The sequence below is a fragment of the Podarcis bocagei genome (assembly GCF_964188305.1).
Source record: "Podarcis bocagei genome assembly, chromosome: 7".
NCBI classification, from domain to species: domain Eukaryota; kingdom Metazoa; phylum Chordata; class Lepidosauria; order Squamata; family Lacertidae; genus Podarcis; species Podarcis bocagei.
This window is the reverse complement of record NC_138132.1, coordinates 70,539,830-70,665,830: the sequence shown is the minus strand read 5'-3', so window position 1 is coordinate 70,665,830 and position 126,001 is coordinate 70,539,830. Positions and strand designations below refer to the sequence as shown.

Below are 126,001 nucleotides of genomic sequence, written 5' to 3'. Positions count from 1 at the left end.
GGGTAGGGAGTGTGGCAGGGGAGTGTTGTGCCCTGGGGAGAGCCCTGAGTGCCAGATAAAGAGGCATGGAGAGTCTCCTTCCGTCTCCAGGCCTAAGGGGAGTGACAAAGCATAGCAACCTTTTAAGCACAGCTTAGGCACACTACTGTGAATTACATCATGCTTCCGTCTTTTTTCTCTTTAGAAAAGCTGTCTGGTTTCTGAATTCGATGGCGGCAGCATTAGCGCTGGGGGCAGGAATGCTTGACCCTTCCCACTCGTTACAGACAGAAGAACAGATCTCGCAGGAGAAGCACTGCAGGTGCCTGGTCTTCTCCTGGACATGCTAACATTTCTACTGCAGGAATTGCTGTTGATCTGCAGACACATTCTGTGATGTGACCCATCCCATCGGCAGCTTGAAATGGTACAGCCTCTGACACAGGCTGTTGAATCAGGAGAGGCCCTATCAATAGGCAGGGTGAGATAGCACCTCAGTGGACACAGCACTAGGGGAGCTGCTGGAGCTGTGAGAGCCACATAGAATCGTAGAGTTGGAAGGGTCCCCGAGGGCCACCCCCTGCGGCGCAGGCATCTTTTGCCCAGCACAGGACTCAAACCCACAACCTTGAGATTAAGAGTCTCGTGCTCAACCGACTGAGCCACCCCCTGCCCTTTACCCTCTAAACTAGTCTGCTCCCCTCACGTGCTTTGAAGAATGCTATTCCGTCAACACTGCAGGAGTAAGACCTATTACCAGTCCAGTTGAGTGCTGAATTGCCACAATAAGAAGTAAGAAGTACCCTGCAGGATCAGGCCAAAGGCACTTTCAGTACAGCTTCCTGTTCTCTCAGCACCCAGCCAAAGATGCCTTTGGGAGGCCCACAAACCGGGACCTGAAAACCTCTGATATTGCAGGGTAAACATGGCCAATTGCCAATTGCCTTACCCCCCTTCAAAGCCATCAAAGGTGGGTATGCAGGATAGCACTATTCCCTGCTGGACCATGCTAGGGGCTCATCTCGTCCAGCATTCTGCAGCCAAATGGATGCCAATGGGAAGCCTGCAGGCAGGACTTGAATGCAACAGAACTCTCCCCACTTGCCACCTTCTTCAACTGGTTTTATGTCAAGGGTAACCTTACCCTTCAGGATTTGCCTATATTTCCTTTTGAAGCCCTCCAAATTGGTCGCCACCATTAATTCTTGTGGGTGCAAATTCCATAGTTTAAAGACACGCTGTGCTCTTTCGTCTGTCCTGAATTTTCCTCCTTTTCATGCAGCAAAATGTCTTCTAGGAGAAGGTTGGTCGTTTATGATGGATGCATGAAACCTATGCCACCCTGAACACCCCTACAAGTAGAAGTCCTTTCTGTTTCACAGGGTAATAAGGATGCTGCGGAAGCCTTGCAAAGAGTAGAATAGTAGTAGTAGTAGTAGTAGTAGTAGTAGTAACAACAACAACAACAACAACAACAACAATAATAATAATAATTTGATTCAGTATAAAAGCTGGGGGAACTTTAATCACATTCATCATTGACCAGTCTCTGCCCTTTGCTGCCTGGGACCAGAAACTCCTCCCATCATCTGCTTTACTGTGGTCTGGGTTCCTCAAATGACCACAGTGCACAGGCCCCTCTACAAACACGACATCTGTGTTCATTGCCAATGACTCTTGTGCACCCATGCAAAATCCATTAACTGTGGACATAGTCGTGCATGATATTTCACAGGATGCTTCATTCCAGAGAAGATACTCAACTCCAGGTGTTTCTCAGTGCAATTAATACGGTTCCAAAGTTTTCTTCCCAAACCGTTCTTTGCTAAAGTTGTCCATTGGTGCTATTCTTTTCCTTTCCTCTCCCTCCCCCCCTTCCATTAGCTTCTGGGCACCTGAGAATGGTTCTGCACTGGCCCCAATTCTCACTAAGCAGTGGGTGGGTTGTCCTTTACAACACCATGAGGTTTGGCCCACAAACTGAGAGAAGCCATACTTGGCCGGTTGCTGGTATTCTTCCCACTGCCGCATTGACCAATGTTTGGGTACTCATTGAATCAGTTTCCCTGTTATTATAGATTCAGATGGTTTGGGCAGGTATTTGCAGTAAGCCTCCTGCATGCAATAAATAAATAAAAATGAGAGAGAGAGAGATGAGACAGAAGAGTGTGTCAATATCCAGACTGAAAACATATTGAAAGATTGTGGTGGGGCACGCGCAATCTGCAGGTTGGAGATGCTGAATTTCCTGTGCATTGCTCAAACCTCACCACTGCAATTTTCAGAAGAGAAAGCACAGGACATGCTTGCCTTTTAAAAACAGCAACAAGAGCAACAACAACCGTGTGGGACAGAATGCTTTTGGAAAGTAGTTTGCTAGTGGCAAAATCCCTTAGCCCTTTCCCTTTGGCCTGCTATCTAAATTAAAACCCTTTCTCCAAAACTGCTACTTGTCCTGGGAGGGGACATGGTAAAACAATTAAATCCCCCTCCACGGGTGCAATGATCCTGATCTGGGTACTCCCCTCCCAGAATTTGAGCCAAGGATGGCCAAGGGTGATGGGAGTTGTAGTCACAGGTTCGCCAGCCCTGTCTGAAAACATTCTCCTGTCCTTTGTAGCCACGATTTAAAAAACCTGCTTCTCTCACCGGAAATCCGCAAGAGCCTTCCTCATACCCATGCCCACTGCAGTTATTCCCTCCGTGCTGTGGGGCAGGGCTATTGCACTGTCGAGATCGGCTCACGACTCCTAGTCCACAGGTGACGGGGCAGGGAGTCCAGGATGCCCAGGGAGACCACATTCCGTCAACTGAGGCAGAGAGAAAGCAAAGGGTTCAGTTTGGGCTTCCCACTGGCCGGGTCAGCCCATGATATTCCACTGCCTCCAGGTGGTCAGTATTTTCTATGAAATATTCAAGTGCATACTTTAGGTTTGGACAATTAAAGGGAGGCAGGTGAAAGCATCATGCTGAAGAAATAAGACTTTTGCAGTTAGGAAAGTGATGGGGAAGTGCATTGAAAAGTATGGAAGGAACAAGCGATCCGTGGGATGGTCACTGTGAGAACAGCATGTTGGACTGGTGGGGCCTCATCCAGCAGGGCTCTCCTTATGTCCTTGTCTTGGGGAAAGGGAATGTGAGAATGTAAGATGAGCCCTGCTGAATCAAACCAAAGACCCATCCAGCAGCCTGTTCTTGGATGCTTTCAGGCAGGGCCGGCCCTAGCATTAGGCAAAAAGAGGCAGCGGCAGCCTCAGGTGGCAGACACAGGGATGGACGAGGAGTGGCAGTGAAGTGCCCTCTACATTTGTCTGCTGCCTTCAGATGTAAGAGAGGACCCTGTCCTGTTGCTGGTGTATTGATATAAGAGTCACCTGCCAGTCCAACCCATCGCCATCGCCTTTTGGGAAGAGCTTCACAGCTGGGGAACTCCCTCAAGGTTTCTAAGGATTCAGCATTCAAGCCCAAAAGGTGCCAGCAAGGTCCCCTTCATGCTCGCCCAGTCCCTCTGCAAGATGATGGCTGCACCTGGGCACTGGCTGTTGTTGCACATTGCAAGCTCCTCCTTCTCCCCTTCACAAGGCAGGCCCCCTCCGGAAGGAGCAGGGCTGTCGCAGATTCGAATCCTTTTCTTGATCCCAGAACACTTCTCCGAACACATGGACCAGGGTGACCACTCTGACCAATGGCCGTTGTCTAAAGGAAAGAAAGGAGAAAATTGTTCACCAATTCTCTACATCAGTTTTGGACAAGCAGGTTCCTCCTTCTTCTTCTGTGGACATGACTGGTGTTGCACAATAGCCAGTGAGTGGCTAAGTGCATGTGTTTTGAGTGCTAGGATCTTCCCAGTTCTGCTCTTTGCTATTTCCTCTGGTTTTTCTCCACCCTGACTTTATTTATTCACAGCATTTATTCCATACCTTTTAGCGAAAAGGGGAAAAGAGAGAGTGCGTCTAAGAGCAGCTGAGCAGCTCTAAGATTCGCAATCTAAAAATACTTGACACACAAGGAAATAGGAATGGGAGGGTGGGAGGAGAATGGAGGAGGAGAATGGAGGAGACTTGAGTTAAACAATAGGGAAGACGGGATAAAAAGCAGTCAAGTGACAAAGGACATAAGAGGTGCTGTGAGATCAGAAAGAGATGTGTGATCCTCTGACAAAGGGGGAGTAGGGGAGGGGGAAGGGAGGGGCATCTCAGAATAGGTACAGGGTAGAATTCAGGTTTTGTTTGCATTTAAATGAGAAACTGCCTACCGGTAATTCACCCTTTCTAAATCAATATGCAGAAAGCGGCATATATGCAACATGAAGAACAACTGCCCTTCAGAATCTGCACTCCTCTGAATTTTGTGGTGCAGTTCTCCAATAAAACAACACACATTTAAATGCATAAGTTAGGGGAAAGTGCGCGTCGCAATGCAAATGGAAATGGGTGTATAAGCATATATTTGCACTGAAAAAATGACACATTTTCATGGGGATTTTAAAAAAGAGAGAGAGAAAAGAAAGAAAGAAAGAAAGAAAGAAAGAAAGAAAGAAAGAAAGAAAGAAAGAAAGAAAGAAAGAAATGCAAAGTGCTTGGGAATGTGGAGGACTGAACCTCAAGACTGGAGAAACTAGAAACTGAGAGAAATCAGAACTGGCGCATTCATCCATCCCTAGTTGCAAGAACAAACCAGGATTCTCTGGGAGAAACCATGGGCCCTTCCAGACTGGTGGTTTATTGAAAGCATACTCTGGAACATGTTTTTGACACAAGAAGAGTGGTGCCACATTACAGATGAATTTATTCTGCTTTATTAATTGTTCTGGGATGCTTCCCCAAGGCTTCCACATGATTGCTGTCCAGAGGGGCTGCAGCAGAGCAAAAGTGAAACAAATATAAACCAGAACATTTCCGGTATAAAAATTTGTGAGATTTCTCAGGAGGAGGTTATGGGATATGCACTAACTGGAAATGTAAGTGTCACACCCCCTTCCCAATGCTTACAAGCACAACTGGCACTGAAATCTGGACTTGCATATGACCACCCTCTTAGCAGTGTGAGCACAACTGGAAGTTGTCTGGTGGGCTCCCATGAAGATATAAAAGGAACGTGCTTTTGCAGTGGAGATGTGCCTTTTGCAAGGGAGGTCTGCCTGCTCCAGCTTAAGAAGTGAAGGCCAGCTTACATGGGCAGGGTTGCGTCTTAGGACAGAGCTTGAGATCAGCAGAAGGGCCCACACATCGCATGCCGCTCTGCGGGTGAGTGCACTGCCGGATGCGCATCTGGTTCTGGAGGCCGCAGGTGGCGGAACAGACGGACCACGGAGACCATGGGGACCAGTTGCTTTTTGCTGTAACAGGAGAAGAGAGAGGTGAACACCGGCTAAAATACACACATGCACACCATGTGGGAGGATGTGGAGCCCAAATCTCAAATGCACGATTGGCAGGCAGTCACAAACAGGGGCAATGGCACCGTGGAGTTTCAGAACCACTACAGAGGGGACTCTATGATGTCATACCCCCAAACCTGGTCACAGGAAAAAGACAATGGGTTAATCCCTGCCTCTTCTGTCGGGTCACACACTCATTTTTTTCCTGCCTGTGATGGGAGACGATGTTTCTTTGCTCTCCTCCAGGTAGCAATCTCCATTTTGAACTATGGCTATCTGTAACGTTTAAGGATTACTGCCTGCCTGATTGTCCTCCCTGTAACATGTTGGATCCTGGCAAGACTTTTGATGTGAGTAAACCTTGTATTTTTCTTGTTTACTAAACAGAGTGATTTCTTTGTTCAGAGGGGAACAAACAAACAAAAATGGGAAAAGACAATCCAAGTCTGCCGAAAGCATCCTTGGATATCATAATTGTTCTAAAAGGTTATTCAACCTTGTCATAATAGCTTATAGAGATAAGATGTGGATGGATGGTGGCTTTTAACTCTGCTGAAATACATATTTGCATTCTCACACAAGTGAGCAAGAGGAAGTGTAATTACTGAGTAAACTATTCTCTCCTGCTCATTTATAACCATCCAACACACACTTCTCCCATAAATAATCAACTTGTTTCCAGAACAATATCATACAACTAGGAAAGAGTAACATAGACGGTCAAGGGACAGGACATTTCAGTTTAGGGATAAAGCCCACAATTATAGGAGGACATGAAAGTCTTAATAATATGAATGGTGTAGAGAAAGCGGGACGGCGGGAGGTAGTTTCATTTTCTCTCATAGTAGTTTGGAGCCATTCTACAAATCTGATTGGTTATAGAGCGTAGGGATGGAGTGGGGAATTCAACTCAGTCCACGTTTAAATCCAAAGTCAAATCCACACTTTCCTCAAAGAAATATGTGGACCCAATAAGAGCTATCCTTCGAAATTGGCGCTTATGGGCAAAGTTTGCAATACGGCTGCTTTAGTTCAACAAAACCGCCATGTTCCAGGGCAGTATATCTCTGAATAATGGTCATTACAAAGGCAAATGATAAGGGATGGTCTGTTTCCTTCGCGCTTTGCTTGCGGGCTTCCTGAAATCACCTGGCTTGTCCCTCTCTGCCCTCTCTGGAAACAGGGTGGTGGGTAAAATGCCTATTCCATCTGATTCAGCAGGACTTTTTTTTTTTTTTGGCAATCTGTGCAACTTACCTTCGCAGTGAACACCGTCACCGATAAATCCGCTTTGGCAAACGCAGAAGTAGGATCCCAGGGTGTTCAGGCACGTCGCGTCCTGGTTGCAGGCATGGGAATCCCTGGTGCATTCGTCAATGTCTAAAAGGTGGGGGTGAGAGAGAAGCTGCACAATGGGAAGTCATGTCTCAGACCTGTTTTTCTCCATGTCTGCTGGGGCTGCCAGGGATTGAGCCTGGAATCTCTACCACTTCTGCATGCAAAGTCAGGTCTACTACACCTGAGCTACAGGCCACCCATTACGGACCAGAAATGGGGGACCTGTAAGTGGTGAGGTGATAACACTCCAGATATTGTTGGACACCCCCCCCCAAATGCCCATGAGCACCAACTGGCACAGCCAAGGTTCAGAGATGCTCTGTTAGCCAGACTGGATTACTGCAATCCACACTGCATGGGACTGCCCTTGAAGATGTGTATACTTCAATGGTTCCAAAATGCCGTGGTCAGGTTACTGGGGCTCCATTTGGGACTCACATAGCCCCTATTTTGAAACAGCCACAATGTTTGTCCGTTCCTGGCCGAATTTTAGCTGCTTACTTGAGTGCTTAAAGCCCTAAGGCCCCAAGTATCTGAAAGGCTGCCTGCCTTCCTACAGGCCCCCATTGGGTGCTAAGATTGGCAGAGGTTAATTAGTAATTCCACCACCCTCAGAAGCAAAGGCGGTGGTGGCCCAGGAGAGGGCCTTCTCTGTGGCAGCCCCCAGGTAGTCGAACTCCTCTCCACAGGTATGTGTCTGGAACCTTCACTGTACTGTATGCTAAAGCTGCACCTCTTTACCTTAGCCTTGGGCACTCAAGTTGTATATCCCTGGGACCCACCCTGTTATTATTGTGATTGCATTTTTAAAACAAACAAACTGTTTTTAATGTTGTATTTTAAATTGAGCTAGGACCTTGGGGTGAACAGTGGGCAATAAATCATTGGTAGTGAGGGACTCTGCAGCAATACCCAGAGGGGACACACTTTCCCCAGCCCAGCCCAGCCCAGCCCAGCCCAGCTATTCTTCACAACCAGAGACATTGACGTTCCCTCTACCTATGCAGCTGAGCACGCCGTCTCCTTCCAAGCCTTTTGGGCAGCGACAAAAATATGATCCGTATGTGTTGATGCAGGTTGCTTCAGCCAGGCAATGCATGGGCATCTCCTTCTTGCACTCGTCTATGTCTTTGCAGAAAAGAAGAAAACGAGACTATATAGGAGCATGCTCTATGTACATGTGCACACAGAGAGAGATTTGCCCATCAAGCCCAGCATTGTCTACGCTGACTGGCAGCAGCTCTCCAGCCCTTCCCCTGCCATCTGAATCCTTTTAGATGGAGCTGGATGGTGGCCCTTCCCTTAAAAATAAAGCAAGGTCCCAGTCCTCATGGTTCTGAATACAGGGGTGATTTAAACAGGGATTTAAGAAGCTGCCTTCCACTCAATATTGTCTACACTGACTGGCAGCAGCACTGCAGGGTTTCCAACAAGGCTCCATCCCAGCCCTGCCTGGAGATGCCAGGGATTGAATCTGGGACCTTCTGCATGCAGGGCAGGTGTCCTACCACTGAGCTGTGGGTATTCTAACGCAGGTTTTGCCAATCTTTTTGCAGCCTACGGACACAATAGGAATTTTAAGGCAGTGTTGTGGGGCCACACAGACAAAATGGATGCTGTGAGGTGTGTGGCATCACACAAAATGGCTCAGTTTGTGTGTATGTCACAATAATTCATGCATGAACACTATATGTAGGGGAAAATGGTTGTTTATAGCAGCATTATGATCATTATGGACTACGCTAAAATAAAGACTAGAAGAAGCAAAGCTCACAATTATTTACCAACACAGTGTATACCATTTCCCTCAAATCCTGGATTGCATTTGCAGTTTTCTTCATCCCGGCCTCCATTGCAGGTTTTGCTGATATCTGATAGGAAACACGCGAATAGCAGAAACTTGAACACAGACACCAAATACCACAACAGGGTCTTCAGATTAAAAAGAGTACCAAGCACGGCCTTACTGACACAGTATTTAGGAATATAGAGGCTGTATATTTATGATTCCAAAATGTTTCAATGATCACATTTCCACTGTGTCATTTGCTTCATCTTGTTTTTCTTATGCTTCTGTTTTATATTTTATTAGCAGGGAGTGTTGCCCAGATATTTTTTGAAATAAAAAGGATGGCTTTAAAAAAAAAAAAATGGTTACAATTTGTGAGTTTGGACGTGTCACACAAAAAATTGGGTGAAGCCAGTCCAAAGTCATGTTTTGGCCCACCATCTTGATTCAAAATGGCGCCTGGAATTCAAACAGTAACAGAGTTTGCCATCCCCACCTCAAGAACCCTTGTGCCAAAGGGCAAGAAGCCTAGAATAAAATTTAAAATACTAACGGATGCAAAGGAAAGAGGTGGATTTGCCCTGCCAGACCTTAAACTTTATTATGAATCAGCAGCTTTTTGCTGGCTGAAAGATTGGCTGCTTCTTGAAAACACAGACATTTTGGATTTAGAAGGTTTTAATAATGTATTTGGATGGCATGCATATTTGTGGTATGATAAGGTCAAAGCACATAAAGCATTTAAAAATCATATTGTCAGGAAAGCATTGTTTAATGTCTGGATAAGATATAAGGACCTACTTGAAAATAAAACCCCAAGGTGGTTGTCACCGATGGAAGCGAAGGCTCAGAAAAAGCTCAATATGGAGGCCAAATGGCCGAAATATTGAGAAATTTTGGAACAAGAGGGAGATAAATTGAAATTGCAGAGTTTTGAAAAACTAAAAAATAAAGTGCGAGATTGGCTTCATTATTATCAGATAATGGAGGCATATAATTTGGACAAGAAAATTGGCTTCCAGGTGGAAAAATCAAAATTGGAAACAGAACTGTTAGACCCCAAAACCAAGATTTTGTCAAAGATGTATAACTTGCTGTTGAAATGGAATACTTGGTATGAAACGGTGAAATCTGCTATGATTAAATGGGCACAAGATGTTGGACATAACATAATGATGGCTGACTGGGAACAGTTATGGACCACAGGTATGAAGTTTACGGCATGTAATGCCTTAAGAGAGAATATTATGAAAATGATATACAGGTGGTACATGACCCCAGTCAAGCTTGCAAAAATCTATCATTTGCCCGATAATAAATGTTGGAAATGTAAAGAAACTGAAGGTACATTCTTTCACCTTTGGTGGACGTGCCCAAGGATTAAGGCTTTCTGGGAGATGATTTATAATGAAATGAAAAGGGTATTTAAATATACTTTTCTGAAGAAACCAGAGGCCTTTCTCCTGGGCATGGTCGGCCAAATGATGCCAAAGAAGGACAGAACTTTTTTTATGTATGCCACAACTGCAGCAAGAATACTTATTGCAAAGTATTGGAAGACACAAGATCTACCCACTCTGGAAGAATGGCAGATGAAGGTGATGGACTACATGGAATTGGCGGAAATGACTGGCAGAATCCGAGACCAGGGAGAAGAGTCGGTGGAAGAAGATTGGAAGAAATTTAAAGACTATTTACAGAAATATTGCAAAATTAATGAATGTTAGAATGATGTCAGAATGAAGTTAAGTGGTTTAAGCAGCAATGTTATAAAGGTGTATGTAAAAATGGATTGTTAACAGGTGAGAATCCAAAGTTATAATATATTATGTTAAAGGACTAAGATAAAAACAAAGAGGGAAAGAAATTGCTGAATTAACTAACTGAATTGGAATACAAAAAAGGGAGGCGTGAGGAGGTCAGGGAAACAAGCAAATGAAAGATAAGATATGGAAAGACTGATTTGTTTTTAACTGTTTTTACTTTGTATTTTCATTTTCGTTTTTGTTTTTCTTTTCTTTTACTTTTTTCTCTTATTTTTGTAATATGCTGAAACTTTAATAAATATCTTTTTTTTAAAAAAAAAAAGAACCCTTGTGCCAAGTCTGGTGATGATACCTCGAGAGGTGTCCAAACGTATAGAGAACAAACAAACAAACACGCAGACAGACAGACAAACAAACAAACCACTTTCCAAAATATCTAGCAGATGAAGTGAATGGATTGAGAAAGGACACTGGGCTGTATTTTAAACTGGTTGAAATTGTTGTTGCAGGTACTGTTTGGCCACACCATTGTAAGCTGCTCTGAACATACTTTGGCGCAGAATAGTTAATACCTATAATATTAGAGTCAAAGAATTGTAGAGTTGGAAGGGACCCTGAGGATCATCTAGTCCAACCCCCTTCAATGCAGAAATATGCAGCTGTCCCATACGGGGATCGAACCTGCCACCTTGGCATTACCAGCACCGCGCTCTAACCAACTGAGCTATTCAGGCATTGTTTGTTCATTTGTGTAGCCAAAGCTATTGCACAGCGAAACCTGGGATGGTTGGGTATAAACTGACAATCAATAAAAGAATTGTTGTGTATCACTTTAACAACCATTAACCACAACAGGATTTTTAAAAAAGAGGGAAGGAGGGTGAGATTCCATACCCCTATTTATTAAGAAGAGTCTCTGAGCGTTTAACACCCTTCCGGGGACATCAGGGCTAAAATCGTAGACTAGTGCTCGGAAATAGCCAAAGTCAGTGTCCCTAAGAGACGAGGAAAGGGATAACAATGGTGAGATATGCTTCATGAAATCTTGAAACCCGAAGAGCAAAAATATCTAGAAATGCTCAGTTCTAGGCACACTCACGTGCACACATTCTCTCTCCCACATGCGCATACTCTAACTTAGTTAAAACTTTATAAAATTATGTATGGCACAGAGACAGTAGATGGAGAATTGCTTCTTCCATCCCTTAGTAAGACTAGAACACGTGGACCTCCAGTGCAGTTGAATGCTGGAATATTTGGGACAGGTTTTTAAAAAGTACTTCTTCATGCAGTGCATGAACTGTGAATCTTGATCCCACAGGAGAGATAGTGATGGCCACCAACTTTAAAGGAGGATTAGAGAAATTCATGGAGGATATCGAGACTGCTAGCCTTGATGGCTATGCACCGCCTCCCCTGACAAAGGCAGGTTGTTTCTGAATACCAGTTGCAAGAAGGCATAGCAGGGGAGAGTGCTGCTGTGCACAGGTCTTGCGTTTGGGCTTCCCATGGGGTCATCTGGGTGTCCACAGGGATGCTGAACTAGGTGAGCCATTGGGCCTGATCCAGGAGGTTCTTGTTATGTTCTTATGATACACAATGCCCTTCCTTCCCAGAATGTAGGGGCTACTGTGTTAGAAGATCAGGTCCTTACAGAACAAAGATTGGTTCTGTGATCAAAGGCTTGTGAATGCTTGTGAATCCCACTTGCTGGAAACCACAGGAGGGGAAGAGCCGATGGGCCGTTCGTCTGATCCAGCAGGCTTTTCTTACGTTCTCGTGTCAGGAGCAGCTGGAACCTGTTCTCCCCAGTGAAGAACCTTTGAATTGCAAGGTGTCAGCCTTCTCAGTGAGGATATTGCTGGACTACAACTCCCATCTTCCCTGTTGGCTATGCTGGATGGTGCTGCTAGAAACTGGAATTTGACAACATCTGGAGAGCCACACGTTTCCCCACCCCTGATGCATACAATTTATTATGAAGATTATTATAAATATATATACTTCTTGATAACCAAAGAGGCCTCCTTAAAAGCCTAGGATGCAAAAATTAAAATATAAACATTCAGCATTACAATGCACCAAGAAGTGATCCCACCCCCTTTACATTAAACTGTGGGTTTTTTTTCATAGTTCCCACAAGATTCTCATGGCAGTCACCATCAAAATAAATAAGCCCTCCCCCTAAAGTGGGAAGTTGGAGGACACCTTTCTGTTTATAGGCTGAGCCTGAAAGCACCCGGATGATGGCAAGCGTACATTAATCCTCTGATCTCAATCTCATCCAGGCCGTTGGCCAACACCACTGCATGGCTGTCCAGCAGCGTCATGGGGCGGGGCTCCTTGATCCACCGGACGAAGCTGGACGGAGGAAGCTGGAGGTATTTCGGCAAGTGGATGGCAACGTTGTCCCCTTCCAAGAACTCTCCGACCTCTAAAAATAGAAGCAGCAGAAGAAAACAGAGAGACCTCTCGATGCACTGGGTCATGAGCTGCCATGTCAAGGGAATCGACTCATGGCTACGGGGCAGAGGAGGGAAACCTGCAAAGCTTTAGATCAGGGTTCCCCAAGCTTGGGTCTCCGGCTGTTTTGGGACAGCCCATCACCTTTAGCCAGCAGGACCAGTCATCAGGGATGTGATCAGAAGAAGACCTGGATGGTTGCCAGATTCTGTGTACAAATCTGTAGGCGCAGACCATCGCCCAACTCAAAATAGTCCGGCATGTAAATCCACAAACTCGGTTTCATGGGTGACTCTGAGTCAACTCCCTGGGATAGTTTATTGTAGCACATTGTTTCTAAATTTATTGTTATACATTGTTTTAATTGTCTGTTTTAACCATATTTGCATATCAGTTTCTAATGCTGTGAGTGTCCTCCATTTCAGAGGCTTCTACTCTGCAGCCTCTTATAGTTGTTTTAGTTCTTACACTCTTACAGGTGTTTTAACTGCATGTTTTTATTTGGTTTTAGTTCTTATCTGTTTTAATTATCAGATTTTATCCATCCATTATCCGTGTTTAATCTTGTATTTTATTCAGACGTTTTATCCTATGCTTGTTTCTTTATCCTTATTTGCTCCAACATTTATCAGTAAAAAAAAAATTCTAACTGCTATTTTATTTATATGTTGCTGTTTTTTGGTGTTGTTTTTTTATCCTGGTCTGTGACCGTAATAAAGTTCATCAGGGGTGATGGGGATTGTAGTCCAAAAAGAGCCAGACACCCAGGTTTGGAGAATCCTGCTCTAGATGAAGTTGGGCTACAGTTCCCATCACCACCCCTGGCTATTGGCTATGCTAGCTGGGGCTGATGGGAGCAGGAGTCTCACGACATCTGGAGGGGCACCATATTGGCTACTCCTGGCTTAAGGAGCAGGTACACCTCCTCAGTGAATAGGCTAGTGCAACGCTGTATTCATTGCCTTTGCTGAAATTAACCCCCCGCAACTACAACTCCCATCATCCCAGACCATTTGGTCAAGCCGGGCGGCACTGATGGGAGTTGGGAGTCCAACAACATCTGGCTCCCCACCTCTGCTGCAGGGGCTGGTAGGGCAGAAGGCCTCTAGAGAGATGGATCCAGGAGGTGGATCCACAGCCAATGACAGATGGAGCCAGAGCTAATGGCAGACCAATGGCAAAGCCAAACAATTCCAGTTTTGTCCCTGTCATCTTCCCTGCTTAGTTTTGCAAGGACTAAGGAAGAGGAAACTGACACACTCTAGACCAACTTTAAATAAGAAGGCAGGTTGTTGGGAAAGTGCCCCACTAGCACCGAGACCATCTCCTTCCACCCGCTGTCCTATTACATTCTGAGCTCCTACAGCTACTTGTCTCGTGTTTACACTGCTCTCAGACCATTTAAAAAATAATAACATCCAACAAAGAAAGGGCTGAACTGCTCAGTCTGCGTTAATTTCCTAACTTGTGCAGCATTTACATGAATTTGGGGTTTTCATCATTCACCCAACAGTCCAACTTTCGGCAAAATTCAGTCAAAATGACAATCGTCTCCTCTAACAGTGAATCTGGGTGCTAATTTGGAAGTGAAATGAATCTGGTCAGAAACAAGGTTGTGGTTTCTACACACTCAGTGTGTGTACGGGAAGGGGACCTCCTTTGGTATGTAGAAATATGGAAATGTGTGTGTGTGTGTGTGTATTCATTCTCATCTCATTGTATGGAGAGGAAATGACCAGATTTGAAACTTATGTCTGCTGCTATTTTAAGGCAGGACTGACATGAGGAGTGGAGACATGTTAATGTTATACTATTCTTATATAGGATGAGCATCGGCCTGCCTTCCTTCCTTCCTTCCTTCCTTCCTTCCTTCCTTCCTTGAGCATATCTGCTGAGCCAAGTTGCAACAAATCTAGGGGAGAATTAAAAAGTTGCCTTACCTATAGGCATGCTATCCAGAGCAAAATAGTATCTCAGATTGGAAGGATTTAACAGCTGGAAGCCTGTCAGGTCATAGGCCTCAACCACGGCCGCCTTGGCGGGTGCTGTGCTCGGTTTCACTTCTGCCCAGAAAAGATTTGGGTAAAAATCATCCTCTTTGATTGAAAGTATTGTCAGCGCCTGCCCACGTTCATGCACAGCTACCCTCAGAGGCCTGTTCTTCCCAAGCGCCAGTCTTCTCCGATAGCTGCAAAGCAACGTCCATGGGGTAAGTGATGGCTGAGAATGTACCAAATAAGCCATTTAATTTCAGCTCCCAAGATACACTCTCAAGCTTTGAAACCATTTCAGCCTTGCCTGCATTCGGTTTCTCAGTGCTTCTCTCTGTCTCTTTCCAATTACATTTCATTAAGTTTCAACATTTTCAACATATACAGTGAAAGCACAATTTAGTCTTTTCCCTTCTTTTTGTCAACTTCTCACCCCTTTCCGCATGGAGTTGTTGTTTCTCCCCTTCTGCTGCAGCCCCATATTCTGTCTATCAAATCACAATATTATAATCTAATTCAGGGGTCAGCAAACTTTTTCAGCTGAGGCCGGTCCACTGTCCCTCAGACCTTGTGGGGGGTCGGACTATATTTTTTTGGGGGGGGGATGAATGAATTCCTATGCCCCACAAATAACCCAGAGATGCATTTTAAATAAAAGGATACCTTCTCCTCATGTAAAAACACACTGATTCCCGGACCGTCTGCGGGCCGGATTTAGAAGGCGATTGGGCCGGATCCAGGCCCCGGGCCTTAGTTTGCCTACCCATGATCTAATTCCTTCTGCTGCTTGTAGCTCAAATCCTGCTTGTGAGTTCATCATACTATAATATTTCTTTAAATAGTCCGAAAAAGGCATCCGATCTTCCATAAAAGACTCATCACTAGATTCTCTTAATTTTGCTGGTAATTTTGCCAGTTCTGCATAGTAGCTTATCTTAACTTATCCATTCTTCTTTGGGTGGAACATCTTCCTTCCATTTCTGCACATGTGGAATCCTAGCTGCTGTTGTCACATACATAAACAACTTTAGCATTTTGGCGGGGTGGGGTGGGGAGGGGATTTCTGTCCCTATAATCCATAACAGAAATGCTTCAGGCTTTTCGGACATACTCATTTTAAACATCTTTTTTTATCTTATCATGTATCATTTCCCAAAATACCCTCATTTTCTTGTAAGTCCACCATGTATGGAATACACACACACACACACACACACACACACACACACATCTCCATCCATCCATCTACCTGTTTACACTTCCAGCAATTATTAGGAACCTTCTTATACATTTTAGATCATTTAGTAGATGTAAAGTACCATCTACGCATCATTTTCATATTTTACAGCACTTCTCAACACCTTATATGCTCCTTCCTCAGGCTTGAAATCCATCTGGGAACAGGACTTGGGGAAGGAAATTGACAGAGTTTAGCTGGAATAGGATGTGGTCTACAAAATCTTCTTCCTCTGTCTCAGCCACTATTATGGGCAAACTGCATGAAACAACCCACAAGACATTTTTACACTCTGGTTGGATTCGCACATATTCATGGAACGGGCAATAAGCTTTGGGAGCAGAATTACACCTTGGGTGGTCCTGCCCAACAGCCTTTGGGGCTGCAATAATTTCTGAAATCAGTGTCATTGTTGGTGACATTGTACATGTGGTGCCTACCTTGTGTTTATTGTCTCGTTTCGAAGGGAGCAACTCATTGGCTGTTTTAAAGCCTCTTGTTGTTGGAAGTTTCTGTAATGGCTCAGAACTAGAAAGACATCTCAAATGCCATAGTGGTGGACTTGGGGCTTTCAGATTTTAGCGGCAACTGGAGTGATGCCAAAATCCAGCCCCTCCCTGCCTCTTGCTTTCTAAGTCACTGCTGCGCTGCCCCCGAGTCACCCTCTCAGCTCGGTGCCCATTACGGGAAAACTAGTCATGCTCCCCAAAATCCACCTCTGGTGAACAGCTGCCTTGAAAAGGACAACAGATAGGGCTGCGTCTTAAGAGACACACACCAGATTGTATTCTGCACTCCACGCATGCATACCTGTAGAATTGTGGGCTTTGGCCAGAGTAGAATTTGTACCACCTCACTTCATGTTGGTGGCGTTTGCCGAAGATGGAGACCGTGATGTTGAAGGTGACTTTCCTCTCTCTTGCCTTGAGGAGACAGACCTGCTCTCCGAACCCATCGCAAACAGATGCGTTGGAAATAGTGATGCGGAACCCAGGGTCTGCATGTAGACAAAGAGTGAGGTCAGTTCAGGTAGGTAGGTAGGTTTTTCAATGAGGCTACAGTATATTAAAGCCAAGGAGAACACTTTGAGCTCTTGCTAAGTTAACGATTAACTGATCGTTGTTTCTCTGGTAGCTAACATGTGAGTGCTGTGACTTTAGATTATGTGAGAGGTATTGGGTTGCAAATCTCCATTCTGAATCAAGTTGCCTTTGAGTCATTTCTCTCAAACTCAATGGAGTGAGCATGTAAACGAAGTTCTCCTGAAGGGAGAGTAAACAGCCTGGAGGCTGGAATGCAGGGTGTGGAGAGACAGAGACAGAGACCTTTGCTTTTAGGTCTGTTTGGATTATTTCATATTTTCTAAAATGTGACTCTTTTTGCTGGACAGCACAATGCATTGTATTGATATTTTGGAGATGTTATTTGATAACATGAGCCTGACCAAACTGCGGGAGGCAGTGGAAGACAGGAGTGCCTGGTGTGCTCTGGTCCATGGGGTCACGAAGAGTCGGACACGACTAAACGACTAAACAACAACAAAATTTGATATATCTTTTTTATTTTAAAAGAGTTCTGTCAGTAAAAGTTTGAATAATATTTTTAAGAGTCTGAACAATGATTTATTCCAAATTCCAGTACTTATGCTTCCAATAGCTTCAGACTGGTCAATATTAGTCTCTGTTATTAATTATAGGCAGCAATTCTCAGTCGACAAATTTATCTTTCAGTATCTGTCTTTATCTCTTTCTTCCACAGAAGAACTTTGTGTAGGAAGCGTTTAATCATATCCCTCTTTTAAAGATCGGATAAATGGAGGCTGGGAGAGGGAGGGAGGGTGATCAACCAAGACCACACAATGTTACAAAGGTGAGTAATTATTATTCACTTATTTCATTTATGAATCACATCCCCAGAAAACATCATGAAGCAATTAAACAATAATTAATCACACACACACACACACACACACACACACACACACACACACACACACATTGAATCCAGGTCTTTCCAGTTCCAAGATACTTGGATACTAGGGATACAAGAGAAATTTGTATTTAATTCTCATTTGATTCACATTTAATTCACACAATATGTGGACCAAAGCACAACCTTCCTTTGAAATTTGCAGTTTTCTGAAACTTGCAGTGCAGTTCCGCCGAGTGCAAAAATACATATACTGGGGCAAAGTGTGCATAAAACGAATGCATGCAGGGGTGCCCAAACTTTTTTCAAAGAGGGCCAGATTTGATGAAGTGAACATGCATGAGGCCCGACCAAAGTTGTCAGTTGTTGAGCTTTTTTTAGGATTTTACCTCAGTACTTATACTGCCACGGAGGCTGGATTAAATCAACCAGTGGGCTAGATTAGGTCCCCGAAACAGACTTTGGACATGCCTGCATTAGTGAATATGACTTACAAAAATCCATATGGTGAAAAGTTGCTCTGTAAAAAATGTGTGTATTAGGCAAAATTGCGTAGAAGCTTGTGTATATTAGGAGAAATCTGCACTAAAATGCTGATTAATTTTCACGAGGACTTAAAAAAAGAATGCAATGAGATGTGGAAATGTGGAGAACCAAACTTAGGATTGGGAAAATGAGAAACAAAAATCGACAGATTCGCCCATCCCCATCACACACACACTGCACTAAAAGCATTTTTAGGGTTCCTTGGGTTATCTGTGTGCACGAGAGGGAATGTTTTTAACGTGGTATAGAAGACTGAATTCTAGCCACTGCGGGTCTCTGCTGCCCCCCATAAGAGGCAGATGTGCACACAGGTATTAACTTACCTTGGCAATTGTTTATTCCATCCCCCTTGTAGCCTGGCAGACACCGGCAATAGTAATCAGATGTCAGCTTGTCAAATTGGCAAATGGCCTTCGGGTGACAGAGGATCCTCCTGGTGACACATTCCTGTTTATGTGGATCTAGAGAGGCCAGGGAGAGATGCAAAATTGTTGATCACTGCCACCACCCTCAGAATGGAGGCGCATGGCTTCAGTAGTCAGAAAGGGCACAAATAAATGTTAAATCACCACTTCCTGGAGTGGGACATACTGGGACTTACCCAGTTCAGAGTAAAGTTCATTGAACGTTGCGGACCCTGTGATAGGAATTTTGAGGTCTTAGATATATGTTAAATGTTCATAAGTGTACCAACCAAGCACATACATAGATCAGCACAGGAAGACCGACCTGGAACCATTTTGATTCCCAAACTGACCAAATGTTTTCTCTGCTAGGTCCTAGGAAAATGGAAGACTCCCCATTGTCTTTTCCTTCACAAATCCTGTCTTAAGGTTATGTCTGTGTTTGAATAGGGTGTGAGCCTGTGACCTGGCCCAGGAACTAAGTATTTATCATTACAAAAGACTGGCCAGGTTACCCAGGCAATCCAATCAAGTAACCTGCCAGACAGGAGATAAACAATGACAGGAGAAAAACAACATTCAAATTTCTGTTTTAAGACCACCTTTTCTGTGATGTAGGTATGATGTATCTGAGGGGTGGTCTTAGGTGACAGCCCTTCTGTGATGTATGTGAAATATACTCAGAGTCGCAAAGTGATTTCATGCTCTTTATTCAGCTCATAGTGGTGAGGAGGAATGAATGAATGTCCCCTCAAAGTCTCTGCTTTATATACATTATTTACACAATGGGCTGCACATGATTGGTTAATTCTGGAATTCTACTGTAAGCCAATCAGGTTGTAGATTCACTTATATCTGGAGCATGATTGGGTGGTTCCTGCCAACCAATCATACTGCTGCATTGTTCTTGGACCAATCAGACTGCTGCATTCTGAATCCTATTGTTCTAGGACCAATCAGACTGCTGCAATTTGGATCCTATTGTTCTAGGACCAATCAGACTGCTGCAGTTTGGATCCTATTCAAATCAGTACATAACACCCCTCCCCTCTAAGTTCCAGTCCTGCCCGGGAGGTCGCATTCATAGTCCTCGAGGTACGCCGGCGGCCTACGTGTGCGTTGCGGCCTGTGGTGTTCCCTGGTCCGGGGTTCAGGTTCTGGCTCGTGTTCCAAGGATGCTGGCTGTGATGGGCCTGTTTGGTCTGGCGCAACCGGCTCGCTCAGTCGTGGTTCTGGTTCCGGTGTCCTTTCGGCCTCGCGGGTCCTCTCTGTATTTACTGATTCTGCCTCTCCTGCTGGCCCCTCCTGGTCTATGGGCCTCACTGCCCCTCTGTTCCCTTGGGACTCCTCTGACCTTTCCTCCTCCTGGTTTTCTCCTGGGAATCGTCGCCGTATCTGGTCGCAGTGGCGGCGCCAGCATTGCCCCCCATCCTTTAGCACCTCGTACGACACGGGGCCAGTGACCCTGGTGACTGTGGCGGGTACCCATGCTGGGCCTGCCCAAAAATTCTTTGCGTACACTGGGTCCTGGGCCTCAAAGGTCCGGGGGTTCCTGCCTTCCCCCACCACTACCTCATCCTGAGCTCTATCGGGGTGAAGGCGGTCCAATCTGATTGCAAGGCGCCGACCCATTAGTAGTTCAGCGGGGCTCCGGCCAGTCGTTGAGCTGGGGGTGCTGTGCTGTGCTAGGAGGAATGTGGCAAGGCGGTACTCCCAATCCCCTTGCGTCATGCGGCGAAGGGTGTCCTTGGTGGTCCGCACCATGCATTCTGCTTGGCCATTGGTGGCAGGGTGGAATGGCGCCGAAAGGATGTGGCGGATGGCGTTCTGCGCTGTGAAGGTTTGGAATTCTCCTGACGTAAATGCAGTCCCGTTGTCTGAGACGAGAGTGTCAGGGAGCCCGTGGGTTGCAAACAGCCTGCGTAGTACACGGATGGCTGCGGATGTGGAAGTGGACGGTACCAGTGCGACTTCCAGCCATTTGGTGTAGGAGTCCACCACTATGAAGAATGTTTTCCCCTGAAAGGGGCCAGCGAAGTCCACATGCAGGCGTGACCATGGTGCTCGGGCGGACTCCCAGGACTGGACTGGAGCCCTTGGGGGATCTGGGCGGGATTCTTGGCAGGCCTGGCAGTGTTTGACCCAGGCCTCTATCTCTCCGTCGATCCCTGGCCACCACACATAACTCCTGGCAAGGGCCTTCATTCTTACTACCCCTGGGTGTGTCTCGTGTAGGGCTGTGAGGACCCTTTTGCGGAGGGGCTGGGGAACAACGACCCTGCTTCCCCATAACAGGCACCCCTTGTGGGCTGAAAGTTCATGTTTGCGGGTTGTGTAGCCAGCGAATTCTGGCCCAGGGCTGCTGCTGGGCCATCCCCTCCACACCCAGTCCAGGACCCGGGAGATGACCCTATCTTTCTTGGAATGGCGTGCAACTTCTTGTGCCTGAATGGGGCGGTCGGGAAGCAGCTCCAGGCTCATAACCTCTTGTGCAGGTGCTGGGTCGGGGCCTGTTTCCGGTAGTGGTAGCCTGCTGAGGGCGTCTGCATGGCCCATTGCCTTCCCCGGGCGGTGAATCAGTGCATACTGGTAACTGGCAAGGAAAATTGACCACCTGAGGACGCGAGGAGACAGCACTTGGGGGGTCTGCCTTTCGGGGGCAAACAAGCCAAGCAACGGCTTGTGGTCAGTCACCACGGTGAAGGGCCGCCCGTACAAGAAATCATGGAATTTTTTTACTCCCTTCACGATTGCCAGACCCTCCTTGTCTATTTGCGAGTAGTTCCGCTCGGTTGCGTTGAGTGTCTGGGAAAAGTAGGCCACCGGTACCTCTCTTCCATCCGGGAGTTGGTGTCCCAGGACAGCCCCAATGCCATAGCGTGCTAGCACCACCGGCAGCCTCTCGTCGAAGTGTGCCAAGACCGAGTTTGAGACAAGCAAGTCCTTGACTGCCTGGAATGCAACCTCCTGGCGCTGGCCCCACACCCAAGGGGCCCGCTTGTCCAGGAGTCTGTGTAGGGGCTCTGCTACCGCCGCCTTGTGGGGAAGGAAGGAATGGTAAAAGTTCAATAGTCCCAAGAAGGCCTGAAGTTCAGTCTTGCTCTTGGGTGCTGGGGCATCACAGATGGCCCGTACCTTGTCCCCAGTCGGGTGGACCCCTTCTGCGTCCACCATAAATCCCAGAAAGTCCACCTGAGGCACTCCTAGTAGACATTTTTCCCGCTTCACCTTGAGACCCGCCGTCTGGAAACGGTGCAGAACAGTGCGGAGGCGGTCCTCAAACTCCTCTGGTGTGGGCCCGGCAATCAACACATCATCGAAGAAGGGGGTGACGCCAGGAATCCCTTTAAGGAGCGAGTCCATTAGATTCTGGAATATGCCTGGTGCCACGCTGACCCCGAATTGCAGCCGCTTTACCCTGAACGCTCCTCTGTGCGTCACAATCGTCTGTGCCTCTGCTGTGGCCTCATCTACTGGCAGCTGTTGATATGCTTGGGCCAAGTCCAGCTTGCCAAAAATTTTCGACCCAGCCAGGGTGGCAAGGACATGGCTGACCACTGGCACTGGGTATGCATGGGCCGTGAGGGCCTTGTTTATGGTACATTTGTAGTCTGCGCAGATGCGGACTGAACCATTAGGCTTGACGGGTGTGACGATTGGGGTTTCCCAGGGGGCATTAGGCACTGGCTCCAGCACTCCTTGCTCCACGAGCCGGTCCAATTCCTCATCTATACGGGGTTTCAGGGCGAACGGGACCCGGCGGGCCTTGAGCCTGACCGGTCGTACTGCGGGGTCAAGCTGTAGAGCAATGGGGGGGCCCGTATACTGTCCCAATTTCCCATCGAAAACCCCTGGAAATTCCTTGCAGATGGCAATTTGGATCCTATTGTTCTAGGACCAATCAGACTGCTGCAGTTTGGATCCTATTCAACTCAGTACATAACAGTATGTATGATTTTTCTGGGGGTGGTCTTGATCTACAGGGTGGCAATTTCAAAAGTCTTTATAAGGCCTTGCGCGGCATTTTTCTGGGTTCCTCCTCTCTCCTGCGGGTGAGAGGAGCACCCTGTTGCAACAGTTCAATAAAGATCAAGTTTACTAGCTGCTTTGCTTCTCAATATTCTCTGGTTGGCCTGTTATTCTCTCCTACCAATAGGGAACCTATGTAAGGACTTTATATGGGCTCTTGGATACCCCACAAGGGAAAAGGGCAATTTTTGTTTACAACAACCCAGAAGGGAATGCAGCCATTGGGGTGAAAAGCCTCAGCACTCGAGTTTGTGTGTGTAAGAGAGACAGAATGAATGGATGGGTGCAGAAGAGAGAGGGGGTTGAATATCCACAAGGGAATATAGCCCTCAGCCCCAAAAATGTTGCTCCCCCTGTTCTAACGGGCACAAATTATCCCCAAATGAAGAGAGGCAACTAACACAAAAGCTGGACATTCCTGCGCTAGCTGATTTGAAGTCTCCTGGTGATTTCATCAGGATGCTGAACACCTGAGATACACACTTTTGGGACCCACCCTCGATCATGCATTGCTTTTAACAGATTTTAAAAAGATTACCTTTGACATTGCAATAATGCAGTCCTGTGACCTTACGGGCAGGCAAGAAATGTTAGCTGTGCTTCCTGCATTGCAGGTGATTGGGTTAAGTGATCCTTCCAATTCTTTGATTCTATGAAATCTAAGAACCATTTTTTTTTTTTTACAAAGGCGGTCACAGAAGGGGTTCTGGGTTTCGTTTGTCCCCCGCCCTTCTCGTAAGGGTCTTACCATGGATCTTGCTTAGGACCTGTGTGGTGATGAGGCAGAGCAGAGAAGCCAGGCGGTTCACTGGCATTTTCAGTTAAACCCCTCCTTTGTGGTTAGCTCGCATCTTGCCGGCTGCGGGCAGGATTAGGAGGACGGTGTTGGCGGCATGTCTGTGGGTCTGCAGGCAGGTATTGTTATGTCTCTGGGATCTGCAGGCAGGAGGCACCAGGCCCAGCGTCCAGGAACAGAGAAGGTCCGTTTCAGTTCAAATTATCTCAAAGGTTCTGCTTCCGGGATTCCAGGGGGCTTCCGATTGTGGGCCAGAGTTCCTCGTTCCGTCCTGCAGAGCGGCAGTTTTCAAGCAATGTTCTAGGAGATCCTGTGGGACAGGCTCCTGGTTCCGGTCTGCCTTAATGGAGGCAGCTCCCACAACAGCGGGAGATCGTTAGCGATCCTACTTGTAGCCTTATGAGGCTTTGCCCTCGGGTGGGAAAAATATTGCGCCTGGGAAAAGGGAAGTGGGAGTCAACAGACACTCAAGGAATAGTTTCGAAGAAAAAGGTTTTATTTCTACCATCCATGAACTGGTAGAAGGCGCAAGTGTGATAAGTCACAAAAAGCATGCACGAGTTCACAGTGATGTGCACAAACATATATACCCCTTTCTAGTTCCCTCCCCCTTTCTCCTCCCTCAGGAGTCCTGCCCCATGTTGAGGTTCCTCTGAGCATGAACAGAAAGCTATCTTGGGACTATTGTGGACTCTTGGCACCCTTCCCAGGAAAGGGGAACGAGAAGCGGTTCAACATGTCCAAAGGTGTTGCAACTAGAATGAGAGAAGATTCAGTTTCTCAGGCCTGCTTTGAACAGAGCCTATTCATTAGCCTTTAAAAGTAACATTTTGCCTTTTGCCACAGCATCTTGTGATAGAGCAGAGGAGAGCAGAGAAAAGCTGTTTTGGATTTTTAGAAGACAAAAGGAGTTTTGGACAGTTTTGAGGCCTGGGGTGATTATTGAAGCCTGAGGTGATTTCAGACAGGATTTGGGTATCCTGTCCCTTCATACTGACGCAGATCGAAATAACGCAAGGAAATCAGATCCTGCCATGCGTTGCAATAAATCCACCCTTTTTATGTTAAATTTTCATTTCACAGTTTAATGTTGTTGATATCTTGAACTCCAATTGCGGGTGTGTGTGTGCACCATAATCTTTTCAGGCCTCGGGGCCTCTTCATTTGGCCCTGGTCTATCGTCTATTCATATAAATTAGCCTATGAAAAGTATACGCAAATCTGTGCCCTCCCTTTCCTGGCAAATCCCTTTCCTCCTTTTGGGTGATGTGCAAGTGATCCCCTTAGCAGGGCACCCTGTTTGCGTGGGGCAAAGGGGAGGCCCCAGGCAGGCTTGAGCTGATCGTGGACCCTAAAACAGGTGCAGGAAGACTTCCGGCTAACTGGATCTATTCCAGGGATGGGTAATCTCAGACCCAAGACACAGCGCCCCTCCTTCCCCAGGCCTCTCTGTATGGCCCTTGAGACTCTCTCTAGGCCACACCCGGGTCACACCAAATTCACATCTGCCCCCAAATCCCAGGAGAAATTAAAACATCACTCATTTTCTAGGTCCCAGCTGTGCTAAACGTTTAAAGCAGTATTGTATCATTTAAAACAATCACAGTTTCTCTCCCCAAGAATCCAGGGAAATGCAGTTTTTTAAAAAGGTATTTATTAAAATTTATTAATAATTTTATTATTTAATATAATTTATTTTCAAAACAACAAAGGAAATGTAGTTTGTTCAGAGGTGGTGACAGCCGTCTACATTAATGCTTGGATGCTGTGCGCCATTTTGATTCAAGGTGGCAGAACGAAACATCACTTTGGCGTGACTTTTCCTGTTTTCTGGGATAGGCTTGGCCACCTCTCGAGATACCATTGCCAACCTTGGGACGAAGGTTTCTAAGATGAGGCGTGCATTGATGTTTGAACTCCAGGTGCCATTTTGAATTAAGATAGCGTACTGAAACATTTTGGGTGTGACTTCACCATTTTTTGGCATGAGTTCATACCGCCTCCTGAGATATTGACACCAAACTTTGCATGAGGGTTCCCAAGTGGGGTGGCAGTGGTTTTTGTTGATGTTTGGATCTGGGCACCAATTAAGAATCCGGAAGGCTGAAATGTGTGTTTCTTGTCATGGAATAGAGCAAATGTGCATTTATTTGTGCCTTACTGAACACAGATAATGACCTGGCCTCCTATTGATATTTATCCCATCAATGTCAAGGGTGGGACCCAACCCTTAGTCCTACTCAAATTTGGCACGATGGTTCCTGAGATAAAGGAGCAAGTTTTCTTCCATGTCTGGATACAGCCAGACACCTTTGGAATCACAATGGAGGACTGAACCCTGCACTGATTTCAACCACTGATTTAAAAACTGCACTGATTTTTGTGTGTGTGTGTCTCAGAATTCCTGCACAACACGAGGTACGAGGCCCCTAGCAATAAAATTAAAATAAATAACGTGGTTTTGGAAGTAGTTGCTACTGCTGAGTCTTCAAGCTATATTGTGACGATATGACATGACTGCTTCGGTGGTAATGCAAATTATTAGCAACTTACACCACTAGTAGGAGCAGGTTTCTTGCAGAATAAGAGGAAGCGGCAAGTGAGTCAGAGAGAAAAACTAAACATTACGTGCAATCATTTAATTGGAGTCAGGAAAAGGAATTATAAAAGATGACCAAGAATGGATCAAGCCCCAGTTAGGAAAGAATGTGAAGAGGAGAGACTTTAGCTTTCAAATTTCTATCTGCTGGAACTCTTTTTCTTAGAGGTAGTGATTGGAGGGAGCGGTTCGGCGGCGCCCAGAGCTGGGACTTTCACCCCTTTCTGTTTCAGCAACTGGTAAAACTCTAGACGGTCTGTTATTATTTTCTGGAAGACAGATCCACAGAGGAGCTTTCTGTTAGAAATGGAGGCAGCTATTCCATCCCCCCATCCCGCTTCTGCATTGCAGCCACAGTGACAATCTGACTTCCACATGGTTACTTTTACCTGTAAGGACTCTAAAACTTCATCGTCTGTGATTTCGGCCTGGGGAGACTTGGTGCCAGGGGTGCTGTAAGATGCCTGGATGATTCTACTCCGAAACCTTTCAAACTTTCAGTGAAAAGAAGGGCGGGGGAATGAAGTGGACAGTGCCTTAGTTCAAAAATTAGAGAATGTCATTCCTTAGAATCAAAGCTAATGCAGTGAGGCAGAGGTCTCTCCCAGGCAACCAGTCTATATTCGTCCTGACACACGTGCACAAAGATTCCGAGTAGGACCATTGCTTATTCTGATTTCTTTGGGAGAAGGTTGAACGACATTGCACCAAGCAGTCCTTATCGCTCACTTTCCAGTGGATATCCCTGTCACTTTCCTTACAGCAAAAGGTCTGGTTTTCCCCTGGAAGTGGGTTTATTGCACAAGAACACCAAATCCACCTGAGTTGCACAATCTGGATTTCCCAGCACGTGACTGAATCGCACCCCTGAAACAGGGACGTTCTGGAAGCGGCCAGGATTCTCGGTTACTCATTTGTGAGAGCCATGTTTCATGCCATTTTCAAATTTTTGATTTGTTTCCATCTTTCAAAGAGCACTAGAAACTTCAATTCAGATTTTTATCCATTTAAAATAGCAGGGCTTACCCCAAGGAACTCTGGGAAGCGGAAGAGGAGCAAATGGGGTACAGCACCACAATAAGCAGCTCACCCCCACCTGCCTGCCTTCTTGCTTACATCCAGCCCTGTGGATGGCCCTGGCTGTCCAATTCCTCCTCCTTAGCCCTAGCGTTGCCCTTGCGTTGCAGAAAGGAGGATGCAGTCAAAACTAGATCTGGCTCTGCTTGTCACTGGCAGTGGCTGCAGCTGTCACTGGCTCTGGTGCCACGTACTGCCTCCCCACCAGCTCCAATGGGCACCAACCACCAGACTCTGGGAGCTGCCGTTTTGCAGACCGACAGAATTCAGTTCTGTTCCTGAGGTACTAGTGAAAATACTTTGGGCCTCTGTGTAGACATAAACGTACATTCATAACATTACATGCACATATGCATGTAAGCATGCAAGCATGCATTAAACAGAGAAGGTCTTGGGTTCAATCCCTGACAGGTTGCACTGGGCACAAAACTCCTGGAGAGCCTCTGCCAGTAGACATAGACCAGGGTTTCCCAAACTTGGGTCTCCAGCTGTTTTTGGACTACAGCTCCCATCATCCCTAGCTAGAAGGACCAGTGGTCAGAGATGATGGGAACTGTAGTCCCAAAACAGCTGGAGACCCAAGTTTGGGAAGCCCTGGTGTAGACAATACTCAGCTAGATGGACCAACTGCCCTGCCTTTGTTTTAATTGAGTTTAGTAGCGTATTTTTGCACTGCTGTGGTGAAGGGTTGATAAGAAATGCAAATGGTAATAACGGTAATAAGAAGGACATAATAGCAATAACAGGGGTGGTAGTAGTGGTTGAAGAAGCCCTGCGATCTGTGGAGAAGATTACCCTGGCACTGATGCTCTCCAGAGTGACTCTGGTTTGCTGCTCTGCCCGCTGCAAGATCTCCAGCTGTCTCTGCAGGTCGTTCTGCCGGCTCAGCTCGTTCCCAACATGGTGCTGATTCAGTAACAGCTCGGCCTGGAGCCGGTTGACGTTGCTCTGCAAGTCATCAATCATCTGGCTCTTGTCAGTTAGTTTGGATTCCAGATCAGCGAGGTCCTGCGTGGCAGGAGAGGAGAAAGATAGAACTGGTAACAAAGAGTAAGGATGGAGGTTTTGATTTGGTCTGCTTTCTAATGGGAAACTACCTAATTTGCAGTTCCCAGACTAATAAACAAACAAACCGAAACGCAGCTATCCTTTGAAAATCCACACTGTGCCGAATTTTTCTCCAGCCAAACACTGTGCGCAACAATAATTGAAATGTGAGAGGAGAGTGCAAAATGGCTGCTGTGGGGGCACGGCATATCAGAAGATGGCTGCTGTCGTGGGACAGCTTGGGCCAATCATTATCTCTCAGTCTAACCTACCTCGAAGGTAGGATAAAAGTGGAGAGAGGGAGACACGTATACAGCTCCTTGGGCTCCTTGGAGGACAAGTGGGATAGAAATGTAGTAATTAATAAAGCAAAAAACAAAACAGAATAATGGCTTGAATGTAAGACAGGCTGAGGCTGTAGAAACAAGAATGGCGTACGAAAAGCTCAGTCTCTTTTGCAGGTGCCTTAGGAGTTACAGGCAAGCACACTGGTGCCCATGGGCACCACATTGGAGACCCACAATAAGAACTTAGGAACCTGCTTTGTGGATTCAGTTTGCATTTAGTGGCAAAGCCACCTGATTTGCACTTTCTGCAACAAGAAATGAACTGAAGCACAGTCCAGCCACTGAAATTCACACTTCCCCAAATTTTCCAGTGCAGTTCCCCAGACAGGTAAGGTGTGGGGGGAAATGCATACGCTAGGGTGCAGCGCACCTGCAAATGCATATATATGGGGAAATATAATTTTAAAATGCCTCAAATTAGAGGAAAATGCATGCAACAATGGGCATATTAGGAGAAATTCAAACGGAAATGCTGAGGAAGTTCATGAGGACTCCCCGCCACCCCCGACACACACAAAAATTGCAAACTGATGTGGAAATGTGGAGAAGCGAAGTTTAAGACCGGAAAAAATGAGAGAAACCAAAACTGAGATATTCGCCCTCCCTACTGGCAGGGAGCAGCAACTCACCTGCCTGAGATTGTAATTCTCTCTCTCGATGGAGCCCATCATTTCGTCGTGCTTCCTCTCCTCTCTCAAGTTGCTAAACTAAAATAAAAAGGCAAGCATGAGAAAGGGCTCCATTTAGTATGTTCACGGCCCGGCGGAAATCCCAGCTGGAAGGTACAGCCCGTAAGAATACAGGAAGCTTCCTTGGACTCAGCCAGAGCACAGCTGCATCTAACTCAGTATTGCCTTGATTACTTAAACTGCAGAATTCGCTCCCACAGGAGGTAGCGATGGCTGCCAACCAATTATTTAGAGTTAGACCAATTCATGGAGAAGGCTGTCAATGGATCCTAGCCACAATGGCCATGCTCTGCCTCCATAGTTGGGAGGCAGTAATGCTACTGGAACACCAGTTGCTGGAAACCACAGGAGGGAAGGAGTGCTCTTGTGATTTTGGCCCCTGTGAGAACAGGATGCTGGACAAAATGGACCACCGGCCTGATGCAAGAGCAGGGCCCTTGGTACGTCCTTATGTCTACTCCCATCTGCCAGCAGCTCTGCAGGATCTCGGGCTGGGGACCTTTCCAGCACTGCCTGGAGATGCTGGGGATTGAACCCAGGAGAATTCTGCTTGCAAAGCGGATGCTCTACCACTAAGCCATGGCAACTTCCTCCAAGTGCCACGTGAACCTCCAGCCAGCCACAGACCTGCCATCTCACCATAAGGCCATGAAGATCTTAGCAGCAAACCTGCTAGAAACATGTAGAGGGGCCAATCCATTCTCTCAGCCCTCTCAGGGACCTAGGAAGTTATCTTATGCTGAGTCAGACTACTGGTCCAACTAGCTCAGGATTGGCTGCATGAATGCCAGTGGCTGTCCAGGGTTTCAGAGAGGAGGCTGTTCCAAATCCTTATCTGGAGATAGCGGGGATTGAACTGGATACCTTCTCTTTCTCCAGTTAATTTTTATCTATTTTTACAAATCCATAATGAATTAAACAACTTTAATACAGTGGTACCTCGGGTTACAGTTGCTTCAGGTTACAGACTCTGCTAACTCAGAAATAGTACCTCGGGTTAAGAACTTTGCTTCAGGATAAGAACAGAAATTGTGCAGCAGCAGTGGGAGGCCCCATTAGCTAAAGTGGTACCTCAGGTTAAGAACAGTTTCAGGTTAAGAACTGACCTCCAGAACGAATTAAGTTCATAACCCAAGGTATCACTGTACTACTTTTTAAAAAATAAATAAATAATGGCTTCCCAGATGTGCCAATAATTAACCCTTATTGCTGCTTATATTTCATAATTATCTCTAATTCACAATTTCCCCTTTTGTACTTGTCCATTCATTTGTCAATTCCTGCTTGTACACTAGTTAACATTTCCAATGTTATGAAGTGAGGATTGCTCATCCGTTTATCAATCCACATTAACCCATTAATTATTATTTCTGAAACAAAACCTTCATTTCCCTCCATCTGTGTATATAAAAAACTTAATCATTCCCACCCCGTAGTTGTTTTCCATTCGATTCTTAATTTGTAACAAATTCACATCAAATTAATTTGAATTCCCTACATCTTTAAAAGTGTCCTGGAGTGGAGACCTTCCTTACAGAAAGCAGGTGCTCAACCACTGAGAAACGACCCCCTCCTCACCATCTCATGCATTCAGCTATTTAAGAGCACGCCTTAAAAAATTAAAAGAATTCTCAGCCTTCCCCGCAATCCAAACCCAGCAGAACTGTGTAAACCCCCCAATCAACATACTTTATTAGACATGGCTTCCAGCTGAGCTCCCCGCTCCCTCAGCTCCTTCTGCAATGATTCTCGCTCTGCGTGAACTTTCCTGAGCTGGGATGCCTCAAAGGATAGCTGCCTTTGCAAGGAAGATAACGCGCCTAGGGAATCAAAAGAAAAGCCCATGAATGTGATCGAGGCCACCCAGTATGGATCGCCAGAAACTCTCCACTAGCATGAACCCTCTGAATTAACAAGAGAGGGACCTGCAAACCAATGTTGCTGTTTTGTTTTTGCCTTCTTGCAGGCATGCTCTCGTCCAATGGACAACCAATCCCAATCCCAGGAAACTCCATTCCATTCCCTGTGCCCTGGTTTTCTTTGCTTTTTCCAATGGGCTACCATGCCCAATCCCAGGAAACTCCATTCCATTCTCCATTCCCTGGTTTTCTTTTCTTTTTCCAACCAACACTCAGCAATCCATGGTTGCTGGGCATGCTCAGCTCTCATTGGGCTCTTGAGGAGGTCACCCGCTTAGGATTCCAAAATGATTGTTTTGCATTTCAACTAACCTCAGGGTTCCACTGAGCATGCTCACAACTCCCTCTTGTTTCTCAGTGGCCTCACCTTAGTTCCATTTCAATCAGTGCCTACAATGTGAGATTGCCTCCAGAAGGGGTGACTCTTGGTTCCCCAAGGAAAATATTAGCCAACCCATTTCCATATATATATATATATATATATATAACCATCTCAGCTTTCCAAAGTTACCCTTGGCCATGTCATAATCAAATTTCACTTTCTGCAGCTCGTCGTACAGCTTGTTGTTCATCCTCTGGAACTCGAGAAGCTTGCTAAAAAGGAGCTCCTCTTCCGATTCTTCCGTATTCACTTCTTCGTAAGACCCACTTTCCACACGCATCTCTTCCTTGCCCTCCAAGCGTACCTTTTCCTGTATTTCAGAATACTGTGCAGAGAGAGCACAAAGAAAGACTGGGATGCCAAAGTAAGGGCATGGGAGAAAGCCAATTTTGTTCGCGTTTTAACAGGAAACTACACAATCCGTACTTCTCAAAGCAACACGTGAGCTGGAACACAATTAGCCTTTGAAATCTGCACTTCTCCAAATTTTGTACTGCGGCTCTCCAAGCAAGAAAAGCATGCAAAATATGCACACCCTAAGGAGAAGATTTGCATAGAAATGCATACCTTACTGAAAACAGCATTCAAAAATGCATTATAGTAGGGGAAACTGCATCCACCCCCCAAAAAAGGGTATGTTAGGAGAAATCCACACAAAAATACTGGTGAATTCTCATTAGAATTTAGGGGTTGTTGGGGGGGGGGGTTTTCCTTCAAAAGTGCAAATTGCTGTAGAAATGTGCAGAACCAAATTTACAACTGGAAAATGAGGAAACTGGCCTCTGCTAGGTTCCTCTACTCAAACATTTCCCCTTCTTCCTCCATTTCCCCTGCCTGGATTAGACCTTTTACTCACCAACGAGTCAGAACTTTAGGGCACAGGTCCTGGGACCCCACAGAGTGAGCAGATGGGCACCCGTTAAATGCAGCAGCAGGTCGGACCACATTTGGAAGTAAGCAAAGTGATGAGGATGACTTAGGCACATAAAACCTTTCTTAAACCAAGCCAGAAGCTTGCTCCACTTTGTTCAGCATTGTCTACATGGACTGGCAGCACCTCAAGAGGGTGACCTGGAGACACTGGGGATTGAACCTTCTAAAGGAATAGGGTCCTTAAGACCAGAGTCTAAAACCACCTAACTTCACCACTGCTGACTCTGACCCTGATAAGGAGGGTGCCAGCCAGGTCAGTTTGGACACTAGAGAATGAGGTCTTGCTGTGGCCTGGGGGAAAAGCAGGATAGCAAGGGAAAGGGACTCCCAAGGGCCAGTTAGGCAATTCTGGGGGCCACAACTGAACCACAGGTCAAAGGGTGCCCATCTCTAGCTTGAGGAGGGGGCAGGGTTCTGCCCAGCCCCATAGACATTCTGTACTTCTGCAAATCTTTGTGTGTTCCCCATACCTGCAGAAACTTCCCCTCTTTTGTGTGGACGGTGCTGTTTCGGCTCTATGGACACCAGAGCTTGGGAAATGAATTTGCTTACGAGTGTAGAAAATTTCTCCCCAACTGGCCTTTGGGCTCACCTCTTTCTCCAGCTGCTCCAGTTCATTCTGATCCTTCAGCAGCGTCTTGCTAAGGAGAGCCATCTTGGAGTCCACCTGTTTATCTGTCTGGGCCACCTCCAATTTCAACCGCTCCAATTCCTGCCGAAATTCTTCCGGGATGCTCTTCTGCTTCATAAGGACCGGCAGAGAGACACCTCGCCTGCGCAGGTTTGGGTCACTCACTTGCACCGCAAGTTTTTCTTCCGGTTCCTTTTAAGGAGAGGGATAAAAGATTCAGAAGGCACTGAAGCCCTTCCAGTAACTTGGGGAAATGCTGCTAGAACTTGCAAGGTTATCTCAGAACTGTTGTAGGAAATACTGGGCACAGAGGATGCAAAGCATAGGAAGCATAGGGACTCTGCCTGCCATTGACTCTGGCTGTACCTGCCACTGGCTTTGGCGCCACCTACTGTTGGCCTCCAGGCCTTCCATCCTACCAATCCCTATGGGCACCAGCCACCACTGAGGGCGAATCCACCAAGCATATCTCCAAGCATTTGCCATTAGCACAGAGGCTGTGCATTCACTTGCCCTGCTCTCCCTTTAGTTGGATTGCAAAGTAAGAGCCCCTGGCACATATAGAGGCTTACAGAATTACACACAGACAGCCAATGTAGTGTCGTGTGGTTCGGGATCCTTCTTTTCATAGAACTGCAGAGTTGCAAGGGACCTCGTGAGTCATCTAGTCCAACCCTCCGCAATGCAGGAATCAGAGAATCATAGAATTGTAGGGTTGGAAGGGACCATGGGGATTATCCAGTCCAACACCCTGCAATGAGGTAGCTGCCAGTGGTCCCCCATGGCTCGTATCCACTAGGAGCCTCTCTGTGTTCAGTCCCTTGGATCCCATTTTTGTGGCGCTCCCTTCCGGTTGAGGTCAGGCAGGCCTGTTGAATGTCCAGTGCTTCCTGAATTTTTTCTTTTCCAAAGATTATCTCAGCAGGTTGTTCAAGTGAATGCTGATTTCATAGTTTTAACTCACATTTAGTCTTACTGTATAGCGGTTAAGCGACATGCAAATTGTTGAAATGAAAATTTAAAAAACAGTGGTTCATGTGCCAAACTAGGACCCGGGAGACCCGGGTTCAGATCCCCACTTGGGTGTGAAGCCTGCTAGTTAACCCTGAGCTAGCCTCAGCCTCTCAGCTTAACCTACCACTCAGGGCTGTTGTGAGAGTAAAATGTGGAGCAGGGGAGAACCACGTATACGCCAATCTCAGCTCCTTAGAGGAAAAGCAGGACAGAAAGGCAGTAAATGAATAAACAGAGAAGAAGGACTGCGCCAACCTTCTGGGCGGGTCTCTCCACTGGGGCGAGCTCACCCCCCTGCTGGGCCTGGTCCAGCTGCATCTGCATCACTTCCAGCTCCTCCCGGAGGACTGAGATCACGTCATCCTTGCGGACGAGTTCTGCTTCCATCTTTTGCAAAGTTGTATCCTGGGGGGGCAAGGGGGGGAGATATGGGAACAGCCAGGTTGAGACCTCAAAGACACTTCCTACAGTTGCATGACATGGGTGCCCCACCAGGGCAATAAACACTTTGTCCATTTACATGGCAAGGGTGGGGAACCTCAGGTTACAGGGCAAATGCAGCCGCCCAGGCTGCTCTTCCTGGCCCTTGCAGCACTCCTCGGCCATTCCCCCTTACTGGCCCCACTCTATGCCCTCCTTGAGAGTTTCTGCCTGGCTGGAAGGTGCTCCAGAGCTCGGTTCATGCCTCTTACTTGCCTTGGCAGAGTATAGAGAAATGGATGCTTCTGTATAGAAGCCCTGCTGGAATGTAGGCTGCTGTGCAAAGGGAAAGAGCTGCCCCCGCTGCCCTGCCTACTTTTCACCTCTGGCTGTGCCCCCTGCTGGCATGCGGGCCCCGCAGAAGGCTCTCCACAAGGGAATGTGGCCTCGAGCTGAAAACAGGTGCCCTTGACTGTTATATGGGGTAGGGAGGGAAGACAGCCATGTTCAGATACAAGGAAGACTATTGATGTAGCCCAATATTTTTTACTCTGACAGGCAGACAATCTCCAGGAGCCAGAGATCTTTCCATCAGCTGTATGTTCCCAAGCCCCAATTCATCATGCCGACTTGGGTCTATAAAGGCCCGTGTAGTTCAGGACCCCTATATCTTTCAGAGTGCTTCTCCTGGTGTTGAACCTACTCAGATCCACTGACCTGCACCAGAAGGCCCACTTTCGAGTGCCTCCCTGGAAGGGCACGTAGTGGAAATTGTAGAATTGTATATGCTTTGATAAATAGCCTACACATGGTATAAAAAACTGTAACTACAGAAGGATAGCTCTATTACTCTGGCTGTATTAATGTTTGTCTGATGGAGAGCAGGCTCCAATATGGCAGGCATGCTTTCCGCCTGAGAACGGGACTTAGTTTCCATGCACCTGTAAAACTAAGGTGAGGGCATGGCTCTATATAAGCCTGCGTAATTCATAGGCTTGCAGTTTCCACTTTTGCGTTCTCCCCAGAGGCTGCTGCTGTGACCAAGTAAAGTTGCCTTAAACATCACAACAGTGTGGTTATACTGAAGCACTCCACTACAGGCATGAGTCCCCCCATGCTCAGCATCCAGGGTACCAGGATGGGCCTGGCCAGTGCCAGTGCTTTCCAGTAAGCCTTGCACGGCCCAGTTCCCTGCTCCCTTTCCTCTGCCAAGCTGCTTTGACAGTTACATCCTTACCTTTTCCTGCAGCAGACTGACGTACCATGGGATTCTGCTTCCTTTGCGGGTTTGGCTTTTCAGGTAGACGTCACCTGTGAAGCCCTCGGTGAAACTTTTCCACTTACGCAACCCAGACATGCTCTGAGTAGATGAGGCTGGACAATCTGTGCGCGCAATGGCAACGGAGTGGAGGAGAGAAAGGCACCGTCAAGGTAGTGCTATGGATCATCTCCGATGCTAGTCCTGAATCTGCTGGGATGCGACTGAAACCCACACGGGTCTAGCAATCGTCTGGAAGCACCCAGGGTGCCATGGGCAATAGTGGAGCCCTTAACGATACATTTAATACATTGCCATTATAAAAAGAAGGCTGTCCTGGGATGTACCGCATCGGAAGGCTAGAAATTGTCCAGCTCAGTTGCCTGAAAAGAGGCGAGTTATAGCAGCTGAAACGAAAGCACTGCACTTTTGTTTAAACATAGCAAAAGCTGCCTGCCCCACACCCCTTTCTGCATTGTCCTGAGATGTAAACTCCGGTTTGCAGCAGGAAGGGGAGGGGAGGGGAGGGATCTGTGTGGGAACCAGCAAGTCAGACAAAGGCACTCACATCTGAGGCAGCTCTTTGACTCAAAGATACCTGGTCTCTGAAGTATCAAGTTCCATTCTTCCAAGGAGAGCTGGGAGGACAGACCTATGGTGCTGATGTTGCAAGGCAGGTGGCCTTTGGTTATCTCATTCCCTGCAAGGAGAAGGGGGCGGAGGAGGAGGAGGAGGAAGGAGACGGTTACATGGGTCTTTCACACACACAGTGCATGGAAATCGCCAATAATGGAGGCACCACTTTTTCAGTTTAGACAGCATGCAGCATGCAGCAAAACAAAACCTTCAGCTCTCAGCAGGTTGTTGGATGATCACAACTCCCCTCTTCCCTGACCACTGGCCATGATAGTTGAGGCTGGTGGGAACTGAAGTCCAGCAACATCCTGGAGGACCACTGGTTCTCATGCCCACCCGAAGAGACATTTTGGACGTGAGAAGATTATGGAAGAGGGGCAGATTAGGGTTACAACAGCACTTAGCAAGCTCAGGAGTCGGTTATCTGGAATGTACGTCAACATCCTGACAGTTCAAGTAAGATTTTCTTGAGTTCAGTTAGGATGCCTTCTTGATTGATGATGGATGGAAAGGTGCTCATTAAAGTACTTTGATGACTGCTTGCTCCTAGCTACTGCACACATCTCACCTGCTTGAGTGCAGCCCCCAGAGCAGGGTGGGGAACCTTTTTCATCCCAAGGGCCACATTTCCTTTTCAGCAACCTTCTGGGGGGCCACATGCTAGTGGTGGGTGAGGCCAGAGGCAAAACTGGGTGGAGCGATAAATGTAAACTTTTGCGGTAGACTAGTCTCTATAGGCACCCCCCCACCTCTCTCTATCCTTCCTGTGTGTTGACGAGGGTGGAGTGTAGGACTAGGGCAGAGTTTCCCAAACTTGGGCCTCCAACTGTTTTTGGACTACAATTCCCATCATCCTTGAACCACTGGTCCTGCTAGCTAGGGAAAGGAAAGGAGATGTTAACAGAATACAATGATGCATCTCAGCCAGACAAAAGCACACATGCAGGTACACAGCAGGGGTGTGGGCTGTGAACAGGATGTAGCCTGGAGAGAGTCCCAAAGGCCCAAAAGAGAGGCTTGAAGGACCATCTTTGGTGCTGGGCTGAGGTTCCCCATCTCTGCACCACAGAAAAACACAGCCCATTGCTCCACCTAACTCAGGGATGGGGAACCTGCTGCCTTCCGTATGTTGTTGGACTCCCAGCTCCCACCACTACTTACCATTGGCCATGCTGGCTGGGGGCTGATGGGAGTTGCAGCCCAGCAGTGCCTGGATGGAGAACCATAGGTTGGGGAAAGCTGTCTTCCAGCCCACTACACCACCCTGGTCTCCCACAGAGACTGCCTCTTCCTCTTGAGCCTTACCAAGGTCAGATGTTGAAGTAGCTTTGTGGCTGTACCTGGGGCACCCAGGGCGCATGAGGAAGGATTTCCACAGTTCCTCCTCGGGCATGTAGGGAGACCTTGTAGGGCTCGCCAGCTGTTCCTTAGCCTGGGGAAGGAGAGGAATTGAGGGTGCAAAGGAGACGAAAAAGGAGGCACCACATCGGCAACCTCTGCTGTTAACGGCATCCTGCACTGAGCAGGCAGGGCTGGACTAAATGATGTCCAGGGCCCTTTCAAATTCGTGCTAGGATTCTGCTCGTATCAAGGCTTTGCCTACCTGCTTCTCATAGTACTCCCTCACTGCTTGGCCTGCTTTGCTGGAGATGGTTTTGCCGCTGGATGGAGGAGTCCACACCGGATTGTTCTGCTGCGACTGCTGCCGCTGCTTCCGTTTGCTCATTTCCTGCAGCACTGTGAAGCTCTTCCTCATCAAGGTGTCGCGTTCCTCCATGAGGGCAGCGGCTCAGTTGCTCCCGTTGCAACAAAGGGGTAAAGAGCCCTGCAAAATTTAAAAGCCCGTTATGAGAAAAAGAGACCTTCTTATTGTCAGATGGGGTATATAGGACTGAACAAAGACTGTGAGCCTATGCACACTGTGTCTGTGGATAGACACCCCCCCCCCACACGCCTACTGAACATGAGTGGGACATACTTATGACTGAGACGAGCTTGGCTGCTGGATCAGGCCAATGGCTAATCCAACCTGGACCACGCGCTTGTCATCTGAGGCCCTTCTCTACATCCCTCATCCCAGAGAAGTTTGGAGGGTGACAAGAGCCGGGCCTTTTCTGTGGTGGCTCCCCGATTGTGGAACACTCTCCCCAGAGCCATCATTACATGTCTTTAGGCACCAGACAAAAACATTATTCTTTACCCAGGCCTTTAGCCACTAAATAACCTCTAGCCTGTGGAAAGTGTGTTGGAGAGGACTGTGATGATGACTATTGCCTAATTAGGCTGTCTGTATGTATGCTTTTTATGTTTTTTATCATGGATGTTCTGTAATGTGTTTTTAATGTTGGACATAGCCCTGGGATCTTTTGATAGCTGGCGATATAAAAATTGAATTCACAATAATAAAAGTCCAAAGTCCTGTCTTTGGAGTGGCCAACCAGAAGCCCCTGGGAAGCCTGTCAGCAGGACCGGAGTGAAGATATACTCTCTCCCAGCAAAGGGTATTCAAGAGGTCTACTGCCTTCGACAGCAGAGCACAGCTGTCTAGTAGCCACAGGTAACCTTATCCTCCACAAATAACATCACTACCACTCTTAAAGCTTACCTTTGAGTAAATGCAGTTAGGAACGTGGCATAAAGCAATCTATTTCAGGGCCGCAAGGTTTAGTGGCTAGATGAACCAATCAAATGTTTTTGTCGATCCGTCTGGAAAGACAAATTATAAAATGGTGGGGCTGAGTCAACAAGGAGAGACCCACATTTCTTTCCTTTTCCAGCTGTTTTCGATGTGCTAGTATGTTCTAACAACTGGAAAAGAAGTGGGGGGGGGGGGAGAGAAGATTACAGACAGCCTGTCCTAACATGCGACAGCACACAATTTTAAGTGTGGGTGGTTAAATTTTAAGTTCAGCGTATATACCACACTATCTCTATACTTTTTTTTTAAGCACCTATATCAAGGTTCGATGATGTGCATATTTATTTAAATTCATCAATTAATCCATTAAAAAGAAGTCAATTTAATATGTTTGGGGTGCTTTAAACCTCGCAGTGGGTTGGACCCTGGGAAAACCTTCCAACGACGATTCTATGAAGGCTACCAGCGCACGCATGCGCATCGGAAGCCGGCAAGCGCAACAAGGGCGGGGCCAAAGGGGCGGGGCCAAAAGGCAGAGGCGGGGCCTGTTCTCTTATTCTCTCTCCGGCCGTTGTGCTGAAGCTTCTCTTGGCCTTTCGCTTGGTTCTGCTCCTCCTCCTCCTCCTTCCCCCTCACCTGCCAAGGGGACACGGGCCGCGCGAGCCGGAGCCCGGCCAAGGAGCGCGCTGGCTGGTTCCCTGCCTGCGCGGCCTAATGCGGTTGCTTAGCAACGCGGAAGCGGAACTACAGCTCCCGTCGCCCTCTGGCGCATGCGCTTCGGCCTCGTGTCTTTTTTTTTAATACACCGAGTTCTGATTGGTCGCCTCTCCCACGCTCGTTCCGCCGCATGCGCGCGGCCGACTCGGGCTCCTCACGTGATTTCCGACCTCCAGGACCTTGTAAGTAGCGTCTCTACGGTTGTCGCTTTGAGGTCGTGTGAGCGCGCCGAGTTGCCTTGCGCGGGTTTGGGGAATAGCAGCTAAGGGCTCAGGCAGCAGGTACAGCTCGCCACGCGGGGGAGAAGCCGGCTGCTTCAATCAGCCCCTTTTCTCGGAACCATGTGGACTAGCTCCTTACTTTATTTTGAGGGGAAGGAGCGTAGCTCAGTGGTTGAGCATCTGCTTTGCATCTGGAAGGTCCCAAGGTAGGGAGTGTACGCTATGTGAGACCTTGCAGAGCCGCTGCGGATAGATAACTGCTAAATTCAGGGTCGCCGCCTGTCCTGTATAATACAGGATTGTCCCATATTTCAGTATAAGATGCTCTCTCTGTGTGTGTCTCTCTTACTCTGCCAAGTTAGGCATCCTCTCCAAATGCATGTGTTCGAAAGGGTGTGAGAAAGGTCATGTATTTAAGCTGTGGGTAGCCAAGCACAGACAGATTTACAACTTCGTGAATGTGGGTGTGTGACAAATTTCAGAGGCGCCAATAGATTGTAATAGATTGCTTTGAATTCACTTCAGCACCAGCTGGAAAAAAAATAATAACCCCCCCCCCAACTGCTCTGCCCGATCCTGTCCTATATTTTGCCAGAACAAAGGTGGCAGTTGTAAATGGACTGGTGGTCTGACTGTATAAAAAGAGCTGTCTACATTTCTGGGTTAGGGATAATTGAGGAATAGACCACAAGGATTCTGTGCTCTCATTCCCTGGGCTTCACTTCTATTCCACATCCCCCTCTCTCGTTTATTTCAGAATTGCAGAAATTTAGGTAGCCTGGTTCCTCATTTCATAACTGTAAGCTGATGGCTCTTTTTTCTTTGTTTTAATATGAGACTGCTACTGAGTGTTGGGATCTGATTTGTTACCTCTGTTTCCCCTTCTCTACAGGAACCAGACATCATGGTTCAGCTGGGTAAGTGGGATTACCGTACTTTTCACCCTATAGGGCGCACTGGCCCATAGGACGCACTTATTTTTGGGGGGGTGGGGGGAAATAAAGGGGGGAATTATTCCCCCCACCCGAGCTTGCCGGGCTGGGGGCGGGGGAAGCCCCAGCTTCCCCCGACCCCAGCCCCCAGAACGGGTTCCGGGAGCGACGGCGAGGTTGCATTCAATGGTACCATTGTTTAAAGGACGTGGGTAGCGCTGCGGTCTAAATCGCTGAGCCTCTTGGGCTTGCCTATGAGAAGGTTGGCGGTTCGAATCCCTGTGACAGGGTGAGCTCCCGTTGCTCGGTCCCAGCTCCTGCCAACCTAGCAGTTCGAAAGCACGCCAAAAAGTGCAAGTAGATAAATAGGTACCGCTCCGGCAGGAAGGTAAACGGCGTTTCGGAGTGCTGCTCTGCTTTGTGGTCCGTTGCGCCACATGACCCGGAAAAACTGTCTGCGACAAACGCCGGCTCCCTCAGCCTGTAAAGCGAGATGAGCACTGTAACCCCAGAGTCATCTGCGACTGGACTTGGCTGTCAGGGGTCCTTTAACTTTACCTTTTTTTACCATTGTTTAAAGACTGAAACGACTTAAAAATTAACTGTAACTAAACAGATATTTGGTACTTCTAGGCGGGGTGGGGTGGGGTGTAAAAACAAAAATCAGCATTTATGAGTGATATATATTGCAGATGAAGAAAAGCACTATGGAGTTGGTGGTCATCACTGCCTCCATTGGGAGCGAGTTCTACAGCTTAACTGTGCTCTGTGTAAAGAAGTATTTCCTTCAGCTTGTTTAACCACTGGAGGGAAATCTTCAATAAATGCAGGGTTTCTGTTGACATTGCCTTTGCACGGTCTCCCTTCCAGGGCACTGCCTCCTGAAAAAGTACTACAACGCGCATACCGTCATCCGCTTTGCTATGGGTGGCTGCGCCAACAGGCCTTACTTTCGGATCGTGGCTGCACAGAACAAGCGAGCCCGGGACGGGAAGCACCTGGAGCAGATTGGGTGCTACGACCCGCTTCCCAACGACCACAATGAGAGGATCGTTGGTGTGAACTTCGAGCGGCTGAAATACTGGATTGCCAATGGCGCCCATCTCACCAAGCCCGTCGAGAAACTTCTGGGTAATGCCACCTGGTTACCTTCTTTTTGGGGGGGGGGGATGTTGCTCCTGTTTTGTTGTCGCTTTCTGTGTTCCCTTACTTAGATTGACATTTTGCTTGTTGAACAAAGCATTTATACAAAAATTAAATGTGTTTTATATTTTGAATGGTTTCCCCACCATGCCAAACTCCTGCATTATTTTAACCTATCCTTGTGGTGGGGTTTTGCTGAATAAAATTCTGATTATTGTACAGTTATCCATTGAACTTAGGCAGTTCCTGATAATGATGATTCGTAAAATCATACGAGGGTATAAGGGGCCCCAGGGCTCCTCCAATTCAACTACCTTCAATGCAGGAATTTTTTTTCTTAATCCTCCCGTTTATTTTTAAGCTGAAAATTTGTCTGGGGGAACAAGTGGAACAGAAAGCACAGCGTGCTTCCTGATGTCACGGGCAACCAGGCAATCAGTTCTCTCACAGCTTTGCGCTTAAGCCTAGCGTTGGGGAAGCTGTATCTTTTTGGACTCCCAACTCCCATTATCCCTAACCATTGGCCATTGGGTCAGATGAGAGTTGTAGTCTTAACAGCAGCATGCACCCCTGACATATGACTGCAAAATTTTCGGTACATTTTCTGAAGGCGATGAACTCCAGATTTTGTGTGTCCTGACTCTCCCCACCGTGCTATGCTTTAGACAGTTGATCTCGAGACATAATGCAGGGAAGGAGAGCTTCAGAACCAGGGATGAAATGTGGCCCTCCAGCCCTCTGTATCTGGCCCTCAGAATTCTGCCTAAGCCACATCCCCTCACTGCTCCTGCTTCACACTCTCAGGTGTCTGGCTTGAACTCTGATAATGTGTCTTTGCTTAGCTTCCTGGATGGAGGATAGGGAAAGCAGCCTATTGTGCAAAGGTAATAACTGCACAAATTGCTCCAGCCGCTTTTGCCTCTGGCCTCACGCACCATTCATACATGCCCCCTGGAAAGTTGACCGGAAGCGAATGTGACCCATCAGGCTGAGAGAGGTTCCCCCACCCTTGCTGTGAAGAGTATAGACAGCAACAGCAAAGTGCCTTTTCTTTCCTCCGCCCAGGGCTTTCTGGATTCCTCCCCCTGCATCCGATGACCATCACAAACGCCGAAAGAGTGAGGAAAGCACAAGCCCAGCAGGCTGAGAGGGCTGCTCAGGAAGAAGCAAGCCCAGCTCAGAATGAATAAAGAGCAAAGTGTGGGGCTCTCGCTACCAGCTCCTCGAAGGCAGTGCCAGGATGAAGGACCGCCTGTTGTGCATTAATACATTAATGCTTGGATGCTGTGTGCCATTTTGATTCAAGGTGGCAGAACGAAACATCACTTTGGCATGACTTTTCCCGTTTTCTGGGATAGGTTTGGCCACCTCTCGAGATACCATTGGCAACCTTGGGATGAAGGTTTCTAAGATGAGGCATGCATTGATGTTTGAACTCCAGGCACCATTTGGAATTACCATAGCGTACTGAAACATTTTGGGTGTGACTTCACCCATTTTTTGGCATGAGTTCATACCGCCTCCTGAGATATTGCCACCAAACTTTGCATGAGGGTTCCCAAGTGGGGTGGCAGTGGTTTTTGTTGATGTTTGGATCTGGGCACCAATTAAGAATCCGGAAGGCTGAAATGTGTGTTTCTTGTCACGGAATAGAGCAAATGTGCATTTATTTGTGCCTTACTGAACACAGATAATGACCTGGCCTCCTATTGATATTTATTCCATCAATGTCAAGGGTGGTACCCAACGTTAGTCCTACTCAATAGCAGACTCACTGAAATTAATGGATATGACTAACAGATCCATTCGTTTCAGTGGGTCTGCTCCGATTAGGATTTAACTGGATACAACCCTATAAATATATCTCATCTGAACAGTTGCTCCTGAGCAATTTTTACACTTGCGTCAGATTGATGCACAGTTAAAACTTACAGAATTTCTTGCCAAAAGGTTATGCCATGAATGCAGACTGCTATATATTTTGGAAAGTTGCTTGTCTGTTCATTTAGCCACCTCTTAAGGTACTGTCACAAATTTGGCACGATGGTTCCTGAGATCAAGGAGCAAGTTTTCTTCCATGTCTGGATACAGCCAGACACCTTTGGAATCACAATGGGGGACTGAACCCTGCACTGATTTCAACCACTGATTTAAAAACTGCACTGATTTTTGTGTGTGTGTGTCTTAGAATTCCTGCACAACACGAGGTACGAGGCCCCTAGCAATAAAATTAAATAACGTGGTTTTGGAAGTAGTTGCTACTGCTGAGTCTTCAAGCTGTATTGTGACGATATGACATGACTGTTTCGGTGGTAATGCAAATTATTAGCAACTTACACCACTAGTAGGAGCAGGTTTCTTGCAGAATAAGAGGAAGCGGCAAGTGGGTCAGAGAGAAAAACTAAACATTACGTGCAATCATTTAATTGGAGTCAGGAAAAGGAATTATAAAAGATGACCAAGAATGGATCAAGCCCCAGTTAGGAAAGAATGTGAAGAGGAGAGACTTTAGCTTTCAAATCTCTATTTGCTGGAACTCTTTTTCTTAGAGGTAGTGATTGGAGGGAGCGGTTCGGCGGCGCCCAGAGCTGGGACTTTCACCCCTTTCTGTTTCAGCAACTGGTAAAAGCCTAGACGCTCTGTTATTATTTTCTGGAAGACAGATCCACAGAGGAGCTTTCTGTTAGAAATGGAGGCAGCTATTCCATCCCCCCATCCCGCTTCTGCATTGCAGCCACAGTGACAATCTGACTTCCACATGGTTACTTTTACCTGTAAGGACTCTAAAACTTCATCGTCTGTGATTTCGGCCTGGGGAGACTTGGTGCCAGGGGTGCTGTAAGATGCCTGGATGATTCTACTCCGAAACCTTTCAAACTTTCAGTGAAAAGAAGGGCGGGGGAATGAAGTGGACAGTGCCTTAGTTCAAAAATTAGAGAATGTCATTCCTTAGAATCAAAGCTAATGCAGTGAGGCAGAGGTCTCTCCCAGGCAACCAGTCTATATTCGTCCTGACACACGTGCACAAAGATTCCGAGTAGGACCATTGCTTATTCTGATTTCTTTGGGAGAAGGTTGAACGACATTGCACCAAGCAGTCCTTATCGCTCACTTTCCAGTGGATATCCCTGTCACTTTCCTTACAGCAAAAGGTCTGGTTTTCCCCTGGAAGTGGGTTTATTGCACAAGAACACCAAATCCACCTGAGTTGCACAATCTGGATTTCCCAGCACGTGACTGAATCGCACCCCTGAAACAGGGACGTTCTGGAAGCGGCCAGGATTCTCGGTTACTCATTTGCAAGAGCCATGTTTCATGCCATTTTCAAATTTTTGATTTGTTTCCATCTTTCAAAGAGCACTAGAAACTTCAGTTCAGATTTTTATCCATTTAAAATAGCAGGGCTTACCCCAAGGAACTCTGGGAAGCGGAAGAGGAGCAAATGGGGTACAGCACCACAATAAGCAGCTCACCCCCACCTGCCTGCCTTCTTGCTTACATCCAGCCCTGTGGATGGCCCTGGCTGTCCAATTCCTTCTCCTTAGCCCTAGCGTTGCCCTTGTGTTGCAGAAAGGAGGATGCAGTCAAAACTAGATCTGGCTCTGCTTGTCACTGGCAGTGGCTGCAGCTGTCACTGGCTCTGGTGCCACGTACTGCCTCCCCACCAGCTCCAATGGGCACCAACCACCAGACTCTGGGAGCTGCCGTTTTGCAGACCGACAGAATTCAGTTCTGTTCCTGAGGTACTAGTGAAAATACTTTGGGCCTGTGTGTAGACATAAACGTACATTCATAACATTACATGCGCATATGCATGTAAGCATGCAAGCATGCATTAAACAGAGAAGGTCTTGGGTTCAATCCCTGGCAGGTTGCACTGGGCACAAAACTCCTGGAGAGCCTCTGCCAGTAGACATAGACCAGGGTTTCCCAAACTTGGGTCTCCAGCTGTTTTTGGACTACAGCTCCCATCATCCCTAGCTAGAAGGACCAGTGGTCAGAGATGATGGGAACTGTAGTCCCAAAACAGCTGGAGACCCAAGTTTGGGAAGCCCTGGTGTAGACAATACTCAGCTAGATGGACCAACTGCCCTGCCTTTGTTTTAATTGAGTTTAGTAGCGTATTTTTGCACTGCTGTGGTGAAGGGTTGATAAGAAATGCAAATGGTAATAACGGTAATAAGAATGACATAATAGCAATAACAGGGGTGGTAGTAGTGGTTGAAGAAGCCCTGCGATCTGTGGAGAAGATTACCCTGGCACTGATGCTCTCCAGAGTGACTCTGGTTTGCTGCTCTGCCCGCTGCAAGATCTCCAGCTGTCTCTGCAGGTCGTTCTGCCGGCTCAGCTCGTTCCCAACATGGTGCTGATTCAGTAACAGCTCGGCCTGGAGCCGGTTGACGTTGCTCTGCAAGTCATCAATCATCTGGCTCTTGTCAGTTAGTTTGGATTCCAGATCAGCGAGGTCCTGCGTGGCAGGAGAGGAGAAAGATAGAACTGGTAACAAAGAGTAAGGATGGAGGTTTTGATTTGGTCTGCTTTCTAATGGGAAACTACCTAATTTGCAGTTCCCAGACTAATAAACAAACCGAAACGCAGCTATCCTTTGAAAATCCACACTGTGCCGAATTTTTCTCCAGCCAAACACTGTGCGCAACAATAATTGAAATGTGAGAGGAGAGTGCAAAATGGCTGCTGTGGGGGCACGGCATATCAGAAGATGGCTGCTGTCGTGGGACAGCTTGGGCCAATCATTATCTCTCAGTCTAACCTACCTCGAAGGTAGGATAAAAGTGGAGAGAGGGAGACACGTATACAGCTCCTTGGGCTCCTTGGAGGACAAGTGGGATAGAAATGTAGTAATTAATAAAGCAAAAAACAAAACAGAATAATGGCTTGAATGTAAGAGAGGCTGAGGCTGTAGAAACAAGAATGGCGTACGAAAAGCTCAGTCTCTTTTGCAGGTGCCTTAGGAGTTACAGGCAAGCACACTGGTGCCCATGGGCACCACATTGGAGACCCACAATAAGAACTTAGGAACCTGCTTTGTGGATTCAGTTTGCATTTAGTGGCAAAGCCACCTGATTTGCACTTTCTGCAACAAGAAATGAACTGAAGCACAGTCCAGCCACTGAAATTCACACTTCCCCAAATTTTCCAGTGCAGTTCCCCAGACAGGTAAGGTGTGGGGGGAAATGCATACGCTAGGGTGCAGCGCACCTGCAAATGCATATATATGGGGAAATATAATTTTAAAATGCCTCAAATTAGAGGAAAATGCATGCAACAATGGGCATATTAGGAGAAATTCAAACGGAAATGCTGAGGAAGTTCATGAGGACTCCCCGCCACCCCCGACACACACAAAAAATGCAAACTGATGTGGAAATGTGGAGAAGCGAAGTTTAAGACCGGAAAAAATGAGAGAAACCAAAACTGAGATATTCGCCCTCCCTACTGGCAGGGAGCAGCAACTCACCTGCCTGAGATTGTAATTCTCTCTCTCGATGGAGCCCATCATTTCGTCGTGCTTCCTCTCCTCTCTCAAGTTGCTAAACTAAAATAAAAAGGCAAGCATGAGAAAGGGCTCCATTTAGTATGTTCACGGCCCGGCGGAAATCCCAGCTGGAAGGTACAGCCCGTAAGAAGACAGGAAGCTTCCTTAGACTCAGCCAGAGCACAGCTGCATCTAACTCAGTATTGCCTTGATTACTTAAACTGCAGAATTCGCTCCCACAGGAGGTAGCGATGGCTGCCAACCAATTATTTAGGGTTAGACCAATTCATGGAGAAGGCTGTCAATGGATCCTAGCCACAATGGCCATGCTCTGCCTCCGTAGTTGGGAGGCAGTAATGCTACTGGAACACCAGTTGCTGGAAACCACAGGAGGGAAGGAGTGCTCTTGTGATTTTGGCCCCTGTGAGAACAGGATGCTGGACAAAATGGACCACCGGCCTGATGCAAGAGCAGGGCCCTTGGTACGTCCTTATGTCTACTCCCATCTGCCAGCAGCTCTGCAGGATCTCGGGCTGGGGACCTTTCCAGCACTGCCTGGAGATGCTGGGGATTGAACCCAGGAGAATTCTGCTTGCAAAGCGGATGCTCTACCACTAAGCCATGGCAACTTCCTCCAAGTGCCACGTGAACCTCCAGCCAGCCACAGACCTGCCATCTCACCATAAGGCCATGAAGATCTTAGCAGCAAACCTGCTAGAAACATGTAGAGGGGCCAATCCATTCTCTCAGCCCTCTCAGGGACCTAGGAAGTTATCTTATGCTGAGTCAGACTACTGGTCCAACTAGCTCAGGATTGGCTGCATGAATGCCAGTGGCTGTCCAGGGTTTCAGAGAGGAGGCTGTTCCAAATCCTTATCTGGAGATAGCGGGGATTGAACTGGATACCTTCTCTTTCTCCAGTTAATTTTTATCTATTTTTACAAATCCATAATGAATTAAACAACTTTAATACAGTGGTACCTCGGGTTACAGTTGCTTCAGGTTACAGACTCTGCTAACTCAGAAATAGTACCTCGGGTTAAGAACTTTGCTTCAGGATAAGAACAGAAATTGTGCAGCAGCAGTGGGAGGCCCCATTAGCTAAAGTGGTACCTCAGGTTAAGAACAGTTTCAGGTTAAGAACTGACCTCCAGAACGAATTAAGTTCATAACCCAAGGTATCACTGTACAACTTTTTAAAAAATAAATAAATAATGGCTTCCCAGATGTGCCAATAATTAACCCTTATTGCTGCTTATATTTCATAATTATCTCTAATTCACAATTTCCCCCTTTTGTACTTGTCCATTCATTTGTCAATTCCTGCTTGTACACTAGTTAACATTTCCAATGTTATGAAGTGAGGATTGCTCATCCGTTTATCAATCCACATTAACCCATTAATTATTATTTCTGAAACAAAACCTTCATTTCCCTCCATCTGTGTATATAAAAAACTTAATCATTCCCACCCCGTAGTTGTTTTCCATTCGATTCTTAATTTGTAACAAATTCACATCAAATTAATTTGAATTCCCTACATCTTTAAAAGTGTCCTGGAGTGGAGACCTTCCTTACAGAAAGCAGGTGCTCAACCACTGAGAAACGACCCCCTCCTCACCATCTCATGCATTCAGCTATTTAAGAGCACGCCTTAAAAAATTAAAAGAATTCTCAGCCTTCCCCGCAATCCAAACCCAGCAGAACTGTGTAAACCCCCCAATCAACATACTTTATTAGACATGGCTTCCAGCTGAGCTCCCCGCTCCCTCAGCTCCTTCTGCAATGATTCTCGCTCTGCGTGAACTTTCCTGAGCTGGGATGCCTCAAAGGATAGCTGCCTTTGCAAGGAAGATAACGCGCCTAGGGAATCAAAAGAAAAGCCCATGAATGTGATCGAGGCCACCCAGTATGGATCGCCAGAAACTCTCCACTAGCATGAACCCTCTGAATTAACAAGAGAGGGACCTGCAAACCAATGTTGCTGTTTTGTTTTTGCCTTCTTGCAGGCATGCTCTCGTCCAATGGACAACCAATCCCAATCCCAGGAAACTCCATTCCATTCCCTGTGCCCTGGTTTTCTTTGCTTTTTCCAATGGGCTACCATGCCCAATCCCAGGAAACTCCATTCCATTCTCCATTCCCTGGTTTTCTTTTCTTTTTCCAACCAACACTCAGCAATCCATGGTTGCTGGGCATGCTCAGCTCTCATTGGGCTCTTGAGGAGGTCACCCGCTTAGGATTCCAAAATGATTGTTTTGCATTTCAACTAACCTCAGGGTTCCACTGAGCATGCTCACAACTCCCTCTTGTTTCTCAGTGGCCTCACCTTAGTTCCATTTCAATCAGTGCCTACAATGTGAGATTGCCTCCAGAAGGGGTGACTCTTGGTTCCCCAAGGAAAATATTAGCCAACCCATTTCCATATATATATATATATATATATAACCATCTCAGCTTTCCAAAGTTACCCTTGGCCATGTCATAATCAAATTTCACTTTCTGCAGCTCGTCGTACAGCTTGTTGTTCATCCTCTGGAACTCGAGAAGCTTGCTAAAAAGGAGCTCCTCTTCCGATTCTTCCGTATTCACTTCTTCGTAAGATCCACTTTCCACACGCATCTCTTCCTTGCCCTCCAAGCGTACCTTTTCCTGTATTTCAGAGTACTGTGCAGAGAGAGCACAAAGAAAGACTGGGATGCCAAAGTAAGGGCATGGGAGAAAGCCAATTTTGTTCGCGTTTTAACAGGAAACTACACAATCCGTACTTCTCAAAGCAACACGTGAGCTGGAACACAATTAGCCTTTGAAATCTGCACTTCTCCAAATTTTGTACTGCGGCTCTCCAAGCAAGAAAAGCATGCAAAATATGCACACCCTAAGGAGAAGATTTGCATAGAAATGCATACCTTACTGAAAACAGCATTCAAAAATGCATTATAGTAGGGGAAACTGCATCCACCCCCCAAAAAAGGGTATGTTAGGAGAAATCCACACAAAAATACTGGTGAATTCTCATTAGAATTTAGGGGTTGTTGGGGGGTTTTTTTCCTTCAAAAGTGCAAATTGCTGTAGAAATGTGCAGAACCAAATTTACAACTGGAAAATGAGGAAACTGGCCTCTGCTAGGTTCCTCTACTCAAACATTTCCCCTTCTTCCTCCATTTCCCCTGCCTGGATTAGACCTTTTACTCACCAACGAGTCAGAACTTTAGGGCACAGGTCCTGGGACCCCACAGAGTGAGCAGATGGGCACCCGTTAAATGCAGCAGCAGGTCGGACCACATTTGGAAGTAAGCAAAGTGATGAGGATGACTTAGGCACATAAAACCTTTCTTAAACCAAGCCAGAAGCTTGCTCCACTTTGTTCAGCATTGTCTACATGGACTGGCAGCACCTCAAGAGGGTGACCTGGAGACACTGGGGATTGAACCTTCTAAAGGAATAGGGTCCTTAAGACCAGAGTCTAAAACCACCTAACTTCACCACTGCTGACTCTGACCCTGATAAGGAGGGTGCCAGCCAGGTCAGTTTGGACACTAGAGAATGAGGTCTTGCTGTGGCCTGGGGGAAAAGCAGGATAGCAAGGGAAAGGGACTCCCAAGGGCCAGTTAGGCAATTCTGGGGGCCACAACTGAACCACAGGTCAAAGGGTGCCCATCTCTAGCTTGAGGAGGGGGCAGGGTTCTGCCCAGCCCCATAGACATTCTGTACTTCTGCAAATCTTTGTGTGTTCCCCATACCTGCAGAAACTTCCCCTCTTTTGTGTGGACGGTGCTGTTTCGGCTCTATGGACACCAGAGCTTGGGAAATGAATTTGCTACGAGTGTAGAAAATTTCTCCCCAACTGGCCTTTGGGCTCACCTCTTTCTCCAGCTGCTCCAGTTCATTCTGATCCTTCAGCAGCGTCTTGCTAAGGAGAGCCATCTTGGAGTCCACCTGTTTATCTGTCTGGGCCACCTCCAATTTCAACCGCTCCAATTCCTGCCGAAATTCTTCCGGGATGCTCTTCTGCTTCATAAGGACCGGCAGAGAGACACCTCGCCTGCGCAGGTTTGGGTCACTCACTTGCACCGCAAGTTTTTCTTCCGGTTCCTTTTAAGGAGAGGGATAAAAGATTCAGAAGGCACTGAAGCCCTTCCAGTAACTTGGGGAAATGCTGCTAGAACTTGCAAGGTTATCTCAGAACTGTTGTAGGAAATACTGGGCACAGAGGATGCAAAGCATAGGAAGCATAGGGACTCTGCCTGCCATTGACTCTGGCTGTACCTGCCACTGGCTTTGGCGCCACCTACTGTTGGCCTCCAGGCCTTCCATCCTACCAATCCCTATGGGCACCAGCCACCACTGAGGGCGAATCCACCAAGCATATCTCCAAGCATTTGCCATTAGCACAGAGGCTGTGCATTCACTTGCCCTGCTCTCCCTTTAGTTGGATTGCAAAGTAAGAGCCCCTGGCACATATAGAGGCTTACAGAATTACACACAGACAGCCAATGTAGTGTCGTGTGGTTCGGGATCCTTCTTTTCATAGAACTGCAGAGTTGCAAGGGACCTCGTGAGTCATCTAGTCCAACCCTCCGCAATGCAGGAATCAGAGAATCATAGAATTGTAGGGTTGGAAGGGACCATGGGGATTATCCAGTCCAACACCCTGCAATGAGGTAGCTGCCAGTGGTCCCCCATGGCTCGTATCCACTAGGAGCCTCTCTGTGTTCAGTCCCTTGGATCCCATTTTTGTGGCGCTCCCTTCCGGTTGAGGTCAGGCAGGCCTGTTGAATGTCCAGTGCTTCCTGAATTTTTTCTTTTCCAAAGATTATCTCAGCAGGTTGTTCAAGTGAATGCTGATTTCATAGTTTTAACTCACATTTAGTCTTACTGTATAGCTGTTAAGCGACATGCAAATTGTTGAAATGAAAATTTAAAAAACAGTGGTTCATGTGCCAAACTAGGACCCGGGAGACCCGGGTTCAGATCCCCACTTGGGTGTGAAGCCTGCTAGTTAACCCTGAGCTAGCCTCAGCCTCTCAGCTTAACCTACCACTCAGGGCTGTTGTGAGAGTAAAATGTGGAGCAGGGGAGAACCACGTATACGCCAATCTCAGCTCCTTAGAGGAAAAGCAGGACAGAAAGGCAGTAAATGAATAAACAGAGAAGAAGGACTGGGCCAACCTTCTGGGCGGGTCTCTCCACTGGGGTGAGCTCACCCCCCTGCTGGGCCTGGTCCAGCTGCATCTGCATCACTTCCAGCTCCTCCCGGAGGACTGAGATCACGTCATCCTTGCGGACGAGTTCTGCTTCCATCTTTTGCAAAGTTGTATCCTGGGGGGGCAAGGGGGGGAGATATGGGAACAGCCAGGTTGAGACCTCAAAGACACTTCCTACAGTTGCATGACATGGGTGCCCCACCAGGGCAATAAACACTTTGTCCATTTACATGGCAAGGGTGGGGAACCTCAGGTTACAGGGCAAATGCAGCCGCCCAGGCTGTTCTTCCTGGCCCTTGCAGCACTCCTCGGCCATTCCCCCTTACTGGCCCCACTCTATGCCCTCCTTGAGAGTTTCTGCCTGGCTGGAAGGTGCTCCAGAGCTCGGTTCATGCCTCTTACTTGCCTTGGCAGAGTATAGAGAAATGGATGCTTCTGTATAGAAGCCCTGCTGGAATGTAGGCTGCTGTGCAAAGGGAAAGAGCTGCCCCCGCTGCCCTGCCTACTTTTCACCTCCGGCTGTGCCCCCTGCTGGCATGCGGGCCCCGCAGAAGGCTCTCCACAAGGGAATGTGGCCTCGAGCTGAAAACAGGTGCCCTTGACTGTTATATGGGGTAGGGAGGGAAGACAGCCATGTTCAGATACAAGGAAGACTACTGATGTAGCCCAATATTTTTTACTCTGACAGGCAGACAATCTCCAGGAGCCAGAGATCTTTCCATCAGCTGTATGTTCCCAAGCCCCAATTCATCATGCCGACTTGGGTCTATAAAGGCCCGTGTAGTTCGGGACCCCTATATCTTTCAGAGTGCTTCTCCTGGTGTTGAACCTACTCAGATCCACTGACCTGCACCAGAAGGCCCACTTTCGAGTGCCTCCCTGGAAGGGCACGTAGTGGAAATTGTAGAACTGTATATGCTTTGATAAATAGCCTACACATGGTATAAAAAACTGTAACTACAGAAGGATAGCTCTATTACTCTGGCTGTATTAATGTTTGTCTGATGGAGAGCAGGCTCCAATATGGCAGGCATGCTTTCCGCCTGAGAACGGGACTTAGTTTCCATGCACCTGTAAAACTAAGGTGAGGGCATGGCTCTATATAAGCCTGCGTAATTCATAGGCTTGCAGTTTCCACTTTTGCGTTCTCCCCAGAGGCTGCTGCTGTGACCAAGTAAAGTTGCCTTAAACATCACAACAGTGTGGTTATACTGAAGCACTCCACTACAGGCATGAGTCCCCCCATGCTCAGCATCCAGGGTACCAGGATGGGCCTGGCCAGTGCCAGTGCTTTCCAGTAAGCCTTGCACGGCCCAGTTCCCTGCTCCCTTTCCTCTGCCAAGCTGCTTTGACAGTTACATCCTTACCTTTTCCTGCAGCAGACTGACGTACCATGGGATTCTGCTTCCTTTGCGGGTTTGGCTTTTCAGGTAGACGTCGCCTGTGAAGCCCTCGGTGAAACTTTTCCACTTACGCAACCCAGACATGCTCTGAGTAGATGAGGCTGGACAATCTGTGCGCGCAATGGCAACGGAGTGGAGGAGAGAAAGGCACCGTCAAGGTAGTGCTATGGATCATCTCCGATGCTAGTCCTGAATCTGCTGGGATGCGACTGAAACCCACACGGGTCTAGCAATCGTCTGGAAGCACCCAGGGTGCCATGGGCAATAGTGGAGCCCTTAACGATACATTTAATACATTGCCATTATAAAAAGAAGGCTGTCCTGGGATGTACCGCATCGGAAGGCTAGAAATTGTCCAGCTCAGTTGCCTGAAAAGAGGCGAGTTATAGCAGCTGAAACGAAAGCACTGCACTTTTGTTTAAACATAGCAAAAGCTGCCTGCCCCACACCCCTTTCTGCATTGTCCTGAGATGTAAACTCCGGTTTGCAGCAGGAAGGGGAGGGGAGGGGAGGGGAGGGATCTGTGTGGGAACCAGCAAGTCAGACAAAGGCACTCACATCTGAGGCAGCTCTTTGACTCAAAGATACCTGGTCTCTGAAGTATCAAGTTCCATTCTTCCAAGGAGAGCTGGGAGGACAGACCTATGGTGCTGATGTTGCAAGGCAGGTGGCCTTTGGTTATCTCATTCCCTGCAAGGAGAAGGGGGCGGAGGAGGAGGAGGAGGAAGGAGACGGTTACATGGGTCTTTCACACACACAGTGCATGGAAATCGCCAATAATGGAGGCACCACTTTTTCAGTTTAGACAGCATGCAGCATGCAGCAAAACAAAACCTTCAGCTCTCAGCAGGTTGTTGGATGATCACAACTCCCCTCTTCCCTGACCACTGGCCATGATAGTTGAGGCTGGTGGGAACTGAAGTCCAGCAACATCCTGGAGGACCACTGGTTCTCATGCCCACCCGAAGAGACATTTTGGACGTGAGAAGATTATGGAAGAGGGGCAGGTTAGGGTTACAACAGCACTTAGCAAGCTCAGGAGTCGGTTATCTGGAATGTACGTCAACATCCTGACAGTTCAAGTAAGATTTTCTTGAGTTCAGTTAGGATGCCTTCTTGATTGATGATGGATGGAAAGGTGCTCATTAAAGTACTTTGATGACTGCTTGCTCCTAGCTACTGCACACATCTCACCTGCTTGAGTGCAGCCCCCAGAGCAGGGTGGGGAACCTTTTTCATCCCAAGGGCCACATTTCCTTTTCAGCAACCTTCTGGGGGGCCACATGCTAGTGGTGGGTGAGGCCAGAGGCAAAACTGGGTGGAGCGATAAATGTAAACTTTTGCGGTAGACTAGTCTCTATAGGCACCCCCCCACCTCTCTCTATCCTTCCTGTGTGTTGACGAGGGTGGAGTGTAGGACTAGGGCAGAGTTTCCCAAACTTGGGCCTCCAACTGTTTTTGGACTACAATTCCCATCATCCTTGAACCACTGGTCCTGCTAGCTAGGGAAAGGAAAGGAGATGTTAACAGAATACAATGATGCATCTCAGCCAGACAAAAGCACACATGCAGGTACACAGCAGGGGTGTGGGCTGTGAACAGGATGTAGCCTGGAGAGAGTCCCAAAGGCCCAAAAGAGAGGCTTGAAGGACCATCTTTGGTGCTGGGCTGAGGTTCCCCATCTCTGCACCACAGAAAAACACAGCCCATTGCTCCACCTAACTCAGGGATGGGGAACCTGCTGCCTTCCGTATGTTGTTGGACTCCCAGCTCCCACCACTACTTACCATTGGCCATGCTGGCTGGGGGCTGATGGGAGTTGCAGCCCAGCAGTGCCTGGATGGAGAACCATAGGTTGGGGAAAGCTGTCTTCCAGCCCACTACACCACCCTGGTCTCCCACAGAGACTGCCTCTTCCTCTTGAGCCTTACCAAGGTCAGATGTTGAAGTAGCTTTGTGGCTGTACCTGGGGCACCCAGGGCGCATGAGGAAGGATTTCCACAGTTCCTCCTCGGGCATGTAGGGAGACCTTGTAGGGCTCGCCAGCTGTTCCTTAGCCTGGGGAAGGAGAGGAATTGAGGGTGCAAAGGAGACGAAAAAGGAGGCACCACATCGGCAACCTCTGCTGTTAACGGCATCCTGCACTGAGCAGGCAGGGCTGGACTAAATGATGTCCAGGGCCCTTTCAAATTCGTGCTAGGATTCTGCTCGTATCAAGGCTTTGCCTACCTGCTTCTCATAGTACTCCCTCACTGCTTGGCCTGCTTTGCTGGAGATGGTTTTGCCGCTGGATGGAGGAGTCCACACCGGATTGTTCTGCTGCGACTGCTGCCGCTGCTTCCGTTTGCTCATTTCCTGCAGCACTGTGAAGCTCTTCCTCATCAAGGTGTCGCGTTCCTCCATGAGGGCAGCGGCTCAGTTGCTCCCGTTGCAACAAAGGGGTAAAGAGCCCTGCAAAATTTAAAAGCCCGTTATGAGAAAAAGAGACCTTCTTATTGTCAGATGGGGTATATAGGACTGAACAAAGACTGTGAGCCTATGCACACTGTGTCTGTGGATAGACACCCCCCCACACACGCCTACTGAACATGAGTGGGACATACTTATGACTGAGACGAGCTTGGCTGCTGGATCAGGCCAATGGCTAATCCAACCTGGACCACGCGCTTGTCATCTGAGGCCCTTCTCTACATCCCCCATCCCAGAGAAGTTTGGAGGGTGACAAGAGCCGGGCCTTTTCTGTGGTGGCTCCCCGATTGTGGAACACTCTCCCCAGAGCCATCATTACATGTCTTTAGGCACCAGACAAAAACATTATTCTTTACCCAGGCCTTTAGCCACTAAATAACCTCTAGCCTGTGGAAAGTGTGTTGGAGAGGACTGTGATGATGACTATTGCCTAATTAGGCTGTCTGTATGTATGCTTTTTATGTTTTTTATCATGGATGTTCTGTAATGTGTTTTTAATGTTGGACATAGCCCTGGGATCTTTTGATAGCTGGCGATATAAAAATTGAATTCACAATAATAAAAGTCCAAAGTCCTGTCTTTGGAGTGGCCAACCAGAAGCCCCTGGGAAGCCTGTCAGCAGGACCGGAGTGAAGATATACTCTCTCCCAGCAAAAGGTATTCAAGAGGTCTACTGCCTTCGACAGCAGAGCACAGCTGTCTAGTAGCCACAGGTAACCTTATCCTCCACAAATAACATCACTACCACTCTTAAAGCTTACCTTTGAGTAAATGCAGTTAGGAACGTGGCATAAAGCAATCTATTTCAGGGCCGCAAGGTTTAGTGGCTAGATGAACCAATCAAATGTTTTTGTCGATCCGTCTGGAAAGACAAATTATAAAATGGTGGGGCTGAGTCAACAAGGAGAGACCCACATTTCTTTCCTTTTCCAGCTGTTTTCGATGTGCTAGTATGTTCTAACAACTGGAAAAGAAGTGGGGGGGGGGAGAGAAGATTACAGACAGCCTGTCCTAACATGCGACAGCACACAATTTTAAGTGTGGGTGGTTAAATTTTAAGTTCAGCGTATATACCACACTATCTCTATACTTTTTTTTTAAGCACCTATATCAAGGTTCGATGATGTGCATATTTATTTAAATTCATCAATTAATCCATTAAAAAGAAGTCAATTTAATATGTTTGGGGTGCTTTAAACCTCGCAGTGGGTTGGACCCTGGGAAAAGCTTCCAACGACGATTCTATGAAGGCTACCAGCGCACGCATGCGCATCGGAAGCCGGCAAGCGCAACAAGGGCGGGGCCAAAGGGGCGGGGCCAAAAGGCAGAGGCGGGGCCTGTTCTCTTATTCTCTCTCCGGCCGTTGTGCTGAAGCTTCTCTTGGCCTTTCGCTTGGTTCTGCTCCTCCTCCTCCTCCTTCCCCCTCACCTGCCAAGGGGACACGGGCCGCGCGAGCCGGAGCCCGGCCAAGGAGCGCGCTGGCTGGTTCCCTGCCTGCGCGGCCTAATGCGGTTGCTTAGCAACGCGGAAGCGGAACTACAGCTCCCGTCGCCCTCTGGCGCATGCGCTTCGGCCTCGTGTCTTTTTTTTTAATACACCGAGTTCTGATTGGTCGCCTCTCCCACGCTCGTTCCGCCGCATGCGCGCGGCCGACTCGGGCTCCTCACGTGATTTCCGACCTCCAGGACCTTGTAAGTAGCGTCTCTACGGTTGTCGCTTTGAGGTCGTGTGAGCGCGCCGAGTTGCCTTGCGCGGGTTTGGGGAATAGCAGCTAAGGGCTCAGGCAGCAGGTACAGCTCGCCACGCGGGGGAGAAGCCGGCTGCTTCAATCAGCCCCTTTTCTCGGAACCATGTGGACTAGCTCCTTACTTTATTTTGAGGGGAAGGAGCGTAGCTCAGTGGTTGAGCATCTGCTTTGCATCTGGAAGGTCCCAAGGTAGGGAGTGTACGCTATGTGAGACCTTGCAGAGCCGCTGCGGATAGATAACTGCTAAATTCAGGGTCGCCGCCTGTCCTGTATAATACAGGATTGTCCCATATTTCAGTATAAGATGCTCTCTCTGTGTGTGTCTCTCTTACTCTGCCAAGTTAGGCATCCTCTCCAAATGCATGTGTTCGAAAGGGTGTGAGAAAGGTCATGTATTTAAGCTGTGGGTAGCCAAGCACAGACAGATTTACAACTTCGTGAATGTGGGTGTGTGAAAAATTTCAGAGACGCCAATAGATTGTAATAGATTGCTTTGAATTCACTTCAGCACCAGCTGGGAAAAAAATAATAACCCCCCCCCCCAACTGCTCTGCCCGATCCTGTCCTATATTTTGCCAGAACAAAGGTGGCAGTTGTAAATGGACTGGTGGTCTGACTGTATAAAAAGAGCTGTCTACATTTCTGGGTTAGGGATAATTGAGGAATAGACCACAAGGATTCTGTGCTCTCATTCCCTGGGCTTAACTTCTATTCCACATCCCCCTCTCTCATTTATTTCAGAATTGCAGAAATTTAGGTAGCCTGGTTCCTCATTTCATAACTGTAAGCTGATGGCTCTTTTTTCTTTGTTTTAATATGAGACTGCTACTGAGTGTTGGGATCTGATTTGTTACCTCTGTTTCCCCTTCTCTACAGGAACCAGACATCATGGTTCAGCTGGGTAAGTGGGATTACCGTACTTTTCACCCTATAGGGCGCACTGGCCCATAGGACGCACTTATTTTTTGGGGGGTGGGGGGAAATAAAGGGGGGAATTATTCCCCCCACCCGAGCTTGCCGGGCTGGGGGCGGGGGAAGCCCCAGCTTCCCCCGACCCCAGCCCCCAGAACGGGTTCCGGGAGCGACGGCGAGGTTGCATTCAATGGTACCATTGTTTAAAGGACGTGGGTAGCGCTGCGGTCTAAATCGCTGAGCCTCTTGGGCTTGCCTATGAGAAGGTTGGCGGTTCGAATCCCTGTGACAGGGTGAGCTCCCGTTGCTCGGTCCCAGCTCCTGCCAACCTAGCAGTTCGAAAGCACGCCAAAAAGTGCAAGTAGATAAATAGGTACCGCTCCGGCAGGAAGGTAAACGGCGTTTCGGAGTGCTGCTCTGCTTTGTGGTCCGTTGCGCCACATGACCCGGAAAAACTGTCTGCGACAAACGCCGGCTCCCTCAGCCTGTAAAGCGAGATGAGCACTGTAACCCCAGAGTCATCTGCGACTGGACTTGGCTGTCAGGGGTCCTTTAACTTTACCTTTTTTTTACCATTGTTTAAAGACTGAAACGACTTAAAAATTAACTGTAACTAAACAGATATTTGGTACTTCTAGGCGGGGTGGGGTGGGGTGTAAAAACAAAAATCAGCATTTAGAATAGAATAGAATAGAATAGAATAGAATAGAATAGAATAGAATAGAATAGATTCTTTATTGTCATTACACAAGTGCAACATTGTACAAAGTGCAACGAAATTGGATGCCATCCCTTAAAACATCAAAAGCAAAACAACAACAACAACCAAACAAACCACATTCCAGCCACACCCACACCACACCCATCAAACTCCCAGGTCACACTATCGAGTTACAGCATTCAAAAAGGCCACAGCTCTTGGATAGAAACTGTTTTTCAGTCTATTTGTCTTTGACTTGATGTTTCTATATCTCCTGCCAGAAGGCAGTAGTGCAAACAGACCGTGTCCCGGGTGAGATGAATCCTGCAGGATGTTATTTGCTTTCCTAAGACAACGGGAACCGTACAGTTCTTCCAAAGATGGGAGAGGATGACCAATAATCCTTTGGGCTGTGGTTATGACCTTCTGGAGCACCTTCCTCTCCCTAGCTGTACAACTGGAGAACCAAGCACAAATACAGTATGTAAGAATGCTCTCTATGGAGCCTCGGTAGAAGCACACCAGCAGTCTCTCACTCAGATTGTTCTTCTTTAAAAGTCTGAGGAAATAAATTCTCTGCTGGGCCTTCTTCACCAGAGCAGTGGTATGTGCGCTCCAAGTCATGCCCTGATCGATAGCTACTCCCAAAAACCTGAATTCCGCCACCCTCTCCACCCGTTCCCCGTTGATATACAAGGGCTGAATGTCCGCCTTTTTTTTTCCTGTAATCCACCACCAATTCCTTGGTCTTAGCCGTATTAAGAGCCAGATTGTTCTCTCCACACCAAACACAGAGCCGCTCCACCTCGTCCCGATAGGCGGACTCATCCCCTCCTGAAATGAGCCCTACCCTATTTATGAGTGATATATATTGCAGATGAAGAAAAGCACTATGGAGTTGGTGGTCATCACTGCCTCCATTGGGAGCGAGTTCTACAGCTTAACTGTGCTCTGTGTAAAGAAGTATTTCCTTCAGCTTGTTTAACCACTGGAGGGAAATCTTCAATAAATGCAGGGTTTCTGTTGACATTGCCTTTGCACGGTCTCCTTTCCAGGGCACTGCCTCCTGAAAAAGTACTACAACGCGCATACCGTCATCCGCTTTGCTATGGGTGGCTGCGCCAACAGGCCTTACTTTCGGATCGTGGCTGCACAGAACAAGCGAGCCCGGGACGGGAAGCACCTGGAGCAGATTGGGTGCTACGACCCGCTTCCCAACGACCACAATGAGAGGATCGTTGGTGTGAACTTCGAGCGGCTGAAATACTGGATTGCCAATGGCGCCCATCTCACCAAGCCCGCCGAGAAACTTCTGGGTAATGCCACCTGGTTACCTTCTTTTTTTTGGGGGGGGGATGTTGCTCCTGTTTTGTTGTCGCTTTCTGTGTTCCCTTACTTAGATTGACATTTTGCTTGTTGAACAAAGCATTTATACAAAAATTAAATGTGTTTTATATTTTGAATGGTTTCCCCACCATGCCAAACTCCTGCATTATTTTAACCTATCCTTGTGGTGGGGTTTTGCTGAATAAAATTCTGATTATTGTACAGTTATCCATTGAACTTAGGCAGTTCCTGATAATGATGATTCGTAAAATCATACGAGGGTATAAGGGGCCCCAGGGCTCCTCCAATTCAACTACCTTCAATGCAGGAATTTTTTTTCTTAATCCTCCCGTTTATTTTTAAGCTGAAAATTTGTCTGGGGGAACAAGTGGAACAGAAAGCACAGCGTGCTTCCTGATGTCACGGGCAACCAGGCAATCAGTTCTCTCACAGCTTTGCGCTTAAGCCTAGCGTTGGGGAAGCTGTATCTTTTTGGACTCCCAACTCCCATTATCCCTAACCATTGGCCATTGGGTCAGATGAGAGTTGTAGTCTTAACAGCAGCATGCACCCCTGACATATGACTGCAAAATTTTCGGTACATTTTCTGAAGGCGATGAACTCCAGATTTTGTGTGTCCTGACTCTCCCCACCGTGCTATGCTTTAGACAGTTGACCTCGAGACATAATGCAGGGAAGGAGAGCTTCAGAACCAGGGATCAAATGTGGCCCTCCAGCCCTCTGTATCTGGCCCTCAGAATTCTGCCTAAGCCACATCCCCTCACTGCTCCTGCTTCACACTCTCAGGTGTCTGGCTTGAACTCTGATAATGTGTCTTTGCTTAGCTTCCTGGATGGAGGATAGGGAAAGCAGCCTATTGTGCAAAGGTAATAACTGCACAAATTGCTCCAGCCGCTTTTGCCTCTGGCCTCACGCACCATTCATACATGCCCCCTGGAAAGTTGACCGGAAGCGAATGTGACCCATCAGGCTGAGAGAGGTTCCCCCACCCTTGCTGTGAAGAGTATAGACAGCAACAGCAAAGTGCCTTTTCTTTCCTCCGCCCAGGGCTTTCTGGATTCCTCCCCCTGCATCCGATGACCATCACAAACGCCGAAAGAGTGAGGAAAGCACAAGCCCAGCAGGCTGAGAGGGCTGCTCAGGAAGAAGCAAGCCCAGCTCAGAATGAATAAAGAGCAAAGTGTGGGGCTCTCGCTACCAGCTCCTCGAAGGCAGTGCCAGGATGAAGGACCGCCTGTTGTGCAGTAATACATTAATGCTTGGATGCTGTGTGCCATTTTGATTCAAGGTGGCAGAACGAAACATCACTTTGGCATGACTTTTCCCGTTTTCTGGGATAGGTTTGGCCACCTCTCGAGATACCATTGGCAACCTTGGGATGAAGGTTTCTAAGATGAGGCATGCATTGATGTTTGAACTCCAGGCGCCATTTGGAATTACCATAGCGTACTGAAACATTTTGGGTGTGACTTCACCCATTTTTTTGGCATGAGTTCATACCGCCTCCTGAGATATTGCCACCAAACTTTGCATGAGGGTTCCCAAGTGGGGTGGCAGTGGTTTTTGTTGATGTTTGGATCTGGGCACCAATTAAGAATCCGGAAGGCTGAAATGTGTGTTTCTTGTCACGGAATAGAGCAAATGTGCATTTATTTGTGCCTTACTGAACACAGATAATGACCTGGCCTCCTATTGATATTTATTCCATCAATGTCAAGGGTGGTACCCAACGTTAGTCCTACTCAATAGCAGACTCACTGAAATTAATGGATATGACTAACAGATCCATTCGTTTCAGTGGGTCTGCTCCGATTAGGATTTAACTGGATACAACCCTATAAATATATCTCATCTGAACAGTTGCTCCTGAGCAATTTTTACACTTGCGTCAGATTGATGCACAGTTAAAACTTACAGAATTTCTTGCCAAAAGGTTATGCCATGAATGCAGACTGCTATATATTTTGGAAAGTTGCTTGTCTGTTCATTTAGCCACCTCTTAAGGTACTGTCACAAATTTGGCACGATGGTTCCTGAGATCAAGGAGCAAGTTTTCTTCCATGTCTGGATACAGCCAGACACCTTTGGAATCACAATGGAGGACTGAACCCTGCACTGATTTCAACCACTGATTTAAAAACTGCACTGATTTTTGTGTGTGTGTGTCTTAGAATTCCTGCACAACACGAGGTACGAGGCCCCTAGCAATAAAATTAAATAACGTGGTTTTGGAAGTAGTTGCTACTGCTGAGTCTTCAAGCTGTATTGTGACGATATGACATGACTGTTTCGGTGGTAATGCAAATTATTAGCAACTTACACCACTAGTAGGAGCAGGTTTCTTGCAGAATAAGAGGAAGCGGCAAGTGGGTCAGAGAGAAAAACTAAACATTACGTGCAATCATTTAATTGGAGTCAGGAAAAGGAATTATAAAAGATGACCAAGAATGGATCAAGCCCCAGTTAGGAAAGAATGTGAAGAGGAGAGACTTTAGCTTTCAAATCTCTATTTGCTGGAACTCTTTTTCTTAGAGGTAGTGATTGGAGGGAGCGGTTCGGCGGCGCCCAGAGCTGGGACTTTCACCCCTTTCTGTTTCAGCAACTGGTAAAACTCTAGACGGTCTGTTATTATTTTCTGGAAGACAGATCCACAGAGGAGCTTTCTGTTAGAAATGGAGGCAGCTATTCCATCCTCCCATCCCGCTTCTGCATTGCAGCCACAGTGACAATCTGACTTCCACATGGTTACTTTTACCTGTAAGGACTCTAAAACTTCATCGTCTGTGATTTCGGCCTGGGGAGACTTGGTGCCAGGGGTGCTGTAAGTTGCCTGGATGATTCTGCTCCGAAACCTTTCAAACTTTCAGTGAAAAGAAGGGCGGGGGAATGAAGTGGACAGTGCCTTAGTTCAAAAATTAGAGAATGTCATTCCTTAGAATCAAAGCTAATGCAGTGAGGCAGAGGTCTCTCCCAGGCAACCAGTCTACATTCGTCCTGATACACGTGCACAAAGATTCCGAGTAGGACCATTGCTTATTCTGATTTCTTTGGGAAAAGGTTGAACGACATTGCACCAAGCAGTCCTTATCGCTCACTTTCCAGTGGATATCCCTGTCACTTTCCTTACAGCAAAAGGTCTGGTTTTCCCCTGGAAGTGGGTTTATTGCACAAGAACACCAAATCCACCTGAGTTGCACAATCTGGATTTCCCAGCACGTGACTGAATCGCACCCCTGAAACAGGGACGTTCTGGAAGCGGCCAGGATTCTCGGTTACTCATTTGTGAGAGCCATGTTTCATGCCATTTTCAAATTTTTGATTTGTTTCCATCTTTCAAAGAGCACTAGAAACTTCAATTCAGATTTTTATCCATTTAAAATAGCAGGGCTTACCCCAAGGAACTCTGGGAAGCGGAAGAGGAGCAAATGGGGTACAGCACCACAATAAGCAGCTCACCCCCACCTGCCTGCCTTCTTGCTTACATCCAGCCCTGTGGATGGCCCTGGCTGTCCAATTCCTTCTCCTTAGCCCTAGCGTTGCCCTTGTGTTGCAGAAAGGAGGATGCAGTCAAAACTAGATCTGGCTCTGCTTGTCACTGGCAGTGGCTGCAGCTGTCACTGGCTCTGGTGCCACGTACTGCCTCCCCACCAGCTCCAATGGGCACCAACCACCAGACTCTGGGAGCTGCCGTTTTGCAGACCGACAGAATTCAGTTCTGTTCCTGAGGTACTAGTGAAAATACTTTGGGCCTCTGTGTAGACATAAACGTACATTCATAACATTACATGCGCATATGCATGTAAGCATGCAAGCATGCATTAAACAGAGAAGGTCTTGGGTTCAATCCCTGGCAGGTTGCACTGGGCACAAAACTCCTGGAGAGCCTCTGCCAGTAGACATAGACCAGGGTTTCCCAAACTTGGGTCTCCAGCTGTTTTTGGACTACAGCTCCCATCATCCCTAGCTAGAAGGACCAGTGGTCAGAGATGATGGGAACTGTAGTCCCAAAACAGCTGGAGACCCAAGTTTGGGAAGCCCTGGTGTAGACAATACTCAGCTAGATGGACCAACTGCCCTGCCTTTGTTTTAATTGAGTTTAGTAGCGTATTTTTGCACTGCTGTGGTGAAGGGTTGATAAGAAATGCAAATGGTAATAACGGTAATAAGAATGACATAATAGCAATAACAGGGGTGGTAGTAGTGGTTGAAGAAGCCCTGCGATCTGTGGAGAAGATTACCCTGGCACTGATGCTCTCCAGAGTGACTCTGGTTTGCTGCTCTGCCCGCTGCAAGATCTCCAGCTGTCTCTGCAGGTCGTTCTGCCGGCTCAGCTCGTTCCCAACATGGTGCTGATTCAGTAACAGCTCGGCCTGGAGCCGGTTGACGTTGCTCTGCAAGTCATCAATCATCTGGCTCTTGTCAGTTAGTTTGGATTCCAGATCAGCGAGGTCCTGCGTGGCAGGAGAGGAGAAAGATAGAACTGGTAACAAAGAGTAAGGATGGAGGTTTTGATTTGGTCTGCTTTCTAATGGGAAACTACCTAATTTGCAGTTCCCAGACTAATAAACAAACCGAAACGCAGCTATCCTTTGAAAATCCACACTGTGCCGAATTTTTCTCCAGCCAAACACTGTGCGCAACAATAATTGAAATGTGAGAGGAGAGTGCAAAATGGCTGCTGTGGGGGCACGGCATATCAGAAGATGGCTGCTGTCGTGGGACAGCTTGGGCCAATCATTATCTCTCAGTCTAACCTACCTCGAAGGTAGGATAAAAGTGGAGAGAGGGAGACACGTATACAGCTCCTTGGGCTCCTTGGAGGACAAGTGGGATAGAAATGTAGTAATTAATAAAGCAAAAAACAAAACAGAATAATGGCTTGAATGTAAGAGAGGCTGAGGCTGTAGAAACAAGAATGGCGTACGAAAAGCTCAGTCTCTTTTGCAGGTGCCTTAGGAGTTACAGGCAAGCACACTGGTGCCCATGGGCACCACATTGGAGACCCACAATAAGAACTTAGGAACCTGCTTTGTGGATTCAGTTTGCATTTAGTGGCAAAGCCACCTGATTTGCACTTTCTGCAACAAGAAATGAACTGAAGCACAGTCCAGCCACTGAAATTCACACTTCCCCAAATTTTCCAGTGCAGTTCCCCAGACAGGTAAGGTGTGGGGGGAAATGCATACGCTAGGGTGCAGCGCACCTGCAAATGCATATATATGGGGAAATATAATTTTAAAATGCCTCAAATTAGAGGAAAATGCATGCAACAATGGGCATATTAGGAGAAATTCAAACGGAAATGCTGAGGAAGTTCATGAGGACTCCCCGCCACCCCCGACACACACAAAAAATGCAAACTGATGTGGAAATGTGGAGAAGCGAAGTTTAAGACCGGAAAAAATGAGAGAAACCAAAACTGAGATATTCGCCCTCCCTACTGGCAGGGAGCAGCAACTCACCTGCCTGAGATTGTAATTCTCTCTCTCGATGGAGCCCATCATTTCGTCGTGCTTCCTCTCCTCTCTCAAGTTGCTAAACTAAAATAAAAAGGCAAGCATGAGAAAGGGCTCCATTTAGTATGTTCACGGCCCGGCGGAAATCCCAGCTGGAAGGTACAGCCCGTAAGAAGACAGGAAGCTTCCTTAGACTCAGCCAGAGCACAGCTGCATCTAACTCAGTATTGCCTTGATTACTTAAACTGCAGAATTCGCTCCCACAGGAGGTAGCGATGGCTGCCAACCAATTATTTAGGGTTAGACCAATTCATGGAGAAGGCTGTCAATGGATCCTAGCCACAATGGCCATGCTCTGCCTCCGTAGTTGGGAGGCAGTAATGCTACTGGAACACCAGTTGCTGGAAACCACAGGAGGGAAGGAGTGCTCTTGTGATTTTGGCCCCTGTGAGAACAGGATGCTGGACAAAATGGACCACCGGCCTGATGCAAGAGCAGGGCCCTTGGTACGTCCTTATGTCTACTCCCATCTGCCAGCAGCTCTGCAGGATCTCGGGCTGGGGACCTTTCCAGCACTGCCTGGAGATGCTGGGGATTGAACCCAGGAGAATTCTGCTTGCAAAGCGGATGCTCTACCACTAAGCCATGGCAACTTCCTCCAAGTGCCACGTGAACCTCCAGCCAGCCACAGACCTGCCATCTCACCATAAGGCCATGAAGATCTTAGCAGCAAACCTGCTAGAAACATGTAGAGGGGCCAATCCATTCTCTCAGCCCTCTCAGGGACCTAGGAAGTTATCTTATGCTGAGTCAGACTACTGGTCCAACTAGCTCAGGATTGGCTGCATGAATGCCAGTGGCTGTCCAGGGTTTCAGAGAGGAGGCTGTTCCAAATCCTTATCTGGAGATAGCGGGGATTGAACTGGATACCTTCTCTTTCTCCAGTTAATTTTTATCTATTTTTACAAATCCATAATGAATTAAACAACTTTAATACAGTGGTACCTCGGGTTACAGTTGCTTCAGGTTACAGACTCTGCTAACTCAGAAATAGTACCTCGGGTTAAGAACTTTGCTTCAGGATAAGAACAGAAATTGTGCAGCAGCAGTGGGAGGCCCCATTAGCTAAAGTGGTACCTCAGGTTAAGAACAGTTTCAGGTTAAGAACTGACCTCCAGAACGAATTAAGTTCATAACCCAAGGTATCACTGTACAACTTTTTAAAAAATAAATAAATAATGGCTTCCCAGATGTGCCAATAATTAACCCTTATTGCTGCTTATATTTCATAATTATCTCTAATTCACAATTTCCCCCTTTTGTACTTGTCCATTCATTTGTCAATTCCTGCTTGTACACTAGTTAACATTTCCAATGTTATGAAGTGAGGATTGCTCATCCGTTTATCAATCCACATTAACCCATTAATTATTATTTCTGAAACAAAACCTTCATTTCCCTCCATCTGTGTATATAAAAAACTTAATCATTCCCACCCCGTAGTTGTTTTCCATTCGATTCTTAATTTGTAACAAATTCACATCAAATTAATTTGAATTCCCTACATCTTTAAAAGTGTCCTGGAGTGGAGACCTTCCTTACAGAAAGCAGGTGCTCAACCACTGAGAAACGACCCCCTCCTCACCATCTCATGCATTCAGCTATTTAAGAGCACGCCTTAAAAAATTAAAAGAATTCTCAGCCTTCCCCGCAATCCAAACCCAGCAGAACTGTGTAAACCCCCCAATCAACATACTTTATTAGACATGGCTTCCAGCTGAGCTCCCCGCTCCCTCAGCTCCTTCTGCAATGATTCTCGCTCTGCGTGAACTTTCCTGAGCTGGGATGCCTCAAAGGATAGCTGCCTTTGCAAGGAAGATAACGCGCCTAGGGAATCAAAAGAAAAGCCCATGAATGTGATCGAGGCCACCCAGTATGGATCGCCAGAAACTCTCCACTAGCATGAACCCTCTGAATTAACAAGAGAGGGACCTGCAAACCAATGTTGCTGTTTTGTTTTTGCCTTCTTGCAGGCATGCTCTCGTCCAATGGACAACCAATCCCAATCCCAGGAAACTCCATTCCATTCCCTGTGCCCTGGTTTTCTTTGCTTTTTCCAATGGGCTACCATGCCCAATCCCAGGAAACTCCATTCCATTCTCCATTCCCTGGTTTTCTTTTCTTTTTCCAACCAACACTCAGCAATCCATGGTTGCTGGGCATGCTCAGCTCTCATTGGGCTCTTGAGGAGGTCACCCGCTTAGGATTCCAAAATGATTGTTTTGCATTTCAACTAACCTCAGGGTTCCACTGAGCATGCTCACAACTCCCTCTTGTTTCTCAGTGGCCTCACCTTAGTTCCATTTCAATCAGTGCCTACAATGTGAGATTGCCTCCAGAAGGGGTGACTCTTGGTTCCCCAAGGAAAATATTAGCCAACCCATTTCCATATATATATATATATATATATAACCATCTCAGCTTTCCAAAGTTACCCTTGGCCATGTCATAATCAAATTTCACTTTCTGCAGCTCGTCGTACAGCTTGTTGTTCATCCTCTGGAACTCGAGAAGCTTGCTAAAAAGGAGCTCCTCTTCCGATTCTTCCGTATTCACTTCTTCGTAAGACCCACTTTCCACACGCATCTCTTCCTTGCCCTCCAAGCGTACCTTTTCCTGTATTTCAGAGTACTGTGCAGAGAGAGCACAAAGAAAGACTGGGATGCCAAAGTAAGGGCATGGGAGAAAGCCAATTTTGTTCGCGTTTTAACAGGAAACTACACAATCCGTACTTCTCAAAGCAACACGTGAGCTGGAACACAATTAGCCTTTGAAATCTGCACTTCTCCAAATTTTGTACTGCGGCTCTCCAAGCAAGAAAAGCATGCAAAATATGCACACCCTAAGGAGAAGATTTGCATAGAAATGCATACCTTACTGAAAACAGCATTCAAAAATGCATTATAGTAGGGGAAACTGCATCCACCCCCCAAAAAAGGGTATGTTAGGAGAAATCCACACAAAAATACTGGTGAATTCTCATTAGAATTTAGGGGTTGTTGGGGGGTTTTTTTCCTTCAAAAGTGCAAATTGCTGTAGAAATGTGCAGAACCAAATTTACAACTGGAAAATGAGGAAACTGGCCTCTGCTAGGTTCCTCTACTCAAACATTTCCCCTTCTTCCTCCATTTCCCCTGCCTGGATTAGACCTTTTACTCACCAACGAGTCAGAACTTTAGGGCACAGGTCCTGGGACCCCACAGAGTGAGCAGATGGGCACCCGTTAAATGCAGCAGCAGGTCGGACCACATTTGGAAGTAAGCAAAGTGATGAGGATGACTTAGGCACATAAAACCTTTCTTAAACCAAGCCAGAAGCTTGCTCCACTTTGTTCAGCATTGTCTACATGGACTGGCAGCACCTCAAGAGGGTGACCTGGAGACACTGGGGATTGAACCTTCTAAAGGAATAGGGTCCTTAAGACCAGAGTCTAAAACCACCTAACTTCACCACTGCTGACTCTGACCCTGATAAGGAGGGTGCCAGCCAGGTCAGTTTGGACACTAGAGAATGAGGTCTTGCTGTGGCCTGGGGGAAAAGCAGGATAGCAAGGGAAAGGGACTCCCAAGGGCCAGTTAGGCAATTCTGGGGGCCACAACTGAACCACAGGTCAAAGGGTGCCCATCTCTAGCTTGAGGAGGGGGCAGGGTTCTGCCCAGCCCCATAGACATTCTGTACTTCTGCAAATCTTTGTGTGTTCCCCATACCTGCAGAAACTTCCCCTCTTTTGTGTGGACGGTGCTGTTTCGGCTCTATGGACACCAGAGCTTGGGAAATGAATTTGCTACGAGTGTAGAAAATTTCTCCCCAACTGGCCTTTGGGCTCACCTCTTTCTCCAGCTGCTCCAGTTCATTCTGATCCTTCAGCAGCGTCTTGCTAAGGAGAGCCATCTTGGAGTCCACCTGTTTATCTGTCTGGGCCACCTCCAATTTCAACCGCTCCAATTCCTGCCGAAATTCTTCCGGGATGCTCTTCTGCTTCATAAGGACCGGCAGAGAGACACCTCGCCTGCGCAGGTTTGGGTCACTCACTTGCACCGCAAGTTTTTCTTCCGGTTCCTTTTAAGGAGAGGGATAAAAGATTCAGAAGGCACTGAAGCCCTTCCAGTAACTTGGGGAAATGCTGCTAGAACTTGCAAGGTTATCTCAGAACTGTTGTAGGAAATACTGGGCACAGAGGATGCAAAGCATAGGAAGCATAGGGACTCTGCCTGCCATTGACTCTGGCTGTACCTGCCACTGGCTTTGGCGCCACCTACTGTTGGCCTCCAGGCCTTCCATCCTACCAATCCCTATGGGCACCAGCCACCACTGAGGGCGAATCCACCAAGCATATCTCCAAGCATTTGCCATTAGCACAGAGGCTGTGCATTCACTTGCCCTGCTCTCCCTTTAGTTGGATTGCAAAGTAAGAGCCCCTGGCACATATAGAGGCTTACAGAATTACACACAGACAGCCAATGTAGTGTCGTGTGGTTCGGGATCCTTCTTTTCATAGAACTGCAGAGTTGCAAGGGACCTCGTGAGTCATCTAGTCCAACCCTCCGCAATGCAGGAATCAGAGAATCATAGAATTGTAGGGTTGGAAGGGACCATGGGGATTATCCAGTCCAACACCCTGCAATGAGGTAGCTGCCAGTGGTCCCCCATGGCTCGTATCCACTAGGAGCCTCTCTGTGTTCAGTCCCTTGGATCCCATTTTTGTGGCGCTCCCTTCCGGTTGAGGTCAGGCAGGCCTGTTGAATGTCCAGTGCTTCCTGAATTTTTTCTTTTCCAAAGATTATCTCAGCAGGTTGTTCAAGTGAATGCTGATTTCATAGTTTTAACTCACATTTAGTCTTACTGTATAGCTGTTAAGCGACATGCAAATTGTTGAAATGAAAATTTAAAAAACAGTGGTTCATGTGCCAAACTAGGACCCGGGAGACCCGGGTTCAGATCCCCACTTGGGTGTGAAGCCTGCTAGTTAACCCTGAGCTAGCCTCAGCCTCTCAGCTTAACCTACCACTCAGGGCTGTTGTGAGAGTAAAATGTGGAGCAGGGGAGAACCACGTATACGCCAATCTCAGCTCCTTAGAGGAAAAGCAGGACAGAAAGGCAGTAAATGAATAAACAGAGAAGAAGGACTGGGCCAACCTTCTGGGCGGGTCTCTCCACTGGGGTGAGCTCACCCCCCTGCTGGGCCTGGTCCAGCTGCATCTGCATCACTTCCAGCTCCTCCCGGAGGACTGAGATCACGTCATCCTTGCGGACGAGTTCTGCTTCCATCTTTTGCAAAGTTGTATCCTGGGGGGGCAAGGGGGGGAGATATGGGAACAGCCAGGTTGAGACCTCAAAGACACTTCCTACAGTTGCATGACATGGGTGCCCCACCAGGGCAATAAACACTTTGTCCATTTACATGGCAAGGGTGGGGAACCTCAGGTTACAGGGCAAATGCAGCCGCCCAGGCTGTTCTTCCTGGCCCTTGCAGCACTCCTCGGCCATTCCCCCTTACTGGCCCCACTCTATGCCCTCCTTGAGAGTTTCTGCCTGGCTGGAAGGTGCTCCAGAGCTCGGTTCATGCCTCTTACTTGCCTTGGCAGAGTATAGAGAAATGGATGCTTCTGTATAGAAGCCCTGCTGGAATGTAGGCTGCTGTGCAAAGGGAAAGAGCTGCCCCCGCTGCCCTGCCTACTTTTCACCTCCGGCTGTGCCCCCTGCTGGCATGCGGGCCCCGCAGAAGGCTCTCCACAAGGGAATGTGGCCTCGAGCTGAAAACAGGTGCCCTTGACTGTTATATGGGGTAGGGAGGGAAGACAGCCATGTTCAGATACAAGGAAGACTACTGATGTAGCCCAATATTTTTTACTCTGACAGGCAGACAATCTCCAGGAGCCAGAGATCTTTCCATCAGCTGTATGTTCCCAAGCCCCAATTCATCATGCCGACTTGGGTCTATAAAGGCCCGTGTAGTTCGGGACCCCTATATCTTTCAGAGTGCTTCTCCTGGTGTTGAACCTACTCAGATCCACTGACCTGCACCAGAAGGCCCACTTTCGAGTGCCTCCCTGGAAGGGCACGTAGTGGAAATTGTAGAACTGTATATGCTTTGATAAATAGCCTACACATGGTATAAAAAACTGTAACTACAGAAGGATAGCTCTATTACTCTGGCTGTATTAATGTTTGTCTGATGGAGAGCAGGCTCCAATATGGCAGGCATGCTTTCCGCCTGAGAACGGGACTTAGTTTCCATGCACCTGTAAAACTAAGGTGAGGGCATGGCTCTATATAAGCCTGCGTAATTCATAGGCTTGCAGTTTCCACTTTTGCGTTCTCCCCAGAGGCTGCTGCTGTGACCAAGTAAAGTTGCCTTAAACATCACAACAGTGTGGTTATACTGAAGCACTCCACTACAGGCATGAGTCCCCCCATGCTCAGCATCCAGGGTACCAGGATGGGCCTGGCCAGTGCCAGTGCTTTCCAGTAAGCCTTGCACGGCCCAGTTCCCTGCTCCCTTTCCTCTGCCAAGCTGCTTTGACAGTTACATCCTTACCTTTTCCTGCAGCAGACTGACGTACCATGGGATTCTGCTTCCTTTGCGGGTTTGGCTTTTCAGGTAGACGTCGCCTGTGAAGCCCTCGGTGAAACTTTTCCACTTACGCAACCCAGACATGCTCTGAGTAGATGAGGCTGGACAATCTGTGCGCGCAATGGCAACGGAGTGGAGGAGAGAAAGGCACCGTCAAGGTAGTGCTATGGATCATCTCCGATGCTAGTCCTGAATCTGCTGGGATGCGACTGAAACCCACACGGGTCTAGCAATCGTCTGGAAGCACCCAGGGTGCCATGGGCAATAGTGGAGCCCTTAACGATACATTTAATACATTGCCATTATAAAAAGAAGGCTGTCCTGGGATGTACCGCATCGGAAGGCTAGAAATTGTCCAGCTCAGTTGCCTGAAAAGAGGCGAGTTATAGCAGCTGAAACGAAAGCACTGCACTTTTGTTTAAACATAGCAAAAGCTGCCTGCCCCACACCCCTTTCTGCATTGTCCTGAGATGTAAACTCCGGTTTGCAGCAGGAAGGGGAGGGGAGGGGAGGGGAGGGATCTGTGTGGGAACCAGCAAGTCAGACAAAGGCACTCACATCTGAGGCAGCTCTTTGACTCAAAGATACCTGGTCTCTGAAGTATCAAGTTCCATTCTTCCAAGGAGAGCTGGGAGGACAGACCTATGGTGCTGATGTTGCAAGGCAGGTGGCCTTTGGTTATCTCATTCCCTGCAAGGAGAAGGGGGCGGAGGAGGAGGAGGAGGAAGGAGACGGTTACATGGGTCTTTCACACACACAGTGCATGGAAATCGCCAATAATGGAGGCACCACTTTTTCAGTTTAGACAGCATGCAGCATGCAGCAAAACAAAACCTTCAGCTCTCAGCAGGTTGTTGGATGATCACAACTCCCCTCTTCCCTGACCACTGGCCATGATAGTTGAGGCTGGTGGGAACTGAAGTCCAGCAACATCCTGGAGGACCACTGGTTCTCATGCCCACCCGAAGAGACATTTTGGACGTGAGAAGATTATGGAAGAGGGGCAGGTTAGGGTTACAACAGCACTTAGCAAGCTCAGGAGTCGGTTATCTGGAATGTACGTCAACATCCTGACAGTTCAAGTAAGATTTTCTTGAGTTCAGTTAGGATGCCTTCTTGATTGATGATGGATGGAAAGGTGCTCATTAAAGTACTTTGATGACTGCTTGCTCCTAGCTACTGCACACATCTCACCTGCTTGAGTGCAGCCCCCAGAGCAGGGTGGGGAACCTTTTTCATCCCAAGGGCCACATTTCCTTTTCAGCAACCTTCTGGGGGGCCACATGCTAGTGGTGGGTGAGGCCAGAGGCAAAACTGGGTGGAGCGATAAATGTAAACTTTTGCGGTAGACTAGTCTCTATAGGCACCCCCCCACCTCTCTCTATCCTTCCTGTGTGTTGACGAGGGTGGAGTGTAGGACTAGGGCAGAGTTTCCCAAACTTGGGCCTCCAACTGTTTTTGGACTACAATTCCCATCATCCTTGAACCACTGGTCCTGCTAGCTAGGGAAAGGAAAGGAGATGTTAACAGAATACAATGATGCATCTCAGCCAGACAAAAGCACACATGCAGGTACACAGCAGGGGTGTGGGCTGTGAACAGGATGTAGCCTGGAGAGAGTCCCAAAGGCCCAAAAGAGAGGCTTGAAGGACCATCTTTGGTGCTGGGCTGAGGTTCCCCATCTCTGCACCACAGAAAAACACAGCCCATTGCTCCACCTAACTCAGGGATGGGGAACCTGCTGCCTTCCGTATGTTGTTGGACTCCCAGCTCCCACCACTACTTACCATTGGCCATGCTGGCTGGGGGCTGATGGGAGTTGCAGCCCAGCAGTGCCTGGATGGAGAACCATAGGTTGGGGAAAGCTGTCTTCCAGCCCACTACACCACCCTGGTCTCCCACAGAGACTGCCTCTTCCTCTTGAGCCTTACCAAGGTCAGATGTTGAAGTAGCTTTGTGGCTGTACCTGGGGCACCCAGGGCGCATGAGGAAGGATTTCCACAGTTCCTCCTCGGGCATGTAGGGAGACCTTGTAGGGCTCGCCAGCTGTTCCTTAGCCTGGGGAAGGAGAGGAATTGAGGGTGCAAAGGAGACGAAAAAGGAGGCACCACATCGGCAACCTCTGCTGTTAACGGCATCCTGCACTGAGCAGGCAGGGCTGGACTAAATGATGTCCAGGGCCCTTTCAAATTCGTGCTAGGATTCTGCTCGTATCAAGGCTTTGCCTACCTGCTTCTCATAGTACTCCCTCACTGCTTGGCCTGCTTTGCTGGAGATGGTTTTGCCGCTGGATGGAGGAGTCCACACCGGATTGTTCTGCTGCGACTGCTGCCGCTGCTTCCGTTTGCTCATTTCCTGCAGCACTGTGAAGCTCTTCCTCATCAAGGTGTCGCGTTCCTCCATGAGGGCAGCGGCTCAGTTGCTCCCGTTGCAACAAAGGGGTAAAGAGCCCTGCAAAATTTAAAAGCCCGTTATGAGAAAAAGAGACCTTCTTATTGTCAGATGGGGTATATAGGACTGAACAAAGACTGTGAGCCTATGCACACTGTGTCTGTGGATAGACACCCCCCCACACACGCCTACTGAACATGAGTGGGACATACTTATGACTGAGACGAGCTTGGCTGCTGGATCAGGCCAATGGCTAATCCAACCTGGACCACGCGCTTGTCATCTGAGGCCCTTCTCTACATCCCCCATCCCAGAGAAGTTTGGAGGGTGACAAGAGCCGGGCCTTTTCTGTGGTGGCTCCCCGATTGTGGAACACTCTCCCCAGAGCCATCATTACATGTCTTTAGGCACCAGACAAAAACATTATTCTTTACCCAGGCCTTTAGCCACTAAATAACCTCTAGCCTGTGGAAAGTGTGTTGGAGAGGACTGTGATGATGACTATTGCCTAATTAGGCTGTCTGTATGTATGCTTTTTATGTTTTTTATCATGGATGTTCTGTAATGTGTTTTTAATGTTGGACATAGCCCTGGGATCTTTTGATAGCTGGCGATATAAAAATTGAATTCACAATAATAAAAGTCCAAAGTCCTGTCTTTGGAGTGGCCAACCAGAAGCCCCTGGGAAGCCTGTCAGCAGGACCGGAGTGAAGATATACTCTCTCCCAGCAAAAGGTATTCAAGAGGTCTACTGCCTTCGACAGCAGAGCACAGCTGTCTAGTAGCCACAGGTAACCTTATCCTCCACAAATAACATCACTACCACTCTTAAAGCTTACCTTTGAGTAAATGCAGTTAGGAACGTGGCATAAAGCAATCTATTTCAGGGCCGCAAGGTTTAGTGGCTAGATGAACCAATCAAATGTTTTTGTCGATCCGTCTGGAAAGACAAATTATAAAATGGTGGGGCTGAGTCAACAAGGAGAGACCCACATTTCTTTCCTTTTCCAGCTGTTTTCGATGTGCTAGTATGTTCTAACAACTGGAAAAGAAGTGGGGGGGGGGGAGAGAAGATTACAGACAGCCTGTCCTAACATGCGACAGCACACAATTTTAAGTGTGGGTGGTTAAATTTTAAGTTCAGCGTATATACCACACTATCTCTATACTTTTTTTTTAAGCACCTATATCAAGGTTCGATGATGTGCATATTTATTTAAATTCATCAATTAATCCATTAAAAAGAAGTCAATTTAATATGTTTGGGGTGCTTTAAACCTCGCAGTGGGTTGGACCCTGGGAAAAGCTTCCAACGACGATTCTATGAAGGCTACCAGCGCACGCATGCGCATCGGAAGCCGGCAAGCGCAACAAGGGCGGGGCCAAAGGGGCGGGGCCAAAAGGCAGAGGCGGGGCCTGTTCTCTTATTCTCTCTCCGGCCGTTGTGCTGAAGCTTCTCTTGGCCTTTCGCTTGGTTCTGCTCCTCCTCCTCCTCCTTCCCCCTCACCTGCCAAGGGGACACGGGCCGCGCGAGCCGGAGCCCGGCCAAGGAGCGCGCTGGCTGGTTCCCTGCCTGCGCGGCCTAATGCGGTTGCTTAGCAACGCGGAAGCGGAACTACAGCTCCCGTCGCCCTCTGGCGCATGCGCTTCGGCCTCGTGTCTTTTTTTTTAATACACCGAGTTCTGATTGGTCGCCTCTCCCACGCTCGTTCCGCCGCATGCGCGCGGCCGACTCGGGCTCCTCACGTGATTTCCGACCTCCAGGACCTTGTAAGTAGCGTCTCTACGGTTGTCGCTTTGAGGTCGTGTGAGCGCGCCGAGTTGCCTTGCGCGGGTTTGGGGAATAGCAGCTAAGGGCTCAGGCAGCAGGTACAGCTCGCCACGCGGGGGAGAAGCCGGCTGCTTCAATCAGCCCCTTTTCTCGGAACCATGTGGACTAGCTCCTTACTTTATTTTGAGGGGAAGGAGCGTAGCTCAGTGGTTGAGCATCTGCTTTGCATCTGGAAGGTCCCAAGGTAGGGAGTGTACGCTATGTGAGACCTTGCAGAGCCGCTGCGGATAGATAACTGCTAAATTCAGGGTCGCCGCCTGTCCTGTATAATACAGGATTGTCCCATATTTCAGTATAAGATGCTCTCTCTGTGTGTGTCTCTCTTACTCTGCCAAGTTAGGCATCCTCTCCAAATGCATGTGTTCGAAAGGGTGTGAGAAAGGTCATGTATTTAAGCTGTGGGTAGCCAAGCACAGACAGATTTACAACTTCGTGAATGTGGGTGTGTGAAAAATTTCAGAGACGCCAATAGATTGTAATAGATTGCTTTGAATTCACTTCAGCACCAGCTGGGAAAAAAATAATAACCCCCCCCCCAACTGCTCTGCCCGATCCTGTCCTATATTTTGCCAGAACAAAGGTGGCAGTTGTAAATGGACTGGTGGTCTGACTGTATAAAAAGAGCTGTCTACATTTCTGGGTTAGGGATAATTGAGGAATAGACCACAAGGATTCTGTGCTCTCATTCCCTGGGCTTAACTTCTATTCCACATCCCCCTCTCTCATTTATTTCAGAATTGCAGAAATTTAGGTAGCCTGGTTCCTCATTTCATAACTGTAAGCTGATGGCTCTTTTTTCTTTGTTTTAATATGAGACTGCTACTGAGTGTTGGGATCTGATTTGTTACCTCTGTTTCCCCTTCTCTACAGGAACCAGACATCATGGTTCAGCTGGGTAAGTGGGATTACCGTACTTTTCACCCTATAGGGCGCACTGGCCCATAGGACGCACTTATTTTTTGGGGGGTGGGGGGAAATAAAGGGGGGAATTATTCCCCCCACCCGAGCTTGCCGGGCTGGGGGCGGGGGAAGCCCCAGCTTCCCCCGACCCCAGCCCCCAGAACGGGTTCCGGGAGCGACGGCGAGGTTGCATTCAATGGTACCATTGTTTAAAGGACGTGGGTAGCGCTGCGGTCTAAATCGCTGAGCCTCTTGGGCTTGCCTATGAGAAGGTTGGCGGTTCGAATCCCTGTGACAGGGTGAGCTCCCGTTGCTCGGTCCCAGCTCCTGCCAACCTAGCAGTTCGAAAGCACGCCAAAAAGTGCAAGTAGATAAATAGGTACCGCTCCGGCAGGAAGGTAAACGGCGTTTCGGAGTGCTGCTCTGCTTTGTGGTCCGTTGCGCCACATGACCCGGAAAAACTGTCTGCGACAAACGCCGGCTCCCTCAGCCTGTAAAGCGAGATGAGCACTGTAACCCCAGAGTCATCTGCGACTGGACTTGGCTGTCAGGGGTCCTTTAACTTTACCTTTTTTTACCATTGTTTAAAGACTGAAACGACTTAAAAATTAACTGTAACTAAACAGATATTTGGTACTTCTAGGCGGGGTGGGGTGGGGTGTAAAAACAAAAATCAGCATTTATGAGTGATATATATTGCAGATGAAGAAAAGCACTATGGAGTTGGTGGTCATCACTGCCTCCATTGGGAGCGAGTTCTACAGCTTAACTGTGCTCTGTGTAAAGAAGTATTTCCTTCAGCTTGTTTAACCACTGGAGGGAAATCTTCAATAAATGCAGGGTTTCTGTTGACATTGCCTTTGCACGGTCTCCCTTCCAGGGCACTGCCTCCTGAAAAAGTACTACAACGCGCATACCGTCATCCGCTTTGCTATGGGTGGCTGCGCCAACAGGCCTTACTTTCGGATCGTGGCTGCACAGAACAAGCGAGCCCGGGACGGGAAGCACCTGGAGCAGATTGGGTGCTACGACCCGCTTCCCAACGACCACAATGAGAGGATCGTTGGTGTGAACTTCGAGCGGCTGAAATACTGGATTGCCAATGGCGCCCATCTCACCAAGCCCGTCGAGAAACTTCTGGGTAATGCCACCTGGTTACCTTCTTTTTTTGGGGGGGGGGGATGTTGCTCCTGTTTTGTTGTCGCTTTCTGTGTTCCCTTACTTAGATTGACATTTTGCTTGTTGAACAAAGCATTTATACAAAAATTAAATGTGTTTTATATTTTGAATGGTTTCCCCACCATGCCAAACTCCTGCATTATTTTAACCTATCCTTGTGGTGGGGTTTTGCTGAATAAAATTCTGATTATTGTACAGTTATCCATTGAACTTAGGCAGTTCCTGATAATGATGATTCGTAAAATCATACGAGGGTATAAGGGGCCCCAGGGCTCCTCCAATTCAACTACCTTCAATGCAGGATTTTTTTTTCTTAATCCTCCCGTTTATTTTTAAGCTGAAAATTTGTCTGGGGGAACAAGTGGAACAGAAAGCACAGCGTGCTTCCTGATGTCACGGGCAACCAGGCAATCAGTTCTCTCACAGCTTTGCGCTTAAGCCTAGCGTTGGGGAAGCTGTATCTTTTTGGACTCCCAACTCCCATTATCCCTAACCATTGGCCATTGGGTCAGATGAGAGTTGTAGTCTTAACAGCAGCATGCACCCCTGACATATGACTGCAAAATTTTCGGTACATTTTCTGAAGGCGATGAACTCCAGATTTTGTGTGTCCTGACTCTCCCCACCGTGCTATGCTTTAGACAGTTGATCTCGAGACATAATGCAGGGAAGGAGAGCTTCAGAACCAGGGATGAAATGTGGCCCTCCAGCCCTCTGTATCTGGCCCTCAGAATTCTGCCTAAGCCACATCCCCTCACTGCTCCTGCTTCACACTCTCAGGTGTCTGGCTTGAACTCTGATAATGTGTCTTTGCTTAGCTTCCTGGATGGAGGATAGGGAAAGCAGCCTATTGTGCAAAGGTAATAACTGCACAAATTGCTCCAGCCGCTTTTGCCTCTGGCCTCACGCACCATTCATACATGCCCCCTGGAAAGTTGACCGGAAGCGAATGTGACCCATCAGGCTGAGAGAGGTTCCCCCACCCTTGCTGTGAAGAGTATAGACAGCAACAGCAAAGTGCCTTTTCTTTCCTCCGCCCAGGGCTTTCTGGATTCCTCCCCCTGCATCCGATGACCATCACAAACGCCGAAAGAGTGAGGAAAGCACAAGCCCAGCAGGCTGAGAGGGCTGCTCAGGAAGAAGCAAGCCCAGCTCAGAATGAATAAAGAGCAAAGTGTGGGGCTCTCGCTACCAGCTCCTCGAAGGCAGTGCCAGGATGAAGGACCGCCTGTTGTGCATTAATACATTAATGCTTGGATGCTGTGTGCCATTTTGATTCAAGGTGGCAGAACGAAACATCACTTTGGCATGACTTTTCCCGTTTTCTGGGATAGGTTTGGCCACCTCTCGAGATACCATTGCCAACCTTGGGATGAAGGTTTCTAAGATGAGGCATGCATTGATGTTTGAACTCCAGGCACCATTTGGAATTACCATAGCGTACTGAAACATTTTGGGTGTGACTTCACCCATTTTTTGGCATGAGTTCATACCGCCTCCTGAGATATTGCCACCAAACTTTGCATGAGGGTTCCCAAGTGGGGTGGCAGTGGTTTTTGTTGATGTTTGGATCTGGGCACCAATTAAGAATCCGGAAGGCTGAAATGTGTGTTTCTTGTCACGGAATAGAGCAAATGTGCATTTATTTGTGCCTTACTGAACACAGATAATGACCTGGCCTCCTATTGATATTTATTCCATCAATGTCAAGGGTGGGACCCAACGTTAGTCCTACTCAATAGCAGACTCACTGAAATTAATGGATATGACTAACAGATCCATTCGTTTCAGTGGGTCTGCTCCGATTAGGATTTAACTGGATACAACCCTATAAATATATCTCATCTGAACAGTTACTCCTGAGCAATTTTTACACTTGCGTCAGATTGATGCACAGTTAAAACTTACAGAATTTCTTGCCAAAAGGTTATGCCATGAATGCAGACTGCTATATATTTTGGAAAGTTGCTTGTCTGTTCATTTAGCCACCTCTTAAGGTACTGTCACAAATTTGGCACGATGGTTCCTGAGATCAAGGAGCAAGTTTTCTTCCATGTCTGGATACAGCCAGACACCTTTGGAATCACAATGGGGGACTGAACCCTGCACTGATTTCAACCACTGATTTAAAAACTGCACTGATTTTTGTGTGTGTGTGTCTTAGAATTCCTGCACAACACGAGGTACGAGGCCCCTAGCAATAAAATTAAATAACATGGTTTTGGAAGTAGTTGCTACTGCTGAGTCTTCAAGCTGTATTGTGACGATATGACATGACTGCTTCGGTGGTAATGCAAATTATTAGCAACTTACACCACTAGTAGGAGCAGGTTTCTTGCAGAATAAGAGGAAGCGGCAAGTGGGTCAGAGAGAAAAACTAAACATTACGTGCAATCATTTAATTGGAGTCAGGAAAAGGAATTATAAAAGATGACCAAGAATGGATCAAGCCCCAGTTAGGAAAGAATGTGAAGAGGAGAGACTTTAGCTTTCAAATCTCTATTTGCTGGAACTCTTTTTCTTAGAGGTAGTGATTGGAGGGAGCGGTTCGGCGGCGCCCAGAGCTGGGACTTTCACCCCTTTCTGTTTCAGCAACTGGTAAAAGCCTAGACGCTCTGTTATTATTTTCTGGAAGACAGATCCACAGAGGAGCTTTCTGTTAGAAATGGAGGCAGCTATTCCATCCCCCCATCCCGCTTCTGCATTGCAGCCACAGTGACAATCTGACTTCCACATGGTTACTTTTACCTGTAAGGACTCTAAAACTTCATCGTCTGTGATTTCGGCCTGGGGAGACTTGGTGCCAGGGGTGCTGTAAGATGCCTGGATGATTCTACTCCGAAACCTTTCAAACTTTCAGTGAAAAGAAGGGCGGGGGAATGAAGTGGACAGTGCCTTAGTTCAAAAATTAGAGAATGTCATTCCTTAGAATCAAAGCTAATGCAGTGAGGCAGAGGTCTCTCCCAGGCAACCAGTCTATATTCGTCCTGACACACGTGCACAAAGATTCCGAGTAGGACCATTGCTTATTCTGATTTCTTTGGGAGAAGGTTGAACGACATTGCACCAAGCAGTCCTTATCGCTCACTTTCCAGTGGATATCCCTGTCACTTTCCTTACAGCAAAAGGTCTGGTTTTCCCCTGGAAGTGGGTTTATTGCACAAGAACACCAAATCCACCTGAGTTGCACAATCTGGATTTCCCAGCACGTGACTGAATCGCACCCCTGAAACAGGGACGTTCTGGAAGCGGCCAGGATTCTCGGTTACTCATTTGCAAGAGCCATGTTTCATGCCATTTTCAAATTTTTGATTTGTTTCCATCTTTCAAAGAGCACTAGAAACTTCAGTTCAGATTTTTATCCATTTAAAATAGCAGGGCTTACCCCAAGGAACTCTGGGAAGCGGAAGAGGAGCAAATGGGGTACAGCACCACAATAAGCAGCTCACCCCCACCTGCCTGCCTTCTTGCTTACATCCAGCCCTGTGGATGGCCCTGGCTGTCCAATTCCTTCTCCTTAGCCCTAGCGTTGCCCTTGTGTTGCAGAAAGGAGGATGCAGTCAAAACTAGATCTGGCTCTGCTTGTCACTGGCAGTGGCTGCAGCTGTCACTGGCTCTGGTGCCACGTACTGCCTCCCCACCAGCTCCAATGGGCACCAACCACCAGACTCTGGGAGCTGCCGTTTTGCAGACCGACAGAATTCAGTTCTGTTCCTGAGGTACTAGTGAAAATACTTTGGGCCTGTGTGTAGACATAAACGTACATTCATAACATTACATGCGCATATGCATGTAAGCATGCAAGCATGCATTAAACAGAGAAGGTCTTGGGTTCAATCCCTGGCAGGTTGCACTGGGCACAAAACTCCTGGAGAGCCTCTGCCAGTAGACATAGACCAGGGTTTCCCAAACTTGGGTCTCCAGCTGTTTTTGGACTACAGCTCCCATCATCCCTAGCTAGAAGGACCAGTGGTCAGAGATGATGGGAACTGTAGTCCCAAAACAGCTGGAGACCCAAGTTTGGGAAGCCCTGGTGTAGACAATACTCAGCTAGATGGACCAACTGCCCTGCCTTTGTTTTAATTGAGTTTAGTAGCGTATTTTTGCACTGCTGTGGTGAAGGGTTGATAAGAAATGCAAATGTTAATAACGGTAATAAGAATGACATAATAGCAATAACAGGGGTGGTAGTAGTGGTTGAAGAAGCCCTGCGATCTGTGGAGAAGATTACCCTGGCACTGATGCTCTCCAGAGTGACTCTGGTTTGCTGCTCTGCCCGCTGCAAGATCTCCAGCTGTCTCTGCAGGTCGTTCTGCCGGCTCAGCTCGTTCCCAACATGGTGCTGATTCAGTAACAGCTCGGCCTGGAGCCGGTTGACGTTGCTCTGCAAGTCATCAATCATCTGGCTCTTGTCAGTTAGTTTGGATTCCAGATCAGCGAGGTCCTGCGTGGCAGGAGAGGAGAAAGATAGAACTGGTAACAAAGAGTAAGGATGGAGGTTTTGATTTGGTCTGCTTTCTAATGGGAAACTACCTAATTTGCAGTTCCCAGACTAATAAACAAACCGAAACGCAGCTATCCTTTGAAAATCCACACTGTGCCGAATTTTTCTCCAGCCAAACACTGTGCGCAACAATAATTGAAATGTGAGAGGAGAGTGCAAAATGGCTGCTGTGGGGGCACGGCATATCAGAAGATGGCTGCTGTCGTGGGACAGCTTGGGCCAATCATTATCTCTCAGTCTAACCTACCTCGAAGGTAGGATAAAAGTGGAGAGAGGGAGACACGTATACAGCTCCTTGGGCTCCTTGGAGGACAAGTGGGATAGAAATGTAGTAATTAATAAAGCAAAAAACAAAACAGAATAATGGCTTGAATGTAAGAGAGGCTGAGGCTGTAGAAACAAGAATGGCGTACGAAAAGCTCAGTCTCTTTTGCAGGTGCCTTAGGAGTTACAGGCAAGCACACTGGTGCCCATGGGCACCACATTGGAGACCCACAATAAGAACTTAGGAACCTGCTTTGTGGATTCAGTTTGCATTTAGTGGCAAAGCCACCTGATTTGCACTTTCTGCAACAAGAAATGAACTGAAGCACAGTCCAGCCACTGAAATTCACACTTCCCCAAATTTTCCAGTGCAGTTCCCCAGACAGGTAAGGTGTGGGGGGAAATGCATACGCTAGGGTGCAGCGCACCTGCAAATGCATATATATGGGGAAATATAATTTTAAAATGCCTCAAATTAGAGGAAAATGCATGCAACAATGGGCATATTAGGAGAAATTCAAACGGAAATGCTGAGGAAGTTCATGAGGACTCCCCGCCACCCCCGACACACACAAAAATTGCAAACTGATGTGGAAATGTGGAGAAGCGAAGTTTAAGACCGGAAAAAATGAGAGAAACCAAAACTGAGATATTCGCCCTCCCTACTGGCAGGGAGCAGCAACTCACCTGCCTGAGATTGTAATTCTCTCTCTCGATGGAGCCCATCATTTCGTCGTGCTTCCTCTCCTCTCTCAAGTTGCTAAACTAAAATAAAAAGGCAAGCATGAGAAAGGGCTCCATTTAGTATGTTCACGGCCCGGCGGAAATCCCAGCTGGAAGGTACAGCCCGTAAGAAGACAGGAAGCTTCCTTAGACTCAGCCAGAGCACAGCTGCATCTAACTCAGTATTGCCTTGATTACTTAAACTGCAGAATTCGCTCCCACAGGAGGTAGCGATGGCTGCCAACCAATTATTTAGGGTTAGACCAATTCATGGAGAAGGCTGTCAATGGATCCTAGCCACAATGGCCATGCTCTGCCTCCGTAGTTGGGAGGCAGTAATGCTACTGGAACACCAGTTGCTGGAAACCACAGGAGGGAAGGAGTGCTCTTGTGATTTTGGCCCCTGTGAGAACAGGATGCTGGACAAAATGGACCACCGGCCTGATGCAAGAGCAGGGCCCTTGGTACGTCCTTATGTCTACTCCCATCTGCCAGCAGCTCTGCAGGATCTCGGGCTGGGGACCTTTCCAGCACTGCCTGGAGATGCTGGGGATTGAACCCAGGAGAATTCTGCTTGCAAAGCGGATGCTCTACCACTAAGCCATGGCAACTTCCTCCAAGTGCCACGTGAACCTCCAGCCAGCCACAGACCTGCCATCTCACCATAAGGCCATGAAGATCTTAGCAGCAAACCTGCTAGAAACATGTAGAGGGGCCAATCCATTCTCTCAGCCCTCTCAGGGACCTAGGAAGTTATCTTATGCTGAGTCAGACTACTGTGGGAAAATGATTGCTTGTACATGAGAGCATGAGCAAAGTTCTTATTGTTGCAGGGTGATTTCATAGCTAGAAGCATCCTTGGAGCATGAACAGCGCGTGAACAGCTCGTGCTGTCCTATATGATTGGCTAACGTAGCATGGCCTGATGCTCGCATAGTCTAGTGCGAATGTCCTTATCTGCTGGCTAGAACAAATTGCTTGGCTTGTATTTTGTATCTTTCTGATTTCACACAATAAAAGCTGTGCTGCATTAGCCCGAGGAGCAGCCATATTTCGGAACCTATCATGGTGTGAGACTGATTTTTCTTTGGATGCCGAGCTGCAACTCGACAATTGGTGCCCCGTGTGAGGCTGACAGCATCTGCAGCCATTCCAGTTACGCCTCAACTACAGTTTCCTGATCATCTTAAATTGGTGGATTTACAACAAATTCTTGGACAGCTGAATCGGATAAAGAGTTATTTGGACCTGCTCACCTCCACTTTGTCTCCACTATTTTCTGCCCTTAAAGAACACAAGAATCCAGCGGACAAGATCACAATCACCTCTGCAATGGAAGAGGCTCTTCCACAGCTGTTCCAGTGTTTCCTGGCACGCTGAAAGGCCATCTTCATCACTACTGCATTGGCCCCCCTTTTCCCTGGGAAGCCACTTCAACCACCAAACATCATTACAGTTTTGCTGCCTCTTGTTTGGGAAGTGAGCCTGGCTTTGAAGGATGCCCTCGCTGGACTGGCATCGCTTGGGTTTTGCCTCCTAATAGCAACCATCCCATCTGTGTCATCACGCTTCATTGGGCTTGGACTTTTGACTCAGCAGTACAAGGAGCAATACATCAGACTTATTTACAGCAAATGGGCTCCTGTATCTGCAGAAATGGTTGTGTGACTTCTTCTGGATTGTGGTTTTTACATGCCAATAATCGAGCCACGAAATACCACGCAGGTTGCTCGGAAACAGCCATTGGAATAATTTACCATTCTCATCCTTATTGGCATCACTTGGATTTTACCCCCCATATATATATATATATTTTTTTTTCTCTCCTCCCTCAGGAGTCCTGCCTTATGATGTGTTCCCCTGAGCATGTACAGAGGGCTGTCTTGGAACTATTGTGGACTCTTGGCAAGGGAGGGGGTGAGGGGATTTTAGTGTGTTCCAGTTGTTTCATTCTTGTGCTTTGGCATGGTTCCCGGACAGAAAGCAAGTTGCAAGTTGCAATATGGTTCTTTAACATGGCCTGCGAAGACAATGGGCTCTGTTCTCGACCTTGTTGCAATCTTTTTAGTTACAGCAAGCGGAATATGCTTGGCTAGTGCCCTTTAGCTGCTGAGAAAAATGATTTTAAAAAGCTTCTCAAAGCTTTCAGCCTTTTTTGGGTGGTGATATTCTAGCATTCCAGTAAATGCTTTATGTAAGATTAGCAATAATATGAAGGACAGTCGTATAAGTTTATCACCTGTGTTTTGTTGCTTGCAGAAATAGTGTCTTATTGTTTTCGTTTTAATCATAATAGCAAAAAAATTTTAGGTCATTATCCATATTGTAATTGGACCTATGAGTATGTTAATGGATCTTCTTATTTTTTTTATTACCACTATGAGTGATAGGCCAAAAGTCTCAGTTAATAATGTCACAACTTACATGACTTATGACCAACAGGCTGCGTGTATAGATTTTTATGTTTGGTTGGACTGGATGAGAAAGAGCAGTAAATCTACATGTTTGCTTCAATCTGATTTATGGTTTTATTCTGTGGCACAAAAGCCTACAAAGAAATCACCTTTGCCTTTTCTGGAACCTACACTCTAGGAATACTGATACCCCTGATAGATAAGCTCCCAGAGGTTCGTTTGCGTAACAGAAGGGAAGTATAATCACCTATTTCTCATTATACAGGAACAGCCATCTCTAGATCCCTTTCTCCCTCTTTAGGTGTAGGGATGAATTACCGTGATTTGCATAAATTGGCAAACTGGACAGAAAATTTGTTCAATTCCACCATCTTGGCTTTAAAAATGATTAACAAAGAAATGTCAGAAATAAGAAATGTAGTTCTTCAACATCGTTATGCTTTAGATGTGATCCTTGCTTCTAAAGGTGGAATTTGTGCTTTAATTCATTCTCATTGCTGTATGTATATAACCGATCAATCGACCAATATCTCTGCTACTATTGATTATATGGAACAAATGATAGCTCATAATCCTTTGAATCCACCTGAAGGTTTTGATCCATGGGATTGCTTATTTCTTGGTTGCCTAATGGATTATGGTTAAGAAAAATATTATTGATTGTAATTGCATGTATTGCTGGCTTCATTATGGTGTGTTGTTGCATTCAATGCATACCCTCTTTGACTTCCCAATGCACTGCATGGTGGTACCGACCACGGCCCACCACAGGGGTTACAAGAGGAATTTATGTTGCAAAGTGTAGACGCTTAGGCAATGAAGTATACGATTTGGACTAATGGTCCCTCTTTTCCTCTAATAATATAAACAAGAAAAGGGGACATGTGGGAAAATGATTGCTTGTACATGAGAGCATGAGCAAAGTTCTTATTGTTGCAGGGTGATTTCATAGCTAGAAGCATCCTTGGAGCATGAACAGCGCGTGAACAGCTCGTGCTGTCCTATATGATTGGCTAACGTAGCATGGCCTGATGCTCGCATAGTCTAGTGCGAATGTCCTTATCTGCTGGCTAGAACAAATTGCTTGGCTTGTATTTTGTATCTTTCTGATTTCACACAATAAAAGCTGTGCTGCATTAGCCCGAGGAGCAGCCATATTTCGGAACCTATCATGGTGTGAGACTGATTTTTCTTTGGATGCCGAGCTGCAACTCGACAGACTACTGGTCCAACTAGCTCAGGATTGGCTGCATGAATGCCAGTGGCTGTCCAGGGTTTCAGAGAGGAGGCTGTTCCAAATCCTTATCTGGAGATAGCGGGGATTGAACTGGATACCTTCTCTTTCTCCAGTTAATTTTTATCTATTTTTACAAATCCATAATGAATTAAACAACTTTAATACAGTGGTACCTCGGGTTACAGTTGCTTCAGGTTACAGACTCTGCTAACTCAGAAATAGTACCTCGGGTTAAGAACTTTGCTTCAGGATAAGAACAGAAATTGTGCAGCAGCAGTGGGAGGCCCCATTAGCTAAAGTGGTACCTCAGGTTAAGAACAGTTTCAGGTTAAGAACTGACCTCCAGAACGAATTAAGTTCATAACCCAAGGTATCACTGTACAACTTTTTAAAAAATAAATAAATAATGGCTTCCCAGATGTGCCAATAATTAACCCTTATTGCTGCTTATATTTCATAATTATCTCTAATTCACAATTTCCCCTTTTGTACTTGTCCATTCATTTGTCAATTCCTGCTTGTACACTAGTTAACATTTCCAATGTTATGAAGTGAGGATTGCTCATCCGTTTATCAATCCACATTAACCCATTAATTATTATTTCTGAAACAAAACCTTCATTTCCCTCCATCTGTGTATATAAAAAACTTAATCATTCCCACCCCGTAGTTGTTTTCCATTCGATTCTTAATTTGTAACAAATTCACATCAAATTAATTTGAATTCCCTACATCTTTAAAAGTGTCCTGGAGTGGAGACCTTCCTTACAGAAAGCAGGTGCTCAACCACTGAGAAACGACCCCCTCCTCACCATCTCATGCATTCAGCTATTTAAGAGCACGCCTTAAAAAATTAAAAGAATTCTCAGCCTTCCCCGCAATCCAAACCCAGCAGAACTGTGTAAACCCCCCAATCAACATACTTTATTAGACATGGCTTCCAGCTGAGCTCCCCGCTCCCTCAGCTCCTTCTGCAATGATTCTCGCTCTGCGTGAACTTTCCTGAGCTGGGATGCCTCAAAGGATAGCTGCCTTTGCAAGGAAGATAACGCGCCTAGGGAATCAAAAGAAAAGCCCATGAATGTGATCGAGGCCACCCAGCATGGATCGCCAGAAACTCTCCACTAGCATGAACCCTCTGAATTAACAAGAGAGGGACCTGCAAACCAATGTTGCTGTTTTGTTTTTGCCTTCTTGCAGGCATGCTCTCGTCCAATGGACAACCAATCCCAATCCCAGGAAACTCCATTCCATTCCCCGTGCCCTGGTTTTCTTTTCTTTTTCCAACCAACACTCAGCAATCCATGGTTGCTGGGCATGCTCAGCTCTCATTGGGCTCTTGAGGAGGTCACCCGCTTAGGATTCCAAAATGATTGTTTTGCATTTCAACTAACCTCAGGGTTCCACTGAGCATGCTCACAACTCCCTCTTGTTTCTCAGTGGCCTCACCTTAGTTCCATTTCAATCAGTGCCTACAATGTGAGATTGCCTCCAGAAGGGGTGACTCTTGGTTCCCCAAGGAAAATATTAGCCAACCCATTTCCATATATATATATATATATATATATATATATATATATATATATATAACCATCTCAGCTTTCCAAAGTTACCCTTGGCCATGTCATAATCAAATTTCACTTTCTGCAGCTCGTCGTACAGCTTGTTGTTCATCCTCTGGAACTCGAGAAGCTTGCTAAAAAGGAGCTCCTCTTCCGATTCTTCCGTATTCACTTCTTCGTAAGACCCACTTTCCACACGCATCTCTTCCTTGCCCTCCAAGCGTACCTTTTCCTGTATTTCAGAGTACTGTGCAGAGAGAGCACAAAGAAAGACTGGGATGCCAAAGTAAGGGCATGGGAGAAAGCCAATTTTGTTCGCGTTTTAACAGGAAACTACCCAATCCGTACTTCTCAAAGCAACACGTGAGCTGGAACACAATTAGCCTTTGAAATCTGCACTTCTCCAAATTTTGTACTGCGGCTCTCCAAGCAAGAAAAGCATGCAAAATATGCACACCCTAAGGAGAAGATTTGCATAGAAATGCATACCTTACTGAAAACAGCATTCAAAAATGCATTATAGTAGGGGAAACTGCATCCACCCCCCAAAAAAGGGTATGTTAGGAGAAATCCACACAAAAATACTGGTGAATTCTCATTAGAATTTAGGGGTTGTTGGGGGGTTTTTTTCCTTCAAAAGTGCAAATTGCTGTAGAAATGTGCAGAACCAAATTTACAACTGGAAAATGAGGAAACTGGCCTCTGCTAGGTTCCTCTACTCAAACATTTCCCCTTCTTCCTCCATTTCCCCTGCCTGGATTAGACCTTTTACTCACCAACGAGTCAGAACTTTAGGGCACAGGTCCTGGGACCCCACAGAGTGAGCAGATGGGCACCCGTTAAATGCAGCAGCAGGTCGGACCACATTTGGAAGTAAGCAAAGTGATGAGGATGACTTAGGCACATAAAACCTTTCTTAAACCAAGCCAGAAGCTTGCTCCACTTTGTTCAGCATTGTCTACATGGACTGGCAGCACCTCAAGAGGGTGACCTGGAGACACTGGGGATTGAACCTTCTAAAGGAATAGGGTCCTTAAGACCAGAGTCTAAAACCACCTAACTTCACCACTGCTGACTCTGACCCTGATAAGGAGGGTGCCAGCCAGGTCAGTTTGGACACTAGAGAATGAGGTCTTGCTGTGGCCTGGGGGAAAAGCAGGATAGCAAGGGAAAGGGACTCCCAAGGGCCAGTTAGGCAATTCTGGGGGCCACAACTGAACCACAGGTCAAAGGGTGCCCATCTCTAGCTTGAGGAGGGGGCAGGGTTCTGCCCAGCCCCATAGACATTCTGTACTTCTGCAAATCTTTGTGTGTTCCCCATACCTGCAGAAACTTCCCCTCTTTTGTGTGGACGGTGCTGTTTCGGCTCTATGGACACCAGAGCTTGGGAAATGAATTTGCTACGAGTGTAGAAAATTTCTCCCCAACTGGCCTTTGGGCTCACCTCTTTCTCCAGCTGCTCCAGTTCATTCTGATCCTTCAGCAGCGTCTTGCTAAGGAGAGCCATCTTGGAGTCCACCTGTTTATCTGTCTGGGCCACCTCCAATTTCAACCGCTCCAATTCCTGCCGAAATTCTTCCGGGATGCTCTTCTGCTTCATAAGGACCGGCAGAGAGACACCTCGCCTGCGCAGGTTTGGGTCACTCACTTGCACCGCAAGTTTTTCTTCCGGTTCCTTTTAAGGAGAGGGATAAAAGATTCAGAAGGCACTGAAGCCCTTCCAGTAACTTGGGGAAATGCTGCTAGAACTTGCAAGGTTATCTCAGAACTGTTGTAGGAAATACTGGGCACAGAGGATGCAAAGCATAGGAAGCATAGGGACTCTGCCTGCCATTGACTCTGGCTGTACCTGCCACTGGCTTTGGCGCCACCTACTGTTGGCCTCCAGGCCTTCCATCCTACCAATCCCTATGGGCACCAGCCACCACTGAGGGCGAATCCACCAAGCATATCTCCAAGCATTTGCCATTAGCACAGAGGCTGTGCATTCACTTGCCCTGCTCTCCCTTTAGTTGGATTGCAAAGTAAGAGCCCCTGGCACATATAGAGGCTTACAGAATTACACACAGACAGCCAATGTAGTGTCGTGTGGTTCGGGATCCTTCTTTTCATAGAACTGCAGAGTTGCAAGGGACCTCGTGAGTCATCTAGTCCAACCCTCCGCAATGCAGGAATCAGAGAATCATAGAATTGTAGGGTTGGAAGGGACCATGGGGATTATCCAGTCCAACACCCTGCAATGAGGTAGCTGCCAGTGGTCCCCCATGGCTCGTATCCACTAGGAGCCTCTCTGTGTTCAGTCCCTTGGATCCCATTTTTGTGGCGCTCCCTTCCGGTTGAGGTCAGGCAGGCCTGTTGAATGTCCAGTGCTTCCTGAATTTTTTCTTTTCCAAAGATTATCTCAGCAGGTTGTTCAAGTGAATGCTGATTTCATAGTTTTAACTCACATTTAGTCTTACTGTATAGCGGTTAAGCGACATGCAAATTGTTGAAATGAAAATTTAAAAAACAGTGGTTCATGTGCCAAACTAGGACCCGGGAGACCCGGGTTCAGATCCCCACTTGGGTGTGAAGCCTGCTAGTTAACCCTGAGCTAGCCTCAGCCTCTCAGCTTAACCTACCACTCAGGGCTGTTGTGAGAGTAAAATGTGGAGCAGGGGAGAACCACGTATACGCCAATCTCAGCTCCTTAGAGGAAAAGCAGGACAGAAAGGCAGTAAATGAATAAACAGAGAAGAAGGACTGGGCCAACCTTCTGGGCGGGTCTCTCCACTGGGGTGAGCTCACCCCCCTGCTGGGCCTGGTCCAGCTGCATCTGCATCACTTCCAGCTCCTCCCGGAGGACTGAGATCACGTCATCCTTGCGGACGAGTTCTGCTTCCATCTTTTGCAAAGTTGTATCCTGGGGGGGGCAAGGGGGGGAGATATGGGAACAGCCAGGTTGAGACCTCAAAGACACTTCCTACAGTTGCATGACATGGGTGCCCCACCAGGGCAATAAACACTTTGTCCATTTACATGGCAAGGGTGGGGAACCTCAGGTTACAGGGCAAATGCAGCCGCCCAGGCTGTTCTTCCTGGCCCTTGCAGCACTCCTCGGCCATTCCCCCTTACTGGCCCCACTCTATGCCCTCCTTGAGAGTTTCTGCCTGGCTGGAAGGTGCTCCAGAGCTCGGTTCATGCCTCTTACTTGCCTTGGCAGAGTATGGAGAAATGGATGCTTCTGTACAGAAGCCCTGCTGGAATGTAGGCTGCTGTGCAAAGGGAAAGAGCTGCCCCCGCTGCCCTGCCTACTTTTCACCTCCGGCTGTGCCCCCTGCTGGCATGCGGGCCCCGCAGAAGGCTCTCCACAAGGGAATGTGGCCTCGAGCTGAAAACAGGTGCCCTTGACTGTTATATGGGGTAGGGAGGGAAGACAGCCATGTTCAGATACAAGGAAGACTACTGATGTAGCCCAATATTTTTTACTCTGACAGGCAGACAATCTCCAGGAGCCAGAGATCTTTCCATCAGCTGTATGTTCCCAAGCCCCAATTCATCATGCCGACTTGGGTCTATAAAGGCCCGTGTAGTTCGGGACCCCTATATCTTTCAGAGTGCTTCTCCTGGTGTTGAACCTACTCAGATCCACTGACCTGCACCAGAAGGCCCACTTTCGAGTGCCTCCCTGGAAGGGCACGTAGTGGAAATTGTAGAACTGTATATGCTTTGATAAATAGCCTACACATGGTATAAAAAACTGTAACTACAGAAGGATAGCTCTATTACTCTGGCTGTATTAATGTTTGTCTGATGGAGAGCAGGCTCCAATATGGCAGGCATGCTTTCCGCCTGAGAACGGGACTTAGTTTCCATGCACCTGTAAAACTAAGGTGAGGGCATGGCTCTATATAAGCCTGCGTAATTCATAGGCTTGCAGTTTCCACTTTTGCGTTCTCCCCAGAGGCTGCTGCTGTGACCAAGTAAAGTTGCCTTAAACATCACAACAGTGTGGTTATACTGAAGCACTCCACTACAGGCATGAGTCCCCCCATGCTCAGCATCCAGGGTACCAGGATGGGCCTGGCCAGTGCCAGTGCTTTCCAGTAAGCCTTGCACGGCCCAGTTCCCTGCTCCCTTTCCTCTGCCAAGCTGCTTTGACAGTTACATCCTTACCTTTTCCTGCAGCAGACTGACGTACCATGGGATTCTGCTTCCTTTGCGGGTTTGGCTTTTCAGGTAGACGTCGCCTGTGAAGCCCTCGGTGAAACTTTTCCACTTACGCAACCCAGACATGCTCTGAGTAGATGAGGCTGGACAATCTGTGCGCGCAATGGCAACGGAGTGGAGGAGAGAAAGGCACCGTCAAGGTAGTGCTATGGATCATCTCCGATGCTAGTCCTGAATCTGCTGGGATGCGACTGAAACCCACACGGGTCTAGCAATCGTCTGGAAGCACCCAGGGTGCCATGGGCAATAGTGGAGCCCTTAACGATACATTTAATACATTGCCATTATAAAAAGAAGGCTGTCCTGGGATGTACCGCATCGGAAGGCTAGAAATTGTCCAGCTCAGTTGCCTGAAAAGAGGCGAGTTATAGCAGCTGAAACGAAAGCACTGCACTTTTGTTTAAACATAGCAAAAGCTGCCTGCCCCACACCCCTTTCTGCATTGTCCTGAGATGTAAACTCCGGTTTGCAGCAGGAAGGGGAGGGGAGGGGAGGGGAGGGATCTGTGTGGGAACCAGCAAGTCAGACAAAGGCACTCACATCTGAGGCAGCTCTTTGACTCAAAGATACCTGGTCTCTGAAGTATCAAGTTCCATTCTTCCAAGGAGAGCTGGGAGGACAGACCTATGGTGCTGATGTTGCAAGGCAGGTGGCCTTTGGTTATCTCATTCCCTGCAAGGAGAAGGGGGCGGAGGAGGAGGAGGAGGAAGGAGACGGTTACATGGGTCTTTCACACACACAGTGCATGGAAATCGCCAATAATGGAGGCACCACTTTTTCAGTTTAGACAGCATGCAGCATGCAGCAAAACAAAACCTTCAGCTCTCAGCAGGTTGTTGGATGATCACAACTCCCCTCTTCCCTGACCACTGGCCATGATAGTTGAGGCTGGTGGGAACTGAAGTCCAGCAACATCCTGGAGGACCACTGGTTCTCATGCCCACCCGAAGAGACATTTTGGACGTGAGAAGATTATGGAAGAGGGGCAGATTAGGGTTACAACAGCACTTAGCAAGCTCAGGAGTCGGTTATCTGGAATGTACGTCAACATCCTGACAGTTCAAGTAAGATTTTCTTGAGTTCAGTTAGGATGCCTTCTTGATTGATGATGGATGGAAAGGTGCTCATTAAAGTACTTTGATGACTGCTTGCTCCTAGCTACTGCACACATCTCACCTGCTTGAGTGCAGCCCCCAGAGCAGGGTGGGGAACCTTTTTCATCCCAAGGGCCACATTTCCTTTTCAGCAACCTTCTGGGGGGCCACATGCTAGTGGTGGGTGAGGCCAGAGGCAAAACTGGGTGGAGCGATAAATGTAAACTTTTGCGGTAGACTAGTCTCTATAGGCACCCCCCCACCTCTCTCTATCCTTCCTGTGTGTTGACGAGGGTGGAGTGTAGGACTAGGGCAGAGTTTCCCAAACTTGGGCCTCCAACTGTTTTTGGACTACAATTCCCATCATCCTTGAACCACTGGTCCTGCTAGCTAGGGAAAGGAAAGGAGATGTTAACAGAATACAATGATGCATCTCAGCCAGACAAAAGCACACATGCAGGTACACAGCAGGGGTGTGGGCTGTGAACAGGATGTAGCCTGGAGAGAGTCCCAAAGGCCCAAAAGAGAGGCTTGAAGGACCATCTTTGGTGCTGGGCTGAGGTTCCCCATCTCTGCACCACAGAAAAACACAGCCCATTGCTCCACCTAACTCAGGGATGGGGAACCTGCTGCCTTCCGTATGTTGTTGGACTCCCAGCTCCCACCACTACTTACCATTGGCCATGCTGGCTGGGGGCTGATGGGAGTTGCAGCCCAGCAGTGCCTGGATGGAGAACCATAGGTTGGGGAAAGCTGTCTTCCAGCCCACTACACCACCCTGGTCTCCCACAGAGACTGCCTCTTCCTCTTGAGCCTTACCAAGGTCAGATGTTGAAGTAGCTTTGTGGCTGTACCTGGGGCACCCAGGGCGCATGAGGAAGGATTTCCACAGTTCCTCCTCGGGCATGTAGGGAGACCTTGTAGGGCTCGCCAGCTGTTCCTTAGCCTGGGGAAGGAGAGGAATTGAGGGTGCAAAGGAGACGAAAAAGGAGGCACCACATCGGCAACCTCTGCTGTTAACGGCATCCTGCACTGAGCAGGCAGGGCTGGACTAAATGATGTCCAGGGCCCTTTCAAATTCGTGCTAGGATTCTGCTCGTATCAAGGCTTTGCCTACCTGCTTCTCATAGTACTCCCTCACTGCTTGGCCTGCTTTGCTGGAGATGGTTTTGCCGCTGGATGGAGGAGTCCACACCGGATTGTTCTGCTGCGACTGCTGCCGCTGCTTCCGTTTGCTCATTTCCTGCAGCACTGTGAAGCTCTTCCTCATCAAGGTGTCGCGTTCCTCCATGAGGGCAGCGGCTCAGTTGCTCCCGTTGCAACAAAGGGGTAAAGAGCCCTGCAAAATTTAAAAGCCCGTTATGAGAAAAAGAGACCTTCTTATTGTCAGATGGGGTATATAGGACTGAACAAAGACTGTGAGCCTATGCACACTGTGTCTGTGGATAGACACCCCCCCCACACGCCTACTGAACATGAGTGGGACATACTTATGACTGAGACGAGCTTGGCTGCTGGATCAGGCCAATGGCTAATCCAACCTGGACCACGCGCTTGTCATCTGAGGCCCTTCTCTACATCCCCCATCCCAGAGAAGTTTGGAGGGTGACAAGAGCCGGGCCTTTTCTGTGGTGGCTCCCCGATTGTGGAACACTCTCCCCAGAGCCATCATTACATGTCTTTAGGCACCAGACAAAAACATTATTCTTTACCCAGGCCTTTAGCCACTAAATAACCTCTAGCCTGTGGAAAGTGTGTTGGAGAGGACTGTGATGATGACTATTGCCTAATTAGGCTGTCTGTACGTATGCTTTTTATGTTTTTTATCATGGATGTTCTGTAATGTGTTTTTAATGTTGGACATAGCCCTGGGATCTTTTGATAGCTGGCGATATAAAAATTGAATTCACAATAATAAAAGTCCAAAGTCCTGTCTTTGGAGTGGCCAACCAGAAGCCCCTGGGAAGCCTGTCAGCAGGACCGGAGTGAAGATATACTCTCTCCCAGCAAAGGGTATTCAAGAGGTCTACTGCCTTCGACAGCAGAGCACAGCTGTCTAGTAGCCACAGGTAACCTTATCCTCCACAAATAACATCACTACCACTCTTAAAGCTTACCTTTGAGTAAATGCAGTTAGGAACGTGGCATAAAGCAATCTATTTCAGGGCCGCAAGGTTTAGTGGCTAGATGAACCAATCAAATGTTTTTGTCGATCCGTCTGGAAAGACAAATTATAAAATGGTGGGGCTGAGTCAACAAGGAGAGACCCACATTTCTTTCCTTTTCCAGCTGTTTTCGATGTGCTAGTATGTTCTAACAACTGGAAAAGAAGTGGGGGGGGGGAGAGAAGATTACAGACAGCCTGTCCTAACATGCGACAGCACACAATTTTAAGTGTGGGTGGTTAAATTTTAAGTTCAGCGTATATACCACACTATCTCTATACTTTTTTTTAAAGCACCTATATCAAGGTTCGATGATGTGCATATTTATTTAAATTCATCAATTAATCCATTAAAAAGAAGTCAATTTAATATGTTTGGGGTGCTTTAAACCTCGCAGTGGGTTGGACCCTGGGAAAACCTTCCAACGACGATTCTATGAAGGCTACCAGCGCACGCATGCGCATCGGAAGCCGGCAAGCGCAACAAGGGCGGGGCCAAAGGGGCGGGGCCAAAAGGCAGAGGCGGGGCCTGTTCTCTTATTCTCTCTCCGGCCGTTGTGCTGAAGCTTCTCTTGGCCTTTCGCTTGGTTCTGCTCCTCCTCCTCCTCCTTCCCCCTCACCTGCCAAGGGGACACGGGCCGCGCGAGCCGGAGCCCGGCCAAGGAGCGCGCTGGCTGGTTCCCTGCCTGCGCGGCCTAATGCGGTTGCTTAGCAACGCGGAAGCGGAACTACAGCTCCCGTCGCCCTCTGGCGCATGCGCTTCGGCCTCGTGTCTTTTTTTTTTAATACACCGAGTTCTGATTGGTCGCCTCTCCCACGCTCGTTCCGCCGCATGCGCGCGGCCGACTCGGGCTCCTCACGTGATTTCCGACCTCCAGGACCTTGTAAGTAGCGTCTCTACGGTTGTCGCTTTGAGGTCGTGTGAGCGCGCCGAGTTGCCTTGCGCGGGTTTGGGGAATAGCAGCTAAGGGCTCAGGCAGCAGGTACAGCTCGCCACGCGGGGGAGAAGCCGGCTGCTTCAATCAGCCCCTTTTCTCGGAACCATGTGGACTAGCTCCTTACTTTATTTTGAGGGGAAGGAGCGTAGCTCAGTGGTTGAGCATCTGCTTTGCATCTGGAAGGTCCCAAGGTAGGGAGTGTACGCTATGTGAGACCTTGCAGAGCCGCTGCGGATAGATAACTGCTAAATTCAGGGTCGCCGCCTGTCCTGTATAATACAGGATTGTCCCATATTTCAGTATAAGATGCTCTCTCTGTGTGTGTCTCTCTTACTCTGCCAAGTTAGGCATCCTCTCCAAATGCATGTGTTCGAAAGGGTGTGAGAAAGGTCATGTATTTAAGCTGTGGGTAGCCAAGCACAGACAGATTTACAACTTCGTGAATGTGGGTGTGTGACAAATTTCAGAGGCGCCAATAGATTGTAATAGATTGCTTTGAATTCACTTCAGCACCAGCTGGAAAAAAAATAATAACCCCCCCCCCCAACTGCTCTGCCCGATCCTGTCCTATATTTTGCCAGAACAAAGGTGGCAGTTGTAAATGGACTGGTGGTCTGACTGTATAAAAAGAGCTGTCTACATTTCTGGGTTAGGGATAATTGAGGAATAGACCACAAGGATTCTGTGCTCTCATTCCCTGGGCTTAACTTCTATTCCACATCCCCCTCTCTCGTTTATTTCAGAATTGCAGAAATTTAGGTAGCCTGGTTCCTCATTTCATAACTGTAAGCTGATGGCTCTTTTTTCTTTGTTTTAATATGAGACTGCTACTGAGTGTTGGGATCTGATTTGTTACCTCTGTTTCCCCTTCTCTACAGGAACCAGACATCATGGTTCAGCTGGGTAAGTGGGATTACCGTACTTTTCAGCCTATAGGGCGCACTGGCCCATAGGACGCACTTATTTTTGGGGGGTGGGGGGAAATAAAGGGGGGAATTATTCCCCCCACCCGAGCTTGCCGGGCTGGGGGCGGGGGAAGCCCCAGCTTCCCCCGACCCCAGCCCCCAGAACGGGTTCCGGGAGCGACGGCGAGGTTGCATTCAATGGTACCATTGTTTAAAGGACGTGGGTAGCGCTGCGGTCTAAATCGCTGAGCCTCTTGGGCTTGCCTATGAGAAGGTTGGCGGTTCGAATCCCTGTGACAGGGTGAGCTCCCGTTGCTCGGTCCCAGCTCCTGCCAACCTAGCAGTTCGAAAGCACGCCAAAAAGTGCAAGTAGATAAACAGGTACCGCTCCGGCAGGAAGGTAAACGGCGTTTCGGAGTGCTGCTCTGCTTTGTGGTCCGTTGCGCCACATGACCCGGAAAAACTGTCTGCGACAAACGCCGGCTCCCTCAGCCTGTAAAGCGAGATGAGCACTGTAACCCCAGAGTCATCTGCGACTGGACTTGGCTGTCAGGGGTCCTTTAACTTTACCTTTTTTTTACCATTGTTTAAAGACTGAAACGACTTAAAAATTAACTGTAACTAAACAGATATTTGGTACTTCTAGGCGGGGTGGGGTGGGGTGTAAAAACAAAAATCAGCATTTATGAGTGATATATATTGCAGATGAAGAAAAGCACTATGGAGTTGGTGGTCATCACTGCCTCCATTGGGAGCGAGTTCTACAGCTTAACTGTGCTCTGTGTAAAGAAGTATTTCCTTCAGCTTGTTTAACCACTGGAGGGAAATCTTCAATAAATGCAGGGTTTCTGTTGACATTGCCTTTGCACGGTCTCCCTTCCAGGGCACTGCCTCCTGAAAAAGTACTACAACGCGCATACCGTCATCCGCTTTGCTATGGGTGGCTGCGCCAACAGGCCTTACTTTCGGATCGTGGCTGCACAGAACAAGCGAGCCCGGGACGGGAAGCACCTGGAGCAGATTGGGTGCTACGACCCGCTTCCCAACGACCACAATGAGAGGATCGTTGGTGTGAACTTCGAGCGGCTGAAATACTGGATTGCCAATGGCGCCCATCTCACCAAGCCCGTCGAGAAACTTCTGGGTAATGCCACCTGGTTACCTTCTTTTTTTGGGGGGGGGATGTTGCTCCTGTTTTGTTGTCGCTTTCTGTGTTCTCTTACTTAGATTGACATTTTGCTTGTTGAACAAAGCATTTATACAAAAATTAAATGTGTTTTATATTTTGAATGGTTTCCCCACCATGCCAAACTCCTGCATTATTTTAACCTATCCTTGTGGTGGGGTTTTGCTGAATAAAATTCTGATTATTGTACAGTTATCCATTGAACTTAGGCAGTTCCTGATAATGATGATTCGTAAAATCATACGAGGGTATAAGGGGCCCCAGGGCTCCTCCAATTCAACTACCTTCAATGCAGGATTTTTTTTTCTTAATCCTCCCGTTTATTTTTAAGCTGAAAATTTGTCTGGGGGAACAAGTGGAACAGAAAGCACAGCGTGCTTCCTGATGTCACGGGCAACCAGGCAATCAGTTCTCTCACAGCTTTGCGCTTAAGCCTAGCGTTGGGGAAGCTGTATCTTTTTGGACTCCCAACTCCCATTATCCCTAACCATTGGCCATTGGGTCAGATGAGAGTTGTAGTCTTAACAGCAGCATGCACCCCTGACATATGACTGCAAAATTTTCGGTACATTTTCTGAAGGCGATGAACTCCAGATTTTGTGTGTCCTGACTCTCCCCACCGTGCTATGCTTTAGACAGTTGACCTCGAGACATAATGCAGGGAAGGAGAGCTTCAGAACCAGGGATCAAATGTGGCCCTCCAGCCCTCTGTATCTGGCCCTCAGAATTCTGCCTAAGCCACATCCCCTCACTGCTCCTGCTTCACACTCTCAGGTGTCTGTCTTGAACTCTGATAATGTGTCTTTGCTTAGCTTCCTGGATGGAGGATAGGGAAAGCAGCCTATTGTGCAAAGGTAATAACTGCACAAATTGCTCCAGCCGCTTTTGCCTCTGGCCTCACGCACCATTCATACATGCCCCCTGGAAAGTTGACCGGAAGCGAATGTGACCCATCAGGCTGAGAGAGGTTCCCCCACCCTTGCTGTGAAGAGTATAGACAGCAACAGCAAAGTGCCTTTTCTTTCCTCCGCCCAGGGCTTTCTGGATTCCTCCCCCTGCATCCGATGACCATCACAAACGCCGAAAGAGTGAGGAAAGCACAAGCCCAGCAGGCTGAGAGGGCTGCTCAGGAAGAAGCAAGCCCAGCTCGGAATGAATAAAGAGCAAAGTGTGGGGCTCTCGCTACCAGCTCCTCGAAGGCAGTGCCAGGATGAAGGACCGCCTGTTGTGCAGGAGAAGCGAGCAGACACAGGCTCCGTCTCTGTTTGCAACATGATAGAGCCACAGCCTTCTTCAGGTTTGGTGACGTGTGGCCCGCCAGATGCTCTTGGACCCTCCTCAACCCCTGCCAGAATGACCAGTGGGCAGGGATTGTGGGAGCTGGAGCCCACTTCCACCTAGAGGGCTGCAGCTTCCCCACCCCATGGCCTAGCTCACAGCCTGACTCGACAGAAGCGTTGTAACACCTGCTAAGAGAGGTACTTCCAGGAACGTGGGATGGGAGCCTTTGCAGGACTGCAACTCCCATGATACCTGTCCACTGCCTTTGCTGCCAGTTGGGCATTTATCATCATCCAACCATCCGCAGGTTTCCTGCTCCCATCTTTAAAAATTCAGTTCTTTCTTCATCTCTTGGCCAGATTTAACGCTCCTCTGGTGTCTGCAGAGTCACTGCCTTGTGAGATACTTTATTGAGGGAAAGGCTTTCCTCCTGGACCACTTTGGCAGAGGAATGTTAATGGACTGATGGGAGGGAAGGGAAGTTTTCCATCTACGCACCTGCCTGCTGATCTGCCTCCTCCCACTAAAAAGGTGCAAAATCCAGCTTTCTGGTAAATAAAAAAAAAAATAAAGTTTCTAGGTCTTGGTATGTTGTATACATGAAAGTCCGAGGAGGCCGAAGAAGAGGTGTGTCTGGCAAAACAACAAAATCATTTGCAGGGGTTAGTGGATAAGATTTGAGGGCCCTGGCCGCCTCTTGGCCGTGACAAGCAGAGTAAACAGTACTAAAGAATCATAGAATTATAGACTTGGAAGGAACCCTGAGGATCATCTAGTTCTGCAGTGTAGGAATAAGCTGATGTCCCATATGGGGCTCAAACCTGCAACCTTGGCACTATCAGCACCATGATCTAAGTAGTCTTGCTTTGTGGGTTTCCTCCTCAGTGGTAGAGCACATGCTCTTTTTCTTTTTGCATTTGGCAGATCCCAAAGGCAGATCAGTCTGCAAAACGGCTTTTATTATTTATTTTGTGAAATTTATACATAGCTTGAATGATTTTTTTTAAGACCTCAAAGCGGTTTGCAAAAAGATAGAACAAAATCAATAAAAATTCACAGCTTCACTTTAAAACATACAAAGCTTAAAATAGTAAAACAGTTTAAAGTTACTTCAACTTTCTAAGCGTCTGGGTAGGCTGGTCTAAACAAGAATGTTTTTGTCAGACATTGAATAAAGTAAAGGCTCAATCTCAGAAGGCAGGAGTCCCAAAGTGTAGGTGCTGCCATAATGAGCAACCGAATTCTTACAAATGCAGAGTCAGACCATTGGGCCCATTCTCTACACAAGTATTTCCCAAACTTGGGTCTCCAGCTGTTGTTGGGCTGCAACTCCCATCATCCCTAGCTAGCAGGACCAGTGGGCAGGGATGATGGGAGTTGTAGTCCAACTACACCTGGGGACCCAAGGTTGAGAAACATTGCACACTGACTGGCAGCACCTCTGCAGGGTTCTCTCCCAGCCCTACAGGGAGATGCCAGGAATTCATAGCATCACAGAACTGTATAATTATACCTTCTGTGTGCAAAGCAGATGTTCTGTTAGCAGCTGGCAAAGGAGGGGTAGAACACTCGGTTAGAACGTAAGAACTTTGCTGATGCAAATCGAAAGGGCCCATCTAGTCCAGGGTCCAGTTCAGTCTCCCCCTCCCCAAGAGGGCAGCTAGATGCCGACAAGGAGGGGATGAATGAAACTGTTATCCCACAATATTGCTTCCAAGCAACTAAGTATTCAGACACATACTGCCTCCATTACTGGACCTCTGGGTATAGGGCAATATATAAATTAATACTTAATAACAGTATATAGCCAATGTGGCTACTAGCCACTGATTGCTTTATCGTTTGTAAATTTGTCTGAAAGGGAGGGGCTAAATTTGTCTGAAGGGAAGTTCAGTGGTAGAGAATCTGCTTTGCATACAGAATATTACCATCAGTGCTTTGTTACTCACCTAAAGTGTCTCAAGGTGATGTACATGAATGGCCATTCAAAACCAGAAAATGCATTTAAAACAAAACTCAAACTAAAGACTGATACATGTGGCAAAGACCCATTCACCCTGCTGGGAAAACCAGCCAGAAGAAAAATGTCTTCATTTGTTTCAGAAAACGCAGGTGTTGGGCACCTGTTGTAACTCAATGTGCGCTATTCCAGATAATGGGTGGCTGTTGTGATGGAATAACAGTTCAATCACCCATTCCCACCATCCTTCTGAGAAATACCCCTCCCCACCCTCCCACTATATATAAAGGTCTGGCGACTTCTGTTTCAGTGTATCTGAAGAGGTGTACATGCACACGAAAGCTCATACCAAGAACAAACTTAGTTGGTCTGTAAGGTGCTACTGGAAGGAATTTTTTCATTTTGTTTCGACTACGGCAGACCAACACGGCTACCTAGCTGTAATAAAGAACAGAAGGTCGGCGGTTCGAATCCCCGCGATGGGGTGAGCTCCAGTTGCTCGGTCCCTGCTCCTGTCAACCTAGCAGTTCAAAAGCACATCAAAGTGTAAGTAGATAAAGGGGTACCTTTACCTTTTTAAGGTGCTACTGGACAATTTTTATGTGTATTTCTATTGGGGCATTAAAACATCCTTAATTAAAATATCTCGTTCTCTGGCATCTTCAGGTAGGAAGGGGAAACGGGCAGCTGTCTGAAACTCTGGTGGGGAGCTCCTCAAATACAAGACTGATCCATGGGTAAATTGTTTTATGAAGCACCTTTCCTGTGAGGTGATTTGCAAACATACAGTAAAATCGACGAAAACAGGTTTTAAGAACAGCAAGCAATGGCTTGAAAACAATAGTAAAAGTAAAGGGACCATTAGGTCCAGTCACAGATGACTCTGGGGTTCCGGCACTGGCGAACCAGAGCAGTGCATGGAAATGCCGTTTAACTTCCCGCCGGAGTGGTACCTATTTATCTACTTACACTTCGTGCTTTCGAACTGCTAGGTTGGCAGGAGCAACTGCTAGGTTGGCAGGAGCATTGAAAACAATATGAAACACCTAAAACAGACCTTTTCACGCAGCTGGGAAGAATGATAAATACCAAAACGTCCTGGAGTGTTTCCAAAAAGTGCAAAGAATTCACACTGCCATACCTCAGCAGGGATGCTGTTCCTCAAAATATTGGAAGCCCCACTGAAAGCCCTCCCTCCCTGGTTACTTTTGGGGGCTTCTTGGGGACTTCCAGGGAGAGAAACTCCTGCAGAATCAAGAGTGGGGAGGGCGTGTCTTCCTTGAATGCAAACTTAGAAAATTGAAATACGTTCCTGTAGTTCTTGTGCTATAAAGGAATGATATAAGGATGCCCTTAAGATCTTTGGAATGCAAGCTATTAACTGCTTCATTTTAAGTATGCAAGCAAGCTGCTCCCTACATAGAATAGAATCATAGAGTTGGAATAGACCACAAGCGCCATCGAGTCCAACCCCCTGCCAAGCAGGAAACATAAGTGATTCAGCTGCATAGAGTAGTGTTAATCATAAACCAGCATAGCAATTGACCATGAGATACAATATCACCTCCCCTATCCTTTTCACAGTTCTAGAAGCACAACCCGATTCTCTTTTCTGGATCTCTCGGCTTCAAATACAAGGAGATGAGAGTTTAAGGTGGCTTCTGGACCGGTTCGAATCAGAGATGGGTTATTCTCCTGTTTTTTCAGAGAAAAACAAAAGATGTTTTAGCAAGGCCTGGAGATGAATAATAAATGCCTAGCATTTGTAGAGCCCTTCAGAGTGTTTGAATTCACATTTATTCTTGGGAATCCTTAAGGCGAGCCTATAAGGTAGGTCCTGTTATTAGATGTACCCATTGTACAGAAGATGGAACTGAGGCTGATAGAAGCCTCACCCAAGGCCAATTCAGAATGTTTCATGTGTACAAATCTGCATTTGCGTGCAAAAAAAAAATAAGTTCTCAGCAATGTTCCAACACACACGAAGTCTTGAAAGCACTGCAGGCTGTGCCCTCTAGGTATCAGAAACCAGTGTACACACAGTACAGCCCTTATGACTCTGAAGATGGGTTTGAAAGCATAGGGCAATCTCAGAAGCAGAGGGGTGTGTGTGTGTGACAATACAATTCCATACTTATTGGGGAATTAAAGCGAGGTGCATGCGCACAATAAACTCACCGCTACAGCTGAAATGAAACTCTCCATGAGGTAGTAGTCCGCACCACTATGAGCACTTAAGCACATTGGGACACAGGCTGCTTTATCTGGAGAAAAGCTGCTTTTCTTCCTTTCCAGGAAATCATAAATCTCCACTGGTCCTGAACCCTCACAGGAAAGTTCTCCCTAAAAATAAAAAATGCAGGAAGGTAAAACTTTTCTGAAGACCGCCAGTGTTTAATATGACCAGAGGTGAAACTGACTGAAGGATTTTAATTTTATTCAGTATTGCATGTACACCCCACCTTTTCTCCAAAGATCTCAAGGTAATGGATGCACTCCCTCCCCCCACTCTCCAGTCTATCCTTACAACAACCCTGTGAAGTAGGTAAGGCTGAGAGACAGTGACTGACCTTGGAGATCAGATTGCAGAATTGGGAATTCCCTGGGTGCGGCCTGCGGGTGCAATTACATTCACAGAGCCCTGCAGCTAAGTTTACCTTTGTCCCATAGATGGTTGTTTTCCTCACGCCTAGTTTGTGTGTGAAGCCAACCATTGTGAAGGCGACAGTGGCTCCACCTTCAAACTCCATATTGACAACCTGAGGAGGGACATAAAATAACAAGTGAACATGGCAGGGAGCTGGAAGCAGGTTTCAATTTCCATTATTTAAATGGATGGTTCTAATACTCAAGACTGGTTTCAAAGCATGCCTTCGGTAAGCACCAACTTGGGCTGATGGAAGTTATAGTCCAAGCCACATTATCTGAGAACTGTGGGCTAGCAAACTTGGAATAGAAAGTGTGGATGTGTGTGTGATAGATGATACACATACACAAATATCTGAAACCTTGAAATCGTAAATCAGGGTTTCCCAAAGTTGGGTCTCCAGCTGTTTTTGGACTACAATCCCCATCAACCTTGACCACTGGTTCTGCTAGCTCGAGATGATGGGAGTTGTATTCCAGCAATGGCTGGAGAAACCCTGTTTTAAATTAGCAAAGTAGAGCAAAGTAACAAAACATCCCACCCCCAAAACTGACAATGAAAAATGTCACCATTCAGAAGTTTTATGTTCAGCATTGACATTTAGGTTTCAAATTCAAAAGCAAGGCCAGCTTTCATTGGCTTGGAGTCTGATCTGAAGGGACATTTCTGATTGGTTAAATAAAATGATATAAGGAACTGTCCCCTTTCTATTTCGTGTCAGTTGTCAGGAGGCCATCAGAGGTGCATGTCAGATACTGCCATAGCTGACTGCCCCTGCAGACTCACTGGGAGCCAGCTGCTCTTAAACTATCAACTCCCTGAGAGTTTATGCCAGACTGGACTTTGCCCTTGAACTCTGATCGTGCCTCTTGCTTTCCCAAACGGAAGACAGAGATGTATGTGTGTAGAAAACTGCACAAAGGTCAAATTTGCATTGTTCTGCCTCCTTTTTGCCACCCTGAACATTACCCAGGAGAGAATGCAGCCCTCAGCTTGAAAAAAGGTTCCCCAGTCCTGCACTATATTAAAGTCAAGCAATTTATGCTTCTAGAGAATATTCACTGCAAAAGCGCAGAGGATAATTTGAGGGTGGAGAGAATAGGCTATGAGATTAACCCCACCCAATAGACTAGAATGTGGTCTAAGCCTCCCTTTAAATCCGTATCAGTGGAAAGGAAATAATTCATTCTGAAACTCACAGATGGTACCTAACACCACAAAAACTAGCGCTAATACACCCAGGAACCTCACCAAAATCCACAGGCACATACCTCCATATGTGGTGAGAATGCCCCAAAATCCAACTCTTCTGGACAGCAATCATACAAGAAATAAACAAAATAACTAAACAAGTTTTAGAAGTCACCCCAGAACTTGCCCTACTGAACATCTTCCAAGACAATAATGCTGCCATTTCTGTAACTTGTCAATTTGGTTAAGAAATAACTGGAGGAGGGCGGCTGGGGAGAAGAGGAAGGAAGGTTTAGTGCAAGGCTGCATACCTGGTGATTAACAACATCATTGTCACACTCGTAAACGCACCTTCCGTAGGGGCCGTGGCGCAAGGCGTTGGTCAGCGATTCTATATCGTACTCACCACTATGGCAGACCACAGACACTGGCCACCCAAAGTATCCCTGGGATAAAGCAAAAGGAAGACTGGGTCAACAGCAGCTGCCCAGCAGGATCCAGCCCATCCTCAAGAAGTTCGGATCTTAGGAACGCAAGAAGAACTCTGCTGGATCCAGAGTCTGAAGACTGGATCTCCCCAGCCAGCACACTAACCACTACACCTCACTGCTGCAGCCCAACTAGCCCTACAGCGTTTTGTGGCCGTTTACCATATACACCCAATATTGTGGGATTCTCTCCCAGGGAAGTTAGACTGGCTCCCTCTTTCATGCCCTTCCACCAGAAGGCTGAGACTTTCCTGTTAAGAGAGGCCTTTGGAAACTAAGGTGCGGACACTGCTGATCTCTGGGCTGCTGACCGTGGGGAAAACTGTATTTTAGCTTCTGGCTCCAAATATGTCCTGATGTACTTGAATTATTGCGTTTAACTGGTTTCTTTTTATTACTTTGTATTTTAGAATGGTGTTTTTAAATGTCAAAAGCTACCTTGAAACCCAAGTTGGGAGAATGGCGAGTTAAATAAATACATCAAATTATATAGACATAGAAAAACAAGTGTGTGTGTGTGTGATTTTCTTGTTGCAAACTGAAATCATTTTCATAACTCTTTTTCTAAACTGCCAGGCACTTGCAAATTGATCAATGTACACCTCTACAGTCAGAAAAAACAAAAAATAAAATTAAGTGATTGGTTTGGTTTTTCCTTACTGAGTAACTTGTTAACCTGTGGTGGGGGAATAAATAAATCAACCTATCTCCAAGGTAAGAACCTCTCCCAGTACCTACCCTCTCGGCCTGTGCCAGATAAATCTTCTTTGCTGAATACGGGCAGGTTTGTTCAACCGAACAGTGTAAACAGCGATCTGCGGCTCCTTCCGGCTAAGGGAAAGTTGGAGAGAAGTCATTGCTGAGAAACAAATGGCACACTATAACTAATCCTGAATGTGGCTCCCAGTACGTTTCCAGACACAATCCAAAGTGTTGGTGCTGAGCTTTAAAGCCTCGGCCCCGTATACCAGAAGGAGTGCCTCCACCCCTGTTGTCCAGCCCGGACACTGAGGTCCAGCTCCGAGGGCCTTCTGGCGGTTCCCTTATTGTGAGAAATGACGTTATGGGGAACCAGGCAGAGGGCCTTCTCGGTAGTGGTACCCGCCTTGTGGAATGCCCTCCCATCAGATGTCAAACAGATAAACAACTTTATGAATTTTAGAAGACATCTGAAGGCAGTCCTGTAAAGGGAAGCTGCCCAGAGTGGCTGGGGCCAACCCAGGCAGATGGACGGGGTATAAGAAATAAACTATTATTACTATTGAATTCACAGAAAGCTCAGAACGTCATTGTTTCCACAGTATGGATTAGAGGCTTGGTTTTATTTCAGGGGCAAAGTTGAAAGCTGGCAGGAGGCAGCTCAAATTCTCCACTCACCCAGTGCGTCAAAATGCACAAAAGACTCTTCCTTTAAAAACATAAAAGAACAACCATTGGAAAGTTTGACTGACCTTGTGCTCTTTCGTGAAATGGGACAGGTTGCCAAAAGACGACACTTTCAAACATCTGAAAGAAGAATCGGGGAGGGAAGGGGAAAGAGGCATTTTGAGGTTTATTTATTTCTAACAATATTTATAAAACACCAGCAAATTTTTTGTTAAGTATCAAGACTTTGTACAATAAAAACATAATAAAATACAGACCAAAGGGCCAATGTGGAACAAGATCCATTCTCTTTAAAACACTTGCAACTTGAAACAAATGCATTTTTGGCATCTTTCAGGGCTGCAGGGGCCTGTCTGATTTCCACAAGAGCAACGTCCCAAACACACACACACACACAAACACACACACACACACACCCCTGCATATTTTACAAAAACTACAGTGGTACCCAGCAAGACGAACGCCTCGCGAGACGAAAAACTCGCAAAACGAAAGGTTTTTTCGTTTTCGAGTTGCCTCGCAAGACGAATTTCCCTATGGGCTTGCTTCGCAAAACGAAGCTTGCCCCGGGGACAGCGGGTCTTCTCTTTTGAAGCAAGGGGCGGCGGGGAGAAGCGATCTTCCCGCTGCCCCCGGACCTCTTTTGAAGCAAGGGGCTGCGGGGAGATCGCTTCTCCCGGTGCTCCGAAGCGGGGCGGGGGGGCGGGAACACCTTCCCCCGCCGCCCCGCTTCGGAATGGTGCTCCGAAGCGGGGCGGGGGGGCGGGAACACCTTCCCCCGCCGCCCCGCTTCGGAATGGTGCTCCGAAGCGGGGCGGGGGGGCGGGAACACCTTCCCCCGCCGCCCGGCTTCGGAACGGTGCTCCGAAGCGGGGCGGGGGGGCGGGAACACCTCCCCCGCCACCCGGCTTCGGAACGGTGCTCCGAAGCGGGGCGGGGGGGCGGGAACACCTTCCCCCACCGCCCCGCTTCGGAACGGTGCTCCAAAGCGGGGCGGGGGGGGTGGGAACACCTTCCCCCCACCGCCCCGCTTCGGAACGGTGCTCCGAAGCGGGGCGGGGGGGCGGGAACACCTTCCCCCGCCGCCCCGCTTCGGAACGCTGCTCCGAAGCGGGGCGGGGGGGGAACACCTTCTGAAGGCTGGCGGGGGGCAAAAGTCTTTGTCCCCCCTGCCTGCCTTCCCAGGGGCTTTTAAATCGCCCCGGACAGCGGAGAAGTCCTCCGCTGTCCTGGGGCGATTTTAAAATGCCGCCCGCCAGCATTTTAAGATTGCCCGGACAGCGGAGAAGTCCTCCGCTGTCCCGGGGTTTTTTAAAATGCTGGGGGTGGGAAGAAAAGCCCTTGCCCCCCCCCAGCCTTCAGAAGAGGTCCGGGGACAGAATGTCCCCGGACCTGGTCTGAAAGCGGTTTCCCTAGGAACGCATTAATTGATTTTCAATGCATTCCTATGGGAAACCGTGCATCGCAAGACGAAAAACTCGCAAGACGAAGAGACTTGCGGAACGAATTAATTTCGTCTTGCGAGGCACCACTGTATTCCAATCATTTTCCCATTATTACACTCATCAAAGTTTATTTACACTGTTCAATTTATCTTAATGCTGCCAGCGTTTTCAGCTGTGCGCAGTTATTTTCCATATACTCAATAAACGCTTGACAATCTTCTTTATACGTATGTTCTTCTTGCTCTCTTATTCTATATGTTAAGCCTGCAAGTTGTGCATATTCTGTCAACTTAAGTTGCCAGTCTTCTTCTGTTGGGACCTCGCTCACTTTCCGCCTCTGCAAACAATAGCAGCCTCTTAAGAGAGAAGGGTTCTTCCTTGCATACCTTCTGCTGCCCATCCAGTAATTGATGAGGTCGACATCGTGGCACGATTTAGCGAGCAGCGAAAAGGTGCTCTCAGCTTCGTTCCGCCAGTTTCCTCGTACAAAGGAGTGGGCAAAATGCCAGAATCCTACCTGGGGGGGGGGGGTCAGGGAGAGAAAAGCAGTCTGTGGTCAGACTCGAGACAGGGAGCAAGTGCTGCCGGAATGGAAAGCATGAATCGCTAAAATTTAGGTGGGGAACTTGCCTCCTCGCAAGCTGTTGGACCCTAACTCCCATTAGCTCCATCAGCCAGGGATGACAATAAAACCTTTTTCGTTTAAACAGACTTTTTCCCAAAGGTGGCCCAACTCTGCACCATGAATAAGGCGCATTTTGAAGAAGAAGAAGAAGAAGAAGAAGAAGAAGAAGAAGAAGAAGAAGAAGAAGAAGAAGAAGAAGAAGAAGAAGTCTGTTAGTCACTTGTTAGAGGCCCTGGAGAGACTTACAACTTACTTAAAAGCATAAGCAAATTATAACATTAACATGTCCGTGCAATGCAAATCATAAACAAGTATAGGCACACGTGAACATACACAGCCTTTCTGATGTTTTATTTGTGTTTTAGGACATTCTTTTTTCTTTCTTTTTAAAAAAATGTATACTGTCCAACAGACTTTTGTATTTACACACAAATTTGTGCAAATAAATAAATGCGAGAAATTATTATGAGCGCTTGCCCCACCCGCTCAAAATATTAGCTAAACACTTTTACAAGTAGGCTGGAATAGCTCGATAATGTATCATTTGTCTTTTATTGCACCATCCACACACATGGTCCTTGACCAAGAATTTGGGGACAGGTACACTGCCCAAAAGGATGACTGGTAGGGTGGAAGGCAGGGAGCCCAACAGTAGGTGGCGCTAGAGCCAGTGGCAGGTGGACTCAATGGATTCCAGTTTCATCCATATCCTCCTCTCTGCTGAGTCTTACAAGGGGCAACACTGAGACTAAGCAGGAAGAAGCTGACAAGCTGTGCCACTCCCCAGAACTGATATAATTACAAAGGCAGGCAGGCAGGTGGCTGAATAAGGGCAGCATGGGGCTAGTGGGGGGAGGGGAAAAGAGAAACAGGCAGGAGAAAATGTGGGGGGAGTCATGCTATTACATCATGAGTGCAAGGAAGCGTGTTTCATAGGATTCAGTGTAACCTGGGCATGTAATACTGAAAACAAAGCCTTATGAAAGTGCTTGAAGGAGCTGGGTATGTTTGGCGTGGAAAATAGGAGACTGAGAGGAGATATGATAGGCATCTTCAAATATCTGAAGGGCTGTCACATGGAAGATGGAGCTCCGGAGGGTAGGACTTGAACCCGTGGCTTCATGTTACAAGAAAGGAGATTCCAACTAAACATCAGGAAGAACTTTCTGACAGCAATTGTTTGACAATGGAACGGTCCCTCTTGACAGGTTGTGGCCTCTCCTTCCTTGGAGGTTTTTAAGCAGAGGCTGGATGGCCCTCTGTCATGGCTGCTTTAGCTGAGATGCCTGCATTGCAGGGGGTTGGACTAGATGACCCCATGAGGTCCCTTCCGACTCTATGATTCTATACTTACAGGTTCCAGGTGCTGAATGTGGCAGATGTCTCCAATCAGTCCAGCGTCTAGGAGTTCCTAAACAAAAATAAACAGATATGGCAGAGAGTTGTCAGAGAAAAAGAAAACCGGAGCGGAAACCGAGGGTGTCCACTCGTTCGCCCCCTGCCTGGAACAGAAACCAATCGAGCGAATACAGTTGGTTTCCTCAGTTTATTTGAGGTTTGTGTTGGGTAGGATCAGGAGACAACTGCACCCAATGAGGAGGCTGGACAAGAACTCACAGAGGACCCTCTCTGCCACCTTCCCCTGTGAAAGAGGTGAATGTAATTAAGGTCAAGCTTCTGAGTCACTGTTCAGTGCCTTTTGACCCTCATTAACCGTCTCCTTTAAAAAAGGGAAATTTTGTGCATCCCAGCAGAGGTGTAGAGTAGGAGTCTGAGAAGAGAACATGAAGGAGACATAGAAAATAGATAGTGTGAAGGAAAGCATTTTGCCAAGGGCATACAGGAGGATCCCTTCTGTGGGAGCCAGCTGGGTGAATTACCACAGCGTTGAACTTTCTACCAGGAGAATAAAGGGCAGACAAGCCACCTTTGACCCCTGTAAGAACTGCACTGTTTCCTTGCACTTGAAAGGACTGCACTCTCTCGTGAATGAGAGAGAGAGAGAGGCTTAGTATTGAAGCCTTGCGTTAGACGGGTTGCCTGTTTGCTCATCTAAACGCTACCTCTGAGTTAAAAACTCACAGTCCTCAGTCTCTGTGAGAAGTGGTTCCTTCAACACTGGGGTTGGAGGGGGGAACCCGCTGTGCTGCAGAAACAACCAGCACTCCTTCCTTCAGGCCAGAGGGTTTGGCCCTTTATAGCTCTGAGGTTCTCTGCAAGGAGGTGGGGCCGCCTGATTGGCACGCAGAAGGTCCCAAGTGCAACTCCTGGCATCTCCAGCTAAAAGGAACAAGTATAAGGCAAAGAAAGAGGACTCCCCAAGTCCCTAATCCCCCACGCCTCCTTCTCTAGCTTCTCAGTGGCCATCTCTCTCACATCCAGTCCAGTCAACACTCACCGGTCGAGTTTGGAATTAGAAGGGCTGATATTTTTAAGAGTACGTCCTCCCCTCACTGTCTGCCTAGCTGGCATACCTTTATTTTCAAGGACACTGGATGGTAGCGCAGGACGTGACAGACTGCGAGGATGACGTTGTTGGTTTTACAGGCCAGAACTATTTCTTTACAGTCCTCTAGTGTTACCTGATCGATCAAAAGGGGGGGGGAATAAACAATCAGTTTCAGCCAAGCCAACACTGGTCACCTCACCTAGGGTAAGCCAGGTGCCCCCCCCCCGGACTACAACTCTCAACATCCCTGGCAATGCCAGCTGGGGCTCTTGGGATCTGTAGTTCAAGAACATCCCAAGGCCACAGCTTCCCTGGCTTTGTTTCCATTGATAAAAGCCAGATCAGCCACTTATGCAGAGACACAGCAGGGAGACTCCTTTCTGGACGGTGCTTCCAGCATGGAGGAGCCTTTAGCCCAGGGGTGGGGAACCCAATGCACTCCAGGTGTTACTGGACTACAACTCCCATCATCCCTGATTACTGACCATGGCTGATGGGAGTTGTAGTTCAACATCTGGAGGCCACCACCTTGGCTACCCCCTGCTCTTACATATTTTAAGAACATAGGGCATTTCCTACCCCTCTAGGGCAGGGGTTAGGCCTTCCAGAGACGCTGTTGGGCTCCAAGTCCCACCAGCCCCAGCCAAGCACAGTCAATGGGTAAGGGATGATGGGAGTTGTAGTCCAAAAACGCCCCCAGGATGTGGACATATGGAAACAGTCAATGGAAGAAGATCAACAACCAGCTAGAGTCACACTTGAAGGCGTTTGGGTCTTCTCAGCAGCGGTTAGAATTTCACAAGTGAGCAGAATGAGCAGGAGGGCTTCCAAAGACAGCAAGGTCGGCTGACTGACCACGCGAGACCATTAAGCCCAGAGACTTACAAAAGAAATGCTCGACTGCTCACAAGGAATTCAGTCAGAGATTCTGGCCTGAGCAAAGAAATTATAGCTGACATGCACACTTTTTGGCTCAGCTGAGTGCACATTTTTTTATCTCAGCCAAGTGCTACAAAGGCAGAGGAAGTGCGTTGAAGAGTCAACAGGCATCAGAAGAACAAACCAAGGAAGAATTCTTGGGAGCCCAGAAAACAGACCCAGGAAGGAAAGACCTCGCTTGGCATGCTCTGAGACAGCTTCTCCTTTCCACTGGAAAGCCTGTCCTTATGGTCCAGCATGCAGCCATTATACCTCTGAGTTAACCCTGGACTTGCTACTGTGGCCTCAACAATTTCCTCCAGCAAGAGGTCCTGCCAGCACACAGCATTCGAAATTCTCCAGGGGAAATTTTGCGCTTGGCCTTCAGCCAAGTGAAGATACACCTGGAGGTGCATGCCTAGGGATCCTTGGATCTCGACTATTTTCACACACTAGCATCACATATAACGAATTCTATCCGTTATATTTTACTTGAATTTCAGGAACCAAAAAGTCATATTGAAAAATACAACTTTCGAATTGTCTGGCCCCCAAAAGGCAACTAGCTGTAACCCTGGTTTAAGGAGCCATTTAATGCCTAATATATACCGTAGTTTTCGCCCTATAGGACACACTTTTTCCGCTCCAAAAATGAAGGGGAAATGTGTGTGTGTCCTATGGGGCGAATGCAGGCTTTCGCTGAAGCCTGGAGAACGAGAGGGGTTGGTGTGCACCGACCCCTTTCCCTCTCCAGGCTTCAGGAAGCTATCCGCAAGCATTGGGAGCTCCGCGGGAGTTCCCGTCGGGCTCCCAAGGCTTGCGGATAGCAGCCTCCAAACCTGACCTGGTTTGGAGGCTGGCGGTGGGGAAAGCAGTGCTTCTCCCCACCACCAGCCCCACAAGCTCGGGAGACAGCGGGGAGGCGGAGCACGCTTTCCCGCTGTTCCCCGATCTAGTTTGGAGGCTGGCAGTGGGGAGAAGTGCTGCTTTCCCCACCGCCAGCCCCACAAGCTTGGGGGACAGTGGGGAGGCGGAGCGCCGCTTTCGCGCTGTTCCCTGACCTGGTTTGGAGGCTGGCGGTGGGAGCTGCCTGTATCCTGAAGCCTGGGGCAGCTGAGCCACGTGCCCCGGGCTTCGGGAAGATATCCGCAAGCCTGGGGAGACCGGTGCGACTTCCCGCCGGGCTCCCTAGGCTTGCGGATAGCAGCCTGTTCTGGGGGCTGGGGTCGGGGGAAGCTCGGGCTTCCCCCGCCCCAGCCCTGCGCCTGGGGGGAAATTTTTTTTTTCTTTATTTCCCCCCCCCCCAAAAAAAATCGGTGCGCCCTATGGGGCAAAAAATACGGTATATGAGAGTTTCTAACACAGGCAACACTTACCGCCATGGGCTTCTCCAGCAAGATGTGGTATCCTTTGTGGGCAAAAGCCACTGCCGGCGCCTGGTGGGGAAGAGACCACCACAAATTACCATCAAGCAGCTGACATTTCAATGCATCCTTAGTGTCTTGAGAAAGGATTTTTCTAAATACACAGTTCTCTTTTTTTATATATAGCAACTTAAAGGCAGACATCCTATTCAGTGGTCCCTCTCCTCTGGAACCGCAAAGACTCCATTTTGGCTGTGTTTGGATGGTGGTCTTCTGGCTTTCAGCAGAAGACGGAATTGCACAGCAACAATTGGCCAGTTCCTGCATCATTCACAATCAGTGGGGGCTGGCCCATCAGGTTGCATGAGGCAACCTCAGCCTGCCCCCACCTTCCTTCCTTCCTACTTACAGCTTAGCCCAGGTGTGGCACAGACCACCAGCATCCTACTACACAGTCTCGGTGTTGCCCCTGGTAGAACTCAGCAGGGAGGAGGATGTGGACAAAACTAGATTTCCTTGGCTCTGCCAGCCACTGGCTCTGGCACCACCTGCTGGTGGGCTCCCTGCCTTCCACCCTACCTGTCTCCATGGGCACCAGCCACCGCTAAGCACAATCTCATAACCCCATCCCTTTCCTGAAGCAAGGTTTTGGGAAGTGGCAACTGGCTGGCCCTTGGATCACTCCAACAGCCTCCTCCTTCAGAACAGTTTTTAATGCGTAAAACAAACTTTGCAAAAACCATACTAAAATGCATGGATAAGCACACATGGTGTTTCAGGGGGAAAGGGGTGTGCGTGATATGGCAAAGTGGATATTAGGGAAACTAGGCAGCATCCTTTTCTGTTCTGCCTTGCGCTCGTCACATGCAGCGCCGTTTCTATGCCTCTGCAGTTTGCTTTCTGCCAAAATGGATGCTATTCATCCTGCTGTCAGGAAACAACGTGGCTTAGGTAATTTGCAGAGTTAATTCATTGTGCACAATAAATTGCCGTCGAGTTACTCCACCCCACTCGTATAAACATAAAAGGAAATGGGGGAGGCGGAATGTAACCAATTTCACATCCTTTGCAGACCAAAAGCAACAGCAGTGAATACTGATTGTACAGTGGTGCCTCGCAAGACGAAATTAATTCGTTCCGCAAGTTTTTTCTTCTTGCGAGTTTTTCGTCTTGCGAAGCACGGTTTCCCATAGGAATGCATTGAAAATCAATTAATGCGTTCCTATGGAAACCGCTTGCCAGGCTGGTGGTGCGGAGAAGGGCTTTTCTCCCCACCGCCAGCCTTCGGAGGAGCCTTCCGAAGGCTGGCGCAGGGAGAAGGGCTTTCCGCCCCACCGCCAGCCTTCGGAGGAGCCTTCCGAAGGCTGGCGCGGGGGGAAAGGGCTTTTCTTCCCACCGCCAGCCTTCGGAGGAGCCTTCCAAAAGCTGGCGCGGGGAGAAGGGCTTTTCTCCCCACCACCAGCCTTCGGAGGAGCCTTCCGAAGGCTGGCGCAGGGAGAAGGGCTTTCCGCCCCACCGCCAGCCTTCGGAGGAGGTCCGAGGACAGTGGGGAAGACGCGCTGCGCTTCCCCGCTGTCCCGGAGATTTCCCTATGGGCTTTCGTCTTGCGAAGGAAGCCCATAGGGAAATTCGTTTTGCGAAGCGCCTCCAAAACGGAAAACCCTTTCGTCTAGCGGGTTTTCCGTCTTGCGAGGCGTTTGTCTTGTGGGGCACCACTGTATTTCTCGACTTGGAAGGAACAAACTGACATTGGCAATTTCCTCTCTGCTTTCCATTCTCCAACATCCTTGGTGGGCATTCCCATGGCTGTATGGGGGACACTGTTAGATTCAGAGGCTGTGTGTGCTCAAGCTAAACTCCTTCCTGTTTCAAAGCATATCCTTAAACTACTTCTACTTTAATTTCTCACGCAGGGCTAAGCTGAGCACTGCCACCAAAACTGTTTGCACGCAAGCAGAGTCGAGATGACTCAGACTTGACTCAAAAGAAGCCTTGAGTGGGAGAAGGTTAGCAGTACCTTGTGAAGGCTGTCGGGAGTTGCTATGATAACAGCATCCGCAAACCTCTCTTTCTCAGCCGCTGCTGTCCAGTCTTAAAAGAATAAGATTGAACAGTGAAAGGATGAACCGCAAGAGCAGAAAATTACACATATTATGCTGCTGGGTTCTCTTCCCCTCCATTTCCTGTTATTTAGCATAACCTTTAAATGATTATTAGGAAGAAAATTCTAAAAAATATTTATCTATCTTGGAATCGCCGTACCCACAAAGAGGCATTTATCACAAATGTACATTCTCACATCTGGGGGGGGGGACCATAATGGGGTGTGTCAGGGAACTGCCATCGGAGCCAAGAGTGGAGGTAAGGCTCCCCGACCATGCAGGAGAAGGGACCAGTAGAGGGAGAGAGAACACTCCCTTTGGGGAAGGTAATCAGCGTGACACCGGGGAGGAAGGGGATCAGGGAAGGACTTCGGAGAGAGAGCTCCAAGACTCTTCCACAGAGACCAGCGGGGAGAGTGCAGGACCTCTGCTAGCTACGCCTACTCTGCGCAGGAAACTTCCGCGCAGGGAGGCTAGGCGGAGACTGGGCGTCAAGGAATTTTTATGTTGGAAGAAGTTCAGGAAATGCCCACTGACGGATTCTGCCAGTGACTGACACAGCCATGGAGAAAGGGCTGTCCAGCCAGGGAAAGGTTTAGCCAGGCAACGTTGCCTAGATCTTCAGCATCCTTTACGCACGAGCAACCCCAATTCCCATTACAGGGTGTATACAACTAATTTCTACACAGACAAAACTCACTGAAATGAATCAACCTACCTTAGTTCAATGGGTCTACTCTGAGTAGCACTAGCATTGGATACAACTCAGTGTGTGAAACGAAGCAAAATAAGATCTCAGCCAATGTTTCCAGAGGCAGGAGGAGAGAGAAAAAACCAAGCCCCAAAACAGTCAGAGAGATGTATTAATTTTTGTTCAGCCTCGCCTTCCTGACAGAGTTGTGAGGATAAAACTGGTGGGGGGGGCAGGGGAGAAATAGCAGTGTGCATGTTGCAGTAAGCTCTTTGGAGATGGGGAGCATATTTACTGGAGAAACTTCTAGCTTCTGTGCAATGTCACAGGGATGTCAGAAGGCACCGTTTTTCCATTCCGCCCTGAATGAAGCGCCGTTTCAGTTCCTCTGCAGTTCACCTCTGGCCAAAAACTACATCATGGTCCGCTGTGCCGAAATTGAGTTTACATTATTTCCATAAAGAATCACCCAAATTACATTGTCAATGGGTTATCCAGACCCCTCCCCTTTCAATGCAAATAAAACACAAGGTATATTGAAATCAGCAGCAACAATTGGTATTTGCTGGGCTGGTTTACTTTTCCAGACACAGGACAAATAAGAAACATTGGAAGAGAAGAAGAAGAGTTTGGATTTGATATCCTGCTTTATCACTACCCGAAGGAGTCTCAAAGCGGCTAACATTCTCCTTTCCCTTCCTCCCCCACAACAAACACTCTGTGAGGTGAGTGGGGCTGAGAGACCTCAAAGAAGTGTGACTAGCCCAAGGTCACCCGGCAGCTGCATGTGGAGGAGCGGAGACGCAAACCCGGTTCCCCAGATTACGAGTCTATCGCTCTTAACCACTACACCACACTAGCAATTGCCTCTTTCATTTTCACCAGAATTCTGACACCCAGAGGCTACATCCTGATAGTGGTCAATTTTCTCAATTCCCCCCCCCCCAAGACCACAGATGGGACCCTCTCTGTTTTGGAGCAAGGGCAGGGCAGAGATATAGAGTAATAATTGCATACCATCAAACACATTGTCCTCGTCAATGCCATGAGCTTTCTGGAGCCTCTTCCTCGCAAATGGATGTGGGTCTGCCACACCAATCACCTAACGAAGGGAGAAAGCTGTCAGCATCTCACAAGCAGATAGCTGGACTATGGCGGTCCAATGCAGGCTATTTCAATACAGCTTAGTTCTCGAACGTTTTGGCTCCTGAACACCGCAAACCCGGAAGCGAGTGTTCCCGTTTGTGAACAATATTTGGAAGCCGAATGTCCGACGGGGCTTCTGCAGCTTCAGATTGGCTGCAGGAGCTTCCTGCAGCCAATCAGAAGCCACACTTTGGTTTCCAAACGTTTTGGAAGCCGAACAGATTCCGTTCGACTTCCGAGGTACGACTGTACCATGGAAAGCATAGTGGTCCATTTAGTTCAACATCCTATGCTCACAGCAGCCAATCAGATGCCCACGGGAAGCCTGAGTGAAAGCAATACTCTCCGCACCTGTGAACAGGACTGGTTGATATATTGATATACAGTGGTACCTTGGGTTAAGTACTTAATTCATTCCGGAGGTCCATTCTTAAGCTGAAACTGTTCTTAACCTGAAGCACCACTTTAGCTAATGGGGCCTCCTGCTGCTGCCGGAGCACGATTTCTGTTCTCATCCTGAAGCAAAGTTCTTATCCTGAGGTACTATTTCTGGGTTAGCGGCGTCTGTAACCTGAAGCATATGTAACCCGAGGTACCATTGTATTGTCCAAAACCAGTTTAAAGTCCATATTGTGATAGCGGTTTCATAATTTTTGACCTGGCAAAATCATGAATTGCATGAATTACAAATCATTGGCGTGGGTGTGTTCACTATGCAAAAATCACAGTGAAGGAAAATGGGGCATTTGCTGGGGGGGGGGTTTGAGTATCAAGTGTTTGGTTTGAAGTCCACTGCACCTGGAGCTATTTTGACATCAGTAGAAGGGTGTGTTCACAAGCCCCAGAAGATCCCTGAGCTGCTCTTACCTTCATGCGTGCAGGAAACTGCTGAGCAAAAGAGGAATAATTCCTTCCCCGACTTCCAGCTCCAATCACAAGAACAGTGACTTGGCGAGACATCTCGGTGTTGCTTTCCATCTGCGTCAAGGAAACAAAAACTTAGGACAAGCTTACGGCTGGGAAGTTCCTGCAAAGTTATGGCTTTATCTGGATTTGACTGCATCCCAGAATTTATTGCTGACAGCTTCAATGTACTTCCAGGGAATCATCATCATATTATTCATAGCCTTCTTTTTATCTCCCCACAATAACCATGTTTCTGCTCTGCAACATTCTCCTTCTTAAATTGTGAGCCACAAGATGTCAAACATGCAAGGCCATTGTTTGTTTCTGCACCTCTGAAACATTTGTACTGTTATATGTAACGAAACGACCTATTTTTTAAAAGAAAGAAAGAAAATGAAAAGAACTTTTGCAGAGAGAATTCAGGAAATGAAACTATCCGCAATCCACAATTTACTTACCGTACATGCCTGCTTTGTTTGCATTTCCTGGCTTCTTTTGCTAATCTTGGCAGCGATTCAGGGAAATGCCAAGAGGTTGTGAAGCCTCAGACCTTAATCATCAGCTTCTAAAATGTCCTACAATGTCCTTACAATTTCAAGCCTACTTCTCAGTCATAAGGTCTAGAAACTTGATATATATTTAAAAAGAAGAGGAGGAGGGTCTCACAAAGTAGAATTCTATACTCAATATCAAATTCCAAATTACCCTAAACTAATCAATAAAAACATTTATTTTATTTTTCTTAGATTTAAAACGGGCATGTATAGAAGAGGCAAATCATGATGTAGAAATGAGTGGTCAACGCTTGCAGGGAGAAGCTCAGAACGAGCTTGCAAGAGAGATTAAAAATAATAAAAAATGGTTTTCTGCAGCTATGTTTGAAGCAAGAGGAAGAACAAGGAAGCAGTAGGTCCTCTGCATGGAGAAGATGAAGAAATGCTATTGGGTGTCAGAGAGAAGGTAGAATTGTTCAACACCTATCCAGGGCCTGCTGAGCCGTGTTCAAGGATTACCAAAGGAACTCACATTTGGAATCTCAGAGTTTCCTCCTCTAACATTTGAGAATTCTTGGGGAACAGGTGAAGTCCCTGTGGGCTGGAAGCAGGAAGGTTTTGCTCCCATCTTCAAAAAGGCAACTACCAACTGGTCAGCTTGCTGTAGATGCCAGGAAAGGTCCTAGAACAGAATTAAACAGTCGGTCTGTGAGCACTTTGAAAAAGATGCTTTGATTACCAAGACCAACCATGGGTTTCTGAAAAACAAGTCATGCCAGACTAATCTTATTTCTTTTCTCTTTTTTTGGGTTACAAGTTTGCTGGATCAGTTCCTTCCCATCCCATAAAAGAGTGAGAAGTGGGGTGCCACAGGGTTCTGTCCTGGGCCCGGTGTTGTTCAACTGCAGCGGCTCGTATACTTGTGGCCAAGGGATGGAAAGATCACGAGGGTCCAAAATAACAGATTAGCAAATCAAATTACACGAATTGGTGGAGATGGCTCAATTGACTAGTAAACTCAGAGGATACTCAAAGCAAAAATTTATGGGAAAATGGGATGGTTATAGAAGATATGTGCAAAAATACAATAATAGTTTTGACTCCGTGCTAGCATTCGAGTGATAAATTAACTAAAAGGAGGTGGACAACAATTAAGGATGTATTATGTTTTCAGAATGTATTGGAAAATTTATATAGAAAGGTTTATTGTTTTGTGTACATTCGATTGTAAGATAAAATATATGCAAAGGGACTTGACAGGAAGTCAAAGTTGAAGAAAAGATTTTGGAAGATAAAAGGGGGAAAATATTTACTTTCATTATTATCATTTTGTGTGCGGGGTGTGTGGGTGGGTGTGGGTGTCTGCACATATGTGTGTTTTTGTATGGAATGTTTGGGAGGAAATAAGACGGTAAATAAACTAAATATTGATGTATGTAATTTTTATTTCTTAATTATATTTAGTGGTAGTATGGTTGTATTTTTTTGTAACATAAAATCATTCAATAAAAATTATATTTTTTAAAAAAAGGTGAGAAGTGGGGTGCTGCAGGGTTCTGTCCTGGGCCCGGTGTTGTTCAACATCTTTATAAATGACTTGGTTGAAGGAACTGGGCCAGGTGCTTGTCAAACTTGCAGATGACACCAAATTAGGAAATGTAGCTAATACCACATAAGACAGAGTCAAGATTCAAGGATTTAACATAACCTTAGCAGATGGGAGAACTAGGCCAAAATTAACAAAATGAATTCCAATAGGGACAAATATAGGATGGGGGACATATGGGTTGACAGCAGCACAGTACATATAAGAAAGTTCTAGGGGTCTTAGTAGACCACAAGCTTAACAAGAGTCAGGAGTGTGATGCAGTAGCAAAAAAAAGCTAACACTGTTCTAGGCTGGATCAACAGAAGTATAGTGTCCAGATCAATGGGAGTAACAGTTCTACTCTTATTCTGCCTTAGTCAGATCCTGTATCCAGTTCTGGGCAACACAGTTTAAGAAGGATATTGACAAGCAGGAAAGTGTGCAAGGGACAGCAACCAAGATGATCATGGGTCTGGAAACCAAGCCCTATGAGGAACAGCTGAATGAGTTGGGTATGTTTAGGCTGGAGAAAAGAAGACCGAGAGGTGATATGAGAGCCATCTTCTATGCTTCTGTGAATAGTGTGTCCAATTTGTTTTTAAAACTGTTAGTTTGGGGTGGCATCCAACATTAGTCCTGCTCAGAGCAGACCCATTGAAATTAATAACCCAAGTTCTTAATAACCCATTAACTTCAACAAGTCTACTTTGATTTGAACGTCGGCTACAACACGTTACCTGTATTTTAATAACTTTTGTCTCATTTATTTTATTTTATTTGTTGATACTTATTCAAAGATATACATACATACCCATTACAAAGTATATTTTTATGATATGCCGAAATAAAACTGCTCCTTTTTTAGATTAAGTAGTTAAGTCAGAAGGAGGAAAATACAAGAAAAGGATAAATCGAAAGAAGGAGAAGGAAGAGAGATGGAAAATAAAGAAAAAGCTATTTTTTTAATGAACGTTTTATATTATTTTATGTAAACCGCTTACAGATGGTATTACCATTACTATTATTAGGCAAAATACAAATCCTGGTAAATATTTAATATTTAAATATTTAAGCCCCACCACCTTTCTACCTTGAGCTCCTTGGAGGAAACGTGGGGTGTAAAAGCATTTACGGTAATACAGCTTAAAAATGCAAGCCCGCCACATCCCACATAGCGCTGGCTAAACAGCAAGAGGAGGGAAGTATCTTAAACCTGAAACTAACGTCGGGGAAGCTTTGCAGCGATGCTTTGAGACCATCACCCTGGTTTGTTTGTTTTAAAGTGATTTCCTCCCGCTAACAGCATCCCTTCGTGTTATCAGTTTTATAGTTTGCATTGAGAGAGACTCACCGGACAATAGCAGAGCTTGTTCTGATCTGATCGCTGAGCACGATTAACACCGACCTCAGAACAGAACGCTCAGCTGGGCAGGGAGCCACGCCCACTTCCAGATTCCCCATTCACGCGGGGCTCTCCGAACTCAAGCCAATCAATGGGCGCGGATGACATCGCACGGGAGGAATTTTATTGGCCGACAAGAAAAGTTGGGGCGGGGAAATGAGGATGCCAGCTGTTGATTGGTTCTGCGTTTAGACCGGTTAACTTTGAACTCCAACCGCAATTAGTTAACAGTGAGGAATTATGGGGATTGTAGGCAGGAACATCTGGACACCAGGCTATCGCTGAGCTAAGGAGATGCCCACACAGTGCCTACTCAGAGGTAAGCATCATTGAGACCAGCGGAGCTCACTCACAGGTAAGTATGTGCAACATACTTGTGTAGCATTGCAGCCTCAGCTATCCTTTAAAATAAATAAATAATAAAATAATAAAATAAAATAAAATAAAATAAAACAACAACAACAACAACAACAACAACAACAACAACAACAACAACAACAACAACAACAACAACAACAACAACAACAACAACAACAACAACAACAACAACAACAAATCATAGAATTGTAGAGCTGGAAGAGACCACGAGGGTCATCTAGTTCAGCTCCTTGCAATGCAGGAATACAAATTCCTTCCAGAAGCACCTTAGAGACCAACTAAGTTTGTTATTGTATGAGCTTTCGTGTGCATGCACACTTCTTCAGATACACTGAAAGAGAAGTCACCAGACCTTTATATATAGTGAGAGGGTGGTGAGGGGTATTACTCAGAAGGGTGGTGGGAATGGGTGATTGG

At 47.4% G+C, this 126,001-nt stretch overlaps 10 protein-coding genes across 17 annotated transcripts; 4 read left to right on the top strand and 6 right to left on the bottom strand.

The window, feature by feature from the left end:
• Nucleotides 1–1,484: 1,484 nt before the first annotated feature.
• Nucleotides 1,485–23,884, bottom strand: LOC308591642 (uncharacterized protein). 2 transcript variants are annotated; one of them, XM_081202473.1, is made up of 13 exons: nucleotides 23,600–23,884; nucleotides 18,742–18,879; nucleotides 16,754–16,940; nucleotides 14,656–14,903; nucleotides 12,512–12,686; nucleotides 11,147–11,247; nucleotides 8,497–8,568; nucleotides 7,697–7,825; nucleotides 6,617–6,739; nucleotides 5,153–5,317; nucleotides 3,508–3,675; nucleotides 2,629–2,789; nucleotides 1,485–2,094 (listed from the first exon to the last, which is right to left on the bottom strand). In XM_081202473.1, exons 1-13 carry the CDS (start codon nucleotides 23,664–23,666, stop codon nucleotides 2,029–2,031), a joined length of 1,800 nt encoding a protein of 599 aa, XP_081058599.1. In that variant the 5' UTR covers nucleotides 23,667–23,884; the 3' UTR covers nucleotides 1,485–2,028. The 2 variants fall into 2 exon arrangements, with proteins under 2 accessions (XP_081058599.1, XP_081058598.1); XM_081202472.1 differs by having other exon boundaries at nucleotides 8,482–8,568; nucleotides 23,600–23,882.
• A 2,387-nt stretch (nucleotides 23,885–26,271) lies between these two features.
• On the bottom strand, nucleotides 26,272–39,712 carry LOC308591150 (coiled-coil domain-containing protein 27-like). The gene is made up of 13 exons (XM_081201772.1): nucleotides 39,645–39,712; nucleotides 39,205–39,305; nucleotides 38,203–38,424; nucleotides 37,905–38,031; nucleotides 36,532–36,663; nucleotides 35,943–36,088; nucleotides 34,541–34,690; nucleotides 33,233–33,463; nucleotides 31,837–32,032; nucleotides 31,096–31,226; nucleotides 29,347–29,424; nucleotides 28,119–28,331; nucleotides 26,272–26,740 (listed from the first exon to the last, which is right to left on the bottom strand). The coding sequence occupies exons 3-13, from the start codon at nucleotides 38,374–38,376 to the stop codon at nucleotides 26,387–26,389; spliced, it is 1,932 nt and encodes a 643-aa protein (XP_081057898.1). The 5' UTR covers nucleotides 38,377–38,424; nucleotides 39,205–39,305; nucleotides 39,645–39,712; the 3' UTR covers nucleotides 26,272–26,386.
• Nucleotides 39,713–39,992: 280 nt separating this feature from the next.
• On the top strand, nucleotides 39,993–43,477 carry LOC308591228 (small ribosomal subunit protein bS16m-like). Of its 2 annotated transcripts, none has more exons than XM_081201785.1 (4): nucleotides 39,993–40,136; nucleotides 41,068–41,092; nucleotides 41,978–42,238; nucleotides 43,316–43,477. In XM_081201785.1, the coding sequence occupies exons 1-4, from the start codon at nucleotides 40,008–40,010 to the stop codon at nucleotides 43,438–43,440; spliced, it is 540 nt and encodes a 179-aa protein (XP_081057911.1). In that variant the 5' UTR covers nucleotides 39,993–40,007; the 3' UTR covers nucleotides 43,441–43,477. The 2 variants fall into 2 exon arrangements, with proteins under 2 accessions (XP_081057911.1, XP_081057912.1); XM_081201786.1 differs by lacking the exon at nucleotides 39,993–40,136 and adding an exon at nucleotides 40,164–40,235 and having other exon boundaries at nucleotides 43,316–43,474.
• Nucleotides 43,478–44,658: 1,181 nt separating this feature from the next.
• Nucleotides 44,659–57,741, bottom strand: LOC308591021 (coiled-coil domain-containing protein 27-like). Its single transcript, XM_081201542.1, has 13 exons — nucleotides 57,588–57,741; nucleotides 56,587–56,808; nucleotides 56,289–56,415; nucleotides 54,916–55,047; nucleotides 54,322–54,467; nucleotides 52,920–53,069; nucleotides 51,612–51,842; nucleotides 50,219–50,414; nucleotides 49,480–49,610; nucleotides 47,730–47,807; nucleotides 46,506–46,718; nucleotides 45,023–45,127; nucleotides 44,659–44,902 (listed from the first exon to the last, which is right to left on the bottom strand). Exons 2-13 carry the CDS (start codon nucleotides 56,758–56,760, stop codon nucleotides 44,774–44,776), a joined length of 1,812 nt encoding a protein of 603 aa, XP_081057668.1. The 5' UTR covers nucleotides 56,761–56,808; nucleotides 57,588–57,741; the 3' UTR covers nucleotides 44,659–44,773.
• A 682-nt stretch (nucleotides 57,742–58,423) lies between these two features.
• Nucleotides 58,424–62,742, top strand: LOC308591374 (small ribosomal subunit protein bS16m-like). 2 transcript variants are annotated; one of them, XM_081202102.1, is made up of 4 exons: nucleotides 58,424–58,517; nucleotides 59,450–59,474; nucleotides 61,241–61,501; nucleotides 62,580–62,742. In XM_081202102.1, the coding sequence occupies exons 2-4, from the start codon at nucleotides 59,462–59,464 to the stop codon at nucleotides 62,702–62,704; spliced, it is 399 nt and encodes a 132-aa protein (XP_081058228.1). In that variant the 5' UTR covers nucleotides 58,424–58,517; nucleotides 59,450–59,461; the 3' UTR covers nucleotides 62,705–62,742. The 2 variants fall into 2 exon arrangements, with proteins under 2 accessions (XP_081058228.1, XP_081058227.1); XM_081202101.1 differs by lacking the exon at nucleotides 58,424–58,517 and adding an exon at nucleotides 58,541–58,616 and having other exon boundaries at nucleotides 62,580–62,739.
• Nucleotides 62,743–63,923: 1,181 nt separating this feature from the next.
• On the bottom strand, nucleotides 63,924–77,006 carry LOC308591459 (coiled-coil domain-containing protein 27-like). Its single transcript, XM_081202227.1, has 13 exons — nucleotides 76,853–77,006; nucleotides 75,852–76,073; nucleotides 75,554–75,680; nucleotides 74,181–74,312; nucleotides 73,587–73,732; nucleotides 72,185–72,334; nucleotides 70,877–71,107; nucleotides 69,484–69,679; nucleotides 68,745–68,875; nucleotides 66,995–67,072; nucleotides 65,771–65,983; nucleotides 64,288–64,392; nucleotides 63,924–64,167 (listed from the first exon to the last, which is right to left on the bottom strand). The coding sequence occupies exons 2-13, from the start codon at nucleotides 76,023–76,025 to the stop codon at nucleotides 64,039–64,041; spliced, it is 1,812 nt and encodes a 603-aa protein (XP_081058353.1). The 5' UTR covers nucleotides 76,026–76,073; nucleotides 76,853–77,006; the 3' UTR covers nucleotides 63,924–64,038.
• A 633-nt stretch (nucleotides 77,007–77,639) lies between these two features.
• On the top strand, nucleotides 77,640–81,129 carry LOC308591373 (small ribosomal subunit protein bS16m-like). 2 transcript variants are annotated; one of them, XM_081202099.1, is made up of 4 exons: nucleotides 77,640–77,783; nucleotides 78,715–78,739; nucleotides 79,625–79,885; nucleotides 80,965–81,129. In XM_081202099.1, exons 1-4 carry the CDS (start codon nucleotides 77,655–77,657, stop codon nucleotides 81,087–81,089), a joined length of 540 nt encoding a protein of 179 aa, XP_081058225.1. In that variant the 5' UTR covers nucleotides 77,640–77,654; the 3' UTR covers nucleotides 81,090–81,129. The 2 variants fall into 2 exon arrangements, with proteins under 2 accessions (XP_081058225.1, XP_081058226.1); XM_081202100.1 differs by lacking the exon at nucleotides 77,640–77,783 and adding an exon at nucleotides 77,807–77,882 and having other exon boundaries at nucleotides 80,965–81,124.
• A 1,178-nt stretch (nucleotides 81,130–82,307) lies between these two features.
• LOC308591460 (coiled-coil domain-containing protein 27-like) lies at nucleotides 82,308–98,537 on the bottom strand. Its single transcript, XM_081202228.1, has 14 exons — nucleotides 98,486–98,537; nucleotides 98,048–98,148; nucleotides 97,048–97,269; nucleotides 96,750–96,876; nucleotides 95,377–95,508; nucleotides 94,783–94,928; nucleotides 93,380–93,529; nucleotides 92,072–92,302; nucleotides 90,679–90,874; nucleotides 89,989–90,119; nucleotides 85,379–85,456; nucleotides 84,155–84,367; nucleotides 82,672–82,776; nucleotides 82,308–82,551 (listed from the first exon to the last, which is right to left on the bottom strand). Exons 3-14 carry the CDS (start codon nucleotides 97,219–97,221, stop codon nucleotides 82,423–82,425), a joined length of 1,812 nt encoding a protein of 603 aa, XP_081058354.1. The 5' UTR covers nucleotides 97,222–97,269; nucleotides 98,048–98,148; nucleotides 98,486–98,537; the 3' UTR covers nucleotides 82,308–82,422.
• Nucleotides 98,538–98,777: 240 nt separating this feature from the next.
• LOC308591127 (small ribosomal subunit protein bS16m-like) lies at nucleotides 98,778–102,979 on the top strand. 2 transcript variants are annotated; one of them, XM_081201741.1, is made up of 4 exons: nucleotides 98,778–98,978; nucleotides 99,911–99,935; nucleotides 100,821–101,081; nucleotides 102,159–102,979. In XM_081201741.1, exons 1-4 carry the CDS (start codon nucleotides 98,793–98,795, stop codon nucleotides 102,281–102,283), a joined length of 597 nt encoding a protein of 198 aa, XP_081057867.1. In that variant the 5' UTR covers nucleotides 98,778–98,792; the 3' UTR covers nucleotides 102,284–102,979. The 2 variants fall into 2 exon arrangements, with proteins under 2 accessions (XP_081057867.1, XP_081057868.1); XM_081201742.1 differs by lacking the exon at nucleotides 98,778–98,978 and adding an exon at nucleotides 99,002–99,077.
• A 2,282-nt stretch (nucleotides 102,980–105,261) lies between these two features.
• Nucleotides 105,262–125,260, bottom strand: LOC308591043 (2,7-anhydro-N-acetylneuraminate hydratase-like). Of its 3 annotated transcripts, XM_081201582.1 has the most exons (16): nucleotides 125,156–125,256; nucleotides 122,749–122,898; nucleotides 121,684–121,794; nucleotides 120,688–120,772; nucleotides 118,895–118,968; nucleotides 116,890–116,949; nucleotides 114,621–114,728; nucleotides 113,501–113,557; nucleotides 111,908–112,038; nucleotides 110,142–110,196; nucleotides 109,429–109,521; nucleotides 108,514–108,648; nucleotides 107,022–107,123; nucleotides 106,543–106,707; nucleotides 105,854–106,059; nucleotides 105,262–105,785 (listed from the first exon to the last, which is right to left on the bottom strand). In XM_081201582.1, exons 2-15 carry the CDS (start codon nucleotides 122,842–122,844, stop codon nucleotides 105,943–105,945), a joined length of 1,389 nt encoding a protein of 462 aa, XP_081057708.1. In that variant the 5' UTR covers nucleotides 122,845–122,898; nucleotides 125,156–125,256; the 3' UTR covers nucleotides 105,262–105,785; nucleotides 105,854–105,942. The 3 variants fall into 3 exon arrangements, with proteins under 3 accessions (XP_081057708.1, XP_081057709.1, XP_081057710.1); XM_081201583.1 differs by lacking the exon at nucleotides 122,749–122,898 and having other exon boundaries at nucleotides 125,156–125,260; XM_081201584.1 differs by lacking the exon at nucleotides 114,621–114,728.
• Between the last annotated feature and the right edge of the window lie 741 nt (nucleotides 125,261–126,001).

Coding starts and splice junctions, on each gene's coding strand:
- LOC308591642 (XM_081202472.1), bottom strand. CDS start 23,666: ATGCCAGTGAACCGCCTGGCTTCTCTGCTCTGCCTCATCACCACACAG. Junction 7,826..8,481: donor AAATGGTATACACTGTGTTG/GTAAATAATTGT, acceptor TTTTCTGCAAAG/ACATAGACGAGTGCAAGAAG. Junction 2,095..2,628: donor AAGGCTCTTGCGGATTTCCG/GTGAGAGAAGCA, acceptor TATTGCATGCAG/GAGGCTTACTGCAAATACCT.
- LOC308591150 (XM_081201772.1), bottom strand. CDS start 38,376: ATGGAGGAACGCGACACCTTGATGAGGAAGAGCTTCACAGTGCTGCAG. Junction 38,032..38,202: donor GGGAGTACTATGAGAAGCAG/GTAGGCAAAGCC, acceptor CTCCTTCCCCAG/GCTAAGGAACAGCTGGCGAG. Junction 29,425..31,095: donor TGGAAGCCATGTCTAATAAA/GTATGTTGATTG, acceptor TTTTTATTTTAG/TTTAGCAACTTGAGAGAGGA.
- LOC308591228 (XM_081201785.1), top strand. CDS start 40,008: ATGCGCTTCGGCCTCGTGTCTTTTTTTTTAATACACCGAGTTCTGATT. Junction 40,137..41,067: donor TTTCCGACCTCCAGGACCTT/GTAAGTAGCGTC, acceptor CCTTCTCTACAG/GAACCAGACATCATGGTTCA. Junction 41,093..41,977: donor AGACATCATGGTTCAGCTGG/GTAAGTGGGATT, acceptor TCTCCCTTCCAG/GGCACTGCCTCCTGAAAAAG.
- LOC308591021 (XM_081201542.1), bottom strand. CDS start 56,760: ATGGAGGAACGCGACACCTTGATGAGGAAGAGCTTCACAGTGCTGCAG. Junction 47,808..49,479: donor TGGAAGCCATGTCTAATAAA/GTATGTTGATTG, acceptor TTTTTATTTTAG/TTTAGCAACTTGAGAGAGGA. Junction 46,719..47,729: donor AGAATTACAATCTCAGGCAG/GTGAGTTGCTGC, acceptor CCTGCCACGCAG/GACCTCGCTGATCTGGAATC.
- LOC308591374 (XM_081202102.1), top strand. Junction 61,502..62,579: donor GCCCGCCGAGAAACTTCTGG/GTAATGCCACCT, acceptor TCCTCCGCCCAG/GGCTTTCTGGATTCCTCCCC.
- LOC308591459 (XM_081202227.1), bottom strand. CDS start 76,025: ATGGAGGAACGCGACACCTTGATGAGGAAGAGCTTCACAGTGCTGCAG. Junction 74,313..75,553: donor TACTTCAACATCTGACCTTG/GTAAGGCTCAAG, acceptor TTCTCCTTGCAG/GGAATGAGATAACCAAAGGC. Junction 67,073..68,744: donor TGGAAGCCATGTCTAATAAA/GTATGTTGATTG, acceptor TTTTTATTTTAG/TTTAGCAACTTGAGAGAGGA.
- LOC308591373 (XM_081202099.1), top strand. CDS start 77,655: ATGCGCTTCGGCCTCGTGTCTTTTTTTTTAATACACCGAGTTCTGATT. Junction 77,784..78,714: donor TTTCCGACCTCCAGGACCTT/GTAAGTAGCGTC, acceptor CCTTCTCTACAG/GAACCAGACATCATGGTTCA. Junction 78,740..79,624: donor AGACATCATGGTTCAGCTGG/GTAAGTGGGATT, acceptor TCTCCCTTCCAG/GGCACTGCCTCCTGAAAAAG.
- LOC308591460 (XM_081202228.1), bottom strand. CDS start 97,221: ATGGAGGAACGCGACACCTTGATGAGGAAGAGCTTCACAGTGCTGCAG. Junction 90,875..92,071: donor TGGAGCAGCTGGAGAAAGAG/GTGAGCCCAAAG, acceptor CTCTCTGCACAG/TACTCTGAAATACAGGAAAA. Junction 85,457..89,988: donor TGGAAGCCATGTCTAATAAA/GTATGTTGATTG, acceptor TTTTTATTTTAG/TTTAGCAACTTGAGAGAGGA.
- LOC308591127 (XM_081201741.1), top strand. CDS start 98,793: ATGCGGTTGCTTAGCAACGCGGAAGCGGAACTACAGCTCCCGTCGCCC. Junction 98,979..99,910: donor TTTCCGACCTCCAGGACCTT/GTAAGTAGCGTC, acceptor CCTTCTCTACAG/GAACCAGACATCATGGTTCA. Junction 101,082..102,158: donor GCCCGTCGAGAAACTTCTGG/GTAATGCCACCT, acceptor TCCTCCGCCCAG/GGCTTTCTGGATTCCTCCCC.
- LOC308591043 (XM_081201582.1), bottom strand. CDS start 122,844: ATGGGAGCAAAACCTTCCTGCTTCCAGCCCACAGGGACTTCACCTGTT. Junction 112,039..113,500: donor ACATTCAGCACCTGGAACCT/GTAAGTATAGAA, acceptor CCCCCCCCCCAG/GTAGGATTCTGGCATTTTGC. Junction 109,522..110,141: donor ATTTCACGAAAGAGCACAAG/GTCAGTCAAACT, acceptor ACTTTCCCTTAG/CCGGAAGGAGCCGCAGATCG.